The sequence below is a fragment of the Homalodisca vitripennis genome, chromosome 2, assembly GCF_021130785.1.
Source record: "Homalodisca vitripennis isolate AUS2020 chromosome 2, UT_GWSS_2.1, whole genome shotgun sequence".
Taxonomy (NCBI): Eukaryota; Metazoa; Arthropoda; class Insecta; order Hemiptera; family Cicadellidae; genus Homalodisca; species Homalodisca vitripennis.
The window spans coordinates 61,430,641-61,574,819 of record NC_060208.1 but is presented as its reverse complement, the minus strand read 5'-3'; the positions used below and the strand labels follow the sequence as shown (position 1 = coordinate 61,574,819).

Here is a 144,179-nt window from a genome sequence, read left to right as displayed (position 1 = left end):
ATATTAACTTAATACACTACTGTAAGGTGTGATACAATATGGAGAAACAAACAGACAAATAATAACAATGCAAATAAGCTATACAATTATCAACAACAATGAAAGATAAACTTTAAATGAATAACAAGAGTAAAAAAAATATTAACATTACTGACTGATAGTGGGAAATAAAAAACTGAAAAAATACAAAATATTTAACTTAAATGCATATTTAACTTAAATGCATGCACATTACTGTCTAAGACGTGACATATGAATAAATAAAGAGATAAATAATAACCCATAGAGTAAGAGTCGTTGAACATTTTAGTAAATAACACACTCATTGGGTCTATGCGTTACGATAGATTTTGTTTTGGTATGCATTGTGACTGCTATTTCTAAAAGAGAATGCTATCTGTGTTGATGGACTGCAATATGTTGCATTTTAATTGATGTTGTTGTAGTCTGCGGAAAAAATTATGAAACGCATCTAAACAGCATTGAAAGAAGTATTATAACTTATTAAAGAACATTGATATTTTAAACCAATCGAGGTGTACATTTATGCAGAATAAAGGAATCTACGTGGGTCAGAGCAAATCCAATAAAGGAATATCAACAAATTAAAAGATGAAATCGATCCTAAATAAGCTCGCACAGAAACGTGCAGTATTAAAGCAAAGAATGTCAACAATATAAAAATATGTTAAATAAAACATATGTTTATGTGAGAGAACAACATCCTCAGGTATCTAAAAAAATCATATAGTACCTAAAAACCGGTCACAGGCTACCGACATGAACTTCGGGCCCAGCGGTGAGTAGTAAATTCGAGATTCTGCTTGGAAGAACTATTCACAAATTTCAAAGTTTTCCCTCGATGAGACTAGAAATTATTAATTTTTTTTATTTTCTATTGACTGATGATGGCTCTTCACAGCGAGGCCAAAATATCTTTAATCTTAATAATTTGTTAACATGGTGTGAACTAGAAAATGTAGAAAACGATCATGATACCGGCAATGAAACAATGGAAATAGTAGTTTGTCGAGGCAGGTTAACGCTTGTAATTGAATGTTATTTTGAGTTAATAATATTGATGAAGGCATCCATCCAAATGAGATAACTAAATAGTTATATACTTTATATTGTTTGTAAATATTTTTTAAATCTATCTAGTAAATATATGTCAGTTATAATTGTCCAATAGAGCCCTTTAACAATTACTGGTACTCGACTTTTTACTGTTTATACTTTTTCATGAAGATCTGTAAAGAGGAATCCCTTGACATAAGTTCAATTTTTATTTTCATAATTCAGCTGAAATTGATTTTGAGGACTCGGCAAAAAAATATTATAAAAACCAAGAGAGTAGTTAATAATCTTCAAAAATATACAAGGAAATTATTATTTATTTAATTATTTATTTATTTAATCTGGACTCCCGCGAACAAAATGTATATAATATCTGATTAAGAGAACACTGCCGTTCAGTAAACAAATTGTTTAGGTTGGGAATTCCAGAATCATCTTTTACTCCTCAGTCGAATTGAATAAATAAATGAATGTTTGTAGTTGGCAAAGTAAACGCCTCTTAAAAACACATTACGTGTTCAACGAATAAACTTTGACAGACAAACCACAGCTGGATGTTTTGAAGTCACTCAAGTCTGCACAATATAAAGTTCATCCAAATTTCGTTCAACATTTAGGCCTATTATGAATTTTTAGAAGGCAAATTCATAATCAGATTTTGATGAAGAATGGTTATACATTCAAGACTGAAGTAGAAAGAGTGGTTACTAAATTGTGCTATAGATGTAATATGTTGGAGTTTTAGTTAATTTGTAGCCATTATTGTTTTTTACCATCATTATACCACTTTTATAAAAAAAAACGACCAAGATAAGATGCTCTTATTTTATTAAAACATACCATGTAGACGGATTCATATGTTTAGTTAGGTATGAAAGCATTGATGATCTATGTAACTACTTGTTTCCAATATGAATAAATATATTCGGAAATGGATTTCTTTAAAATCGAATGAGTAATTATACAGAACCAAGACAATTTCTGACTAATATATAAATAATACCTTAATTATTGTAACTTTTAAGAGACCTTCAAAACTATTCATTTCATGATATAATTGTCCCTATGTAGCCGGAGGATGGGTTTAGAACTCTGAGTTCTTTTCCTTTATTCACCAATTCATATCCTAATCTTTTTCAAATAATGGTACCGAAATGTTACAATCATTTTCCTGGGATTCCTCCTCTATCGAAGCATCCCGTGTATCAATTCCACACCACATTTAATCAATTCAACCAGAATTATCTCTGAAGCCTCTCTAATCGGCCATAGCTAGACACCCGAGTGCCCCGGCCTCGAGGCCCTGACTGGTCGAAGTGTTCCCACCATTCGGCCAAGAACGGGATTGGCAATCCTGCGAGCAAACCACGTCCTGCACAGAACGGCCGGCACGGCGCAGTGCGGTGCGGCGCGTCCGTCTCCAAAACGGTATCCCGTGACGAACGACTCTGGGAGTTTGACAAATTGATACGTACGGCGGGGAGACTGGAGCTACTATTTAATTTGACGCCTTTGTGACTTCCCATTAGAGATTCTCCGCGGTTGTCAACGGTGTGATTGAGACGTCCGCGGCCGCAGCGCCTCCAGCGGCCGCCTGGGTGATTACCGTCTCTTCCGCGTCCCGCGACTTGTCACCGCTTCGCTTCGGCGCTGTGGTTTGTTTTTGCCACCTCGAGGAAGTTTACCTCCAGGAAGAACAAATACGGTAAACATTCTCAATAGCCTTCCAGAGGCCTCTTTCATAAGCATAACTGAAGCTCAATGGCATCCGTACGGATTGTGGATAAGTATTTCTTTTGCTACTTAAACCAGCAGTTACTTTTCACCACTTCAAACGGTACAGCGGCGCGCCGCGGCGGCAGCTTTACCAAACGCTGGCGGGATTGTGGCACAAGAACTGTTGGTTAGGTACGCCGCAATTATTCAACTCGATACGGTTTGCAAAAGAGGCGAATACATGTGTCTTGTTGAAATACACCGTCTTGTTAGTGCACTTCCTGAGTGAAGTGGCGGTATAATCAGTTCACAAGGCTAATTCAGTCCCGAAAATACAGAGTTCGTGGTAACATCATAATCTTTTGACCATGCATAATCACCTGGCACCATGGTTTTTGTAGTATCAGAGCGCCAAATATTTAGTAAAGTTGGGTTAAAGCTTTGGCTATTTGGGGCAAAATTAGCACAAAATTACTCGGAGTTAGCCCAACAAAATTCACTCGCTGGTTAGACAAAGTTGAGGGACCTAGGCTAGGTTAGGTAGGGTGGCCAACATCGAGCATAACCGCACCAACTTCAAAATATTCATCTCAAATTATCCCAAGAACGGTACTAATACGCCAGAACATTTCCTACTTCAAAACAGCAAATCATATCTGAACGAATTTTCAAAAATCATTCTCTCATTCAGTTATTTTCATTTCAATATTTTTTTTTTTCATTTCAGGGTAACAATAAAGGAGTTTTGTATGAGACCCAAATCCACCTAATGTGGTCAGTGACGTAACTAGAATTTGAGCTTTGGAATCCCTGAACCATGGACTCGTATTTCTAAGGGAAGAGGTATCTGATCGACCTTGACTATTGTGTACGTGTCTGTTTCTATCCATTGCCATTCTGGCCCATCACTTACTCTGCAGTCGTAACATATATTAATAAAAGTGCAGATGTTTAAAAAAGGTTCACCAAAATTTCCAAGTGTTGGTAAACATAACACTGACACTTTTCGTCTAGGTTAGAAAAACTAATAATACGTATTACAATAAATTGAAATATTTGATTTTTTGTTTGATAAATGTTTTTGCGCTGGGCACTTCCCAGGTCTTAACTTGTGCACAAACTTAAATTATGTGGTGGTTGCTCAATTTTTAATTTGTAATATAGTTCTTCGGGTACTTTAATGAGGCATTTGAGGTTTACTACGTGTTTATTTTATGGATTTCCTAATAAAGTCACACTTCTTAAGAAAAATTAGAAATGCAAACGCTTTTATTTTGATAAAAGAAAATCCAATAAAATATCTATTAATACTAAAGTGTTTCAATTTCTTTCTGAAACAAAGTATTCAATTGAAATTTGTAATAAACTCTCACATTTTAAATATTGAGTTCTGTTAGTGCTGGTAAACCACTTGTATTGTTTCACAGTTACTGTTTAGTGTAAAGGAGACTATCCTGAGCTAATCTACCTGTGCGCAGTATCGATGTAAACCCCGGCCAACTACTCAGGCCGCCGATAACAGAGATACCCTCAGTTCCAGAGATGTTTATTATGTTTTGATTAGTTCGTGTAATTACCGACGGACGCAGCACTGTATTCTCACAGGAGTCGTCTGCTCCCCCTCTTCCTCCCTCTTGCCGTAAATCAGCGGGCAATGTCAACCGCGCGTTCGGGTTTATTTTTTAATCGGAGTCCCGGATTTACGGGCCCCCAGACGCGAGATAAGCGATGCCTATTGTTGCTAGCTGCGGTTTTTATTGTTTTCCGATTCATTTTCCTGCGCTCGCGCCTTTCCCCTTTTGAAATCGACATCAACGCTATTGGACGCCACTCAATTTGACTGAGTAAAACGCGTTATAGTATACACGTTTTAGAAAACCCTTACCCAAAAAATAATACTTTTTAGACTGTATGCTACATTATTGAGTTTAGCATGCATTTGTCCAACAGAGACGAGGTTTTACCATATCATTAATAATAATATGTTCTTGCTGATTTTAATAATTACTGGTATTTTACATATTTATGTCAAATTCACAAAAAGGTATATAATTGATAATTTGTTTTGTTTTGTTCAATTTGTTGTTTTGTTAACACACGGGGTTTTACAAATTAAGGAAATATAAAAATTTTTATTCTTTGACTATGTTGAATCTTGTAAACTTCGCGTTTCTTTTATTGTTTATATATAAATGCCCGTAATCCTGCTTCCCTATAATCTACCGTCAATTATGACCACGAAGCAATATATCATTAAGTGGTTTGAAGTTCATGAAGCTGTTTAGAAAAATGTGAATTGTATTGGTTATTATTATGTCATAGCACCTATTTCTTCATGTATCGGTGATATTAAAACATAGTTTATCACATTAAGTGTTCTACAATTTGGAAGTACGTAATACGTTTGTTTACAATGGCATATCACATAACTCGATAAACAATTCGAAAGTTATTCATTTTTTAATTAAACGTCCAATTCAAATGATTTTATTTGCAAATACCTTTACATAGTTATAACACTGCGATTTAACAACAGGTTAAATCGTCAGTACTAATAACTATTAGTAGTTTTTTTTTTTTTTTTTTTGAATTTTGTAAAGCATCTTTTCAGATAAAAAATATTAAAAAGGGGGAAAATTAAAACTCCATAAATAAAATTATGCCTCACCAGGATCATCGAAAAATCTCATCCGCGGAGTATAAGAGTCAATCCATGAGGAGCTCGCGTAGCAACCTTCTGATGGTTATGATTGATAGCTCATATTACAGATGTAATGTATGCTTATTTAAAAGCTTACTTCCTATATAGCAAGAATATTTTCATATGCAGATGTCTTTTTTTATTGGTGAGAGTAAATTATTTCTGTTTCTTATATGATATGATAATTAGGAGGAGGATGAACTTTTGAAGAATATGGATGGATTTTGCTTTAAAATGTTAGATTTTAATACACGTAGGCACATGGGAGTGGAATAATATTGAATTTAGAGAAAGGGGGCTTATATGAGACTCTATCGGTCTCATTAATGATGACATGAACAAACTTTTTGTATTTTAAATACTGCCACGCAGTTATGGGAAAAGCCCCAGAAAATTAAACCGTACATGATATGGAAGTATATACAGGATGTTTGAAAAGTATGGGTACGGCTTAATATTTTAAAAACCATAGGAGATAACATCTATAAACTTTGCACAGTGTCATATGGCTATGTAAACTATTTTTCCTTGCTATTACCATGACATGCCAACCATGGGGGGACGGCCCACAGAGGAAAACATGGAAATCTTAAACTGAAGCATGGGTCGAGTGATACCTCATTTGAAAGAGCTCACTTAGTAGAGTTCAATGCCGCAAACCGCATCTCAAAAGGTTTATCCAATCATAAATGTCGGGTTGTTTTAGGTACACATTGTGAAGTACATTATGCGCTGCCATTTCTGACTGGATCGTCGTATTCTGATGCGGTAGGCGGCGTTTCACTCTACTACCCAATGTGTTTTCACTGAATTTTTTTAATTAGCAAATTATGTCATAAATTTATAACACAATAAATAAAACTAAAAAATATTGTTATTTATTGTGTTTTATTTATTGTGTTATAAATTTATGACATAATTTGCTAATTAAAAAAAAGTTAGTGAAAACACATTGGTTAGTAGAGTGAAACGCCGCCTACCGCATCAGAATACGACGATCCATTAAAAAATGGCAGCGCATAATGTACTTCACAATGTGTACCTAAAACAACCCGCCATTTCTGATTGGATAAACCTTTTGAGATGCGGTTTGCGGCATTCAACTCTACTAAGTGAGCTCTTTCAAATGAGGTATCACTCGACCCATGCTTCAATTTAAGATTTCCATGTTTTCCTCTGTGGGCCGTCCCCCCATGGTTGGCATGTCATGGTAATAGCAAGGAAAAATAGTTTACATAGCCATATGACACTGTGCAAAGTTTATAGATGTTATCTCCTATGGTTTTTAAAATATTAAGCCGTACCCATACTTTTCAAACACCCTGTATGTGGCAGACCGTTAAAATCACGTCTAAATCCACCACTTTGATAGAGCAAGAATGGCATAGCGAGGTCTATTCACGATGCTACTAACATGAGCTCACTCAAGTGATGTAACTCTCGATCTGAAGGCCCGGAGATTTATCTCTAGAAGTGGTGTATAGTGACAGCCGAAGAAACGAATCATTTGTACTGACACTCCTATTGTAATTAGAGTGGAGGCTAATTGTGAATGTCTTTTCAGTATTTAACAAAAAACCGTTGTCGGAGAGCCACTTTTGTTTAAATGTGAAATTCTCTTGAAGATCTTGCAGTAGTTTAGAACTTTTTCTTGATTATTAATTAATTGGGTAATGTCTTCTGCATACAGCATAGGAACACATTTTTATAAACTTTTAAGAAGGTAATTGAGATAGATAACAAATAAGAATAGACCAAGTGTAGATCCTTGGGATCTCAGTGCTGAACATTGAGATACTTGGAAGAAATGGCAAGTGGTCCAATGACGAATATTTGCTTTGATTTTATAGATAAGAAAAGAGCCATTCCTTTACTTTAACTCGTTAACCAAACATGTATAATTTAGAAACTAGTAGACAATGATTGTGAAAAATGTTAATATACTGTCAAACGTCTGAAAAGAATCAATTGAAGTTTATTTTAGTTGGCATGTGTATACGCTTATTACCATACCATCAAGACTTGAGGTAATTCTAAGACACTCGAAATCAGAGGGTATGTTAAAACTAGGCACTACATAAATTACACTAAAAGGTACAAACTTTTTCACATACACGTGAACTCCTTCTCTTATGCGATCTGGTCTATAATGACTTCAACTTAGATTGTACCAATTAACGTTAATAGCAAAGAATCGTACTCTTTACTTAATTACTAAATTAGCAGCAACCAAAAAACTTAATAAAGTGAATTAAGATAACATTGGCATTTGCAAGACTGACACAAGCGTATAAACACACTTAACGCAGTTCTTGCGACACTTTATTGGAAGAGAAAGAAAATCGGAGTGTCGCAGGGTGGTCTACTCGGACCGATGCTGTTTCCAGATAGCCCCTGTTTACACCCCCTTGAATCACCACCGCACTTCCTAAACATGTGTTCGGCCGATAACCCTCAGCCCTTGAGGCCCTATAACTCACTGGGCCACACACGGCTCCATTCCCCGACGAAATACGGCAGAAAAGAGCTTCTCAGATAAACCGGGGTGTGGTCAGCATTCAGGAGTATTTATGAGAATGGGTTGTCAATAATGGGAACATTTTGATAAAAGTGGAGTTGCAGAGGAGTGCTCGGAATCTTCCTACTTTTAGACTTGATTAATTTAAATTCCAAACTGCAGAAATTAAAGCACACACACTCATTCAACACGTATATTGATGACCACAGTTTGGCATCCGCTCCAATGTACAAATAAGAAATGCGGTTTCATAAAAATGTTATAAAAATCACGTATATACTACCGCATACAAATATAATGAGTTGCTAACAAACTTAAGAACGTTAAATTATTATTATTATAAGTAAAAATTAAAGATGAATATGGGTAGAGTTGTTTATATTAACTATAATGAGTTAATTGTAGTCTTATACTAGTTGAAATTGATCGTTTCTTAGCAAAGTTTATCATCAATATATAGATAATGACAAACTAGGATGTCCAACAATTTTTATGCGGAAGTTTTGGATTGGCTGTGCAATATGTATATACGCCAAAGCCAGCTTCTTAAAATTCGGAAGTCCATCTTTTTCATATCAAAAGGGTGACCTTACACATTTACAAAGAAACGAACATGTGATGGAAGAGATTCAGGCGCATATAAAAAATATAATTCTCTCACATCCGTCTTAAAGTATAGTAAAAGTCTAACTTCTTACTAGTTGGATTAAAAAACTAGAACAACAGCCCCAGTTTAAAAAAATATTTAGTTCAATCAAACAATTAACAGTATTTTTTATTTAGACCTATAATCTAAAATGTTACAAATAGTTTTGGACATAGAACATTTTGAAGCTAAATTTTAATGTACTCAGTGATTATTTTTAAATAATGCAAAAAACAACCGGCATGGAAAGTAACATAACTGGATGGAAACACAAGACTGTAAGGAAATAAAATCTTAAGATATAATATTGTAATTCTTGTCGTTTTAACTAGGTTTATAACAATTGTTTGTTCATGAGGAGTTTATGTTTTTTAAAGTTCTAATTTAATGTAGTTAAAAACACCCAAATTAATGTATTAGATCTTTTGTCATACGTAATCCATCATCCTAAACAGTTGAGGGCCGCTAACATATTTATTTAATTCATAAGTAAATGGGTTTGTGCAAGCTGACACTCAATGAATGTATGGTATTTGACGTAAATTCGATTCCAAGTAAGCGCCGATTATATTTATGTAATTCCAGTTCATGCTTAGTTCTAACATATTCTAACGAAACTCGTACTTTTAAGATATACAAATGCATTATTAGTATAATATTATTTTTATTTTATTTATACTATGCGTATTGACACTTTACCAATTTATGGCCTTTGTTTGATTTTATAGTTCAATTTATACTAAAATTTAAGTTATTGGGAAAATTATTTGTTGAATAATGGCAGTAAATAATTAAGTGACACAATACTAAAGCTAGAGCATACCTTATATTGTTAGGTTTGGATAAACAAACTGGAGGAAAATATAAAACCGTCAAAGTGAATAGATTATGAATTGCGAAAATTAACCATGACAGTTTGATGTATAACTCGATTATTCGTACACAGGATACTTTTATAACCGCATTCTTTGGTATGTTTATATGAAATTGGATTTATCTGTCTCCATAAATCGTACTTTTTTAGCGCATTCATCTCTATTTTATAGTTGCTTTCACCTTCACACGAGTTCCACGTCTGGGAGACCATAATGAAGTAATAATCTCTAAGAAATCAGCGGCTGTAGGGTAGCGATAAATTCCCTGGAGCAGACGGAAAACACCGATATCACGTAATGACGCCCGGGCGTGTTCACGCCGTAAATCAAACAGCTGATTGCTGTGATCGATAGGGACAGATTTGGCGGGAAACACCTGTTTCCGGCGGCGAGGTCTGCTGCGGCGCCTTCTTCTCTCACCTGATCAGACACGGTTGTCGTCGCGATTGAGACATCCAGAATTAGACAGCGCCGAGTGCCTCTGTTGAAAACAATTTGGTGCACCGCAGGACCCCACTATGGACTCTAAATGGAGACATCACCCGACGGGCAGGAAGCCGGCTATTGACGCTGATGACAGATGGCCTACAGGACAGGTAGATGGTGGAAGTGGGGCACCTTCACGTTCACAGAGGGATGATTATCGAGAGTTAATTCTTAACGGCTGATTACCTTTTTGGAACATGCCTTCTTGCAGTTAGATGGATGGTGTCTTAGTGGTAATTTGGTTCAGGCGGAGATCCCTACGTATTTGGTAGATGTAGTTTGTCTTTGCTTTTTGTTGTTCTCAAAGATAATTTCATTCTCTCATTCTTCACTATAATAACTCTTAATTTACAGAATTATGTAGATAATGGTAAAAATAAATTGGAAAAGTCGTATTTATCATTGAGAAATTTTAGTGAATTTGATCTATGAAAAAGTTGTTCAAAGAAGTCGGTTAAGGAATAGAATTTGCTCAGCCTTTTCGTATCATGGTGTTGTTCTACTTATATTATCTTCGTAAGTAAAAGATCCGAACAAATTATACAGCTGTTTTTGTTTTAGTATAAATGAAAATTTACTTACAACATTACTTAAATAATTGCAACATATTGTAAGTAGTTAAATAGTATGATTACCAATTAATTGTTTCATGAAATAGATTCATATAGAACCATCAATAAAGGCAGTCCAGCAAGGAAACTCAAAATTTATGTTGTGGGCGAACACTACAGCTGCGTTTGGCAAACAACGGAACGCCGAGCCAGAGAAATAACAGGGGTCCGAGGACAACCCCTGAGGACGACCAACCTCTATCGCCCAAACACGCGTGAAATGAATATGATCACCTTATCATCCATGTGGTTAGCGCCGACAACATGCTCGGAACGTGAGGCGAGGCGGGTATCGGGTGAGATCGCATCTCGGCGGGCTGGTCTCAGATGAAGACATTACCATAAACCTAAACAAACCGAGCAAAACACTGTGATCCCGGGGAAAGTAGAAAGTCTCCCACAGCCGGGAAGTGATTATCGGTATAAAACTAGCAGACATGGGCAATTCTTGTGAAGACCCACTTAGCAAATATGTTTACTTTTTGTGAAATGTGTTCAGACTCACTTAAACCCTCACGAGAGCCGGGCTATCTCAAAGCCACAACGACAGTTCCCAGCATTGTAAGACTAGAGCTGGGAGGAGTAAATTTCAAAAAATGTTATTGTTACATGAAGGTGAATTGAACAAGTGTTAAATTTAGAAATAATTGCGTAGTTAAGTTTTGAGAAGAAAAGATTCTGTAAGAAATTCAGTCGTACTTTTTGAAAACACTTCAGTTCATGATTTAGAACACCGCAGTGTCGCTGGCACTCAGTTCACAGCTAGGTCTAGTAACTCGTAACATTGGCGGACATAGTTGAGTTCTGTTGACTGGTTTTAGTTGATAGCCTCAGTTATGCATCTCGGCTTGGGTTAAAAGGTTTGTTTGGTTAAACAAATTATATTACAATCTAGCAAATACTCCGGCGAGGGTGTATGTAAGACTACTGCTGTAAGTAGTTAAGTAATTTCTGTATTCTTAACTAATATGTTGGCTTCTTTAGTTATTCGAGTAAATTCAAGGTGAATTTACTTCTTTCAAGTAAACCATTAATTTCCCTTTATGTTAATTCAATTACAATAAAATAAATGTCTACATTTACCTTTATAGTAGAAAAGGTCTAAGAGATCTCACTTCCTGGACTCAGTTTGATGCAGTTCTTAAAAATACTTCTCAAAACAGAAGTGAAAGACTCACCAACAAGTTTGAAGAGTAATTCATATTAGTATGCCAGGTAAGGAAACAAGGCTCTGAAGGCAGTTGAACTTGGCCATATTAGCTACAGAACGATAATTACTCTGTAGTTTTAATGGCATCTCTAAATGACAACTTCATTGCTAAGAAAGTAGTCGCCTCGTATCTAGCTTCGTTCTGGAAGAAGTTTTTTGTTTTTCTGTAGATTACGATTAAATATAAATAAACTCTGTAAAATGGGCTCTAACATTTTATATTTATCAATGGTTATTGACTAAACCATAGAAGACTTCGTTCACAAATTTAATTCTAATACAAAGTGTTTTCTGGCCCAAAATTAAATAACTTTCCTACACTCTTTCCAGTAGGTGGTGTACATTGTCTTTAACCCTTTACATAGCATTTATCCATTAAGATACATCAACGTGACTATGACTCATTAAATGCTGCCAAATAAAAAGTTAAAGTTTGATCTAATGATACTTTATAAAATATATTTAAAGCGGCTTCGTAAATACTTAACCCTTTGGGTGCCAAGCATTTTGAGGACGTGGCGCTGTCAGTGCAAAGAATTTATGACATGTCACCTCTCTCAGTGGTGATTGTGCAGTGTTCCGCCAAAAGTTCAAAAATTTTCAAAAATAAACAACCGGATTGTTGTTGTTTTATGTTATGAAAATGGAAAAGTAGTATGCCCTATAATATTTATCTAAAGCGATAAATTATTTAAGTTAAAAATAATACAACAAAACTTTAAATTATAAAATTCTTTACATTTTGATTAAACATTAAAATTTTATGTTTTTAATATATTTGTATGCTTCTTTTTTATTATTCCATATGTAAATAGGAACAAATTATAACCTTCCAAGAATAAAAAACCAAGTATAGGTAATACTGAGTTTTGATTTTTCTCATATATTAGTGCAAAATGTTGATAATACACTAGCATAAAAGTCTTCTCTTATACTGGGCGAATAGATTTGATCACATTTACCATATTTAGAGGTTATAAAGGGTATAACACAACGTTTCGAGATTTGGAATCTACGCTCTTCGTACTGTTATCCTTTCAAACCTTTCATCGTCAATAACAAACTTTAAACAAAGATTTTATCATCTGTAACAAATTAAATCAAGATAGATAATCAACTTTTGTTTTATGTATAAAATTAGACTAATTAAATACAATGCCATATATCAACATTTAGTGACAGAATAAGTAGTATTGGAAAATCCAATCTAGTCGGCCCTTGGCACTTCTAGGAAATACCGACGGGCCGATCTCATCGGCTCTTGGCACTCAAGGGTTTAACTGTAAAAATGTATTTGCAAGCAAAAATGTCATGAAGAATTTAAATTAACTCCTTTAAACATTATAATAATTAACAACCTCATTTTGTTACAATCATGGAAAAGCAAACAATCTAATATAATAAAAACTATTAAATTAAAGTTAATATAATTACATCGGTAAAAATATCATTTTGTGCTAGTGTATTTAAACTTTGATCAAATCACAAATAATCAACAAACAATGTAAAACAACGAAGCATCACAAACGATAATAAAATTGCTGTAATTTATTTATTACAGGTATGCTATTTTGGTACAGATAGTTTTCTGGTCCTAAGCCAACATTTCAAGAGTTGATTAAATTTGGCATGTTGAAACCAACACGTTGGACTATTCGATAAACGGTTTTAGTGTACCATCCATGATTTTGGACTTTTCCGTTGACACAAAATCATCTGGGTCACCTTAGAAGTCAGTATAATGAAACATTAGACAACGGCTAAGACACCTATAGGTCTATAGAACGTATTTGTCTAGAGCCTAGTGTATGTACCCTGTGTGTACACGACCCCACAGTGCCCCATCACCCCCTCTGTGACACGGCTAAGTGGGGGTTGATGTGAGTTTGAGACCGGGCACGCGGCGGCCACCGGCACGTGGCGCTAATGCACCCTATCTCCGCACAAATATTAGCGCGGTTCACGTTAATCCCGCCAATATGCCTGGTAAGCCGGGATATCGGGGGCGGCACTGGGACCCTGGACTCTGCGAGTTTCACGGCTGAGGTGGGCGGTTCCGGAGGGACAACCTCCCTCCCGGGGTCATTATTGGGATAAAGAACCGATCATTTGTTAGTCCACTACATCCCCTTCAACAATTTCTCGTTGATGGTTTTGATACATCGCTCTGTCCACACCCTTGTTTGACTGCCAATATTGCTTACGCTTTCCGCCTCCTTTATAACAATTGCTTCGATAATTTATTGTGGGAATTTACTTTGACTCTTTGTCAAAAGTATATTATTTTGCAACACTACACATTTTATTATTTATTAGATAGTAACAATTAGTTTATAAGTGCAGTTGTAGACCCTATCTGATATTCATATTTCCACAAAAGTTGGAACTAAAAGATGAAAAGTTTTATACAATTGACAAAGAGAGTATATTTCAATCCTTGAAACGTAGTTTATAATAAGGATTATCTATCTTGTAAAATATAAACAGAGCCCTAATATCCGAAATCTATTACCCTTTCAAACCATCCATCGTCAATAAAAAACTTCAAACCATCCATCGTCAATAACAAACTTCAAACCATCTATCGCCAATATCAAACTTCAAACCATGAATTATAAATCATTGTTATTATTGTTATTGAATTAAAAACTGATCAGCTCTCACTCAAACATTAATGCATAAGCAGCTTTCGTACTATGTTTGCTCTATTAACCTATGTTATTTAATTATTGTTATGTTATTTCTATTTTTTTAGTAGCGAACACTTGAACTGCGTCCTGTAAAAATATGTTGTATTTAAATATGTGAATTATATAATGATATTTATGAACGGGCGGAGTTTGCCTTAATATATTTAATATTGCTAGTAATTTACTGTCTTTATGAAAAATCACAGGTTTTTGACAAAGATAGACGAACGAAAAATGGGTTCTTAATATTTGTTACTCCAAATTGTCATTTCACGTCTTGTGTCTTAAAAAAATATGTTTGTAGAATTTGTCAGTCGACATTTATTAATACAGAGTTACAGTATTAATTTTATGGAAAATAAATAGTGGCTGGCCTTTATATTCTTGTCGCAATTGGTGAAAATCGTTATTAATTTAATTATTGACGGACAGCAAAAACACCGTTTTACAGTGTACTGTGTACAAACGTGTAGTAGAGTTGTTCAGTCTACAAATAGGAAAACATTGTAAGTTTATATGCTTCATAGAGCTTCCAGTTATTTTGATCACGATTTGGCAATTGTTAAAATAAAATAATAAACAAAAAATATACAAGAAATAGATACTTATTTTAGTATTTTAAAAGCTGTTTTAAAGGTTAAATCGAAGTAATCTTCAAAATTACATACCATTAACAAAAATATTTTGTATTTACATGTTTCGTTGGTATTTTGCTTTTTAGTTAGTTCGTTCTTTCAGCTCCAACAGTAATGAACTTTTAACTCGAATAGAAATTATAATTTGTTTAACTCAGTAATTTCTATCCAAAGATAAGCATTCTTCAGAATATTTGGTGGAAAATTCAGCTCGTTCCAAAGAGTTCACATTGATATTCAGCGCTGTGGAATACTGTCTCCTTTAGAATGCGTCTTTCTCAAGATGTAAAAAAGCTCATTCCTCGCGTCTCAGAACATTTGTGGTTTTGTTGGAAATTCTTTCTAAAGTTGGTCTAGAGTGGTTCTATTGTTTTCTAGCATGTGGATGAAAGTTGATAAAGACATTTGCAAACTATATTGAAACATTTAACCTTAAATTCAACGCGTACAAGTTGTTAAACTTTAATAACTTGTAACCCAATCTTTTTCAAACTTTTTAATTCAAACGTATATCACGTTCAACCTTTCTGCTTAGAATTGTGAAGTATAAAATAACAGGAATTACCCCAAATGCTTTACTCTCTTAATAACATTAGAAGGGATGAGTATTTTCTAATACATTTTAGGAACTTACAACGATTTAAAATTTCCATTCCTTAAATCGAGTATTATGGTTTCTGAGAAGACACGAAGGATAAAAAACTAATCTATGAAAAACGGCAACTATTGTATTCAACTAGAAATTCAAAAGATACATTGTGTGTTGAAATTTATTAAATGAAATATCTTGATGAAATAACATGAAAATAACTGCCTTTAGCTTACAGGTTTTCTGTTTACCTAGTCTTCCACCCCTTTTTGTTGTTTAAGCTATGGATCGATCTTCTTTTAAAGTTATATTGCTTGTATGTTAGGAAGTTCTCTTTTATATCTATTATTATCACGTTTATAATAGATTTGGTCTCTCACCAAACCACTAACACTTTTTTTTAAATTTTTGGATAGATTATAATATTTGATTGCTCTGTCAGGCTTGTTATCAAACCTCCTAGAACTTTATTGAGGGATGTTTTTCTCTCTTCGTCTAAGGCGGGACAGTGCAAAGCCTCTAGGTCTCTAGACCTTGTAAAGTCACATAGGATATAATATTTTGCAACGTGTGGTCTAAAAAATTAGTCCCAATAGGTTTTGTAAAGATATGTACCCTACAAATACTATAATTTATTTTGAATTAAGATAAATGTAAATTCATAAAAAGCAATTAATTGTAACGTGAATTATTAAGGATAAATTATATATATTTTCAATATTGAAATCCATTTGAGTAAAGTATATTTTTTATTAGTACCTTATTTAATGCATGTTTATTCGCATATCAGTGACTGGGTCAACTTCAGTATTATTACAAATCTGATTCACAAGTATTGACGAACTAAAAATGTTGAAATCTTTTATTATCGCGATGCTAAATTAAATTCCAAAAACCAATATTGCATAATTAAATATTACATTTATTATATTTAAGCAATTTATGAACAAATAATTCTCATATTTTGTCTGAAGTATTACATAATCTATTAAATTCACTATCATAACATTTTGGGCACACAATCCGAATGGTAATATAAACCTTTTTAAATGTGAGAGAATTTGTCTAATTATATTTGTTAGAAAATCATATTTAATACAGCTTTTATTAATTTGACCATTTTCTCCTTTTTAACATTGACATGCATAAAACGAATACATTAATTTATGATTTAATGAAAATTGAAATAAAGTTGCGATAATATTGTTACACAATGTTTATTTACTTAAATATTATGTTTCTCTTTTATCAAGAGAATTTCTTGATTTCTATAACGGGGTGTTAGGTATGTAACACTATTATTGTATATACATGTTTGGCAACACTCAAAAGCTTTTTTATATGGGTTTTAAGTTCTGCAAGTCCTACTGTAGTGCTCTGTCCTATGAGCTTTCAAAGTACCGATGTCTGTATACGAGCGTACTTTTACTTAGTTTATAACAGCTGACTACCAAACACACGTGTTGCTCAGGTAGCTATTTTCTGTCTACTAATCAACTTATTATCAGCCGATTGGCTATACAATTAACTAACCAACTTAATATTAGCTTTTACTCTATGATAGTTTACACTCTTACGTATGATAATATAACTTAATTTATACATCTATTATTATATATTACACTATATTATTCAATATTAAATAAAAGCAATTAAATATAGTCATTATAACAACAACCACAATGAATTTACTAAAGTCATTACAAGCAAATTTTAAATGTATAAATACGTTTTATGAGTTTATTCGTAGACTTCACAATTAATAAACTTATCGTTATTTCATAATAACATTTCCCTACACATCTGTATTCAGGCACAGACTGCGAAATCAAATTTACTTCCGTATTTGAAACTATTGATTGAGAAACTAACCAAATACAATATATATATATATATATATATATATATATATATATATATATATATATATATATATATTATATCATAGTTTACAATAAATAGTTGGTGAAATTCCGTTATGTACCCCTAAATCTATACTAGTTTCTTTAGGCAAATGACAGTCCAAATTTTCAAATTATTTAGCCTCTTAATCTTTCGTGAAGTTAGTTTTAAAATGTTCATATTACAAAATATGTACTTAAAATACATAAAAGAAAGAGAGTAAATAAACACTTTTAATAAAATAGGACAAATTTGAATTTGGGACTTTAAAATGGCCAATTAAATATACTGGCCCTTTCATTGCTGTAAAATATCGGGGCAACCGCAGCAGAGTTCGTTTCCCAGATTACGAAACCATGGAAGCCAATGAAAGGATACAATAATTGATCATTAACACAATTATGTAACACTCATTGGAACACCCTCTTCACAATTGGTGGGTCTGTATAAATCACCCAAAGTCTTCATCAGGAAATATAAAAATTGATAAACGATCGTCACGGTTCATCTGAAAAGCACAAATCTACATTAGCCCTTCATCAATCAGTGGAACGCGACCTAATTATAATGAACAGTGAGGGCCGATAAGATAGAGTAGGGCCCTGAGGGGGACAGGACAGACAGATCGGCCCTTGGCGTGACCGATTTCTTCACAAGACTTTAACAATCAACGTCATCTCCATCGCTTAACTAAGTTTTTACACCTCAATTAGCCGTTGGCGTAACACTTTCCCGTTCCAAGATGGCCGATCCTCCAACTTCCTTTAATTTCCGGGCGCAAATTCAATGTGTTTTCAATCCTGACGCGCCGTCCCGTCGACGTCACATGATGGATGGCAACTGCCACGCCTCAAACGGACATTTATCAAACTTGCAAAAACCCGCTCTTCCGGATTCCCCCGGAACTAAATTGCTTTTCGCCTCCACCCCCCCCCCTCGAAGTAGAGCGTCCGTCTTGCCCTCTTTTATTGCTACGGGAGCGTACGGAAACTTGGAAGGAAGTTTTACGTTTTGATTTATTTAATTTCGCTTGATATATGGAATGGCCGCGCCGCCTCGTTTCTCCAAGGTTGGAAAATCACATTTTCCACCGAGCGCATCTTCTATCAATTCCATCTACAACTCGTTTTCTTCACGCTGTGCCGTTTTCTTTACGTTTGGAACGCAAATAAAACAGTGATGTAGTACATCGTTAAGTTTATGCCGCCATATTTCTTCAATGTTAATGTTAGTCTAGTCAAACAGAATTTAACCATTGACAAATATTGTAGTGTGCACATATGAAATATTGTATGTCAAGCGAGTTCTGTACATAACAAAATAAAGTTGGGTGATAACATTTGAAATACAAGACTAATCATAAAAGGTTTAGAAATACGTAAATAATTAATATTTTATCACAGATTAGGGATGGTAGACTGGAAGCCTGACTGAGAAATATTTATTCATAGTCTTTGGTCCACGTAATATAATTTTCAGTTGAGCACAATGAAGAAAGCTGTCTTGTCGCAATCGTCTCTTGTTTGTATTTTTCTACGAGTAGAATAACACGATTTTCGATACTGAAAGCATATATTCGGTCAGATTTTAATCACTCAGAGATATGTTCGTGGGTTGATCGTATGAAGAGTGTATAATATGATTTAATTTTATTTCACAAGTTTTTAGTTACACGCGACTTTTAGTTTCAAATTCCCTTTCGATAATACCAACTAATATATACACATACACACCGCATGCTGTCTTTCTCAGTACATGATTTTTGCCACATGAATTCCTAAAATGTGCGCGTGAATCCAACTAGTTTATTCGAGTTTCGGCAGAAAAATCTCTTTCAAATCTGAGAATGATACTTAAAATGTTAAATGTACGCACACATGTAAAATTACATCCAAATACAATGATGAAGTGCGTGTAACGTTGTAATCAATTGCCAAACATGGTCGATGTCGATGTCAAAGAAGTAGCCTACTATACTTCCTACTTCTTGTCCAGAGAAACTCAAGGTCAGTTAGTTAGTGAAAATGGTAACTTTCAGTAACTTTAACTCGGTGGATAACGCTTATACAACTATTATCTACTTTTCTGATCGCAGTTATTTAGGTGTCAAGGTCGGAAGTAAGAGGGAAGAACATCATATAGTATGTTTAATTGTTTCACTACTTTCCACTTCATCCTCTCAAAATTAGCACAAATTATAAAAGTTTCCTTTTTAAAAATCTTCTATTGACTTCAATAAAAAGTAGTGAGTTGATATAAAGAGAAAATTCGCGCTAGCCTCTAAGAGTAGTATAGGAATAGTAATAAATTTTGTCGGCCTCTTAAAGTATTAAGAAGGTGTAATCAATTACATCCTTTTTTAGTGTGTAATCAATTTTTTACCTCTATAAACTTAGTATAATACGTAGATAAACATAACTAGTAAAAAAATGTATAAAGTACGGACAAAAAGTTAGAAATAGAGCAAAAACACTGCCATGACATCAAAACATAACAATAGTTACATTATTGATGGCCGCCCCTCGATAACATTTCATTGCCCAAAGATCTTTCATAAAGTCGGCTTTCGATTTAATTGTTTTTCATGGTAACGTTTATCTATTGCGGTTTTGACCTCTGATTGATTTGCCGACAGGAAGTCGTTACTGCTCTGGGACTCAGCCAGGGCCAAAAACTACCGAGAGGTGAACGGGTCAGTGATATCGACCAAGACAAAGAGGAACTTTGACATTGTCTAGTTGATTTTGGGACAGAAAATGAAAAAGACGCAATACTCTTTTTGTGCTAGTAATAAATTGTCGGTGATTAAATAACAATTTTGTGTCGAGCAAAGAGCGTATACATTTTTTTCTGTTATCCAAACGCCGTAATCTTTGCTCAATCGTATTTATTGATCATCATAAACGAGAAGAGATGTAAACAAGTATAGAGAAAAAGAGGAACGAAAATGAGGGGACAACGCTGATACGCGTATATACACTAGTGACTGCTTGTAATAAATTCAATCAATTTCAAATTTATATGTTTTAGAACTGGTTTCCTAATTCCACGCAGTTCTTGTAATTGTGGTAATAATCTTCTTCCACCAACTAACCCCGGTTCGAAGAACCATATTTGTGGTAAAAGACGATCCAACTTAAACGTCTCAGTGAAGTTATTAACTAACGTAAGCCAATACAATTCGCTAGTGATACGTTAAGTCTCATCAATGGTAGTACTAGATCTGGCCGATGAATTGAGCTGTGAACAGCTGTTCTCGTGAGACTTTGTGTTTATTTTTATCCGGTCATGATTTCCCTAAACAGTTGCTGAGATTTAAGGCCTAAACCACACAAAAATATGATATACACAACTAGACGTGTGTTTACAGACGTGTGTGATATGCTTTTGCACTAGTTTACTTCTAAGAGAAATCCAGCTCAATAATTGGTTATACAAGATTCTGGATAAGTTCATTCCTAGCCTTGTTTCGGTTCTCATCATTCTAATATTACTATCGTTGGGTGTATAATTATTTTTATTTAATTATTCTTAAAAAGCTAAACGCTAAGATTGCCTCTAGTAAATACTTTCTTGGGATACTAATTATCGTATGTAAATTCTTCACGATGTACGTATAAGGTAACCGGTTATGAAGTGTAGATCTGTCAGATTAGTTACAATAACATTTCTACTAGTAAAATAGTTTTACATTACAAACTAAAATAAAATCAGTACCTAAGTTGTTTAATTTTTATGTTTAACTTTGAATCCATTAGCTTCCCGTTCCCTGACACACAAAGGGCCTTTCTTAGGATTAATCGATTTCAGTAACAAGTTCTCCACAAGGCATAACTATAAATAAAACTAGACGTGAGTCTACTTCTGGTGGACTTATAACTGCAACGTCGTCCATTTGACTTTGACTTAAATTCAAGCGTACTCTGTACAACTAAAATGCTGTTAAGGTCGTGAGCAAAGGTTATTATAAATAAATGTTTATCTTTTATTTGACAAAGTAAAAGAGAGTTCATTAACTAGTTTCCACACAAATAATCATCACTTTGACCGAAATGAATCCGAATCGTTTGGACAAATGATTATGATTTTTTTTGAGAATTGAGTGCAAAATGTGAGAATCTAATAATCGAATCTCTTTAGTTTTTTAACAGAATATTGCAAGAAAACGCTGATTTCCATTGATGTTGATAGTAAACGCTTCTCCTAAGTTTTTATAGAGTCGGATATAACTGATCTGATATCGTTGAAGCTGTCTTAGAGATTAATTACGTAAAATTTCACTCGTTCTATTCATAACTAGTTTATAAAGGAATTGGACTATTCTTTTTTTAAAACGATGGATTCTTGTTGTCCTTTTTAAACAATCCAAATTATCATTAGGCAATTCTCAATGACCCGGTTCCATCGTTTTTCCTTTAGTTTTTTCTTTAGTAATTACATTTTACTGTGGGCTGTTTAACATTATTTCGTTTACTACCCAAGACAAAGCATTCACTTAGCTAATTTTTATGTTTCACTTTTTAAAACACACTTTTGTATTATTAACACAATCCGCATCCCTTATTCTATTAATAAACAAGTAACTTGGTATGTCCGCCTCTAATATATAAAATATACATTCTCCCATTATTATCGGTCTTTGCATATTCTTATTGGAAAATATTTCTACTGAAGTCTGCCCGAAGACGATATGCGTTGTTAGTTTTTAATAAGTTAATGCAGAAATAAGTAGTAAAAACTATTTATCTTAAGATTTGTATATAATTAACTTTAGACGAGATTTAAATAGGTTTACCCGCAGGAAAATAAAAGAATGGTTGTATCAAGAATTATATCAGTGGTGATATAATTGATAAACTTCAAATAATGTAATACCATTCTTGATTTTTTATGTTACATTCTATTAAAAGATATGTTGAATACAACATTCGAGTTAGCTAATCGCAATTTAAATTATTATGCCACCTCAGCTATTTTAAAAAGATTACAAGAATAAACCACTACAATGTCACCTAAAATAAATTGCTTCTGCAAAGAAACAGCATAAGCTCCAGCATCAACCCTGACACACGCCACACTGAGTATTATTTAAATTCAAATAGCGAAGAGATTTTATCTCAACACCGCCACAGATGGCCTCAATAAAACATAAATAGAGATTCATTTTGGTGGAAGATTGAAGGGGTGTTCCCCTTCCCATGTCATAGGCTGGATGGGGTTGGGTGAGGGTGACGATCTGATATGTCGGAATGGATAATAATTGTGTCCTCTTCACCGACCCGACAAAAGGACCCGGTATTCAAATTAATTTGTTTTGATAAGATTTACCCGACACCGTTCCATTTCGACCACATCTGCCCTGATGATTATCAAGATTGGGATGTCAACCAGTAATTATAGTGCATTGGTTAGGGTTGTTGGGTTTGGGGGTAGGTGGTAAACCATTAATGCTAACTGAATTTGGATCTAGAATGTGTGAAATGGATAATGGATAGCGTTTTTGCATTTTGGGGAATGATTTTAGAGGAATGCATTTCATATAGACATTCAGTAATCGGTGAATACTATGCGGTTATTGCAATATAAATTTCTAACTTCATATGGTTAATAAAAAATTTCCCTTTATGATTTATTTGTTGCGAAGTAAATCAAGACTCAGAAGCTTATTATTCTAATTACTTGTCGATATATCCTAACAATGACATAATTAATTCTAAAAAATAATTAGTTGTTTATTTAATCAGGTTTTAAATAATACTATATCAAAACGACCATACGATAACCCAAGCTAATGCCTTACAAACTATATCAAGTTGCTTTTTAATCTTAATATTATATGATTAATTTCTGAAGAGCACACAAATTACTGAGTATTTGAGACTACTTAATAATACTTTTTACTGATGAGTAGAAGCATTAACAATCCTTAATATTTACATTTAAACACAAATTGTGATGTGTCTGACGAAGAAAGCCTTGCTACCGAAAGGCCACACAAAAATAAAAGTGTTAAATATTGGTTTATATGTTTAAATGTAAATAAGTTAACAGTAGCCAATACAAGCTCCGTCTTAAACAATCCTTAATATAATTATTACTATACTATTAGTTACAAGAATAATGAATACAAGAATTAGGGCCTAAAATTTAATATTTATATTTTTCTAGAAGATGCTTTATAAACACCCTGAGTTTTCTGTATAACACATTTTGTTGTATCGTTACTTGTGGTATTCCGAATATTAGTGCAACTCAACATATAATGGAGGTCATTACATAACTTGTTACTAAAGTGTATTCCACTCATCACGATCACTGTTTAATACATTTGTAATGATGCACTAACGTATAAATCTTAAAAGGAAAACAAAAGGTCGATTGTTGCCAGACCTCAATAAAGGTTAGGGGCAGAGAGGGCGCTGTTCGACTAAATCATTGCACTCAACTCACCCTCAAGTGACAACATCCAGTTTTGTCATTTGGTCCACGGTTTGCAACCAATAGAAGATATTGAGCTATAACCGTTGTCCGCAGGGAACGGTTCTGGGCGCTGTTATGTTCCTGCCGACAGCTAGACACGGCCACCAGTCACATTTACATGGAAATCACAACCAATCACCGCACAAACACAGTTTACTCATGCGCCATTATTTGTTGTCAATTGCATTGACTAAAACACTTCAGAAAGTCTGGTATGTTTTTGTTATGTTGTCGTTGATATTGTGATTGTATCTAGAAAGGTTGGCAGATCATATTATTATTATTATTACAAGATAATACATACTTATTCAGACCTCGACGCAAGTATAAAACGATCTAAATAAATCTAAGAAATTATATAACAGATGAGAATTCAATTTTTGAAACATATTGAAAAATATGACAATAAGCGTTGCATACTTTGTTGAATATTATGATAAAAAATTAAGAGTGATAAAAGCCGAACGAAACATTTTCCACTGAGAGATACAATATGTGATCTCGGGTTATCAAGTTTAACATGATAATCATCATTCTCCCTTTACTGAAATATAAAGGTTTCGCAAATTTAATGAGCCGTTTAAAAATTTGTTTAAATACATGATAGAATAATAAAGTAGTCAGAAATAGATTGAATGATATTGTAAGTAGTTCTAAGAAAGGTTTGAACTGAAAAGTTGGACTCAGACAAGTGTTTGGAATATGTTTAGTTCTGCGAAAGTGTGATATTGTTGGCAAAAACAAAATGCCAGATGATTTTAAAATTTACGAAATTTATAGGTTTTTATTATTGGATTTTATTGCTGGATTACTCTCAAGCTTTAGATTCCATTAGTCATGAGTTGTTGCTAGTTAAGATGAATTATTAAGGATTTTATAAGGTAGAAAATAGATGTATAAAATCATATTTAGGTGAAAGACACCAGGTGATTAAAATTTGGTAATGAGACATATCTTGGTGTACCTCTGAGTAGTTGCCTTGGACCAATCCTGTTTAACTTTCACACATCCGATTTCTCTATGTGTGTACAATTTGTGCCGCTCTTTTGATTGCCAACTGCACTTATCGTTTGAGCCTGGAAAGACTTCAATGGCCATTGATTTGATCCGTTGACCTTCAAAACCTCAGTACATGGTCGGTGAACAACCGTCTGAAGCTCAATGTTCAGTTCTTTATCTAGCCTCACTCAGTATAGTAAAGGTTGATGGTGTCATAGTGCTTGCGCTCGATCGTGAAAATCTAACCGTGTATGACAAGGTTTTAAGTTTCTTGGCGTTGTGCTTGAATGTGATGTAATTTTAAAAGTAATATTGTACAAATTGAAATACGCTTGTTATAACAAAGACGTTTTTTTATTTATTTAATGTATCATTATAGTGATGGTGGTCACATAGCTAATGGACAAAAAATGTAATAAAATTTAGATTTTTACCACTCTACATCTAAATATAATAACAAATTTGGTTCAAACCTAGTGTAAAGCATAATTTAGTTTTATAACGTAATGTCAGCATACCTCTTTATCGTACCTTATATTTGTGTTTTAATTTCTTTCGTTCAACAAGTACCCGTAGATGTGTTAAATTCAACTGTAATATTGATATCAATTTGATAGTTCATAACCCCCACTTATTAGATATTAGGATTCACTCAATGAATCCATGAAAAGATTGAGGTTTAAGTTAAACGTAGCAATGACATTTAAACTCAATTCTCAAACATATAATTTACTTAAATTTGTGACTTTATGGAATGGATTAAATATTGTTATAAGTGAAGGACTCGTTCCTTCTCCATCCTGAGGCTTACTTGGTACTTGTCTTTATTTCAAGTACAATGCATTTTTTCTTTTTCCTGATAATAACTCACACGTTTTTCATATTTTATCTATCTTACTTCAATTTGAGATCCTTCTCTATCCTGAGGCTTACTTGGTACTTATCCTTATTACAACTGCCAATGCAATGTTTGTCTCGTTCCAGAAAATATTTCGCACGTTTTTCATATTTTATCCTTTGACTCGGAAATTCTTCCATTTACCTACCACTCCACTTCAAATCATCGCTGATGGTGGATTAATTTAATGACAGCTTACTTTTCAAATGCTTCAGTTGTATTCCTCATAGTATTTATATCCAATTCCGCATCATCGTAAGAATGGGAAATTTGCTGGGCAGTCTGCAGTAGCATAGTCGCCTGTGATGTTTCAGTGATATTTAAAACATACCTGCACCTCTCTTTCCTTTACAATTCTACAATTGATGGTAATCTTTATCATTTTACTTCTCTTCCGTTTGCTCCATCTCCTTAAAAACCAACCAATTAAAAAAGAATACAGAGGTGACATCTGATCGAAAAAATATAATGTAATACCTCATGAGAGCGGTATCATTAAATTTAATATTACGTGTAAAATTGTACTATTCAATTTCAGTATTTGGTCACGCAGTAACCAAAAATACTAGATTCACATATATTTACAACTATTTTCTCCTAATTTGTTTTGGATTTAAAATTATCACCACAAAACGAAAATAAAACTAAGTTTACCTTTATATTTCACCCTACAGAATTCTGGAACATTTCCCCAGATACAGGAATTATTTCTCATTCAAATGAGCGTGCCGACTGTTGTCGTAACGCCAACTCAGGGCCAAATATCCATGGTAATTTTCTAATCTCCTCTTTATGAATATTTATTGAAATGGAACCCCGCATGAGTGCACAAAATCTGAATTTTCCTTCATTTGTTCTTAGTTTATTGTTCTACCTGTATTTAACTTTACGATTCGAAATTCAGTTTTTAATATGAGAAATAGCCCACATTCGCCATTTTAAATTCTATGATCTTTTTAAGTTTAATCACTGTTGATGAAAAGCTGCAACCACTCCACATCTAAAATGTATCAACCAATACTCGATATTGTGATAGACTGCCTTCAACATCAAACATCAACTTCTTATGTAATTTAATAAAACAGGAAAAATTACACGTCACTCGCTCTTAAAAAACAAAAACTGGAACAGTCTATATACATTTAGAATTTAAATGGGAACGTTATTCGATTTACCAAATTATATTGTTTGCAAAAGTACGGTTTTGTGAAAATAATCCTGAGATGTTGTTGCTATAGTTAGAATTACATAATGCTTCGTCTTTCGTATTAAGGAGCTCTATATCCGTATAAATAATTATTTATATAGTATCTTATTTTGACGTCCACGTTCGTTCCTTTTTTATTCATACGCATTTAGGTTTCTTTAAGATTGAAAAGGAATTTAATCAGGAATTCAAGGTATCGTACAGGATTACCGTGTTCTGATGGATTCCAAGCAAATACTCCTTGAACGCATATGTTTATGGTAATTTGGTCTTTTATATGGATTGTATGAATAAAAAAAATCAGAGAGGCAAAAGCAAATTTAGAAATAAGTGAACGGTTTTCCTTACAAACGTTTGGTATAGCCAACTAAAAAAGATATTGACTCTGAAAGAGTCCTATAATGAAATGTCGACACCACTAGAATTGAACGTAGAGGACCACTGTATTTTGGTGTTTATCTATCAACACACTAAATGTTATCTATTCCTGTGCAATTGGATTTGAATAACACCTGTTATATTTTTTTAGTGCTATAGAACCAAGAGAGATTCAATGTATTGCCCAGATTATCTATCAAGATAAATTATTGTCTTGTAATACTTTCTACAAATGGATTTCAGATGCAATATTTCGCAAATTAGATTTAGACTGCGATGTCAAAGATACCACTTGCTTGACGCTTGTAGCTACGACTCTCCTTTTGGCTCGCCATTGGCTCTTAATGAAATCTAAAAAATAGTTCGTACACAATTCTAGCCTCAATGTTATGTAAAATAGAACGTATACACTATACCTTCATAAATGTAGTGTCCCACTGAACTACATCTACACACATTCGGACAAACATTACTTAGAACTGTTACCGCATAACTGTGGTGCAGTCGGTCTTTGGTTAAAATATTTTTTATGTTAAAGACCCTACAATAATTTGTCAACGTACAGAAAAAGTACATTTTTATCCCTTATTGACGAATACACACTTAAAATATAAAATGTAGGCAATCTTGAAAGGCACAAATTTAAAAAGATGAAATTTTCAAATTATGTATACAAGGTATAGATTTAGGCAGTGCCATGGTTTTTGATTATTTATATTATGACTGAAGGAAATTGTATTTTTTAATTAAACATTAATTAATAAAACAATACATAATATACTTTTCTTAAGAAAATGTATTGTTTCTAAATAACAAAAACATGTCATTCCGAATAGGAAGATATTTTATATATGCACTTTAAACATTCATATCATTAATATTTGTTGGGTTCTAATTATAAGACGCTCCCTAAATTCTGCTTCAAATTCCTAACATTCTACGGAGAATGGTAACAAACTTTGTACTAATTAGTTTTGTCTTCCTAAATGGTATCTTAAACAAGCGAGACCCTAACATAAAAATTGTATACGCATATCCCAACCGAATAGAATTTTACCTAGCTATTCATATACCTTTCTGCGCGAGTTACAAATTCTTAGTAACTATAACGTATATCTTATAAAATCACAGATTCTTCTAATGTCAAATGATATCAAAGTGTAAATTTGAGTGCAAAATACAGATGATATAGTGAGTGGATGTTTGTAGGCCTACCTTACGCTTACTGGACTACCATCTCGACTGGCATCTTTCGCAGTACTGGATAATTATATTCTTTAAAATACATCAGTCGATACAACTTGAAACAAAGACAATGAAAGATTGTTGTACATTTTATTATTAGTATCTTAACTCTTTATCGTAATTTTCTAAAAATTAACATTAAATATTCTATAACATCAAGGAAATTTGAATAAGAAATAGTTGAATTAACCAAAATTATTAAGGCCGGTATCGACAGTGCGAGGCTGCTCGCTGCCAATGCTCGGCTTTGCCTCGGACTGTGGATACCGGGGTTGCTCTCTATGAGGCGTTCGCGTCACACAATGTGAGGCGAGCCGTGTGCTTGTCGGTTTTAGAGCAGTGCACAAAGGTGCCTCGCTCCGAGCTGTGCGTCAAGCGGATACCTGCGCTGTCTGCCTCAATTCACAATTCTGCACTGCAAACCAACAAACCTCAACAACGAAACTGTCATCATATATAATTATGAAATGATCAGACAATTAGTGAAGTGTTATGAAATCAAACGTTTACTGTGGGATTCGAAACACCCTTAATATTATAATAAAAACAAGAGAGAAGACATGTGGCGCGAAATATCGCAGTCAATTATAACCGATTTCGATAATTTTTTTTACCCACCAACGGGATTTACGTCGCTTTTTCTGTTGTTTTTTCCCGATAATCGTCGCCATCACAATAAATTCAGCGGCAGCAACTTGCACATTAAAAAAAAAAAAAAAAAAAAAAAAAACATATTGTCCCGACTACGAATGCGGGTGGTTCGCGTGCTCGCAGTGAGCATTCGTGGTTACAAACTAGCTGCTAGCTGAAGAGCTCACCCTGAGGCAGATGGCAAGAGGCATTTGCAGCGAGCCGCCTCGCACTGTCGATACCGGCCTTTATTGTTAACATATAAAATTAAATTAGGCTTTTGGCATTTGTACACATTTAATGACATAGGTATATGGTATTATGGTAATTTATTATAACTTTTGTCAAGTACCTTTTTCCACACTTTAAATAAAGTTAGGTAAGAGCTCAAAAACAAAACTTGTAGAAAACAACAGAACGCAAAATATAGAATATACAAAATATGAATAGCCTAACTAGCCAACAAGTAATTTTGTGATTTCACATTACCATATATAAACCAAAGACACCTAAATGGTATTACTCTCTACTACTATAACTCTGAAAAACCACACGAAAACATGTATCGACAGTCTAGAGTTCTTTTCTACTAATGTTCACATTCATTCACATCAAAATGCTTAAATAAAATAAAAAACATCATGAACAAAAAAAGTAAAATTACCAAGGTCTATGGTTTCCTAGAATTTATGAACGCGAATAGTATCAGACATTTACAACTTTTAACATTTTATTAACCGTTATTCGTTATACATGTAAGTGTGAACATAAATTAACGTTATTAAAGAATGTTACGTATATTGTACTTTTTAACAAAAATCTGGTTTAGATAAAAATTGGGGCACTAGTATAACACGCATGCTAAATTTGAACAAAATTGAATTTGTGCTATAGATTACTAGTAAATTAGTGTTAGTTTACTTAAACACTTACAAACAGGATTTAAATACCCTGTTTTGGTAATAGAGGACTCCGAAACTATTTTTTGTGCATGGCGACAATACTTACTTTACATACAGGGAGGGAAAACTTTATTTCATTCTTATTTAGAGGAAAATTACGTCATATTCATAAATATAACGAATACTTTCAGTGCAAAGAACTGATAGTTAAAACCTGTATAGTAAAATTCTACAGTACTGTTATAAAAAGGGCCTTAACCGATAAAATAAAAAAAAAACTAACAAAGCTGTGAAAAACAGAAAGTATTTAAATTAAAAAGCAAAAGGGATTAAGTAAATTAGTACATAATGTAAAAACAAGAGCAGTTTCTTCTAGAGGTAAAATGTAAATGGAAGGAGGGAGGTAATATGCAAATTGTGGGGCAGCATTTAATTAGGAAGTTGTGATCCTTTCTTAATGAAAATGGTAAATATAAGGTCGTCAGTAATGTGGTATTAGCCTGCGTGGCGAGCCATTCTGTGCCTTTATACATGTTACTATGGTAAACATTTCCAGTAGCCTAAGCAGTTATAAACGTATAAATAAACGCGATTATAAATTATATAAGATGTACCTCTCCCTATCTGTACACGAAGTGACAGAAGTCAATAGGTTACTTCAGTAATAATGCAACACTGCATCCAACCGACATACCTCGCTCTTTCTGTATGGCAGATAATTGAATAATAATAATATACTTTAGTTGACTCAAGGCTTTTCTCCACATCGACCATCATAATAAGATATAATATCATTGTATTTAATAAGATCTAGTGTTCTTAAACTTCCGGGGTCTGAACCATTTGGCTGCTGAGAGCAGCCTAGTGTGTATTCTAGTATCATCTGTAGAATGAGAGTATGTAGAGCGTATTCTGGTGCCACTTCTAAAACGAGAGCCTCTAGAGTTTAGTCTAGTATCATCTCTAGATTAGAGTCTCTAGAGTGTACTCTAGTACCACTTCTAGAATGAGAGCCTTTAGAGTTTACTCTAGTATCACTTCTAGAATGAGAGCCTTTAGAGTTTACTCTAGTATCATCTCTAGATTAGAGTCTCTAGAGTTTACTCTAGTATCACTTCTAGAATGAGAGCCTTTAGAGTTTACTCTAGTATCATCTCTAGATTAGAGTCTCTATTGTTTACTCTAGTATCACTTCTAGAATGAGAGCCTCTAGAGTTGACTCTAGTATCTCCTCTAGAGTGATAGTCTCTCGAGTGTACTCTAGTATCGCTTCTAGAATAACTCGACCTACATATGAAGCCTAAACAAATTCTAACAGTCACAGAAATCTCAGCTAATAAAATTTAAATACACACCATAAGTTTTTCATGAGAACTTACCCCCTCACAATCAACGCCATCCCATTTATTATATCAGGTGTTTCCGCATACTACTATGGAATGTGCCGACACTGTTTTGTTCTCGGTATCTCCACCTTCTCTGACTTGTACAGCATGTTATTGTAAAATCCTTATGTGGTCTTGGTTTGTGCTTCTCGCAACTGTTAGACTCGTATACATATTTGAAAATCTTTATGCAAATTTTGTCTATTATAGGCAAATATTCTAATATTTGCTTGCTTAGCTAAGGTGTATTTTTGACACCTGAAAATGGTATGGATTCCACTCCTTGAAACATAGTGTTATATTCTTATATTATGTAATGATTGCAAATGCCCTTATTCCTATTTCTATTCAAATCAAGGATCATAAATAATATACTTTGAAAAATAAATAATAACCCCAGTATAAATTACTTGGTAAGCAATGTATATGTTCAAATGCGACTTTAAATAATTATAGGAATCTATACAAGTTGGTATTTTTTGAAGAGTCGAGTTTGTGTGAAACCAAAACTGTACAGGGCAGGTTGTTCACCGTCATGTACAGACCATTTACATAATTTCACCCATAATTTGATATTATGATGTTTGAAACAGACCAAAAAAGTATTTTTACCAAACATCACAGCAATTTATCATATTTTATAACACAATATAGGAAGATTTTCATTATGTATCTTTTATTATGACATCGGAAAAAAATGTTAAATAGGTAAAAGTGTCTCTTTTAATACTATCCTAAGAAAATATATATCTAAAACAAAAACAAGACAAAAATTCACAGTTAAAACTCGAAATCAGCTCGTAATATCTCAATTTTGACCGGGACGCTGTGATATACGAGTATTGCCATGACAGTTTATAACTCTAAAGTCGTAATTAATTTGTAATCCTGTCTCACTCGATAATTTACAACGTGTACAAGACCGAGGGACACAAATCAGGATTAGAAAGTGTCCGGTGGTACGTCGATGGCCCGCACTGTACACACATTAATCCCGCTAACAAGTCTTATACTCGTATTGATGGTTTATGTTTATGTGGTGGCTGAGCTTCGCGGTCAGGATGTCTCGTTGTGTTCCACCTTAGTCTCTTGGCACTGTACACACATTAATCCCGCTAACAAGTCTTATACTCGTATTGATGGTTTATGTTTATGTGGTGGCTGAGCTTCGCGGTCAGGATGTCTCGTTGTGTTCCACCTTAGTCTCTTGGCACTGTACACACATTAATCCCGCTAACAAGTCTTATACTCGTATTGATGGTTTATGTTTATGTGGTGGCTGAGCTTCGCGGTCAGGATGTCTCGTTGTGTTCCACCTTAGTCTCTTGGCACTGTACACACATTAATCCCGCTAACCTTATACTCGTATTGATGGTTTATGTTTATGTGGTGGCTGAGCTTCGCGGTCAGGATGTGTCTCGTTGTGTTCCACCTTAGTCTCTTGTCACTGTACACACATTAATCCCGCTAACAAGTCTTATACTCGTATTGATGGTTTATGTTTATGTGGTGGCTGAGCTTCGCGGTCAGGATGTCTCGTTGTGTTCCACCTTAGTCTCTTGGCACTGTACACACATTAATCCCGCTAACAAGTCTTATACTCGTATTGATGGTTTATGTTTATGTGGTGGCTGAGCTTCGCGGTCAGGATGTCTCGTTGTGTTCCACCTTAGTCTCTTGGCACTGTACACACATTAATCCCGCTAACAAGTCTTATACTCGTATTGATGGTTTATGTTTATGTGGTGGCTGAGCTTCGCGGTCAGGATGTCTCGTTGTGTTCCACCTTAGTCTCTTGGCACTGTACACACATTAATCCCGCTAACCTTATACTCGTATTGATGGTTTATGTTTATGTGGTGGCTGAGCTTCGCGGTCAGGATGTCTCGTTGTGTTCCACCTTAGTCTCTTGTCACTGTACACACATTAATCCCGCTAACAAGTCTTATACTCGTATTGATGGTTTATGTTTATGTGGTGGCTGAGCTTCGCGGTCAGGATGTCTCGTTGTGTTCCACCTTAGTCTCTTGTCACTGTACACACATTAATCCCGCTAACAAGTCTTATACTCGTATTGATGGTTTATGTTTATGTGGTGGCTGAGCTTCGCGGTCAGGATGTCTCGTTGTGTTCCACCTTAGTCTCTTGGCACTGTACACACATTAATCCCGCTAACAAGTCTTATACTCGTATTGATGGTTTATGTTTATGTGGTGGCTGAGCTTCGCGGTCAGGATGTCTCAGACCTTAATCTCTTATTTTTTTAGTTCCTACTTACTTTTTCACCGAACAGAAACTTGTAAAATAAATCGAATTTGGATAAAACTGTCATTCAACGATTAGAATAATTGTTTATCTGATGTTTTATAAATTTTGTTAACATTATCTGAGTAAAAAAGAAAAGAACACCTCGATATCCATAAAACATGGAATACCTATGTTTGCAGTTTTTATAAAATGGAATTATTTTAAAGATACTGTGAAGAATACAAGGATTTGTTTTTAATATTATAACTTTATTATTGTATATTAAACCCTGAAAGAAACGTATGTCTAGATCAAACAGTAATCGAATTCGGAAGTGCTAGAAATGAACTGCCTATTCTAACCTTATACTGTATATGAATACTCACTCATAGGTCCCTTACAAATTTCCATGATGTTACAGAAAAACCAGTTAAAGTAAATACATTTTTCAATATTAATCGCTTGATAAAAAGTATTGATTAAATCAGAACTAAAAGTACATATCTACCAGATAAGCTGATGGAGATTTCATAGTTTTTTTAATGAATTTAGAACACATATATATATATATATATATATATATATATATATATATATATATACTAGTAGACACAAGATATTTTAATTGGCTGAGTGGTTAGCGCCTCACTTACTTTCCCGAGTTCGAATCAGCTACTTACCGTTTGTGACGTTAGTCACAGTAAACGTCGTCACAAACAGAATTTACAATAAAGTAAATTGTAAAGATACAATGCTGACTAAGTCGGAACGATTGTCAACAATCAAATAACGTGGCAAGACGTAAAGTGGACGATGCGGCGATTGGTTGTGATTTCCATGTAAATGTGACTGGTGGCCGGGTCCGCGTCGGTAGGAACATAACAGCGCCCAGAACCGCTCCCTGCGGACATCTTCTATTGGCAACAAACGGTCGAACCAAATATCGAATGATGGTGATGGAAGTGGAAAGCTTTGTCATTTTTTGGATTTCTTTGAAGTAAGGTTAGAAATTCTGTGAAATATAAAACCGGTTTCCAATTTTATAGACTAATTTTGTATTTTCTCCTAATAAGAAACGATTGCAGGAATTAGTAGATAAACATTTTGTTATTAAATGGATAAAATGTATTTTCAAGAACAAATATCTTTAAAATCACAAAATGACGCTCGAAATCTCCCTACTGCATTATTAACTTTCTTTAAATCGGTGAGATACATGTTGTATAAAAACCAAGTCATTAAAATGCAATGTGATAAATTAATTATTATATCCACCTGGAGTGAAAGCTAATATGATGATATAACCCAAATTGAAAATTAGGATAGTGAAAAGTGAGGGAATGTCCTGCCAACCTTCGTGTGCTTAGTAAAAAAAACAATGAGCACATATTTACACAGCTGTGTTACTAATTATAAAAGCTATTATAGATGATCAGTTTAGTTCTAATTTGTGATTGTGTATCAGGAACAAACTTGATATTATTAAATCATAACATTCATGCAAATGCGCATGAGTAATATGAGTTTGCATATGGCACAGATTAGGTGAAACATGTACCAAACTTGGGTCCCATAATATGTAACCTACTGTTTCCTGTATTTAATGAGTTTGTCCTTAAGAGAGTCTTATTGTGATGCACAATTTATAACTTACAACTTTATTTGATAACGTCGTATATTTATATGTGTATTTAAAAACTATTGTTCAGTTAAAAGTATTTATGTCCTTACATATTGTATATAAATTACAATATGTTTCAGCGTAAGCCCAAACATTATAGTAGAGGTAATTTAGTAGAAAATAAATTGAATCCGAAGAGTTTGTTCAACTTTCACTCGCCTCTACACACTTCCACTGACTGGTGACTCGCGAGCAGAAGCAGTCTCCTGGAAAGAAGTGTCCAATGCAGCTCCTTGAAAGGTGAGGTTATAAAACAGGTGGAGTATATTAATCACCAAAACCAGTATATCCTTTCCACTTTCTTTAAAAATTACAGAACCATTGATCAAAAATCCCACATTGTAAGACATTTGTGGAAGCCTGTTCATAACACATATTAAATGCAAAGGCATATGAAGAGATGCCTCACAAAAAGTCACATCCGGGAACTTTTAGACCAATTAGAGCAATATTTGTTGTTGTTATATCTGGACTTAAGTATAAACTTTAAATAATACTTAATTATAGGTTTACAACGAATTTGTGTTTGGGGGGAAGGAGGAACCGATGTTCCTTTCGCAAATCTAGATTAGTTAGCTTTAGAACGTCAGCTTCAGAGTAAGCAATAGTAATTTCCTATCACAGACTCGAGTGTTGTACATCTGTGAAATCAAGGTCTTTTGTTTCAGACGATGACGGATTTCAACAAGGATCATCAAAACTTCAAGTAATCCACGTATTCATAACAGTTTCTCCTAGCGTGTGATACAAAACTGTTTACCTGTTCAGAGCTCACCTTAGAGTCTTTTGACACATCGATAGCCTTCTCAGTCTTCATTCTGATGCTTCAAATACCTCTAAATACAGTAAGAAATCGTTTCAAGGGAAGGGACATCAGCTCATATTACAACATAGTCTTTTTTTTTTTGTTCCTTAACCATTGAAGGAGTTTCCCCTGCAGAGAAAAAATTACTACATCAGTATAACCCTATCAGGCAATGGTGGCATTCTCAAATTGGATTAGTACCAAGTATATTTGAAGAATATTTGCTTTTAAAAAACGAGCAATCCACTGCTCAAGAAACATACTTTGAAAATAACACTGCTTGCATGTTCAAAGAAATCTACCTTGAATTTTTATTTGAACATCTTATCATGCTTTCCGAGTCTTCGATTATCATCGCTTATGTTATAAAGTACAAAGAATCCGTTACACTTGTAGGTGTAAAAATTACAAATTTTCTTCCATTGAATCGGGGTTCGTAGAACTCTTTCTTTGGGGTTATATGGCTACAAAATCTGTTTTTGTTACCGCTAAACTAAACTAGGCTATGGTATTTTGCAAAATTTTGATTATAGATTCATTGGTTGTTGGAATGAATATCTCATCTACAAATCAATTGTTTAGGCAATAGGAATCTGGTAACTTTGAAAGAAGTATACTTGTGTGGAAATGAGAGTAATTCTAGTTTTATTATGATATTCCCTACAAGAAGAATGAACCAAGAGCACATTTTATGTCAAGATATAAAAGAACTACCACAGACGAAACCTTTATTTCAGGATGTATGCGTACTTATATCCATGGAAGTAAAAATATTATTTTTATCTGTAGATTTCAGAATATATTTTTTATGAATATAAATTGGTAAACAATAATTTACTATTGATGAAATAATCAGCACCATATTACTAACTTCAACCAATTTACATATACTGGACACCGACAGAAGAGGACCTACCTAGCTGAGGCCCAACAACGTACTCTCCATACCGCGAAGGACACTGCGCCGTCTACATTAAACATACTTATTGCACACATCTAAACAAATAACGAATTACTTTTTTAAGAGTTTGTACTTAGTTTATTGTTCGATATCTAAAACATTATTTTCTGTTTAAAGCCTAATACTAGTAATTAAACACAGAATACTTTTTTTAATTTTGAAAATTTTATTTAGGTTAGGGCAGTTAACAAACGTCCGAAACACAAAAATAAAAATAACTCTTTTATTAAATTTCAAATGTAACAAACGATAATCTATTCTTTGAAACTCCGCACTCAATATCTCGTGTTACCTCCTGGTTGAGATAACTGCCTGAATACACCGTGGCGTGGTCGTATGAGGCTGTCTTGAGGCAACCGCGCTCATTCTTCTCGTAACGCCATTTCCGGCACATCCAAGATCCTGGGTTGGTTTGGCCGGCCCCAGATGCTTCTCCCTAGTTGATCCCAGGTGTACTCAATTGGATTGCGGTCTGGACTGCAAGTAAGCCACTCTAATATTATGTACATCCAAGTAATGTCGAACTTCTCTCCCTGCATGTGATGGGACTCCATCTTGCATATATACAAAATCCTGACTTGCTTGTTCTGCTCTCGGACGAATATGGACGTCCAAAACCTCATCTCGGAACGCTGGGATGTTAAACTACCGTTTCAGGTCACTAAAAGGTCTGTTTAATCATCAATTGCTACTGCGTTCCTCAATAATATTTGGGCCCCCACCAAGCAGAAGCTTAGCAGTTAAGCAACAGTTAAAAAACTGATAATTTCTTCTTCTCCACATTTTAACACAGCCCTTATTACAAAAAGAATTGTAAATTTTCACTCGACTGTGAATATTACCTTACGACATTGTCTGAACTACCAACGCCTATGTCTTTTGCGAACAGCAATCTTGCTTTCTTGTGACGTGCGGTCAATCGCGGCACTTGGACAGGTCTCCTAGACCTCATTCCAGCTTCCCAAAGTCGATTTCTCGCAGTTTGGTCTGATTTATGAGTTCCAGTTGCTTGACTAAGGTCATTCTCTAGCAGTTGAAAACCGATTACGAAGTGGTTTAATCTGTCTTATATGTACATGGTGGACCTCTAACGACCTTGTCCTGGTCTTCTGTGAAGAGTGCCTTGTTTCTAGTACTGGTTCCACAATCTTGAAACCACTGAATGACTCACACCTAAGCGTCTACCCACATCCCGTTGTGAAAAACCTTGCTCCGTCAAAGTGACAATATTGTATCGGACAATACTCGTCTAAAACCCGCCATTACAGTTGAAATAAAAGGAACAACTATAAAACATTAAGGGATACAAGTTCAGCTGTTACAGAGCTATAACTTATATTTTTCTTATTTCACTCTTGGTTGGACCTGATTAGCAAATCAGCGGTATTTATCTTTAAAAGTACTATTTAGTAATAAAATAAAATTACTTATATTCCTTATCAAGATGCTGCCTTTATCTGTGGGCAAAGTATAACTCTCTCCTGTCATCTATATTTATACTACACCAAGTAAAAAGTAATTCTTTAAGTGTTTTGAGGTGCGTATATAAGATAAGATACATCGATAAGAGCAGCGACCACTTCTACTGTGAGGTACCATTGAACTTACATATACCACGTTTCAACACTGATTTGTTGTCTTTGGTTGCCATAGATGGGCGATAGGAGTTTCATATAGTACTAACTTTAGAAATACATGCCTAAATTACTTCAGCAATTTAGACAATAAAAGCATCCATTAACACTTTTAATAGATTAATTGAGTTGAAACTTTTCGACTCAAATCAACTTTGAGGTGATAATATTTTATCGAAGCGTTTAGTAAATATAATTTCAATGATATGTATATTTTATATTCTTATCATCAATATGAATCAAACATTTATTTTTTTAGTGGCAGTTAAAAAAACTTTGCACGGACTACCACAGAGTACGGTACTTGGGTCTTTTAATTTTCGCTGTTGAATCATTTAGTGGGAGTTAAACATAAAGCGATACGAGTGCTCCCGTTAGTGTAAATCGGAATGGATGTAAATTTGTCCATACCCTTCTCCCCTTTTTTTCTCGTCATTCTCCAGAAATGGAGGTTCATTTGTGCAAACCTTAAATAACGGCAATGTTCGGTTGTGCATTTTTATTTAACTTCGGATCCTGCAAAATTTTCCCTTGTATAAGGAATTATTTCACATTCAGATGAGTGTCTCGCTACTCGTTGTTAGTTACTCACATTGTAAAATTTCCTCGCGTCCAATAATATCCATGGTAATTTTCTAATGTCCTTTTTATGAATATTTATTGAAATGAAACAACTGTGTGAATGAGTTTCGTTGTGTAAAATAATGGGAATAGGCGATGTGCGTTTTTCACAATGTGGCTTTACATAAAGTGAACATAGGAAAAGGCTTCAGGACTTACATTACGATTTTTTATTGAAAATAGTATAGACATAAACGTGTTATAACTTATTTTAAATATAATTAAAGAGTTAGTATTTAAATTTCGAATTAGGCCCTCTCACACCTCTACACCTCGGCGTTTCTCCCACTAGCAATGACCACCCTGGCATTACAATTCTCGAAAAAGTGCCAAAACGACTCCGAGAGTCAAACATACATATCTCAGAAAAATTTCCTAAAACCAGCTAAGAGTGAGATTGCTGTAGCTTGCAAGTGTTATTCATACTTCTTAGGAACTGCTAAAAGTTTTTTTTAACTAAACATAAACCATTAAAAAAGTTTGCATATCTAATTATTATATTATCATACACTCCAAAATATATATTACTAAATGGATCTCTCATAAGAAAGGTAAAAATTATGATCTTCCATAAAGAAACTCAACCTGTATTTTCCTATGATAGATTGTGACTGTAAAGGAGCATGTGTGTTGAATTAAAAAAACATTATATTTACAGTGATTGGGCATTTTCATTAATACAATACCAGTTAAAACAAAATATGAAACGACTATAATAAAAAATGTCCATACACAACGATATAATACTTTCCCAAAACTATTTCAGACATAGTTTTGTAGACAACCAGAAGCCGTATCTGACGTTGGAGTCGGAAGTGATTATAGACGGCCCCGGTTCACATGACGTATTGTTCTCATTTTGAATTCTTGGAAAATTTTGTTTGTTTAGTCTTAAAACATTCAACGATTGTGTAGGCTCTACACCCGAAATCTGTCAGGTTTAAGAGTAGAATGCAGCTGGTTAATATGTTGCTTTAGAATTCTCCCAGAGTCTAGCTTAACAACATAATGACAAGATAGTCGTACAAGTTTCTTTGTTACGTCACTGAATATCCGTATGGATATATTGTCTTAAAACAAAATTGATTTGAACTCTCTCCTCCACTGAAAATGATCTAGTTGACCTTAATGAGTTGTTTGCCTTTTTGGGCTTGTATAGAAAATATATTCAAGCCTGATTCGTATTTTCCTAGAAAGTTACAATTTAGCTGGAGATTTTTCACGTGAAAGTAGTGTCGCTTGATAACGGAATAGGATATCCTACAAATTTTCTTAATTATTATATAAGTATAACCCTAGCAGGCATTGGTCCTTTACTCAACTTAGCTTAGTACCACCTACATGTTAAGAACTGTATTTTCGAATAGGAACGATTCAGAAGAACACTAACTTTGAAAGTAACAGTGTTTGGATGTTCAAAGAAAATCTATCTCAAATTTATATTTGAACACCTTTAGAATGCTTACCGAGTATTCTTTACTACTAATATATAAAAAAAACGATGAAACCCTTTTCCTTGTGTGGATTTAAAGATTGGCTTAAATAACCATAACAGGATATTGCAACAACAATTATTTATAACCAACGACGGGTATAACTTTACAAGATATAGCATACCATCAGCATACAGCATTAAACTGAGTGATGCAATACAGCTTAAATGTTATCAATAATCAACGAGAAATACATAGGGTCTAAACGGGAGTCTTTAGGCACTTCGTAATATTGGCAATGAAACTTTTAACCTATTAATGAATAGCTAAAAGTGGTTCTAAAAAAGTACTGACGGTGATAGCCGTTTTATCCTATAAGAGTAATGACGGTTTTAACCACCTATCATTGGCTTTTTCAAATGTTATAGGATGGCTGTTTACGTTCTCTAGTGGACTTCTTCAGTACTATTTCGACTGTGAAATGTTGAAAGTAATTGCATCAGTTAGGTGCTGGCTCCTAGTTCCACAGAACATATAATCACAGCTTTGCCCCAATGTTCCATAACTTTCTCGCGCCAAATCCATTTATATGCTATTCTCGGTTCTTGCAATTCATTGATCATTGATGCTGACTCCAAGTGGCAGAATGATTATAAAAAAATAGTAAAACGCTACTCTTGTGCTCAAATACAACACGGAGTCAGAGTAAAAGAAAAGAAACTTTTTATGAGTGCACTATATGTGAAGTAGTACTTTGCATGTACCTGTGTTAAAAAATTATCGTAATTTGCCAAAATTTTAAATAAAACATAATGTACGGTTTTAAAGCCAAGAAAGTGTTATAAGGTAATAGAAATAATAAGGTAATAAATGTTGATCTTATATAATGTTTAAATACATGTTTAATAATTATTCCACTAAATATGTTCTTTACTCCCTGGGGTCCATTAATGATACTTTTGCTTACTCTAGTAGGTTCTAGACTAGTTGGCGGTCATAACGGTCAGTACTCCTGAACAGGTTAAAATACATTCCACAAAATCATATTGTAAATAACTCTTAGAAGTCGTATATTTTGATCGAGAGGATAAGATTTAGGAGAACATTTAAAATGGGAAGAAGTTTTAAAAAGAGATCAGTGAGATCATAAGTAATACAGTTTTAAAGTAACAACAAATAGTACTAACCTGTAATCTCACTGCTTTCGTTACAATGCCAGCCATAACTAAAAAAAGTTGATTTAAAAATATGTATAGTAGATGTTTTAATCAATTGGTTTAAAATTGGGTTGTTTTATCAACAAACCTGACTAATGCCAGACGCACAGAGGCAAAGACTTACAGGTAAACGTTTAATAATTGCTCCGGAATAGCGTCAACATCACGAGCTGATTGAACACCAATGTGATATAATCGGTGCTCGGTTGGGATAATCCTTTTTATTTAAAAAAAGTTTAATCGTCACAGTCTTCAAATTTCATACAACAAAAAATATGAAAGTAAAATTGTTTGATTGTTCAAACCAGGAGTATAGACATTTAGGGAAAAGTAGGATTAAGCGATAATATTGCAATCAGACACTGGTTATGATCAGAAGATAACCATAATGATCTATATTTGTTATATTAGTTTATAGTATATATGAAGGATGACTGGAGGAGATTACATAGTTTTTTTTATTTATAAAAACATAATTTTCTGAACTAATATTTTAGTAAAAACCCTTAATTTTCCTAAATCATATTTTATTTCAAATGGCAATCCTAAATCATAAACTGTATTATAAAACACTTTACTTGTTAAACTTATATACATACTGTTAAAAATTTTAGACAGTTTTTACTTCGACGTGGCTACAAAGCGGTCAAAATTTCTTGGCTGATACTCCAAACACAGCTACTTGTAACCTTTGGTAGTGAATTTTTTATAGGAAGATAGTGCACCTGCCATAGAAATTGTAGACTTCTAGTGGTTGCGTATATCAGCCAAACGAATTACAGATATTTTTGTTCTAACAGTATAATTTCAAATTTTCGACCTAAAAAAGTAGGACTTTAAGAAATGGGATTTGTTCTATGATAAGTTCTAAAAACATTTTGTTGTGGGGACACAGTAAGAAGGAGTTACAATAAAACAAACTGTGAAGTTTTTTATAGTTTTGTAAATGTTTGTGCTAAATAATCCAGAGTTTAGAGACTTTTAAAATGTAAAATGTCATATTTTTATATTTAAGAATTTCGAGAACTAACCCTTATCCCCCCAAAAGTGTCATTTTGGGAAATTTGACAGAGTTGTAAATAATTTCTGAATTCTTTGAAATCTAAAATCTATACATATACGTTTTTATACAATTATCTGTAAAAAAATTATATTTTAATGTTATACGATTAGCTTTTTAAATTTTAAACATTGTGTTGTCATATAATAAAACTATACAACTATTTTAGTACCTAAATTACATTTAATGCAAGTAATCATAATGAATTTAATAATATCGACTTCAAATATCTAGCATATAGTCTCTTATCATATGATATATAGGCTATTGATAGGAAAATATTGACTGAAGTTCTAAGAAAAAACTACTGAGTACATTATAATCACACTATTACATGTATGGTTTACGTGTATAGTGTATTCATAGTAGACATCATCAATCCCTTCATAGATTTTCTAGGTATGGGATGGAATGGATTTTATATCATAAAAATATATTCGTTTAAAAATAGTTGCTTGGCTAGGTTTGAAATTACGTAGGTTATGAGACCATACACATTTCACCAATGCTTCTGTACCAGAGATCGACAGGAGACGGTAATGTGAGTTCTAGTGTAATCGAGGAGAAAAATAAGCATGCAGTACCAAATTACCAGCATGAATCCTAAAATTGAATCAATTTACATAGAAAACGAACATTTTTTTCCAACACCGATACTTAAGGAACTCCATACTAGAACAATTCCTTTTTAACATACGTTATGGAAAATTCCAACAATTTGCGTCATATTATTAAGGAATCATGTAATAGATCAGAAAGGTATAAAGAACTTTATCGGGCATATAATTTACCTACAGTTCATCCAGTTGAATGTAGGGGTTGGTAACACCCCCCCCCCACACTACAACAACTAACAACTTTATAACATCTTATATCGATGTTTTTTTTATTTGAATACGAGATCTTATACAAACTATAACTATGAATACTGATTTGTTATACAAACAAATATTACATGTATTTTCCTCCTATGGTTATTTACAATATAAAAAACATATATTAACACACATACATATGTTGAGTAAGGGAAACATGAGGATGTTTTTAAATGGACAGTTTTCAAAGCTTTAAAACACACTGGTTGAATAACACGAAAGAATTTATATACTTTCACGAATCGTTAGCAGTAAAAGTTAACTAAGGACGGTACCAGATGCAAACTGTGTGGCAGGATTAAATTAGGACCTTGTGATCCTTCCTTAATGAAAACGGCGAGACATAAGGTCGTCAATAGCGCGGCATTATAAGGCGGAGCGAGGGACTCTCACCCTTCTCGGCACTCTTGCATTCTAATTACGACAAATATTCTACTACCTCAAGCACTTTTTATTTATATGGAATACATTGTCGTACTACTTGAAGTAATTATTATTTCAATATAGTTAATTAAATGTAGCAGTACGACGAAAATTGGTCTTGTCGCTTACGTTATGTTAATTCCTATTAAAACACTGTAGCTAAATGAAAAAGGATCTTATACAACCAAACATTTAGTTAAGTTATATAAAAATGTATTCATTGTAAAATCAAAAGACCCTTTATAAATAAAAAAAACTAGTAATGGTATAGATTATTATTTAAACAGACTTCAGTTGATAGAAGTTTTTGCATTGGCTATAAGAGAAAATATTTAATGTTAAGTCATTTTTGTAAGTGTTGAGATGTAGCCGGTTTGAACCAAACGTAATGGTTCGAGCGAGCAAAGATTTGGGTCTGACCAGGACATGAAATGCTACGTACTGAGAATACGTGTAAAAGAATTGAAACTAATTTCTCTGAGTTCATTGGAATCGAAAAAAAACCTTTTAAATGTATATGATTGACACGTTTACCCTGTGAAATAACATGAAGAACACACTGGAGTTTTTCTGATTATATACTACATTCTGTTCACTGTTCTCAGAATTGTATGCAGTATCAGACCACAATACTGCTGTTTCTAAAATATTTTAGAGATACGAATACATAACACAAACTCTGTTTTAATTACCAGGATCTATCAACTGCACAGTCTCAAACAGTTTTCATTTTAATTACCCTATCCATGTGCAATCACGTTTGACACAGGCTTAGAAATGTATAAATATTTTGTCTCCAACTGCAAACAAATTAAAAAAGTATTTTAGTCCTTCTCTACTTATTACTCCACTATGGAATGGACTTTTAAATAAAATTACTAAAAATACAAAACATCGATTTGCTACTTTGTATTATTACATAAAGTTACAAAGTTTTACTTCCAGGTAACTCAGTCACTCGTAAAATTTCAATTTTTAAGGGTACATCTACAAACGATGATACGTTACAAACGCTATAACTCTTCAGATATGGTTCATCGATAATTTCACGTTATGTTGCAGAATTTTTCCAGGGTACTGAAGTGTGAAGAGCAAAGATTTTTCTCTGATTGTCGACTTGCCTCAGCTCAAACGTGGAAAGACGATGGGTTTCTGTGACTGGGAATTCAGAAACTCCTTGCATGCAGTATGTCTCAGCTGATGAGTATGTAGGCGATGGATTTCTGTGACTTGAAATTTCAGAACCTCGTTGTGATCAATGAGCCTCAACTGATGAGTTCTAATACGATAAATATAGTAACTGTAATTTTAGAACGTCCCTTGTAATCAGTGTGCCTCAAATGATGAGTGCTAAGACGATAAATATAATGACTTGTAATTTTAGAACGTCCTTGTAATCAGTGTGCCTCAATTGATGAGTGCTAAGATGATAAATATATTGACTGTAATTTTAGAACGTCCCTTCTAATCAGCGTGCCTCAATCGATGAGTACCAAGATGATAGATATAGTGACTGCAATTTTAGAACGACCTTGTAATCAGTGTGCCTCAATCGAAGAGTACTAAGACGATAAATATAGTGACAGTAATTTTAGAACGTCCTTGTAACTAGTTTGCCTCAATTGATGAGTGCTAAAGACGATAAATAAAGTGACTGTAATTTTTTTGAACGTCCTTGTAATTAGTTTGCCTCAATTGATGAGTGCTAAGACGATAAATATATTGACTGTAATTTTAGAACGTTCTCGTAATCATTTTTTTCAATTGATGAGTGCTAAGGCGATAAATATAGTAAATTTATATTTAGAACGTCCGTTTAATCAGTGTGCCTCAATTGATGAGCGCTAAGACGATAAATATAGTGACTGTATAATTTTAGAATGTACTTGTAATCTGTGCCTCAATTGATGAGTGCTAAGACTAAAATTTAGTGACAGTAATTTTAGAGAACGTCCCTTGAAATCAGTGTGCCTCAATCGATGAGTACTAAGACGATAAATATAATGACTGTAAATTTTTAGACCGTCCCTTGTAATCAGTGTGCCTCAATTGATGAGTGCTAAGACGAAGAATATAGTCACTGTAATTTTAGAACGTCCCTTGAAATCAGTGTGCCGTCAATCGATGAGTACTAAGACGATAAATACAGTGACTGTAAGTTTAGAACGTCCTTGTTATTAGTTTGCCTCAATTGATGAGTGCTAAGACGATAAATATAGTGACTGTATTTTTAGAACGTTCTCGTAATCATTTTGCCTCAATTGATGTGTGCTAAGGCGATAAATATATGCGACTGTAATTTTAGAACCTACTTTTAAAACAGTGTGCCTCAATCGATGAGTGCTAAGACGATAAATATAGTGACTGTAATTTTAGAACGTCCTTGTAACCATTTGGCCTCAATTGATGAGTTCTTAGACGATAAATAAAGTCACAGTAATTTTTAAAACGTCCTTGCAATCAGTGTGTCTCAATTGTAATTGCTAATACCATAAATATATTGACTGTAATTTTAGAACGTCCCTTCTAATCAGCGTGCCTCAATCGATGAGTACTAAAGACGATAGAATAGTGACTGCAATTTTAGAACGTTCTTGTAATCATTTTGCTTCAATTGATGAGTGCTAAGACTAAAATTTAGTGACAGTAATTTTAGAACGTCCCTTGAAATCAGTGTGCCTCAATCCGATGAGTACTAAGACGATAAATATAGTGACTGTAATTTTTAGAACGTCCTTGTAATCAGTGTGCCTCAATTGATGAGTGCTAAGACGATGAATATAGTCACTGTAATTTTAAAAAACGTCCCTTGAAATCAGTGTGCCTCAATCGATGAGTACTAAGACAATAAATATAGTGACTGTAAGTTTAGAACGTCCTTGTAATTAGTTTTGCCTCAATTGATGAGTGCTAAGACGATAAATATAGTGACTGTATTTTTAGAACGTACTCGTAATCATGTTGCCTCAATTGATGTGTGCTAAGGCGATAAATATATGCGACTGTAATTTTAGAACGTCCTTGTAATCAGTGTGCCTAAATCGAGATGAGTACTAAGACGATAAATATAGTGACTAATTTTAGAACATCCTTGTAATCAGTGTGTATCAATCGATGAGTGAGCTAAGACGATAAAATATAGTGACTGTAATTTTTAGAACGTCCTTGTCACCATTTTGCCTCAATTGATGAGTTCTTAGACGATAAATAAAGTGACAGTAATTTTAAAACGTCCCCTTGCAATCAGTGTGTCTCAATTGTAAGTGCTAATACCATAAATATATTGACTGTAATTTTAGAACGTCCCTTCTAATCAGCGTGCCTCAATCGATGAGTACTAAGACGATAGATATAGTGACTGCAATTTTAGAACGTCCTTGTAATCAGTGTGCCTCAATCGATGAGTACTAAGACGATTAAATATAGTGACAGTAATTTTAGAACGTCCTTGAAATCAGTGTGCCTCAGTCGATGAGTACTAAGACGATAAATAAAGTGACTGTAATTTTTTGAACGTCCTTGTAATTAGTTTTGCCTCAATTGAATGAGTGCTAAGACGATAGATATTGTGACTGTAATTTTAGAACGTTCTTGTAATCATTTTGCTTCAATTGATGAGTGCTAAGACTAAAATTTAGTGACAGTAATTTTAGAACGTCCCTTGAAATCAGTGTCCCTCAATCGATGAGTACTAAGACGATAAATATAGTGACTGTAATTTTAGAACGTCCTTGTAATCAGTGTGCCTCAATTGATGAGTGCTAAGGACGATAAATATAGTGACTGTAATTTTTTAGAACGTCCCTTAAAATCAGTGTACCTCAATCGATGAGTAACTAAGACGATAAATATAGTGACTGTAAGTTTTAGAACGTCCTTGTTATTAGTTTGCCTCAATTGATGAGTTTCTAAGACGATAAATATAGTGACTGTATTTTTTTAGAACGTTTCTCGTTAATCATTTTGCCTCAATTGATGTGTGCTAAGGCGATAAATATATGTGACTGTAGTTTCAGAATATTTTTGTAATCTAAGCCTCATATCATGAATGATAAGATAATATATTTTGTGACCTTTATAGTCACTTTAATAGAAATTTATACAAACCAGCAGTGATTGAAAGTTCTGGTATCAATTTTGTAAGATTAACTGAGTAAGTTAATTAACAATTAATACTTGTTACCTGCAGTTTGTGTGTCATCGTTTTCTTTGTGACAATGTCTTATCTTTTAGCTAATCTTGGTAATCGTACATCAACTTGTAGAATGTAAAACTTACCAAAAAATAATGCACGGTTAGTGTATTATGTGTAATTAACTTGGACTGAACGCCGCAGCATATATATTGCTTAAACTTTGTACTTAAAATGTTTGTGATGTGACAAAATATTTCAATTTTTATTAGAGATTATGTTAGTTAAAATACGAGTAAATATTTTAAACCACTTGTTAAATTTTTGACGTAGTTTGTACCTACTTAAAATATCAAAATACAAATTTGTAAATGATTACGATAGTGACATGTTTTACAAACATAATTAAAAGTTAAATACCAGTTTGTGTACAGGCCTACTCAATCAAGATTTAATCAAATATTATTTTTAATTTAATAAAACTTTTTCATTGTTACGATAATTTTCAACGCTGTTGTGTATTGTGTATATTCAATAATTTGACGATGTTATAATATTATTTACTAGGTTTCTTTTGTTTTTCCTTATGTTCTCGTAACATGTTTGATTAAAGAGCTCACATTAACAGCTCGATTATTCGTGAATACTAATAGAATGAGTTTGTTTCTTATTCCTATTTTTTATAGTAAATTTTCCATTGCATATGCAAAATATTGAAATACATATACCTTTTAATTAGTACAATGTATATAAGAAGTAAATTTTTAATTCAATTGACACCTCAATCGAATTTTTTACGGATTTGAAAACTCAGTATATTTCATTATAAACTAGATTATAAGGAAGAAATTAAATAAAAAATATTGAAATACTATAGAAAAATACAATATGTTCGATCTCTGCAATGTTTGGCAATTATAGCCAGGGATTTTGCATATTGCCGATGTGAAAAACTTTTATTCTTACCAGATACCTCCTGATCTCTGGAATTAAAAAAACGGATTTTTTGTTTGGATGCAGTAATGTGCAAAACCTGGTGAGTTCAAGGTACATAGTAACAAGAAATGTTACGTGATTGTCAGCTGAGAATACGTTACTGAGGATGTGTTCGCTCTGGAGCATGGACCAATAATTGCTGCAGTCACCAATATCACGACGTTCCAGCAGATCATGTCATGGTGAGTGTCTCTTCACTCAAACCGCTGCGCTCAGTTCAAAATGACCATACTTGAGAAGTACAGATAGAAAATTGTGTGTCTTAAAGCCTGTGAAACCCCTTTTGTAAAGGGAAGAAATTATCAGTCTTACTATGAAACCTATCATTTGTCAAATATCTTTAAGTAGAAGTAATGTTTAATTTGTATGTTTAATGGAAATGTAACTTCTTTATAATAATAAATTTAAAGATAGTAAAACTGATATTAGTGTAATTATTTTTGTGACCACTTATGATTTTGCCGGGCAAGATTCTTTAATGTACTATAAATAATGTAATTATATAAGTAGTACTGTATTTAATGTTATGGAAGTCAGGAGCTGACAAAAATGACATGCGAATTTTAAGTTGTTTTGCCATTTATTGCCCATAGGTAGTCATAATTAAATAACTAAGTTTTTACATGGATACTAAATTAAACTACGCACTTAATTTCTCAATAACCTTCATATAATTGTAAACATAGTATTACATCAATAAGTGGAAATATAAGCGAGATACAAATAGAGGTATGGAATACAGGGTTGAGATTCTGAGGTTGGGTTTCATTTCAATAAATATTCATAAAGAGGAGATTAGAAAATTACCATGGATATTTGGCTGTGAGGCGGCGTTAGGGATGTGAACTGCGGAGAAATGCTTATTTGAATGTGAAATAATTCCTTGTACCTGGGGAAATGTTTCGGAACCGTGGAGTTAAATAAAAATGTAAAAACTCTAATTCTCGTTCTCTGATCGTGTGGTGGGCAAATCTAATGGGAAATGGAAAGAGGGCATAAAAACAACAAGCGAGACAGAGAACGAGAGAGGAACTCTTCTACCTCAAACTGTGTGTAATTTACGATAATTTATTTATACGGTTAAAATGTATTGATCGATTTTAAAGTTATAAAAACAGAACCAATCATTTAACCCTTTAATGATTATACGAATGTAATGAGCAACCATATTGATCTTTTGTGAATATAAATCTGTAAATTTGTATTGGACTTTGTGGGAATTTAATTGTAATGGCATTCGTGAAAAAGAAACTACTTTTAAGAAGTACCAATGCCAATTTTAAGAATATTCTTAATTTAAGTTGAATAAACAAGTCATTGACTCGTGAAGTAATAATAGCTGGATGACTGAAGAAATGTCTGTAAATTTAATGAGCTACACAGTTTTGTATTTCTGTCCAGGACGCGCCGGTTTGTTTTTTAATTTTGTATGTCTCTTTGTATTTTATAATTTTATTTAGGATGAGTAAGAATAGAGGGTACTTCTCATACTTGTATACATACTTGTCTTACAAATTTCTTCTCTGCGTAACCCTTAAAAGTACAGTTTACTTTAAAATATGAAGAAGCATGAATACAGGATAATATTGATCTGTAATTGCTAGAAGTCGACTTATTTCTATGAAGAATGATTAAAAAAATTGCTGTATTTAGAAATGTTTATGTTGAGTGAAGCATATATATACCGTAATTAACATATTAGTTAATTTAATATGTTTAAGTTTTAAAAGTTATTATATTTGTATCCGAACAGGTTTTGAAGTTGCCCGAGTATCATTATTTTTAATTGAAATATGTTTCAGTCTATACTATAAATATGTTACATTTTAAATTTTTAAATTAAATATTTATTGTTTAGCAGGAATTTTGAGTCTTGAGATACGACGATACTGATATTTGATACAGATGTACTAAAAGTTTGGTTGCCTTAAAAATATCTTAGAAATGCTCTTTTTGCCACCTTTATGTCTACTTACTGTACTAAAACATGCTACATTTTTGGTTCGGCTACATTTAATTAATTTGATAAAAACAATTAGGAATTGAAGTAGGAGGACAATATAGTCCACATATAAAACATTCCTTGAGGTACGTAGAATGTTTACCGTAATTAGAATGCAAGAGCGGCCAGAGGGTTGAAAGTCCCTCGCTCCGCCTTATAATGCCGCGCTAGTGACGACCTTATGTCTCGCCGTTTTCATTAAGGAAGGATCACAAGCTCCTAATTTAATCCTGCCACACAGTTTGCATCTCGGTACCGTCCTTAGTTAACTTTTACTGCTAACGTTTCACGGAAGTAAACTTAATTGCTTTTAGTTTTTACCCAATGTTTTTTAAGTTTTGACACTAACGTCAGCATTTATTATATACTACATGTAATAAACATATTTCGTCATTCATATTGTAAAATAATGTAGTGATAAATATATAACTCCTAGACAGTACTTTAGATTAAATTATGTCACTATTTGGTATATGAATAAGAAACATCAGTCGATTTAAAAGTTCTGTAATAGTAAAACATTGTGCGAATAGTACCCATTTATTTCACTGAAATTAACTCAAGCTAAAAATGTTAAATGAAATGGTGATTGGGGTATAGTTCTGAATCTATTTAATTTATATTTAATAAGAGGAAGCAAACTGTAAGAATTTCAAACACACCGGTCAATTAATCTCTAAAGAAAACTGTAATGGTGTTCCCCAGAGATCAATACTGGGAAACCTATTTTTTCAAAATAGAACACTCCTCTTTGTTTCATAGTAGTGAATTTATATTACATGCATATTTTATTTTGTATGTTCTTCAAAAAATCAATATTGTCTCTGGTATAAAAGTATTGATTAAGCAGGTAGGTGGTTCTTAATGAAAAGATGAAACGCATAAATAGTTTTGAGCTTATGTCTTTCATGAACTGAAATCAGTCCATTAACACCTCTAAAATGACCGAAGGGTTCCATACTGACTTCCACTTTACTTCCAAATACTCTCGTAAATCATAGATGTAATAGTATGACTAAATCATCTTCACCAGGAGTTACATTTTAAGATTTTCATGTTACTGTAGGTTGTTATTACATAATAAGAGGTAATCTACTGGATAGTTCGTCAACTATTATCATTAAGCGAAGAATTTGCGATTTGTACCCAAACATTAGTTGGATACAATATTTGACACTCTCGTTTCTCTCACTGCGATTTCAACCCACCCTTTCACGTACGATTAGTGGTGAGTAACTGTCGAATGTTCAGCCATTCACACTTCAGTTTACAATAAATAATCACTTATGCATTGAAATACCTTCTCTTTCGGTGTTAAAGCATGACGACATGTGCATTAGTCTTTTCTTAACATACTGCATAACTGCTAACATTGGCTTCACAGAAATTGAACCGACAACCTCTAAAATTTACCTTTGAGTACTAGTCAAATCACAGCAGTCAAGTTATACATTTGAATACTTTCTACATGTATGTGTTACAAATTGTTTACGTAGATGACACAAAATGGTCGAAATATTACAGCCTTTTCCATGTTCATTACCGCCGGATCAGACAATAGCCAACAAGTTCCAAATTGATGAGGTCATAAAAAAATATTTTAAAATCAATCTACATAAAACTCCACATATTTCCTTGTGATGCCTCAACATTTTGATTCACTCTAGAAGGCATATATTGATTCACCCATTGCTTTCATGAGCAAACCATATTTATACACCATCGTTAAAGATCTAACTGCTTATTAAAGTTGCTCGATTAGGAAATGCTGTACTTAGAAAATTGCGAATAATTCTCCTAATATAAGGCAACTTTTATTTTGTTGCCTTTTTCAAATGCAAGGAAAATTAGGGAACTAAACCAGTGCAGTGGGGTTTATATAAAAATAGTGACACAATTTATAATTTGCATGCCAAATGACTCTGTACATACCAAAACTCGCAAACTACAAATTGGATTACAAATATCCAACTCAGTTTTTTCATCTTTTTTGAAAGCGCTCAACATTTATCTACCGGAACTTAGGATGTCAATGCAAATGCTAAAATGAAGAAGTTGAAGAAACCCATGTAATGGAGAGTTGAGACGAGTTCGCAGTGTTTAACAAACGCCAGGTAACCATGTATAACCCGACCGATGGCCAGCGTCAGTACGAGCGAGCAGAGTGGTGCTGCAGTGGTGGTACTATCAATTTACGAACTTGTTAAAGGTCCATAAATATTTGTATAAAATACCGTCCGGGGGCTTAGTGAGCTTTCTAATGCTAATTTAGTAGCCGACACCGGTCCCACAATTCACACCCGGGGCATTACACAATTAAACAGCCCCTGGGAGTCGTAAATTGACCTCGACGTGTTCGTTCATGTCGGTCGGCCACTACAACGTACATTGACGTCAATTTATTGAATTAACCAACTTACTCAGGATTAAGGTAAGTTTTGAGTAAACACATTGTAACACGTTTTATTTGACTGTGAAATTTCCGAGCACTATTTTAGACTGCCCTTAGACTCCATATCTGGAACAACCTCCGAGAGTCCGATACATATAAGGCAGTGATTAACCAGGTGTTGTTACATTGATATACTAGAAACATACATGTATTTCATACAACAAGCATGGTGTAATCATCATCTCGAATTCTGGGCAATCTGGACTAGAATCCGCTTCCATAGAATCTCTCCGAGCCTTTTAGTCTACAAAATATTTCGACTTTTGGTAGCTTCCTGAACCTGCAACTCTATAATTCCTAGATATCTGGGGAAGTTTAAGGTTTCTGTAAGCTTTCAGCCACTAGACTTCCGTCTTCAGAGAATCCCCGACATAAATCTCTTCACCTTTATAGAATAGAAGTCTTCTATTCTCCCGAAAGTATACATTTTTGAACATGAGAGTTTCTATGAATCCTGGCTTTGAAGGGAATTCGGCTATTACATAATTATATTTTTGGTGAAAATTTATTTCAAATATGTTGATATTTACACATTTTATAATTATTACAATTTGTGGTTTTAATATAAACATATGCCAAACAATTGATATATTTGATAGATTTTAGTATTGCTGTTTTTATATTTGTTAATAATATTATGTAAAACAACACATAAATATATTTGTTTAGAATTAATTATATGCTATGGACTGTTGCACTTAGCTTATCTTGTTATTATTTTAAACACATATTCGTTTTAATTTTGTTTATAATAAATTAATATTAAGATATTTAAGAACAGGAGACAAACAGAGATATTACAGAGGACCGGGTATTCCTTAAATTGAAAATATCTTTTCTTCTTCTCTCGAAACGCACACCAAGCACACGAGATTGGGGTCTATCCCGTCTAGTACTCTGCTCTTAAAAATCTGTCCAAGATCTGTTGGTTATCTAAACTTATACTGATAAACCTTTTGAGCGTAGGAGAAATGGTTACATTGGCGTACAGGACATTTTACATTATTTAACAAATTTGAAGTTTTAAAAATCAGTAGACCCAAACTACTAGTAGTAGTTGAAAGTCTAACACGCCTGTTCCTGACTGACCTTCGCAACGTTTACTAATAACGTTAGCAAAGTCTATTACTCGAGAGGCTGAAAAATTTAATTTATGTCTATTTGTCTGTCTGTCCGCAAGAAAATTCGAAAACCAACTGACCTAAACACTTGAAATGTTGCACGATACTTTACTTCTATAGAGACAACACAGAGTTTTATGATTATAATGCATATCACTCCACGGAATTTGGCTGCACCTTACCTACCCCAACATATTTTGCCGTCTTTGTGTGTAGATTGTTATTCACGCAGTAAAAATTAAAATAAATAATGGAGTGGAAAGTCAGTGTTAAAAAAAGTGGTAAGATTTTATTTCTGAGCACTCTTGTGTTGTAGTATCCTACCTATCTCATTGTCAATTTTATTACCTTAACACTTTTGTGTAACATAACAAAATAAACATGTCAATGTATCATGTGGCAAGATATTTTACCAAGAAATATGTCATCTGTACACTTTAAATTTGCTTGAAAGTTCGTTCCTACATAGACAAGAATGAGTTCTATGTTGGCGCATGTAAATTCATGGAACTCGCCTGAGCCTTATTAAAACCTATAACTATAAATAGGATGACACAATTTCTCTTTCTGATTCAAATGGATGTAAAAATTTCTTTTCTGCGTAATTGCCAGTATATGTCCACAGAACATCTCGAGAATGAAGTGAGCTATAAACTTTGAATTTTGCATGCAATCTAAAACGAAGCCCTGTTAAGCGACACGTGGTGTGGCGTACTCCTACCTTGTATTTTTATTACTGCTGTATAATGACAGTTATTAAAGACGCCATTCATTCAAGTGTAGTGCAACAAATTACTTCCTTTGAAAGCAATTATAGAATACCCGTACAAAATAAACACCTATTTCCAAATGAGCAAAGCGTGTATCCGCTTAGATACAACATGACTTTGTCTAATCTCAGTTAAGTAACACTCTATAAAGTAAAGATTTAAAGCCTCTTAATGAACATGTATTACATATTATACTCATCGAAGCCCCTTGCTTAGATCATTAGATCATATTATTGAAATGTATCTTCCATTAAATCTTCTCATCTATATTTTGTATGTTGAACATAGCCAGGATCCACTATGTTAGAATATAATTGGCTTTTAAACATTAAAAATTGTGATGTACGGTAATGTATTACATTTAATGTAATATATTACAATACATTAATTGTAATGCAATTGATTTGCTGAAACTTTCCTAGTGGGGTAGAGCCACGGCGTGAAATTGCGACATCGCTTTACAGTAAAATCATGTCTGTAGTAACTTAGAAACATTCGCAGTAGTTAAATTGCTGCTCACAATGTAATTAGTTTATAAAATGGATTTAAATATGTATATATATACAGAGTGAGTTTTATGTCCTGGCACACCTGGATATAATTTAAACGGCCCGAGATATCTATGTGAAACCTTGACCCTACCTCTTATAACATATTTTTTTAATTTTTCAAGTTGTTGAAAATTTTGCACCCTTTTTCTAAAGGGGGGTAAAGGGGGGCAACTAAAAATTTTCAAATACAAACCCCTATCATGTGACCCCTCATTTTAAAGAAATCCAATAATGGAAACTAGAGGTCTCTACGTTTATTTTTAACAGATTTTATGACAAATTTACAATTTGAGTAAAGGGGGGCAACTAAACATTTTCAAATACCAACCCCTATCATGTCTCAAGTTTATACACACGTCTAGCACACTGTCAAACAGCCGAAAGTGAACAGATTGAACACCTGCTACATTAAAACAGGTAACTGTTTTTAGAATTTGCGATCGTGCTGACTCATGTTACGATAAACAAAACAAGACAGTTACTGATTTTATTATTGTAAATTTGTCATAAAATCTGTTCAAATAAACGTAGATACCTCTAGTTTTGGATTATTGGATTTATTTTTTTTATTCCCTTTAAAATGAGAGGTCACATGATAGGGGTTTGTATTTGAAAATTTTTTAGTTGCCCCCCTTTACCCCCCTTTAGAAAAGGGGGGCAAAATTTTTCAACAACTTGAAAAATTAAAAAAATATGTTATAATAGGTAGGGTCAAGGTTTCACATAGATATCTCGGGCCGTTTAAATTATATCCAGGTGTGCCAGGACATAAAACTCACTCTGTATATATACAGGGTGTATATTATGTCTGGAAACACCCAAATATATCCTTTAATAATTTAAATATAAATTTGAAACCTCTTACAATCGTGATAGAGATTAGGCATCTACTTTTTGGAACAATGTTTTGTTATGTCACACCAACGGGGGACGTCCTGCCGAGGGTATCGTGAATATTCTTAAATGGAAGCCTATACCTTGTGATACATACTTTTAAAGGTAATAGGCTTACGGAATTGAATGCCACAAACCGCATCTCAAAGGAATTATTCTATCAGAAAATAGAGCATTTTTAGTATTGAAAATTTACTGATGTTCAACAATGTAATTTTAAACATGGTTCTTGCCACAAAATGTGTTACACTAATTTTTTTAGCATTTTTTAAATGTTCAATTAAAATAAAAATAAACAATTTATTTTTAAGCTGGTTTCATTAGTACAAAATTTACCAGTTTTTATTACAATGAATAAAACCTATGAGTCACTTTCTCTGATTACTTATGAATCTGTACTTGGTGTTTTCCAGTCAGCAGGAAGGTTTAAAGAGACAAAGGTCACTAGCCTATGAGAAACATTATTGTGTTTATTAATCATCTGGTCTACAGTGTTTCAGTTTGTTGAGCATGGAGCTTTCACTAGACAGGTCTAAGCTTGGGAATTACAAATGGACAAAGGTCATAACATTCCTGTCGAGTTAATCAGTGTCTCTGAAGCATTGCTGTCAACAAGTTATCTAATTACAGTAGTTTCAGTTTTTATTTGGCATTTTAATGGAATTGTCTGAAAGAGAACGAATTACTCTGTTGATGATGCCGAGGATATGGCGATCGTCAAAGATCTTATCGGGAAGTTTGTAATTTGTTTAATGACACTTTCCCAGAAAGGAATCCCATAAGTGTTTCAACAATATCAAAAACTATTGAGCGTTTTGAAATGACAGGGAGTGTACGTAAATCGGCCAAAGTCGGGTAGTAGGATACAATCTGCAACAGATGAAGAACATGCACTAGATGTTTTGCAAACATTTATTGAAGACCCACATACATCGCTCAGAAAAGCTGCACAGCAACATGATATGCACCCTATGTCTGTGAGTAAGATTTTGAAAATTAATAAATACAAACCATTTAAAGTTCATTTAGTTCCAACAGTTAAGTGAGGATGATTTACGACAGAAGAGTTGAGTTTTGTGAACTTGTGATGCGCAAATGTGATGACATAGAGATTTTATGACCAACATACTATTTTCTGATGAGGCAACTTTTTTCTAAATGGCAATGTTAACAGGCACAATTGCCGTTACTGGGCTAGTGAAAAACCCACATTGGATTACTGAGTCCCATTCACAGCAACCACAAAAAACTGAACGTATGGTGTGGAATTTTAGGTAACAAAATTGTTGGACCCTTTTTCATCAATGGAAATTTAAATGCCGAACTTTACTACAATATGCTCCAAAATGAAATAATCCCAGCTATTCAAATTGCATCAGGAGAATACTTTGATAATGTATGGTTTCAGCAGGATGGTGCTCCACCCCATTATGGGAGACAGGTAAGAGAGTATTTGGATTTAAGGTTTCCTCATAAATGGATTGGCCGAAGAGGAGAAATCGAATGGCCTCCAAGATCTCCGGATTTGTCACCAATCGATTATTTCCTATGGGGTCATTTAAAATCCAATGTTTATAGAAGAAAGCCTCATAATTTGGAAGACCTAAGAAACAGGATTTATAGAGGAGATTGCTTTGATAACTGAAGAAATGTTAGGCAACTCTGTCGAATCATTTTACACAAGATTGGCTCATTGTCAAACCGTAGAAGGAACAATTGATTTGACACCAAATGCAGGTAAAAACGTTTGTGTGTAAGACTTTTCTAACAGCATACATTATTTTTTATTTGTAATAAGAAATCAATAACATAAGTATTTCCATAATTGTACTGTAATAAAAACTGGCAAATTTGTGCTAATAGAACCAGCTTAAAATGAAATTTTTGTTTTATTTAATTGAACATTTAAAAAAAATGCTAAAAAATTAGTGTAACACACTTTTTTGTGGCAAGAACCATGTTAAAATTACATTGTTGAACATCAGTAAATTTTCAATACTAAAAATGCTCTATTTTCTGATAGAATAATTCCCTTGAGATGCGGTTTGTGGCATTCAATTCAGTAAGCTATTACCTTTAAAATTATGTATCACAAGGTATAGGCTTCCATTCAGAATATTCACGATACCCTCGGCAGGACGTCCCCCGTTGGTGTGTGACATAACAAAACATTGTTCCAAAAAGTAGATGCCCCAATCTCTATCACGATTGTAAGAGGTTTCAAATTTATATTTAAATTATTAAAGGATATATTTGGGTGTTTCCAGACATAATATACACCCTGTATATACGGTATATATATATATTTGAACATAAGAGAAGGTGGAGGTTACATCCGGGTATGAGAATGAGCAGAATGGTACTACAGTCGCCTTCCTCCAGGGCGGCGTCTGACCTTCTCTCACAAAATAGATCGATGACTTCTCGAGTTATAGGTTAGAATACGGGACATGGTCGCCTGAGGAAGCATCTTCACAGAGTCAGCATCCTTTAGGAGGATCCGCTCTGTAGAATGTGTGATGAGCAGGAGGAACCTGCTGAACACTTGCTCATTGACTGTCCTGCAACAGCAAGGGAGCGGTATGCCATCTTTGGTAGTTTGGACAAGGGTGGTGAATTTCCCCAGGAGGACCAGATAGGTTGTTTTCGGCAGTTTGTGGAACTGCTGAAATCATAGACTGGTAGGCCTCGTGGTGAGCTTCCGGGGTGCGAAAAAGGCCCTTGACGCTTAAGTACATGGCAATAGGCCGGCTCATAGAAGAATAAGAACTACATTGTAGAAGCATATACAATTACATCGCCCAAAAAAGCATATATTTAGTGGAAATTTATAACATATCAAAACTATTAATTCCTTCAATACCCAATATTTTTTATTTACTCCTTAGTTTTTACTAGTTTTACAATTAGTATTTTTTACACAAAATACGGTACTATAAGTAACAATTACAAAATAACTTTTTAACTACGTTTGGATAAATTGTTTAGTGTTTAAGTCTGGGAAGTAATGAACTACCATATGGCGTTAGTGACAAATGAAAAGACCAACTTTCACTTTACAGCATTCACAATGAGTAGTACAGAATCATGAAAAAACTAACTAATGTGTAAAATGTGCATTCAAACTGTAATCATCTTTACTGGCTCTAAATGTTTAATAACAGCTTTTCACGGAAATGTGTTCACAAAATAATTTTATTTTATGACTCCAAAGTGTTAACCCATTTACTTAAGGTTTTAAGTATACTCCTTTTTGCACAAAGTAAACATGCAATAATATTTTAAACTAACACAAACAAAGGTATAAAGACAAAAGTAAACTTATTAAGTAATTACACAAAATCTTCAAGACGACAAGCATATAGAACAAGTAAAAGAAAAAAAGAGTAAGTAACACAGTTATGAAACACTATTAAATATATTATTAAACAATATTGAAAACGTAAGGTGGAACTGTGAGACATAAATGTATAGTACAAGTAAAGGAAATAACAATATAAAAACACTATGTGATGTCTCTGATATGCTGCGTAGAACACGTGCGATGCTGCGTGCTTCAATAAATTGTTTATAATTAATTGGTCTCGTGTTTGAATAGAATTTACAAATCACAAATTTGGGTAAAACCCCATTTCCAGTGATTGCCAACCGATCAGTCACGTTGGGCGATTCCGTCCTCACAGGACGTGACCAACACCCGATGGATCGCAACAAAAACTATCGAGAAAATCGTCACTGACGATTCGGTGATTTCGGCGATCAGTGTCGGGACGTGTGAGCCTGGGCCGCTGTACAACGGTAACTCTGATTGGCTAATTGGCGTCAGGAAGTAAATCAGGCCGTAACAATCGACCAATCATCGATACGGCACCGATACGCTACGCGTGACGTGGCTAACTGTAAATAACTGCGAGCTGCCGTGTGTTCCCATGACACCTACTGCTCTACGGTACGTACCACTCACTGGACATACCTTGTATCTTCGTTTACGAATTGTGAAAGTGCTGTACTAGTTATGTTGTCGGCGCCAGAGTTAATTTTTACCGGATTACAACCGCCATTCTCTCAGGCATTTGCATCGCCTTCGCCCGCCTTTCAAGGCGTTTCGATACAGCTTTCTACTGCCTTCATCAAAAGAACAATCCAGATTGGGACATATCACGGTGCCCCTCATTGTCGTAAGAGTGACTGCTGCGATCACCGGGTCGGTGGGTTTTGTACGGATAATTGGATTGCACACAAGGAGCTATTCAAGAAAAGAATAATTCACAAGATTGAAACATTTAAAGTCCAATAATATTGAGTATGAACAGTAACGTGGTTTAAATCTGAAAACCATACGGCTATATTATTAATATATAATCTATGTAGGCCTAATAAGTTAATAATTATTTAAAATAAGTTATATGGCAAACATTTATTTTATACCATAGTACACATGCGTCAAATCCTGGCAAGAAGATGTTGGATTAAATAACAGCACATGATATTTGTGGATACGATTAAACTTTAAATTTCCGTTATCTACGAAATAATGAAATTTCTATATTTGGGTGGCATGATCGGCGAAAATGCAAATTATATGTGCTTGTATTGTAGCTGTACTTCTTGTGTCACCAGACATGATTTTGGACATAATGAATTTTGAAAACGTATCCAAAACGTAATGAATACATGGTTTTTGGCATTGCAATATGGATATTTTTATACATATACTTGTACAAAAAGACCGTAATTACTGTTGATCGTACTTCACTTATACTTAGCATTGTATTAGGTCATTGCCCTATTAATAATGCAACATAAGGAAATAGGAACAGGCTAATTTATCTAATACGTACCTTTCATTCATACTCGCTCCCAAAATTTGTAACTGAATATGCCAACTTAGTAGAGTAAGCTGATAGTACAGTACAGTGTGACTGGAATAATTATCTTGCTATCAGGAAAAGTCTAATTGATTGTAGAATAAACAGTGGGGTAATGGTACTATGGTTAAAAACTAACGCTGGGTTTCCTTACACAACTAAGAGTTCCCATAGTTTGTAATACATTTAATTGTATAAATATATATTTGGCAGCGTGGGTTACTGCGTAGGTTTACCGTTTTGCAATACCACTTCGCAATGGCAACGTCAGTCACCTTCCTATTGAATATTTGCCTATTTCTGAGTCACGGAACTGGTCTTGGAATGCAATAGGATCGATATTCTTAATAATTATAATAATTTGTTAGTTTATAAAAAAAAAATAGAGCACCTTATTACTGCCACATTAAGAAGTAAAAGTCTAAATAAAATATCCTTTACGACATTTCTGGTTAAATGGAATATCGTAAATAGACTCCAGATATACCTTATGTCGTTGTATGTTCAACATATTCGTAGTTAAATTTTTGTTAATGTTCACTTATATCACAACTTATTTAGTTCGTATGATAAATTACTACTTACATAACTGTATAGCATTAATTAACCTTTATATATATATACATTATTATTCATACACATTTTTGTAGTGGCTATTAGTTTATTATATTTTTGTGAAATGGTATGCAATGTAATTAAATAGGCTAAATAATGTTCATTGAATCCATAATGAAATATATATAGGGATTATTCTTCAAAAATTCACGTTATTTAAATATAAAATAAATATTTAACTAAAGCAATTATAAACTAAGTAAAGAATTTTGCAAGGAAATGTACACAGGGTGTCGTTCTCTCTAAGAACAGCTCATTGTATACACACAATTCAGATTTTTGATTTGATACAACAGAGGGAAAGTCCACGAGATATTTGTTTTTAGAGGGAGGGAGGGTGTGTCGGTCAATCTCCGTTGTCACGTCGTACCGCGCCCAATGTCCATCTTATTTGGAGTCAATGAGGGAAATCGGGCAGTAAAACACGGCGTCCTCAGGGCGCTGTACTGGGACCTTCCTGTTTCTCGGATCACTCAGACCCTTGCATTACCATGGGAATCTCTGCCAATTGTGTCGCGCCTACAGCTTGCGGTTTACATTCACACTTTTGTCTTTTACGTGGTAATCAACCTTCTCGTTTCTTCTTTTCCTTTTCTTTACGTCAATGTTAGCCATAATATTGTAAATGTTCCGTTGTATCAACCGATCTTTGTAATGACACTTGAAGCAAAGGAAATTTTAAACCCTTTTGTTAATGCAATGAACTAATATCTGTTAATGTTTATTTTGGGTTTTACAGAATTCTAGAACTAGATTATCGTATAAAATTATAATGTGTCATTCATATATTTGGTTTAATTCTCGTACATTTACTCACATCGTACTAATTTGGAAAATTTAGATGATATCGCTGGATTTCATTACCTGTCAATTTAAAAATCAAAATTTAATGCTCTTGAGGAACTATCATAAAGGTAAGTAAGGCTAAAAACAATAATACAATAATTATTTGCAATTATAATACATTATATCAATGCTCACTTTTATTCAACACCAACACTTTAAAAACTTAATATTTTTGATAGTAAATTGATAAAGTTATTTCGGAACGTGAATTATTGAAGCATTCAGCTTGTTTTGAGTGTTAGACCTCAAGTTTTGCACGTCAAGGTTAACATAAAATGTCGAGCGTTTAACTTCTCACTGAAATGACAACCTGTTTAAGTAAAAATAAAGTTATATAAATAACGCATACTTAAATACATTTATTAAAATTGTTTAAAATCAACAATATTGTGACTGTGGAGAGACGGCAATTTGATTTTACATTCAGTTGTAGCTTTCAGAATACAAAAGAAAGGCAGCTTAACAAAAAGTATTTATTTAGTAAGTTTAGTGCTGAAATGTTCTACAGCAAGGATCACCAGGGAGTGCAGTTGAGGGAGGAGCCTGTTAGAAGTGTGACCTTAGAGCAGCCAATGAGGACTAAGAACTAAACTACGTTAGTTTGAGATTTGTACAATACAACACTGTAACAATGGTTGAAGTCTGCCACACCGCGCCATGCCAGGCGGCCGACTGCACTCTTTCGTGGCCCCTACTCTACTGTAAACCCTTCTGGGAGACTCACTTCATAAATTATTTATTGGGTTATCTGTTAAGATATTATTTTGCCTGCTAAACAGCTCTTAATCTGTCATCCAGCTGGAATTAAAAGAACAGCTGCTAATAAGGAGGTTAAGAAGTGGTTTTCAGGCATGATTCCAGCCTTCTTACCGGAGTATTACTTCTTTCATAAAATCTCTGTTTACCCTATTGTAAGCGCACAATATAGGTTAAAGCATATTTTCAAGTTTCAAAAACAGACATTAAAAATTATCAGTACGATTCTGGAAAGTATTGTACAACATTGAACTTAGTCTTACGTAACCCTTATGGACTCAGATATTGTAAACTGTTCTTTAGTTAATCTGGTGTATTTAATTTCGTTAGTGAACGTGTTGCCGCTTCAGTTTTTGAGTTGATAACTGAAAACAAGAAGAAAAGTTGCTCTCAAATATCTTTGTATTGCAACGCAACATATTTTGTATAGATAAAAATGTCAGCGGTATGAGCAAAGGGAGGTAAACAAATAAGAACAAGGACAGAACCATTGGGTAGACTATCATGAAGCTGATCCATTATAAAGAGGCATACAGTTGTTCAGAATTTACAGTAATGTAACTTAAGTAACTTGACTAGTTTAGATAAAAAACAAAAAAAACCGCAAAGAGTTTATATGTCCTATTTCTTAAGAAAAACGTCTTGTAAAGAACCACTTGGTTATATTTTTTTGTTCAAAACTATTTTGAAGTGACGTAGATTGTGTAAAACATTATATTATATACTTCAAGAATGAGTGTTTTATTCACACAAAAGGTACGTGTCCACAACCATCCGGTACGGAGGAAATGGAAACGAGGTTGAAAACAATGTATTACGCAACACATCCGCAGAATCGAGATAACAATATCGAGGGTTTCGGGTCACTGTTTATTGCTCAAAATCCCATTTTTCTTTCAGAGAATTGACGGATAAGAGAATTAGACTGATTGGCCTGTAATTGTTTATACAGAATCGAACGCCTCACCGGTTCATTGACGGTCTGGTGATAGTTACAACCCAAATGTGGCAGCCAACGTTTCCGAAAATTGGTTATCTTTCGACCTTGACCGGTGATAAAGTCATTGATGAGTAGTTGCAGTAGTAATGCTGCAATAAGAAACCACTGTTTTTAATTGATACACCAGACATTGGTTTTTTTGGAAATATAAATTCATTGTGGTATTTTCATGGAAGTTGAGTTCGTCACGGCTATTCTGGCCGAGTAAACAATAGAGGGAGGAGTAATGATTGCTTTGTTCTCTCATTGACTGGAAAGTATAGAGTTTTCCTATTGTATAAAGTTATCATATCCACTGTTGCATCGCACTGTTGGGAAGTGGGTGGTCAATACTGCTTTGAGTCGTAGGGTCAAGAAGAAAGAGAAGCGGTAGGGATCACTTGCATTGATCTGTTTGTTTGAACTTCAAGTATCAGAAGAAACCTTTCTCTGACAAAGACGACTTGGTGTCAGGAAATGTCTGGGGAAGATGACAATATCACGAAAAGGAATGCCAGATCAGGAAGAAAACCATATTGTTTATTGTGCTTTCTTTTAACAAAACAGTTCTTACAGGGTTTTTACTCGTCAAGAACTCCGAAGGTGTCATCGCATCTGAGTCCCGGCGTTCTTCTCTTTTCCTCTTTTCCTTTCTTGAGGTTTCTGGGATTAGCGGTTCAATAAGTAATAACGCAGAATTTACACGACAAGTTTTCTTCTAGACTGTACTATTCCAAAAGGCAAAAATGAAACTATGGAAAGTAGACAATATAGGCTAATATGAATAGTTTTACGTAGTTTGAATTCTACGATCGATCATCTATCAGTGGTATGGACGAGTGCCACCAGGGTATGAAATAGGCTAATATTACAAATAGTTCTTTTTAATGTTCATACATATAATATTCATTATCACGCGGCTCACAATTTTGCATTTTGTTGGTTGAATATAAAGGATGGTTTTGGGAATTTATCACCCGATTGTAAGAGTATGTGCTACGAGTCAATAAGAATTTGATATTCAAACACCTCTATTTCCACAAGATTCTGTTTTCATCGTATATATTTACAAAGGTACTAGTGAAAGTTTGAATGGTTTATTAGGTCGGTTTTTAGCCGAAAAATATAAGTTAGATATTAAGAGAGAAGTAAGAAGATTATTCTTCCGCTAATCTTTAATTGTATAGTGCACCACAGTTTTGAATTCCTACATGGTCTGTTGGCATTGTAGGGGATCGCTTTAACTAATTTACGACATTTTAAAATATACTATGAAATGCACAAGCCAATATATTTTTTGGAATTCCTCTGCAAGTGTATGGTATTTCCTAATAAAGCTGACTTAACCCATATATACTCAGAATCTGAAACTTATAAAACAGTTAGCCTACTTAACATAATAGTGTACTAGTAGAGGGTCGAAACTGACGCCATAGACTCATAAAGTGTTGTTGTAATAGCACATATAGTGGAACTATGTGGTATTATCTGGCCATTAGTTACACTGGACCTCAAAATTAGTAAAATTTACTATTACATTATATATTACAATTACGTTACACCTGTAATTCTTGAATAACCTTTCAAATTTGTTATGTGCAACATACCTTATGGTTAGTACTAACTTGATACCTTCAAATTGAAACTAACATTTAACGACTAATTTATTTCCTTAATATTGTATTGACTACATGGGGAGACAAGTATTCAACATTAGAGTAAATAAAAGTTATAGTTGAGGGAACATTCTTTATGATTATCGTTATTGAATTACAAAACATGGTTCATTAAAATGAAACTGTGCATTGTCAAACAATTTTGGTATTGATTGTCATAAACAAAACGGCAGTATTAAAAATTACCACTTGTCGAAACTATTATTTTCAAAACCCTTATACAAAAGTAACCTTGTATTTCAGATTTAAATTAATACTAACCATTTCAAAGATTCAATGAACGATAAACACATAAGCAGTACTACAAAGAAATGAAACCATAATACTAGAACGACTATAAAATCCAAATCAAAGCGTTGGGGAAAATTGCAACCATCGATTGGGGTGATATGTGACAAGGAAAATCAAAAAAGGATCTTCTATAACAAATTCACACCCGCACGCTCACCAAACATGGCAATGATATCTATAAAAACCGGGATCTATCTGGGGTGGAGTTGGAATGTTGGCAACAATGTTTGTGGTAGCGGGTGATAAAAGAATATTGGTGTTGGATTTGTTTCGGGCCGGTGAGTCATTCTCAGATATATGTACAGATCGAGGGTCACTCTTTACACGCTCTGCAGGAATCTTTGTCACAGCTGGCGGCGTATGCTTATAGAAAAATTCGAGGTTTTTTGTGTCTAAAAAACAAAATTTTTGTTCCAGTGAAGGCGTTAAACGATAATTTGAATAATGTTACTTTCTTTTCTATCTTGTTTAAATCCTTCAAAGTATTAAAACAGATGGAATAAAAAAAATATCCATTGAAAAGCAAAAATGTTAGGGTTTTTGTTTGTTTTTTAATCAGTCACAATACACTTAGTGGTCTCAAATCATTAGGCAGTCATTTCATAATTAAATTGTGGCACTAATTTCTTGGCGAAGTAGCCTATTTATATTATTCGGTGACGACGTCAACAATGTTGACAAAACGTTCGCTTTCGATGGTTAATTTTCTAATTTGGTAGACATGTCTTAATAGTGGTACCTTCTCGTCCAAGGAAGAGTCTTCCCAAGGCCATTTTAAATATAAATTGTTCGGCCCTTAAAATTGTTAATTGCAATATTTAAAAATAAATTTAGTTACCACTTATATTCATTTAAATATCTGTTCATAGAACAGTTTTATTTCAGATTTGAGTGGTTTTCTTGTAAATCAAGGAACAAAGTTAATAAAAACCTCGTGTTAACTCCGTTGCACAATGATATTAATTTTATGTTGGTGAGATTAATGTTTAATCTACTTACCTCAGATATATCTCTACTGCATATCAGAATAACATTGCATGAAGAATTATTATTCCTAAACTCACAGTTAATGTCAGTTTACAGGTGTCCTACGTTATATGGCCATTGTAATGATTCTGCAAAATATAATTATAGTAGGAAAGTTTTATAAATGAGCTCCATTTCTCTACATTGCAGTTACAGTTATATTTCATTATAGACCATATTTTATGGTAACTTCAAGTAGAATACTTAATTAAATAGCTGTTAATACTTTCATTTTTCATTTCTCTGTATACACTCTAATAACACAGCAGACTATACATTAAACGCTCGTATTACATCTCTTATATAATATCACACTATAAAACATATTGCATTGGTTCTGAAATAATTACACACGTGTTAAACATACTATAACCTTTTAGTAACATTGCATTGTGATGGTGTGTTAATTTAAATGTATAAATATTTCAATACCGTAAGGCCTACTGTTTATCCAGCAAACAGCATATCATGGCTACTAACTACTATGCTCGCAAAAATACAATATTGTGAATTATTACTATACTGAAAAATCCTGAATACCTAGTTAATAAGTTGAAAGTGACGAATTTATATTATCCCTATAACTTTAAAATATGCATACGTTTAATAATCTCAATGGCTGCGATTATTTCTTCCATTTCAAACCAAATAATGAGTTGAAACATCTCCGCCTGTTGTACAATCCTTACCTTGTGAAATTTTAAAATAAATCATCATAAAATACATTTATTGTGTGTGTGTGTGTGTGTGTGTGTGTTAAAAAATTCTTTTAAACTGTCTCCAAAGTAAGGAAAACCCTTTGCAAATGTGCTGTTAGAGGTCACAGTAGTGGCAATCTTAAGCTGAACATTGGTATAACTAACGTTTTTACGAGTATGAAATTTTTAAATTATTCTAATAAGTTATGTTAATAAACACTCTATTTGTATTTGTATAGCTTATTAATACATAAATACTTCATTGAAATCTACGCTCAATCGATAGTAACCATAGTATGACCGTCATTACAAAATTACTGTAAATTGTTTATTTTTATTACTAATTAATTTATGATGTCTGATTTCTACTGCAAATGTATAAATTTGAGCTTCCAGAAAGAACTGCTGCACGGGGTGTACGGGGTGTTACAAAAACGCTGTGAACTCGCAGCTGACGTACCTGTCCGTAATGGCGATCCCATCTGTTCCAATAAAAGCCATAAATCTCCTCTATATTGGTTTTTGATACTGGCCTACCATTTTGAGGGTTGTAATGAAGATATAATGCCCCCTCCCTTATCACCCTCCACCACCCTCCACCACCCACACACCCACTCTCTCTCTCTCTCTCCCTTATCAGATCCTAGAAATTACTTCCCCTCCTCTCACCACAAAAATAACGTTTTCATTTTACACACTTTTATTGGGTCCGATAATTACTTTTTGTACAGTCACCACCACCTCCCCACTCAGTACAGTCCGACCCGGAATTAAATTAACTTTGCGCTTTTTAGCGCACCGTGTCGTGCCCGACATTGAAAGCACAGCTCGGTTTTTATTAACTCGGTGGAAGAGCCTTTTATTATTTTTAGATTGGATTCGCCTCCGGTGTTTAATTAATTTCAATTTCTGTTTTAATTCCAATAATTCATTTTGTGGTGTCATGAAATAGAATACTGTATACGATTTACAAAACACACAAAAAAAAATGTTTCCATTCTTTCCCTATGATCTTTACGTCGTTACTTCACTATCGTAAATTATGTTTTCGGTAGGTTCATTATAAGCCTCGAGTGTACAGAGAATTTTACTACATTAATAATAATAAACATTTTATGAATAGAACATTTGTTGCAATATTAAAAATGTCGTAGGCTATTTGATTGTAAACCTGCAAAATGAAATATGGAGTCTCTACAATCGGGTTATAGTTTGGTTATTTATATAAATATCACAATATTAGTTGCAGCCATATAACATACCTACGTTGTAAAAATGAAACTAGAAAAATGTGTTTAAAATCTCACGAAGAATTTAAGGTATTTAATATTGCAATGTGGTTCATTTTTAAATCAGGTCCGTAGAAAATATGACTGCAGCTAAGAATATTAATGTTTACAGTTGTGTGAGATAAATACGGCATGGTAATGAACGTCATGAAGCAAATTTAATTTCCTCCACTCATAATTAATAAAAAAAGTATGTATGTATGTACTCCCTTAATCCATAACACATTTAATGTATACGGTACTGTAAAATAATTTATAATTTAATATTCATATTTTTCTTTGTGCCCGGTTACAAAATTGATAAAATTACTACTTTAAATGCCTGTAATTGATCATTTTTCGCGGACTGATCAGTTTTATTTCATCAACAGTGTTTCGGAAATATGTATGTCTTCGGAGAAGTTATTTTGAAGAGCTATAATTCACATAAGCAGTTCTTAAAAAGGAACAAAAATATAATTGTTTATGAGTAAAGTATCAATACATTTTCATATCGAAATGTTTCGGTAATGGATGCTATAAAATACTCTTTAATTTTGTTTTGTAATAGATATAATTGATTATTAATTTATATTTTGTGTTATATTATCAGTTTTAAAAATTTCGAACATGTATTGTAGACGTACAGTTGGTGGCCATATGTACAAGTGTAATAAAAATAACTCAAAGTGTTATAAATTGAAATGCCTTTCAAAGGTGTTTCCTTTACTATAACCGAAGTATTCTAGTTTGTTTATTAAAATAAAATATTTTGGGAATTTTGATTTTAACTCCGTTTCACCTTATGCTTAGTGTACCGACTGAAATATCAGATTGTCACCAAACTTGGAATCTGGAGTACATTTCTGTGTGAAGACATCCAACAAGATCCAAACGTTACACTAGTAATACTACTTAGTACTTTCAATGATATCAGTATCTGGGAACACCAGCACAACCAGGGTATTGAGATGGGGACCAACCAATGGTTAACAACCAACCAACCACCTCTTGGATAAAAGTACTTGAGTTTGAACGTTAAAATCAAACTAACTAGTAAGACTACAATTACTGAATTGATACAATACAATTATACAATTATTAAAATTTAGCTTGTTTATTCTGGGTTTATACACATAAAGAGATTATTTGCAAACCACAAATTCAAGTGTTTAAGTCGGTAAGAACGAAAAAGGTACTAGGTTTGGACCTTTTCAGGTAAACTGCAAATTTGAACATTCATAACTTTGTAACTTATGATCTGATTAAGACAAAATTTGTGTAAAAGAAAGTGTACTATTTTATTATATAATTAGAATATAATTGACTATTTAATAATTAGAATTTTAGGAATATTTTAAAAAGAAAACTTGTTACTAAATTATTATCTTACTTTTTGACTGGGCTAGCCAAAAAGTTACTGAGCCTCGTTGTAGGGGTTTAAAGTTATTATATTGGGTATGTAGTTATGTAAATAACTATTTAAAACTTTAAATTTTAACACCGATTTAATTGAACAAATTTTATAAAAGGTTGGTGGCTGGCGCATGTTTGTTGAAACGCTCAATCTGCCAGATCGTGCTCTGAATTTGAAGTTATTGTTTGTTAATGATTAGCTGTATAAGCGCATATGCTAGCTACAATTCCCGTAGTTATAGCTCTACTAGTTAGTTTGTGTTTAACGTTCAGACTCGGGTATCTGTACTTTTTGATCCGAGACATTTAGATCCGGCGACGAAGACATTTAGGACGTACTGACGGCAACACGATGGGTTCTTAGTTATTTTAGTGACGAATAATTTCTTCACGAAAGAAGCCTAGGCTATAAAAGTGGTGTGTCTGGTTTACCCAGTGTATTCTAGATGTAGAGGCGTTCTCATTGTATTATCAGGTTCACAATTGAGTGCGGTGCGTTGTTTTAGACAAAGCACAGCGGAGCAGCCAAATTCTCTATACATAACACAGCTATGGTGGAAATTAATATAAAATACATTTTTATTCCTTCTACAATTTAATTAATTAATTCCGTATTATCCGGCGAAAGCGCTTTTAATATTAAATTAAATTGTGGAAGGAATAATGATGTATTTTGTATTAAAACAACTCAGAATATGGAATGTTGAATTTAGCTCTATTTCACCTTACGCTTAATGCAGCGTCTGAAATCTGACACTGTAACAGACTTGACAACAGGAATCTGCGTCCATATGAAGAGATCCAGCATGAAGGAAACACAGGGGAAAAAATGCCCAGGAGCTTATCTCCTCAGCCCAAGGGATATCAGAGAACAGGAACCCTCAGACTTCTGTAACAAAATCAGATTCTGAGGGCCAAACATTTAAGTAAGGAAGGCGCAAACGTCCTTCAGGACTAGGTGCGTAGATTCTTGTCTCTTTCATTTTGAAGAGAAGTTTAATTTATTTTATTGGTAATTATTTATAAAAACAGTTCATGGTTCCAAAACACTGCTTTCTAAACTTAAAGTCTAAATTTATACAACTATTCTGAAATGGATCAAGAGTTTGGAATATTTTAGTCACAATAACACATCTTTAATTTATTCTGTATTTGCCATTAAAACGTATGTCCATGACGTTAATAATATTCGGCAGGATGTAGCGTGTAAAACCGTGGCAAGTGCTAGTATTATCTATTTTAATAACGTCCGAAGCAGACAAGATTGGTTGATCTTTTTTGCAAAACAATATGTCTTTTTCTCCAGCAGAGGCGTAACGTTTAGAATATGCTACAAATAATATTTTTACAGAAACATATAAAAACAGTAGTAATAACAATGATAAGAGTAACAGGATGGGTAAATTGCATATACAGAGAGTTGACGATTCGTACCGAAACTATTTTGTAGACTTTCTGTACCGAATTCGTTCTTCATGTCAAGACAAAAAAAATGTAGTCGACTATAACTTTTTTTTTATTCTTAATTTACCGTCTTTCTGTAAATTTGTGATTTTTAGTTTTATTTTTTATTTCAGAAACCATTTTAGACCAAAAACTCAAATCCAACACAATAATTTTTTTGATCAGATCTAGAGAAAATTAATATTTTATTATCATACTTCGTTTCAAGATGACGGACAGTTGAAGTTGTTGAAGCTTTAATACTATAGACACTAATACATTTATGAAATCTTTTAGAGAATATTAGAAAACAAAAGTTTTAAAATATGAGAACGACCATTTTGACACCTATATCATAAACATCTGAAGTAGCCTAAATAATGCACATACAAGATGTTACATTTCTGGCAATGCTGCTTTTCTAAAACTATGGGGTCAAGGTCAAGAGATCCGTTCGTAGAAAGATATAACTTAGTTCAATGGGTTAGCGACGCTTTCTAAAAAAAGTCCGTTAATTCTAAAACGAAGTTTCCATTAGCATCAAAACAATAACACTCAAAAAAGTAATAAAAAAGTGTGTGTAGTTAAAGTTGTGTCACTACGCGGGAGGTAAGTCCAGTAAAATGTAAGAGGAGGAAGATGATGTTGTTTTCACTTGTATTTGGTGTCGGGACGATCGCGTAAATCCTGATCATATTTACTCCCCACGTTCCTCGCAGTAACAAAGAACACCTCGGATCTGGTCGGCGTGAAGCAAAGCATAAAGCGCTGCGCGAACCCTGAATAAATCAACCTCTTCTTACAATCGTAACCCATAAATTGCGCCTTTATTCCGGACATGTTGCGCAGTTATTTTTCACACAATTGTGGCGCGGACGGGGGCTTTACGCTGGAGGGCGATAAATAAAAGGAAAGCAATTCAAAAAGCAAAGGCGCAAATGAGAACAAAGTGCGGAGCGCGCGTGATGCTTCAAACATGGGACAGTCGCTACAGGCCGTCTGTGGTGGGATGGACGGGACGAAATGTGGTCTAGCTTCAGAAAGATGGACGTTTACCATTATACTTTTAATATCTTTTAACACAATTAATTATATAGTGTTTTCATATTAAATCAGGATTCAACACAAATGTTGAATAGCATAATACAAACTCTTTCAACAGGAGATTCAACACATTGCATTTATTTATTAAAACGTATTAAACTTGAGAACCCTAAATATATATCATTGAAAAAAAAAACTTGATTTTTGTAATGCGATTTTGCGTAGAATATTTAAAACAATTATTTTATATACATATTTGGTATCGATCATAATCTTTTACACTCTAGATATACCTTTTGTGATTTGAATAGGGCTCTGCCCCGGTATCCAAGTTTTAACGTTAACCTAATCTTATAGTAGCCTAGTATGTTTTGGTTATATTTAAGCAATTGATTACTAAAACTCATATGTTGCTGAGGCAGCATTCAGTATCTGATAGTATTAACTGAGTGGATAAAATATCCAGTAATAAACTTTCTGGATCTTATTTATTTAATTGGTTTACACTCATTATTGACTGGGCGTTAGCAAGGTCTAGCACTCGAGGGGCTGAAACTAATCTATAGACTTTAAAGGTTGCATAACAATTCATTCCTATAAATAGTAGGTAACACAGAGTTCAATGTTAGTGTATGCCTTTCAATGTGATGTGGCTGAGCGTTACTTCAACCTTTATGTGCATTAGGTTTTGTGGTTTCTGAGTCTTTATTGAACGTTTCCTCATAAGAGACCAATCGACTTCTTATAATAATAACTTGACTAGTCAATTTAGACGTTCACAGTCCCGTGCTAAGGTTGGTCAGCTTCTATTAAATCATTCTACTTGATGTTCAATTAAAAACAACACACATTAAGTAAATATCCTCATAGAAATTCTTCATACTTTACTTGGAATTTGTTGCAGTACCATGGTTTTAACTCATTAAAATAAGAGTATAAACATTCCATTTACAAGAACCAAAACTATGAACAAGGCTAGAGACAGCAGCTCCAGTAAAGGCGGTAATAGTTACATTAGTTCCCGTTAGAGTGCACCACTGATGGCGTGAATCCTCCACATTCCGCCAGGAGCGCCACTGTCTGCATTATACATGACCGCGCCAACTGCATCTTTTATCCGATACGGCGCAAAGACCGCTGCACATGCTTTACCTAGTGAAATATACCGGCCTTACATTGTTTCCGGCATGGTTTATGCAGAGTGTCGCCCCTTTAACGTATGAACCGCAATGCGTCGCGGCCATCTTGTATTGAACTGTCGTATCACGTCCTCTGAGTGCATATTGTAGCTAACTGCCGCGGATAACGCGTTATCTTGCGCGGTGGAAATTTAAGTACTTATATTTTATTGTTACCTTCTGAATTGACAGGAAGCAACTCCTATAAGGCTTCTAAATTGAAGAACTGTTGCCTTGTTTCTCACAGTTGTTTTAAGAAACTGTCTAAACCTACACGAAGAATGGGTGTAGATGTTCTGAGTAGTATTTCTTACCTACAAGTTCGGTTGCTTCTTACAAAGCAGTGTTGCCAAAGGTACGATATTTATCGTAAAAGCACGATAATTTCGTGCAGCAGTACGATATGCAATCGTTGGTCATTATTCATTTTTTAGTTTACCGTACAAATATTACATGTATATTAATACAAAAGGCGAGGCAAAGACGTGGTTGGAATCTGCGATAGCGTTTCATTGGAACAGTGAATCGCATTAGAACACTCATATTAGAACACTACTTGTACACTGACAGTGGAGAGCGTCTAGATAATTGTGAAATGATTTTTTAGATCTACCTCCTATTGCTTAATTTAATAATTTACTTTGAATGATGTGCGTGTAGCATATCCCCTGAAAACAAATAAACTGCGTTATGTTGTGTGTTTCTCCTGCAAAAAGTACACAGACTATTATATAAATGAAATTATTACATTTATAGTTCCGAATAAGAAATAAAATGTAATTTGTCATCTAAAATGTGCATGGTACGATATTTTTATCCTAAAATACGATAATTTTATTATTCTACATTGAAGCGATAATCAAGTTTTTAATTCGGGTAACGCTGTTAGAAAGTCATTGTTAGTTGACTAGCTGAAATGTCAACTATTAACCGATTCCTCTTTAACTTGTACGAACCAATTGTAGTTCATAACAACTATCAGTTTTGGTTTAATACTAATATTAGGGCACTATATACATATTAAAAATACTCCAATGTTAAACTGTTAACGTACTCGTATGAAATAAAACATTTACAAACCCCCATCGTATTGAAACTTTAAACAATACAATCTAGATTTAGTTCAGTTACAAAATTATATTTTAAAATATATTTACTAAAGATGATTTGATGTTATCGTATAATTCTCAAGCTTCGTGTACTTCTTAAGGTTTGTTCGGTCGCTATCTTTACGAAACATTACAGAATGTCAATGGCCTTGTAAATACAAACTTTGTTGAAAATTATGAGTATTTTAAAACTTTTTTCTCGTGTTGCTCTACGATTCATAATAACTGGGATGTGACCATCCCCTTCCAATCGTTGAACACCCTCATCATGAAATACTAAGAGAGATCAGAAAATCCGTAAGATTCTTTAAATTGCTTTAAATGTATAACAGGTTTTATCATTATTTTGGATATGTTGTTAAAAACTTAAAATATAAATTCGTAGCAAATTCTATTGGCCGCCATATTGAAACTACTAATTGGTTGAAACTTTCAAGGATACTTGAACTTTGAATCGGTTAGAAATTAAAGTAACTCGTGTTTATATATTGATAGGTAATAATCAAAGCTATTTTTAGATTTTACAATATATTAAAAATAACGTAATATTTTACATTATTGTAGATTTTCTGAAGTTTTTAAACTTGAAGCGTTGAGATATAAAAATATATAATGATCTATTATGTATAAAACCGAGTTATTTATATTAATGTTAGGAAAAGTTTATTTAAAAGCAAATACAAACATATGCACATCAATAATAATCATAAAAAATTATATATTGCGTAAAACATAAAAATAATGTTATAGCAATCGTTAAGTAGTTTAGCTAAAATTTCCATTTATTATAACATCAAAGTCCCTTTCAAACGTACAATTTTTGCGTTCACTCTCTCTCTCTCATTCATTCGAATTTATCCACCACTTTCTCGGTCAGTAAACTAATGAAGAAGTCTTCAAATTGTGTACCATAAACTCGTCTATATTATAGAACACGTGTGTGGTCGATGTTGTTTTTAGACGAGTTTTAAATGCTTTCAGCATGGGGACACTTTTAATCGAGTTCAGCAAGTTGTTGACAATTCGAACTCCTGCCTGAGAAAACAAACGCTCGTGAGCTACTGTCCTGTGTCTCCCAGTTAGGTAGGTAGTCGTCCCTGCCTCTAGTCGTATAAGAGTGTAAATCACTTCCTCTTATGTGTTCGCATTTGGATTTGAAGAAGATATGTTTCAAAGATGTAGAAGCAAGGTAATGTCAACAGTTTCAGAATTTTGAAAGCTGGCCTGCACGACTCTTCATTTCAGTTTTGCAATTGTACGAACAGCTTTTTTTGAAGGATGAATATTCTGGAAAAGTTTGTGCAACCTCACCACAATGCCAATCCGTAAGAAAGGTGTGAGTAGATCAGTCCATATTATGCTGTCGTTAGTACCTAAGTTGGGTAGTATTCGGACAGTTTCCTCAAAATATAAATGCCTGAGGATAACTTCGAACAAACAAGCTCCACATGGCAATCCCCAAGTCAAACTCGATGTAGTGTAACCGGAGGGGGTGTGGGTTTAACTTGTAAAATTATTCCAGCTGCATTTTTACTTGTGTCAAACTGAAATTATTACTCAGGTACTTATAGTCGAACCATGTTCATAATTCAGTTTCGTTTTTATTTGATTTAATATTTTATCTATTACAGCTAACAAACAGTACATAAAACTTGCGCATAGTATTTTTTGGGAAGAAGAGCACAATCAGTAATGCACAACCAGTAGACATTGAGAAATACAATAAAAGCCAGCTCCTTTCGCATACTTCCCGCGAGGAGAAAGTTTGCCGATTGCACTCGTACTAATTTAAAATCTTTTTTATTCTCTGTTACCGTCACTTCAGTTACTTCTCGATAAGTTTCTACTAAAATGTCTAACTATGGTAGACAATTCTGCAAAAATTTAAGACTCAAAATTAGATGTTATTCAAAACTTATTTTTATAGTTGACCTACCTAAAGAAATAAAAGTACTGCTCATATGTTAAAATTACGCAATGATGCGTTTAATTGATTTTATAACAGGCGTACCGATAAGTCCAAATTTGGTCTCAAAAATAGTGCACTTGAAGATATTTTTATTTCAAGAGATAGAGTTTGGACCATATTTAGGACCAAAGTATAGAATTGAATTTTTATAAATGTTTAGATTGTAGTTTTCATTGTTCCAACTATAACCCGGAATTTTAAACACATCGTAGTTATTACAAACAAAACTTGAAATTCCGAAGAAAAGAAATCCTTAAAAGACTACTTACTGACTCAAATAAAACTATTGTTTCAGCTTTGACTCAAAACACTATCTTAAAAAACCCTGACAATCTGTGGTCAACAAAGTCAAATTTACCTCAGAAACGAGAGTCAAATTGCGGTCATGATGATTTAACTGAAGCCACAGTTTATGAAAGAAATAAAGAAACAGCTGAAATTGTGGGCAGATTATAATGGAAATCAAATTTAGATTAACATATTACATTATTGGTTTCAAGAGAGAAGTTAAGTACAGTAATGAACTAAATTAGTGTACATTTTACCAGCTTCTTCTTATTGGAAACTAAATGCTTAATATATGATCAAACACTCCAATAAATGAAAAATTTTTATTTTGTGAGGCCTTTCGTGATCAAAGAACACATCGTCAGACCCACATAACATTTCTTTGAGCACGAAAGGCCTCACAAAATAAAAATTTTTCATTTATTGGAGTGTTTGATCATATATTAAGCATAAATTAGTGTACTGTATTGCAATTACATTATTATGTTGTGCAAGAGAATATACAACTTACTGAGTAGGCTAATCATATTAGTCTCAAGCTATAATAGTGATAGCTTATTTGAGAATGGCTTTAATAATCTTCAAATCTGTTTGTAAAGATACTCTCATTTATTGAGGGGTCAGTCAAGAATGTCAAGGTAGGGGATAGCTCAAATCATATTCTTTGACAAGGAAAGAAACAGTTGTAATACTCTTTGATAGAAAAGTTAATGCATTTATACGTAGATTCAAAGAACTGGATTTTGTGAATGAAAATTAAATTTAAAATTGAAATGGTAAATTTTATAAACTTTTTGATTGAACAGTGGTAATACTGGTCTGTTTGTTGGAAGAAGAGGAACCAGATTTTAATGTATCAGAGTTGTTTTCAATCAATTCTGTAGAAATGTCTTGGATTTCGTGTATTATACCCCGTTGAGTTTAAATTCTCCACCTCGCGATTAAATGACGAAGATATAATTAACTGTTGATAATTTTCTGGTTACTCTCAAAGGGTCGCGATTAGGAAACAATCGAGTTGCTCGCATGGCCAGATTTTACTCTAGCAATAAGTTTTTATGTTCAAAATTCTTTAATTTGGAATAATTCTTCAATTCTCGTGGGAGATTATTCTATAAAATATGAGTATCTTGAAGTTTTTTATAATTTTATGATTTAACAATTGTTTTAGTTATAAACTGATATTGTTTTATGAATTAAAAGGAAAGCTTTATTAAAAAGGGTTTTCAACGTCTGTGTCTGTTGCAATATTTTCCGGAATGTTTCTGTAATTTTTTTGTTTGAGCTTACTTACTACTGAAAATCTGTTAAATAAAAGACATTTTTATGTGAAAGATTAAAAAAAATGTTATTAATACCATGCCTCCTCTATCAGATATCAGGTTGCTGTTCGTAATAGATTTTTCTATTGTAACTCAAAAGAATAACAACTGTAATGTGTTATTAGAGTCTTTGTTATGAGTAGTAACATAACATTCAAATTTCCAAACAAAATACATTGAAAAATTTTTCGTCGATTTATATTCGTGTGACCGGAGTTCGTTTCTTGTTACGAAAGTTATTTACCGATCACTTACTTATGTTTGTGCCGTACTTAGTGTCTGAAAACCATAAATTAGATGGCAAAAGTAAAAAAATATCGTGCTTTGTAAATATATGACTAGAAATTTGTATTTTCTATATTATTGTTCATCACTGCGCCGTGCGTTTAAAAGACAACCGTTATACCGTGGATGGCAAAGTTTGAAATACAATGAACGAAGGATTTTATTTAAAAAATGCTTTGCCATTCTCAAGTAAAAGACATTTATTCAGGAAGCACGATTTATAATCTATAAATTCACGGTAAAAGATAGAGAAAAGTGACATGTAGTTCTGATGATACAACAATTTTTATAGTCTCTGTAAATCTCAGTAAACATATGTAATTTTCGTATTTTTATTTGTTATTTGGCGATCTCAATAAATTTTGACTTAAGTTATAACCGTTTTGTGGGGCACAAAATAAAAATAATACTCTCAGTCAGTTACCAAACTTGTAATTATTAATATGATAGCATTTTAATACAATTCGGAAGAGAGCTCTCGGACCGCAGCTTGACGGGGAGGTACATAGAACATTCCCAAATTTTTAGGTAGTGGTACCCCCCCTTTCCCTTATTAGGTCATCCTAGATACGCATGTGAATACGAACAAGCGCCATCTTAACATGTTTGATTATGAATTCGTACAAGCTTACGGAAATTATTATGTTCACAAGCCCGCATTGTGCTGTATAACCCCATGCATACGTATACATATGTATGGATGAATTTACAACAAATCAAATATGAATATATAAATTCGGATTATGATGGCATTGAATTCGAGCAGTCATTATTGGAGAAAAATAAAAATTTACAGGAATTAAGGGTTATTACATTAGACACATTTATATGAAAATGTGCCTAAAATGAGCTTTTCTGTATTAAATACTGAGAGGATGCTTATTATCTTTACATATAGCCTGCTTTATAAAACCCAATATGGTTATAGGGGTTTATGAATTATGAGAACTTTAAAAAACACCCATTTCAGTAATATAAGTATATTTTATATGGGATTATGCCTAATACATGATAAAAGGTTAATGTAATAAATTAATCATTTAAAATCCAAGCAGTAGTCAAAAAACTTTGTTTTTAAAATTATTTAAGAATGGACGATTATAAACGTTTGACTAGGAAACGCGTGGTGTTGTTCGACTCTTCCCACTTGTGTATACTTATGCTCCTTCATATATTTCTTTACAATTATAAAATTATTTAACAAATTGAGATTAACAAATAAACGAAGGAATCAAAAGACGAATTAGCGCGCTAAAGGATGAGATTTTTAAAATCCTCTATAGTCTGTGAGTGGCATCTCGAAAATGTGTTTATGGGACGGAGTTAAAATGTGCATGTGAAAGAGGGTTTCATAGGACGGAGTTAATATTTGCAAGTAAAAAATGGTTTGATGGGATAATCAACGCACATGTTTCACTATGTACGAAGATAATGAATCTTAATAACGTAAAATACAACAGATTAAATGAAGTGTTAACACTGATATTTTAAACACCAAAATATTTAAGTTCTACGAAAAAGAAGTGTTACAATGGATAGAATAATTTAAAAAATAGGAATACGTTTATAAATAGAATAAGTACAATCTCTGGGAAGTCTACCTCTATCATAAGCCAGAAGTCTAGTGTTGAGCAAATAATTGTTATTATCAACTTCGCGTTTAAACTATCACGTTTGTACTTACCTTACTTATTTTCTGACAATTCTTCAAGGTTGCTGGTAAACGTTGAAATTTTGATAAATAAATTATATATATATATACTAGCTATTGTACGTTGTAGTACAAAAGGAAAAAGAGATTGAGAATGGTCGTAGTTTTCAACAATGTTTCTGGCCGTTGATTATCTCGTAAGATTTCGAGATAGCCTTAAACCTATAGAAATGTACAATAATATCAAATCATTATTGGTGGATATTTTTACAAACATAATTTTTGAATAATTGGAACAAAATTAAGTCAACGTTATTAGAAACCCATTTAGACGGTCGTAGCGTTTTTATCGTTAAATATGACTAGAATGGTTATACTGTAATTTAAAATGTATTTAATTTTTTTATAAATCAATGTCAAAATTTGACAAAGGTTTATACACTAGTATTTTATGGTTTACGAGTTCTGGGGATTGAAAAATCATGGAATTATTAGTAGGTCCACATGGGTTACATTTTAGCTTAGCTCAATCATTTTAAGATTCTTTTTTAGTGATGAGCTAATGTGCATGTTATCTATGTGTATTATGTGGTGAATGTATTATCTAAATTGATTTTATCGAATCATAATAGTGTTGTTTTAAGAAAAACGCCTTCTTTAAAAACAAGTCGTAACATACTTATGGTGTGAAGGGTTGATTCAATGGGAATGTTGATTATAGTTTTTTGGATCTATTCAGACGAACATGTTTCCATATTTCAGGAGTCAAGTATGTGACAGCATCAGATTCCAGAGGCTGCACTAATAGGAAGGTGAACTGCAGCTAAACTCAACATTAACAATTGGACTTAGTCATTCTGTTTGTAACGTTTACTGAATTGATCATTGTTTAAATGGAAAGGATGTCATATGAACAGAGGGTATTCATTAATGATTTAGATAACTGTAAGAGACATTTGATCTAAAATCGGCTTGTTTTTGTTCTCAGCCGATGCCTAGTTACACGCACGCGGATGAGAGCACACTTTCTTGGCAGTCGATACGGAAAATTTAATACCTACATAATATTTTTCAGGGTATCATCGCATTTTCTTCTACAAGACGAATATGGGATAGTAGATAAAATAATATTTAGCGTATAAATTTATATGTGGAGTTTAAAAATGCACTTCCCAAATTTGAGTATCTAATTTACGTTTTGAAGTGATAAAATAGTATTAGTTTTTTATAATAGAAAAATGATGATTATTTAGTGTAAAAGTACATGAAAACATAATACAGAGTGTCCCGTAACTCTCTGGAAAAAAAGTATACCACTATATTGCTCAGGTCAAGATAAACATATTTCACCAGATGAACATGGGTATCTGATGCTTAGATTCCCATCTGTCTGTCTGTATGTGCTTTTTAATACAAAAGTAATAACTCAAAGACCAATAAATTATATAAAATTTCGCTCAAATCTTTATGGATAAAAGGCCAGTTACTGAAAAATTGACATGAAATTATTTTTAGTATTTTTAAAATGGCCATAAAAACTTTAAAACTTTGAATATCTTTAAAGAAAAACAGCAGTTTTCTCAAGAACTACAAGAATGTCTGTTTTGAGACAATATCATCACAAATATAATGACAGTAGAATTATTTAAATCGAATATTAAATATTTTATTTGGAGTAAATTTACCGTGACAGGACACGGCCCACATTGAGAGCTCCTGTTTATTTAGTTTTTGTATTTTTGGCTTTTCGCTGAGAACCTCAATGGGGGCCATGTCTTGTCACAGTAAATTTGCTCCAAATAAGTTGTTTATAACTCTGGATTTTTTTTCTTTCCAACATTCTATATAAGTTACATCCCATTAAATACTTACAAAATATTATCTCTTGTACACTTACTCATAGATCTGCAATTATTATTGCTTCTAAATTAGGAACATTAAAATAGACTTATGATTTTGATTAAATGTTCATTAGTTGTAGACCATTGGATTCCTAACACAATCAGATACCAGGAAAACTATTTGACAAAAGTTGCACTAACAGTTATTAGCTTATGTTATGGGTAAAACATAATGTAAAATCACCTTGGTATTATGTACTATAATTTTTAGTAATAGGATATTTTAAGATCCATAAATACTGTACATAATAATATGGACATTAAAAGTTTTCAGTTTGAACTGGCATATTCCAATCTTTCATATGACATTGATTCAGCAGGTTTGCCGGTGAAGCAAATATATTTCCATTACCACTTTTAGGTTTGGGGTGAATTGAGATCTCCAATGCTGCAATGAAGCAGTCCACAAAAGATTTTTGCCAAAGCTGGCATGTTCCAGTAAAGCGTTGGGTTTGGCAATAGAAAATGTAACTTGGTTGCTTGTGGACTATCATTACTATCAAGGAGTAATCTTTTAGGATTTTCAAAGAACTAGAAAAGGTAGGCCCTAGTTCCACTTTAGGGAGATCACTTATTGGTATATCTTCAATGAAATTAAAAGTGTAAGTTAACTGAAGGAGATACAGGACTTACGGAACACTTGCCATCGTTCAGAGATAAAACTCAGTAACACTGTTACTATCTAGGTAACAATCCACTACCCGCTATCTAGTTAGTAAACAATCCGACCTACTCTGAAATTGAATTTGTATAGCAAGTAAACATCTATTAATTTATGATTAAGGATGTTAAAATCATTATATTGAATATTACGGGTTGATGACAATTTTTAGTGCCTAACTCATTAAAATTTGTTTGCAACAAGCAGATGCTACATGATAGTCGATAGTTTGTAACTGATATAGCTTACATACTTGCTTGGCTGTATCCAAGAGGGTTTGACATGTTGAGGCAAGTAGAGCAAATGTTCGCTAGAGTATTTTTGTCTCTAAGGTTGGCATTATATGTCTTCTGATGTATATACAAGTATATCATATATATTCTAGTCAACAGGGGCAATTTCCATGTCATATGTGTTTTGGGTAGTAGAAATTAAATTCTAATTCTGATTAAATGGTATAGTTTGTTTTTGACAGTTCCGAAATTAGTTACTCGCTTCAAGAACTAGAATGGACAGTAAAGAAAGTAAACGCGCAGGTAAGTTTTGTTCTTTATATAAAACAAGACAAAGTAATGGAAATTAAGTATAGTCTAACAAGAAATAAAAAGGAATATAACAGAAATTATTATATGCTACTTTAGTTTTCATAATTAAGAGGACATTTATTTGTTTAATGCCTAAACCCATTTAATTTCCAATGAAATAGGCTATATGCAAATAAATATAGTCTACTGAACCAACAATAGAAATTTAGTTGATTATTGATTGCTTGATTTCGTGAATGCTGAAACAAGGTTCTGCAAATAACCCATTGATTTCAGCTGAATTCGGATATCTAGATTTTTCAGTTTGTTTTAATGACACTTGAAAATAAATATATTTAAAAATGCATGGTTCTAAGATAAATTGCTCTATAAATATTTTGCTTATTTTAAAACAATGGAGTTTTTTCATTTACATTAATCAGTGTCTACTACTATCATATGTACGGTAAGTGAAATATTGAACGTTTTACTGCTAAACGATCGTAGTTCAGTTGATAAACTGTAATATCACAATCACAAAAAGTGATAGTTAAATTGAAGATAACTATTTTATTTGTATGCGCAGAACTGAGAAAGCAAAACCACAACATAGAGTTTCCCGACGGCGCAGCATTGTCGATAAACCGTTGACAAAACAGGGAGAGGTAGCTGAGTTTGTGTTAGATACCATTACGAAAGTTAGGTTAAAAGCCAACTTGAAAGTGATGGCGGACATTTAAAGCGGCGGAGAGCAAATTAAATCAGATCCCAATTAATTTAAAAACAGTCAGGAACAAATTAGGTTTGGTGTTTTAGCATCTGGCGGCCACGCGGCGCGGCGGTGGGGGACGCTAACTACATTATAATGTTCCCCCACTGAGGGGAGGGGCGTGGCGGGGGCGTGGCCTGGAGAGGTGTGGTCAACAATTGACCAATCGCGTTCTGACTATCATTCCCATCATTAGTCTGCCGTGGGGGAAGAGCGGAACCAGATGTTGGAGCGGTGTTAGATGCCTTACAGCCTGCTCCGCGGCGGGATATCCATCCACTCAGCCGGGACTGACGCGATTGTTGTGATTTCTGTGTTTGTTTTATCACCGGTGTTCATTTGTGCTGTGATGTGTTTGTGATAGGACTTCCAGGAAAGTTAAACACTTTTAGCCATAGACAATACCCGTCATTTATTCACAATTGGTGTGTTGCTAACGTGTTATTTATTTCTACACTATTTCAACAAAATTAAAAAAGTCTTGATTGTCAACTGGAATTTTGAACTGTTGCCGTGAACTTAAAATAATTTGAGACTGATAACACTGAGAGGACTTGTGTAATGACACTTTAGGTTCAGTGGCGCTAGGCCCTTGTTCCGTTATGAGGACGAGAAGTCTACTTTGGAGTTCCGTGGATTTATGATCTGGAGGGTTTCGTTAAATTTCCTTCCCACCTTAGGATGGACTCCTGAGACCAACATGGACCTGAAGTTCTGAGCATGATGGTTCTAGAAGGAGGTGTTCTGCCGCCCCCGCTGAGATTGTACGCTGCTGCCGCCGCCGCCGCCTCCAATGGGGGTTGTTTCGCCCCGTCGCCCGTGCTGCCGCCTCACTCCCTATTCCCGCACTTCGCGTCGCGCTTCCCTCTTCAGGGCTTCCCAGGGATACCCCCTGGCTTCCTGCACCATCAGCACCAGGGTCCACTCCGGTTCGCCGCCAACCTCCTGGGTCGAGGTCACCCCCAGGACATCAGGAACGATGCCCTCAGAAGACGTCAACAGTTGGCGATCCGTTCGGCCAACTCACCCGACAGCTGCCAAGGCGATTCTCTCTCGAAGAAAGGTAGAAGTCACTAGACATTTATTCTACACTTTATAAAGTTTTCTGCGTAATTTAGGTTATAATTAGAATTATAAAAGACTTACTTTACTTTTTCATTTAATATTAACAAATGAGTATTGAAAGTGACTTTGTAACATCTGCACAATACCAACTGTACGAAAAGTAATAACCCTAAGAGTCTCAACTTTTAAATAGGTAATGCAACCAAGATATGACACAATAGTATTAATAAAGAAGATTAAAATGGAACAAGATACTCAATTAATTTCATTCGTTTAGTAAAAACAAAAACAAAACAAACATTTACAGCCCAAAATATATGAAAGAAAAGTAATACAATACAATACATGGTATATAAACCGGACACTCTACAGTCTGTATTTAGTCTGTACACCTACTAAGTACAAGTAAACTATTACCTTGTACTATCTATTCTTCTATTCAGAGACTTACTTTTTGAAAGTAGGTATGTAAACCTATGTATAAGTGTAGTGGATATCTGATTACAATCAGTTATATTGATGTTACAATGTAACAGCAATTTAACAATATTTATAATCTTTGAACTTTTGTATAGCCTATTAGGTAAACGATATACCGCATGCTTCATCCAACATTGACTCATAAATTAGTTTAAATTTTGTAAACTCTATTTTATCTATGCCACTATGATTGTTTATACCGCACCTAACTTGTGTTACATTAGGTATGAATGTTTTCGTTACATACATGGTTTCAAGCCAGAATCAAAACAAATGTTTGGCGTGATAATCCTTACTTTTTATTAAAACAAAAATGTATTGTATTATAAATACATAATAATGTTGTATCCAAATTGAGATAACATCACTGATAGACTTATTTGTGAACTGCGAATAATATTGTCTCAACATAATTACACGCAATAAATATTTTTATACATAATAACTAAAATGGACTTACACTTTGACTTTAAAATTTATACAACCATATTTTAATTTCACGCATAATACTGTTAAAAATATATAATTTTTTATACATACCACCTATAACAAAACTCTGTGGTCTTTCTTGATCTTTTAAAATGTTGAACATTTTTATCCTCAATTAGGCTATTAATTAAAATGTATTATAAATTACACACATTTGACAAAGGATATTTAAATTAACTTAATTTGTTTAGTTGCTTTATGTTATAGACCTGCAGTATTCACTATTGTTGTAAACCTTGGACTTGAGATTGTATATGAAGAAACAAATATTATTCTTATTTTTTATGTTCGGTTTATTAAATGATAAGTCATAAATAATAAATAATAATAGTTTGGCGGCAATGTCAATTAAACTTATTGTTAGTACTGAATGAATAGGTTGCCATTGTTGATTTGTTTTTAGTAAATGGGATTTTTTAAAGTTAGAAGTAGATTTATAAACTAAAAAAAGTATGTTAAAATTACTAAGATACCCAAGTATTTTTCCTAGTGTAGTTCACACCGAAGGATAGGTTTAGTCAAAATGTATATAATTAATGTTTGATGTATTAATTAAATTATGACCTTAGTACATTTCTGATAAACTGATAAGATAAACATTAAAAATCTAAAAGTACATGTTTTTAAGAGAAATAATAATATTTATGCTGTACTGCAATTAATTGTAACACCATACATCTTTTGTAATCTAATTGATTGATGAATCCTCATACAATATTAACAGCAACAGATATATCAACTTTAAAATTCGAAATACTGAAGTATAAATTTTATTACTTTCTTGAATACTGCACCACCAATATAAATTGATATTCATTTTGATATGACATCTTTAAATTGCAGTCCATTGCAATATTTAACACAAGGATTTTGTTCCCTATTCAGAATTTCAATTTAATAGTTTTCAATTATTAATAGGCAATTTAGAGTTTCTAGAACACATAGCGTACATTATTTACTTACTACCATTTTTAATTACTAAGATACGCTCGCATACATTACATAAGATTTTCAAAATATGAAGTATTCTTGATGGAATTATAAAAACGTTAAGTGTCAAATATAATTAATTTGAAAGTCCTCGTACATTAACATTATCAAGTATAGCAGTACACTTAAACAGTACTTGTGGTCAGGAACAAATTTGTTCGTGTGTTTTTCGTTTAAAATAGCTACATTTAAAATAATAAACTGTTTTAGTCGCTCACTATAGTTTAGTAGTCAAATTTAATGGCAGGCTCCTTCCGTACAACCTGGATACATGTCATTTAACAAGCATGCGATGATCATGGGCACAGGCATCTGGGACAATTTATTCACTGGTAAATTATTTTATTTTAAGTACAATTTGATAGCCACTTGTATTTCAAATTCCCGTGCTAGAACGGAAGTAGTTAAATAAAAAATTGTTAAGTTACTTCCAAAAGTATAAATTTTAACTTATATAAAACTCAACATTAGTGTAAATTATTCTATATAAATAGGTATATGTAGGGCTTATTGGATATTTGTAATGTTGGCGGCATAACACAAACTTTATCGGCTTGTAAGCCGCAAAACATTTTTGTTCGATTTTCATGTTTTGTACGACAGTTTTGTTCGTAAAAATATTCTAAATATTTTGTCACCTGTGTAACTAAGTGGCAATCGAAATAAAAAATTATGTTTTGCTTTGGTTTCAAACGTACATTTTAATTTCGAACACGCTAAATTTATGGACATCGGGACTTAAACAAGCAAAACCAGACGCTATTAGTTTTTTAAATTGTTTGGATAAATGGATATTATTTTAGGTAGTCCACACCTTCCTCGTTCACAGAAACAACTGACAAAAATATTTTAAAATTTACGTGAGCGAGCAAACGGAGTCTTTCTTTTCTATTGACAAAGAAATAATTGTTATATTTGGTAATAATATAGGTCCACACTACATACTAATGTTGTATTTTAAAAACACTACTATGAAGTAATGTTAGCTAGATAATGAGATTTGTTTTTAAATTTGGATTTGATTAAATGACAATTTTAGTTTTTAAAAAATATTTGAAACGTTTATTTCTAAAACGGAATTGTAAAATATGTAAAAATTGACTAAAACACTAAACTATACTAAAGTAAATCTAGTCAAGTTAAAATAATTTGATTTATTCGTGTCAAGAAAATCTACGTGTACACGACCAAAGCCGTAGTAGAAAAAGATCTCCTCCTGACTTAGTGCAGGTTATTTACTGTATGCAGCCTCGCATATTTATTTTAACATATATGTATTGTGTACATTATTTTATTTAGAAAATATATGAAATAAATATTTCTTATCCGAAAAGTAATAAAATATAATGGACTATCACTGCGAGAGTTGGTATGATCGCTTTTAGGTTCAGATATTTCTTCATGACAATTCGCTTTAAGACCTTCCTCAATACAGAAAAATTACAACTTATTAATTACTCCACGTAGTACTAAGTAGTACTCATTTTTGGCAATTTCAAAACTAAGCCCGAGCAAAAAATATGATTGAAGATAAGAATATTACTCTTAAAACTATGTATATGAGTTGTAAGGGAATAAAGTCTTCTTTTAATTATTTAAATTCCCTTTAGGGATTTCTGTAAAAAGATTAAAAAAATATCTACTTCTGAGAACATACTACATAAGTAAATTTTAAGTTATATAAATAAAAAAATATCCATTTGTAAATACAGTTCAGCTATTTATCATGTAAACACATGCAAAACTTCACGTACCAATGTTTACGTGCCCTGACTACAAGATGCTCTAAATACTACTACTGTAATTGGCAAGTCTCCGTGGAATGATAAATTTTGTTTATTTTTTGCCTTCAGGAAGAATATCTTTAAGAGCTATGAAACTAGTTAACAGATTCTAAGAAAATGTATCCCACCCGAACAGCGACAAGAACACCGTAACGAAAGTAGTTTACAAGTAGAACAAGAGTACACGACCGAGCATAGAAAGCTACGATTTCCCGCAAATTACGAATATAAGTTATGTACTCCTGGAACACCTGTTCGCCTTAACTATTTCCTACTTCGTTAAGGTTGAATGTTGTCTCAATGAAGCTGATCGTCCCGTTTTGACAGTCCCGCCAAGGCCATGCAGGATTCCCCACCGGCACGGCACGGCGCGGCGCGGAGTGGCTGGCTAGCTCACTTCCTCTGTGGTGTACGTCGCATGGAAGCGATCTTCTAAATCCTTAGAGAACTTGAATTAAATTAATATAGTTTGGTTATCAATTAAGTAATTTTTATCAATTAAAAACGTCTTTTTATTGCAATTAGCAATATTTATATTTATGTACGAAATCTTAACTTTGCAGTGTACCCTGTTTCTAAAATTAAAATAGGTTTCTATAAAACATACAGTACTTACAGACAAGCGAAAACCAAAAATAATCGTCCCATTCCCTCTGCCTAGCCCACTTTAATTTTATGGTTATTGTGTTTTAATGGACACGTTAACTTGTAATGTAATCGAAACTTGAATAAAAAACGAAAAATGAATGCCCAGTTAGTAAAATAATTTAATTCCGTCAATTGTATAGGCTAATTTTTTAATTACGTATTGTGGATTTGTTGCTACATTTTATCTGAAATTTCTCAAGGAGTTATATTTATTCCAAATACTGCACGCATGTGAATATTTTGGAAATAAACTATGATTGAATTCAGTTCAATTTGTAATTCTCCGAAGTAGTTTTTGATATACTGGTCACAATTTATGGGACACTCTGTAGTATGTACATTAGTTGGAGAAATATTTATTTGGTAAAAACCGCATTTTTACAATAAAAAAATGATCGCCATAAAAAAGTAATAAAATAAATATTAACATAACTTAAGCCCAGGAAAAATTTTCTTACATTCTCTCTATTTCAATTGTACATAATATATAAAGGTACTCTGTAATATGCGACATAAAATAACAGAAAAATAGGCTATTAAGTTAACAAAGTTAAAGTTTATGAAGATTGCAACTTTAAATGTTGAAGTAAACATAACAATTTATAAAAATTGCACGGTACGTTGAACTTATTAATTAAATAATAAGTTATTAAATTAAATATGATTAATCTTTAGATTAAAAATAACGCGTTAATTATATCCTTTACTTTTTAAGTTACGATGGATTGCTTTATAATTTAACTTACAGAATATAGTATTAACAAAAAACAATCTACACTTAAATAGGTTTTCAACAACAATTTCTTAAAGCACTTTGTAAATTATCGTTTGTGTAAATTTTTACTTGTTCATATATAATATCCGAAAATAATTAACTAGTAAGCCGATATATAATGAAAGTACTTGTTTATAAATAATTAATATGTTCAAATTTTAACAAGAATTTTTTTATAGGTAAAACGATGAAAAATCCAGAATAATATAAAATAATACGCACTTTTCTGACCACGAACTGTTTGATTTTACTTGCACTCAACAAGCAATTTGAATGGTTTTATTTACTTTCTTTTATTCTCTTAACAAATAAAATACTTGATTAATAATGATTATGAACTTTCAAATATGATGCTTGGTTGTTACCAGATGTTTCTGAGGCTACTGTATCAATTTTAATATGTAGACTACAGAACGCAGTGAAGAATATTCATGTATGGTTTTTAATCACCTAAACTTATTTTAATTTATTTTATCTATTTATTTTCATTACTGTAAAGGAATCATAAAATACAGTTAGCACATAAAAGGTTTCTCCATTTACAATTCACATAGTACATCTCGTATTTTAATATTGTAAACATTAGTAATTTTATTTCTAACGCTGAAATCAAGTTATACTTTTTTATAATTCAAAATCTCTTTCGAGATGTATTCGCAACTTATTTAAAAGTTAACAAATACAGTATACTACATCATTGTTAGAACAATTGCTAAGAGTCAATCCTAGTAGATAGCCTCCGTTGCGGCCTCTTCACAAAAATATATAAATCTAATTTGAAAATGCTTGCAGTTTTGATTTTGATTACGCGTAAAATACATATAAATGTATATTTCAATTAAAAATTCTCGATACGGTGCCTATAATTTATGTGGACTTAATAAAAATATGTTATTAACTCAAAAAATCTAAAATCACATGGTGAATATTTATTTCGCATACGTTGGTTATCATACACATATAGGCCCTACAGTATTGGATTAAAATAAATAAATAAATTTGTTTTATGTTATGTACCAAACTTTTAAATACTAAACCTACTTTTTGTTAAAAAAATTCTTACGTGCCTACAACAAAGGACTTTGGGAATTGTCAAAAGTTGTGAAAATGTTTATTGTTAATTTTCTTTTTCAAATGTATTCAGATAACTAGTATACCATTTTGTGTTTTAATTAAATTAATATAAATTCAAGAGCTTTCTTTACATAAAGCAGACCTATATGCAATGAGTACTAATCCAAAAACATCCCAAACCTCAGGAAATTTGTTTTAGATACTATATTAATGTAGAAAAATTAAACATAAAACACATAAATATAATTTATTAGATGAAAGAATACGAGTTAATGGAATATAGTTTACTTAATAGTTTAAAATCTCAATGCAAAATATTGTCGTTTATTTTATATTTAACGTTGTAAGATCACACTTAATGGAATATTGTATGCAATGAATTTGTGCCACTAAGTTACATTGATAACAAAATAAAAGTGTCCCGTTAAAAAATATCAACGTGATTAAAATGTATCGGTTCTGCTATAATTTCCCTTGTACAAAAAATAAACTTTATTCCTGTGATTGGCTGAGTTTCTGTCTGACTGTCGGTCCACAGAATAGCCTATCTCGAAAACAAACTGACCCGTAGACTTGAAATTGAGCATGAAGCTTCATTTATAGAGTACATTAGCAACACTGAGATCGATGATGGTGCATGTCACCCCATGAGACTTGCCTTAGCGTTAACGAATATTTTAAATTAGTCTTATATGTGACATGATGGCAATGAGAAAAAAAAACAAAATAAATAAATTAAAGAGTAGGTTACAAGCATATTAAATTTAAACATGTGAGTTCAACACAGGGGAAAAGAATAATTTATAATATAATGGGAAGTCAATGATGCAAGTAGGTGACAAGACATAATTTAATCGCACTCTTGCGTTGTATATACCCTCCATATCTCACCGGAGTGTTATTATGAGTATTATAACACTCTGTTATGAAAAATAAGTTAATGAACGAAATTGTGAATGTATCGGACTGCTAGATTGCAAGAAACCTTTAAAAACATTTCATTTGTACACTGTAGATATTAAATTTAGCATGAAAATTCATTTATACATAGACAAGAATACTAAGTTGTATAATGGTGCATGTCGTTGTAAATAAATCATATCGTTCCTGAAAACCTCCATAATGTAGATTACACTACAAAATAATAATACAGTAGGCTCCCAGCTATCGCAGCTACCGATCTCTAGGAGCGTTCGGGCTCTGGAAGCTACCGCCCCGTGCTAGTCTTTGGGAGCTATCGACTTCTAGGAGTTTATAGCCGCCAGTAGGTGCAGGTATCAGGTAGCTCCTAGACGTTAGAAGTCCCCTATGAACATAGTAATTAGTAAGCACGATATGTACTGTTTGAATAATTGATATTTTATGTTTATACATAAATGCGAGTAGCACGATTAACCTCTTTGAAAAAGAAAACATTCGAAGCCTTTTATACGGAGATGAGTATAGTGTAGAATGAGTGTGTATATCCTGTGTAGTTTTATTCCTATCTAAGGGCGAGAGGCCATCAATAAATTAGTAGTATTAGAAGTGATATACTACGGAATATGTAGCTTAACACAGTTCGGTTCAGTGATGTATCTGTCAGAATTGTTCGGTAATATCTAAAATGGTAATAGCCAGTTATGTGATAAGATCCAATTTCAACTCTCACGGTTCTGGGGCAAGAATAACGCCCACCTTGCACTCCAGACACACTGATCTCTTTTGTTGCATCCAGATTGACCTATAACGTCACGCTTGCAGCCTTATATGAGAATATTGTCCCGGAGTCTTGACTTACACTTCAGATCACTACGGTATAATGATGTTTAGTAAAATATTAGTAAGTTTATACCTTACAGTTTTAACAAGTTAAAACTGTAAGTAAGTTCGCTTCGAGGAGGCGAATATACGAGTATGGGCCAGGTGGTTTGTTTCAGTTTAAAAACATTAAATATAAAGATATTGTACCTAGCTACCAATCCATAGTGAGTGTGACTCTCCCCCCCCCCTCCCATCACTTACCAAACTGAACAATTGTAGCACTATTCGATTTTAATGATACCAACCGGCACATTTCTGTGCCAGTTGGACTAACTTAAAGGGACATATTTTTAAGTGTGGGAGTAAACGTGTTATGCTAGTAGCCTTCGACTATCTAACAGACAAAATTTTGACAGAGGCTTATTGAAGTTTTATATTAAATTTTCTTGTGCAATTGACCACGTAATACAATTAAATACAATCTACATATTTACAAGTGTAAAACTGGTGAACCTATAAGAATTAGGTTGAAGTACATAATTTATATTTCAAAATATAAGACAACAGTATCTGTTTTGAACGGGTGTTTCATCGTTTTAATAAATTTTGGCAAACAATACAGACATAATGTACAAAATAAAATGGGCAGTAAAAATATAATATTAACTTTCTAACTTAGGTTAACACACAAGTTAAATGTAGATGTAGATATCAAAATTTAAAAAAATAAAATCATAATTTTGTGTTAAAAGTAGGCCAATATTTTTATTTACTTTTCTATACAAAATTGTTTTATTTCATGAAGAAATATCTTTTTTCTGCCAAATTAGAACAAAGTCTCAAAATAAAAATGTTAATCGTTGTTTTTCAGATACAAAGTTTTCAACTTCGCGGTAATCTTTTTTCTTGAGTCCCTGATTTCCTTAAATTCCGAAATAGATTTTTTTTGTTTTGTTTTACGAATTCGCCACTAGTAGAGGTGTTCCTTGCCTGTAGAATGTTTGACTCGAACTCTTCAAAATGTTCACTTTTGAGATATAATCCTCGTTGAAGGATAATACAGCTTTATAAAAAGAAATCAGCCAAAGAGCATTACAAAATTTTTAAGTGTTCTTTCGGTTTTGTGACATCCACTTCAAACGGTTTTGAAGAAGCCATGTCGTATTTTAAAGATATATTTGATTTATTTCGTTAAAAACTTGAGTCAGATGAGAATATTCTTTATGGTTATAATCTTTACAAATTTATTGTATGTTTATAAACATGTGTGCTTCGTTCTGCTGCTCGAAAATTGAGTTTTTGTACACTCATTCTTAACACATTTTGACACATACATAAGTTATATTGAGTGTTATATATGTATAAGTAAGATAAATATGTAAAAACTGAAAATGTTGAATAATTATTTTAAATATATATTTTTGAACATGTGAAACTATGCTGGATAATAATGTGTAACTATTTTCCATGTTATTTTAACACATTGACCATTGTTAAAGTTTTTTTAACCATAGATTTCGACACTATCCAGAAGCAGTCATATCCGCCTCAAAACCAAAATTGTGCAAACATGATCAACTGGATTGTGCAAAGTTTCATCAAAGGAAATCCAATCCAAGTGTACGTGTGACGGAGTATAGCTCAGAGAGGAAGGATGCGGTTGAAAACCGAGAAAGATAAAATTAAATGTTAGGTCAAACTGTTCAGGACATTTCAGTCGAGATACCACAACCACAGGAACCGGATGTAAGAATAAGAACTTAGTTGAGTGAAAAACAATGTATAATTTCCTTTATCCTGTTCTAAACCACCTCTGATGTAACATAATAGAAATATTCTTGTTCTCTGTGGTTGACATTTATACATCACAATTTTTGAACTACAATTGAAATATTTTGTTAAATCAATTGGTATTATTCGTTGTTATGTCAATAAAAAGCAGAGTTACTGCGTTACTAAATAGCCCAAATTGGTTGTTAATTTGTACGCAAATGAGTAATAAAATTCTATACTATATAAACTTTTATAAAAATGTCATTTTACATAGGCTATTCATAGTGAAACGATAATTTTAAAGGACACGATAACAAAAGTTTATAACTATATTGCTAAAATAGTTCTAAGTGTTCAATGTTTAGTTTAAAATTATATAGTTTTGGTTATGTAACATTTTCACTTAAAACAAAGTGGAGCTTTCAATTATCACTGTTTTTTTTTCAAAATGGTAAAATGAGAGGTTGTAGTATAGTTACAATAACTCAATTGTGACGTAGGTTCAATACAAGTAATTGCTGAACATAATGGGATAGCTTAATATTGAAGCTAGTTTCAATTTCTTAACTCTTATAGTGACTACCATAAAATAAGCCATAATCTTGTGTTAAATTGCCTTAAGTAATTTATCTCTAGGTTAAATACATCATTAGGTTAATAATGAATAGAACCGGTCTTAGTACGGTACCTTGAGGTATTCCTTCCATGCTAATAGTTACGTGACGGAATGTAGTTTAAGAGTTCCGTTACCGGACCTGAATCACCTTTGCGTCTCATAGTATAAAATATTATTATTATGAGTTACACAGAAACTTGAAATGAACACTTCTGGATTAAGTAAGTTGCTACTTATTAGCTTACTAATCTAGAAATCATTCCACATGGACTTACACCAAAAAGTGTCTCCCACATCAATGTGCAGAATGTGTTATTCAAATATTTTACACATTAGGAACCATTGCATCCTATGATGAAAATACGTAGGTACTTATTAATATTATACTCGTATTTTTAAGTTTGAGCTATTAATGTTTGAAATTTTCAGTTGGAAAAACTTTTTAATAATATAATATAGTTTTATAATAATTCATAAATAACCTATAACGGTGCCTATTAATCCAACTTTAATTCTTGCAGATAGATCGGAATGTATTATTAAGCCTTTCCAAATCTATGGGATAATGTTCAATTAAGTGTGGATCAGCTAACGTAAGCCCTGTTATGACTGTACAATTTGGTAAATTGATGTAAAATGTTAGTTGATGATATCATACACATAAATGACTAAACAAGTCATATGTTAGATACCGCAGTCTACTTATCGATGATAAAAGTCCGAGAACTCGTGCCTGAATCTTCGTTATTTATTGCATGTAGAAATTTTAGGATGCCCAATCCTTTTAATACTCGCCTCACAAAATAATTATCTAAAAGATTTGTTTGGGGATCGCGTAAAAATGTGCATCAGCATAGTGGCCTTTTTATTAATTCTCTCGTATTCTTTTCGCCCATTAAGCTTCTCGATCACAATCCTCTATGCTCTATGCGCTTCAAACCTGTCCCAGAATCGTGAAATAGTTACGGTAATTATACTGCTAATTGCATTGCCCAACGTCTTTAGATCCTTCTGAAATTCACAGTCTTGTAGCAACATAAAATTCAGACTTTGATCAAAAAATCAAGTTTATCACAGATAACCTTTGAGAAACTACTGCAAAAAATTAGTTACGCTATAAAAAACGTTTGTTTTGAATTATTAGCAGGTACAGCTTTTCAAGTAGAAATGAAAGTTTCCAAATCGTGTGATGATTTGAAAAGTAAATTATACTTTAGACACTCTGGATAGCATCTTGCTTTGTTTAGCATTAGTTCGTACATTGTCCTAATAAAAGTAATTGGTGCATATTCAAAAAATATGTTATGGGTTCTAAATTAAATTTTCCTGTATATGTCTGTACAGTTTATGTCCAAATATTCGATTTATAATAATAATTTGAAATAAAGTAATGTGAAATAATTTTCTTAACTTAATTACAAACAACATTAACAAAAAAGTTAAATCATCAATTCAGATTCATGCAATACGAAATATTGATAACAATATGACGATGTAATGTAATATAACTAGTACAGAAAACACTTACGATGATTTTAGTTACCTAAATTGTATATTTTTCCCCGTAGTTTCGCAAGCAATTTTCGAAGTCTAAGTCCGAAGCCTATTTAGTGAAAGCACTTATGAGACGGTATGATTAAACCATATGATAATGATGTTTTCCAAACGTAAGTAGGCATAAATTAGGTACATATTATTTGAGAATGATTATAGATTAAGGGAATTTGCGATCGACTCTTACATCAGATTTTGCGCGAGTAAGAGCACATTCGTTCAGACGAATTTTATTTCCGACGGCACAGCCTTGAAGGCCGGAAGAAGAAAATACGTACATAAACGTACGTAAAACTTAAAAGCCTAATTTATTCCAAAAGTATCTACCTTGCGGCCGTTAAGATCTCTTCACGTCTAATGTATTCACGGTGCCACAGTTCAGTTTGCCTTTTTGCCCTAGTCAAGAATATTCAATTTATCTATTTTAAAATGCCTTTTTACCTTAATCAGTTTGAAACCTACTCCGGTCAAAAAGCGTCTTCGTCCGGTCTAAGATATTTCCAATAGGTTTCCATGATACTTTGCCTTGCTTTCCCGATAGAGAAAATACGGAGAAACTAAAACAATTATAGTGAAATGTAGACACCGAACCACTTCATAACGTTGAATACTAGCCCACCAAAATATCCTTTCTGTTACCTTGGCGACAACGATGCAGCAATAGCTCCAGATCCAAATTCAACAAATAGTCTACTGACTATAGATTTATATGTGTTTTTATTTTTTATCCAACGAACTTAAAATCAACTAAATTGTTGACATCTTAAACCGTATTAGTGAGGTCCTGAGGTCCTAGATACTCACATCACTGAGACGTTAAGGTTTGTATTGTCTTTGTCCATATCAGTATTTCCTTGGCGGATAAAATTAATCACCTCAAAAATAGTAAATCCATCTGTTGTGGTGATCTACTATTGGATCTGTATACAACTCACAATCATTAAGTGTTGTAAGTAAGAATTTTCAGGTTGTATCCAAATTAATTAACTATAAAAGTACAGCCAGCGTGAACTTAACTAAAACCTCATATTGCCAAGTACGCGGTCCCCAAGCTGCTGTGTTAAAACAGTACGCCATTGACGTATACTCTGTTACTTCCCTCACAGTAAACTACAGATACGAGTTAATTAGTCCGGATGTTTACCACATTATCGTGGGACACTGGAAATCAATAAGTTCCCAAAGTCGAGTTTAGACGTTGTTAACCTTTTATCTGACCATTAATTGATTACTGCTCGTAAACCACAAACGAGCTCCAGTTTGACTTTTACGTCCTGATAGTCCTAGAGCTTTCGTATAGTTCTTCATAAATATACTCTTCCCATTACAATTTTGCTACCATCATATTGATATTACCGGTTATGACGACATCAATAATTAAAAAAATCTAATAACGTATAGATACACATGATGACTTTTCATTCGATTTTGTCATTATAAAACTCTTTACAATGGTTGCTTGAACAATTATGATAATGGAATTCCAGAGTGATGCGATGTCTGTGAAACATTACTTTCTCATTTAAAATAACCGTACTTATAAAAGATTTATCTATGATTTCTCAAATCCAGGTTCAACAACAGATAGGCTGCCGTACAAAAATAGTAAGTACGGTTTGTGATATACTTATTTTATAAATATTCCAATAAAGAATTTAATTTAAGTCAGTCCATAGAAGAACGTATATCCCTTTTCAATCTCTAAGAGAACAGGTCACAACATGCAGAATTTCCGACTCTCCCATCTACCTAGCGAATCAACTTGGTGTCAAATAAAACTCTAAATAATAACTCTAATAATAAACATAAATAATAAACATACAGTAAGACAAAACCCAACAATGTAACCGAGGAGTATCTCAAAGATACGCTCAGGGACCGGTTCTATTCCGTAGTTCCTTATGCGTGGAGAACGGTCCACAAATCACCTTTTGATATTTCCATTCCTCCTAGCGGAATTGAATACAGCGACCCACGCGGTCTGAGTGCCAAACAAAAGATTATTGAGTTGTCCACCTCTGAGAGTTAATTTGTTAATGATTTATCCCCTGTGGTCTCTTAGTCTCGGACATTACGAAAGCGTTTCTCGTTAGAAACGTTATTGGTCTGTAGTTACCTGTGTGATTTCTCTGCCTGTGATGTATTAAGTTGTTGCCGTTTATGTCTCAGACCGGGAAAGGGAAAGATAGATTTTTGGTTTGCTTCAAATTAAATTAGGGATGGAAAATATTGTAGTTTAACTTACTTGCAGTGCTTTAAACTTGAATTGCAGTTTGTGGATAGAGTTTGACGCTGTAAATTTACAGTTTAAATAATAGCTGCACGTTTTACAAATATTTATTTTATTTTTAAATACGACTAAGGAACATTTAAATCAAATTTAGGTAATCGTTTATTTAAAGTAACTTTTTTGTTAATTGTTCTTCCTGTTTGCCCTGTCAGAATATTTTCAACAAATCAACTCTTAATAACTTGAAAGATTGATAAAACGAATGACTAGGAACCAATTGAAACCCAGTTTAATTGCTTTACGATTGTATTGTCTTTTTATTGTTAAATATTCGTTTTTAAGTATTATATTAAATAAAGGAGTTAAAGACAACATAAAATAAAAAATGATTCATACAGACAATGCGCATTTATTAAATCAACACATATCTTAAAACATGTACAATATTATCGTTTTACAAATTATATACAATAAAACTTGTACTTGTTTCACACCTATTAAATTGTTAGTAACAAAATAAAAAGTCTACTGAATGTAATTAAAAGTAAAAAAAAAATACCGTTTACAATAATTATAACAATATTAATAACAAGCATAAACAATGTAACGTGTAGACTTCATCAACATAAACGAATTTAGATTATACCATTGACCGTGGAATCAAGCCAAATATTAACGCATTTATCGCATTTAATCTATGCAAAAGCTCAGCAGACAGGTTACAAAATTGAACAAGAACTGTTCAGTTTAATTGGACCTGATTTCTTTATAATGCTGGAATCGTGGCTTGTTTATTTCTCTGTGGAGGCCAACGCTGCGCGGTGAGAGGCGCTTTCCTCTATGGGCATTCGCCACGGCTTATTACTCCGAATTGAGACATCTAACGGACAATAGATCAACTAATTTATAACCAAACCACTTTGGACGTCATTTTCTTGATTTATACCCCCCTACCCCCCTTTATTGTGTGAATCAATTCCGAGCCGTAGGCGCAAAAAAGGAGCGCTTTTTGTTGTTATTTTCAATATAACCTGTTATTAAGGTTGATTGTTATTGGGCCCGTTTTTTCAGATTGAGACGTCCCGTGACGTGTACAGTCGTGGCTACGAAAACTAGACCCATTGGATAAAGAAGTTATATGATGAGTTTTGACTTGAATTATAACCTAATAAATCAATCAACATCTTTTAACAATCTATTTAACAATTCAGATTTATTTGAACAATGTATTTTATTGAGTGTTACTATTATAACTATTTGTTTTTATGTATTAGTTATTCAACGTAATACAGTACTTGTGTGATATCTTATTAACATATTGGCTGTATAAAAATGGTCTTACCACATTACAATCTTAAACTTGCTTTACACCGTTTACTAAAGACTACAAATTACTTAAGTAAAATTGTAATATAGAACACGCTATGAAATTTTTAAATGAAAATAAAATTTTGTGTGGAATGTTAGGTAATTAAATTAGTTTATATTCTATGTATACTAAAAAACAAACTTTTAATAAGCTACGGATATTGAGTTCACAATTTAAAAAAAAATACTTTAAAATTCTAAACAAAGTTTTAAGACAGTTTAACTTTGTCTTTCGATATACTGTACTTTTAAACAGTTATATTTATGTTGCTACATAAAAAATAGATTAAAATATTTTTGCGTAAGAAATTACAAAACATTTTGTAATGGGAATGTCGAGTTTGTACGAATTATTATAACCATTCATAAAGTTAATTATATTTTTACTTCCACATTTTTGTATGAATACAATTTTTCTCTCCACGTTATTAGGATTTATTGATGGTACTTTTATTCTCAATGATTCTAAATTAAATAGATTAATAAATGGCTTAATATATAATCATGAAACCGCCTTATTTTACTTCGTGAAAGGTCCAATATTGTGAAAAAAGGAGTGTAGAGTTGCCAAAAGCCTGCAAGATGTTGCTTTTGAGGTTTTAAAATCGTTCATGAAAAGGTAGGTTAAAAAGCACTTTATTTCCGGCCTTTTGGGTTTAAATTTAATGTAGCAGGAGTACAGAAAATATACAAATACATAAATAAGTGGTCTGGAACATATAAAAACCCACCACGTGCTTTTAATAATAATTCATAAAACTGGAATAATACTTAAGGTGACACGGTACTCCCTATCTTCACCATGTTAAATCAACACTTGTTAGGTACACATAACTTTTTTTAAAGTTATCCAATGTTGCTGAAAGTTTTACAGCTTGTACTGTACACATTTACTAGTAATAATAAAAAGGATTCTTGTTACATCAAAAAAATAAAATGGAAATATTTTTTAAGAAAGTTAATATTTTGCAAAAAAAATTGTATAAATTTTTTAAAATACAAACTAATTAGAATTTTTTTAAACCCCTTCTTATTTTTGTTAAGAGAACTGATAAGAACAACTATGCAAAATTTCAGCTTGATCTGATAAGAATTGGTGTAAATAATGGTACCAATGTGAATAAAAACTAAGTTTTCGGGAAAGCGGGTTTTATTGACAGTAAAGTTTACTCACACAACAATCAACTAAAATAGGCCTGCACCATATTCTAGATTTGCATCATTCACTTCTTCATCTTCCAGCCTCCTTTTGATATTTCTCTTTGCCTTACTTGCCTTCTTTTTGAGCTCCTCAAAGGCTCTTTCCGCACCTTTTACTCGCCTCGCATCTTGCTTTTTTAGGGGTAACACACAATTGGGTCCCGCTTCTCCACACAAGCCTTCCAAAACACTTACTTTACCCAAAGCCCCCTCATTATAACACAGCACAGCATCTAACACTCCAAGTTTTTTTGTCAGTTCATTCACAAATGTAGGTTTAGGTAGCCTACACCAAACCAGTTGATTAAAAGCTTCATTACAATTCTGTGTCATACCGTGCAAACAGCGATTGAGTAGGCTATTATCAGTGAGGTCTCTATAAACAGGTTTGATGACTTCCATTACAGCTGATGGCAAGGAGTTAGTGTGTTCAGGACATGGAAGTCCTCTTGCTGCTGCCCTGTTATATTTGCACCATGGATCCCCGCCAATGGGGCACGTACCATGTTGCGGTTCAGCATCAGTCGAGGCTTTGTGAAAAAAAGTTGCCCCTTTCATATTAGTAACAGTTTTGCCTAAGGTAGATCTTATTGCATTACCATAATACTGTTGTAATTTGTCAATTGTGTTATCAGTCAACCTGCCACGTCCACCCAGAGCCTTACCATCAGACAGAGTTTGTTTTTTGTAAGTTTGTCGCAAACGTCTAAGACGTGTGCCTAAACGCTTTTGAACATGTCCTACACATTCAAGCTTAGTTATAGGCAACACGAAATAGTACAGGCAATAAGAGGATGTATACTATAACGAAGTACCGGGCGGCATCAGCCCTGAAATGGCCATAAAACTCATTGCAGGCCTCCAGATAAACATTTATTTTATGTATAAAATAAATACGTATATACATATATTATACATCAGTGGATTCAGAATTATACGGAGAACAAAAAAAAACAAAATATCGAATTTTTTTAAAGTTTTGAACCTACAGTTACGTAATAACAATCTTATAATTTTATGTAAAATTAAAAATATGGGTGTAAAACCAACTTGTCTAGAATATGAAGTAAGAACAGATTCAAAACTATTGAATACTATTTCTAACTATTTCTAAGTTACTGCTTAAGAGTATTGATAAAATTAGATTTTACTTTAAAAGCGTTTCCCTTAAATATAAACCAATGGAAAATATGAAAGTTGAATCGTATTTTTCATATCAGAGGAGCTCTAAGACATGATAGAATGAATTTCGATCCATAAAGATAGCTAGCTGTTACCAACGGCTTATCAAGAAATACGTGCATTTCTTTGCATATAGAAATGGCATCAGTTGCACCTCCCTCCTGGACCCAAACACCTGATGGAGCTGAAGTTATTGATGATTATTAGATGACATTACCATATCTACAACCACATAAAAAGTCATTAAGTTTATACGTTTAAAGAGTGTGGGTCCTGAAATTCGGAAAACAAAACCTCACAAGGCACCATATAAAGAGTCATAATGTCAAATTTATCTTAATTCGGTAACCAGAAATGTTTCTTAATCATAGGGGTAGTATTGATGTCCAAAAGACATTTCATCATATTTATTTGGTACTTCAAAGATCAATGGGGTGGAACTGTTGATGGAGTGTTGCATAGGTTTTGATCGACCTGTCAGGTGGATGTAGTGGAGAATAATAATAACTTGTGAAGTTTTTTAAACCAGACACACTGAATAATTTTTTTCAGATTAAATAAAAGAGTATTCAAAAATCTTTGCTCTCAATTATGCTGTGAAAATAAGCAAATACTTTTGTAATGTGAATTTAAATACACAACATTTTATACTTTAGTGTTATTTTTTCAACTTTTGAAAACGTAGTATTTGGCTAAAACCTCACAATTGTTACATATTCTGAGACTGAGTGTCGTAATAACAAAGAAATTAGCGAAAATAAATAATGTAATTACTTGTATGCCGTAAACGCTTACAAATTGTGAATCAATCTCCTTACCTTCTAATTTTATGTTTGCTTATCACGATAAGACTCTCTACAGTACATTACAATAGTAATCTCTTTTTTTATTTTAAGGATCTCTTGCTATCAAATAATACAAATCAGTACAAACCACGTTAAAGTTCGTACTTATGTCATAATGTTATATGCTTGTTATCGTATACAGTAGTCAATTGTCCATTAGCTTTCGCGCTTTTTCTGTTGTAAGTTTGTTTCCCTTGGAGATTGTTCAAGAGTTGACCATAAACTACGTATTTAAAAGAAATTATACCCTCAAGATTATTTATTGCTATACCTTATTAAATTAGTTTTTAATTCTAACCGGGTTGTGTGTAAAACGGCTATCTGTTTCTGCTATTTAATTAATTTGGGGTTCTTTATGTTGGTAGACAAAGCCGCCCATGGGCGCCGCCACCCCCTGTCCACCATCCCCACACCTTCTATCCCTGACGGTACTGGGTGGTATACTCAGGTACTACTGCAATGGACCCTTCTGGTCTTGAGGTTTAAATCCAGTGATTACGGTGACAAGTAACACTTGGTTATATTTTATTTTGTGTCAAATCCTTCTCATAGGTATCAATCAAACTAAATGCACTATTTACAAAAAAGATAGCTAAACTCCCAAATACATGCAATCCTCTGATTTTACATGATATTATAATTAGGTCTGCTTGTGGACGTTACTTTAGAAACGGGCAACTATTTCAACTAGATAACTGAAATGGTGTAAATCAGCTACTGGATTTGAAATTTACAGTTCTATTATAACTAACTCTTATGGAATTATTTGAGTTTTGTTTGAACTTATAATTTCACATTCAATCACCAGATATATGAGTTTTATCACTTCAATGTCAAAATTTAGATGTTTAAATATGATTTCTCATATGTACGGTACTAACTTTCGATTTTCTTGAATTGAATGCTGACTGAATATTATTTTTTTTTAAGTATTTGATACGTTAATGACTGTTTTATTTGTCCGTCTATTGCAACTGATAAAGTGGTATAGTGTTGTAATATTTATTAAAACAACTTAATTTCAATGTATGACATTAAAAGTAAGAAGGTGGAAAATGTTAGCTCTGAAATAACTGAAAGATTTAAAAACAAGAATCCTCACAAAAACAACACTCAAAGTATGCGAAGCTTTTAAATATATATATATAAAACGCCCTTCTTTACTGGATCATCGCTACCCTCAGCTGAGGTTTCGTTTCAATATGGAAGCAGGTTGTTGTTGTCGCTTTGTGGATTAAGAGGCTGGGCATAATCCATCGCATTGCAGCTTCTAAGGCTTATTGTACAACTATCAACAAAACAGAGAAGGAGAGGCTTAGGCAATTATAAAACCTGTCTGAATCTATATTTTACATCGTTGATGAAAGAGACTTACAACAGCCACAAAACCAGAACAAGCTGTACTGGCAGATACATATCCCGTAGTTGTTTAATTGAGAAACACTTCTTTTTATACTTTTCATTCTGGTCCCACTCTTCATTTCTAGGCGGTTTCACGTTCACCAGAAGTACTCAGGTCTTCCTTGAGGATATCAGCTCCTGATGTTTGCTCCAGTAGACTACTCTTAACAATTCCAGCCCCCTATTTACCAACGCTATAGCCACATTTATGACTAAACCTTTTTACACCTCGCGGTGTAAGTTTTACGGTTTGTTATAGTTATGTCTTTAATAGGATAAAGAAATACGTTTATTTTTATGTTAGATTTCACACATGGATGATACTACAACTATTCATATTTTCTTATGCTGCATTATTAATAAGGTTAAAGCGTACATATTTCAACATTTGTTCGCTTTGTATTACAAAAATTATATAACTGTTACTGTACAACCAGCAATAATGATCTGATATGCACATTTCGGTACGAGTAATAAAATATACGTATATAATACGTATATGAAATTAATCTGTATGTACGTGGATTTAAGATTATTCCTGCAGAATCACTTTTTCACTTCCCACTTTTCAATCACTGAACAACAAATAAACTGTGATCAACTCGGAGGATTGGTTTAAAATACCAGCAGACAAGCCAATGAACATTTTGGTTAACGAGTGATCTTTCAAATTAACGATAAAAATAAACACTCTCGGTTAAGTGTGCTTAGCGCATTATGTGATAACTGACATTCTTATTTCTAAATATTGGGTAAATGTTAAATCTTAAAACTCGCAATTATAAATTACCACTATTTTGTGGAAAATGTTATATTCCACAATCGTTTCACGATAGGGAGTTCCCTATTTTATAAGTGTAACGTTACTCACCGTTACACCTATGTATTTGGGTACCATCAAAGCTGAACACTGTTGGAACCACTAGGAATTATGTCAAAGCTACTGCTGTGTCCGACCATGTATACACAGACAAATACAAACCAGCTAGTACTCCAGTTGGACTGTAACAAAAGTAGTTACAGTAGTATAACAAAACTACTGTTCAGGCGAATAAGAAAAGAGTTGGAGCCGTTTCTTATTGAATGTAAAATTTTATGAATGGAACTCATTCATCAAAGTGTGAAGCAAGCAGTTTGGAGGTTATCCACGGCTGATATCGAGACCCGTGATACGGATTTTTACGCAATATTCTTTCACAAATTGATTGACAGGACTTTGACCATGCTTTGATGTTTGACTTCTTTTTGTCTGTATGAGTTTTACGACAAGTGATAAATGTTTCACAGCTTATTATCGGAGATATATGGTGCATTCTTTTTAACAAGCTTTTTACGTACTGTATTTTTTTGACAAAAATATATCATCATCATAATAATTAACAATACTAGTTATTATATTATATTTCTATAAAAATTTTAATCAGACTCTTAACATTACACGAGAAAATTAATTTGCTTTTCTGTAGAAAATATTGATTTGAAAATATATTACTTTAATGGATGAATCCTAATATCAATAAAAGAAGATAAATAAATAATTCAATACTATTTAACAATAATACATTTAATTTTTCATTTTGTTTTATAATTTTATTTAATATTAGTCATAATGTAAGAACGGCATTGTTGTTGAACTTCATATTTTAGTTTTGAAGTCAGTCTGCCAAAGCTCTAAAAGACAACTTTCTCAATATTTCCTGTTGATGCAGTTGGCTGGGAATCTAAATGATAATTTACTCCATATAACTTCAAATATAATTCCGGACTTCAAAATTATTAATTTTTGCCTAGAAATATGAAACCTCTTAACTTTCTAATCAATCTTTAACATAAAATATAGTTTTCTATCTTCATTCGTACAAATAATAAATGATCAATATATGTTTGACTAAACTAGTAGTAAATGTGTACTATTTACTGTAAACCTTAGTAGGTCAATAATGAAGATTTTTCCACTAAACAACTAGACCGGCTGCTCGAAAATCAGATCGCGAATAATGCCACGCGTTAAGATGTTAGCCTGTATCAAGAGATATATTGTATGCTATAGTGCACAATTTTACCAAACCTTCACCTTTGACTAAAAATAACATGAGTTTATGCTCAAATTAATTTGACTCAGTTTCTAATTCATTTGTAATAGTAATATTGGTAAGCATAAAACGTATATAGTTCATCGTAAATAATGTACGAGTGCGTGTTTTATCCTGTGATGTTTTCAGTTTAATGCTCAAGTAGGTTTTATGTTCCAATAGTTGTTTTTCCAATATAATAGCATTTAATCAAAAATCAATTCCATATTATAAAAAATAATAAAAATATATAGTTTATAAAAGAAGCACTTAACTGTCAAACTAAGTAATAATAATTGTATTAATATATATATATATATATATATATATATATATATATATATATATATATAATTTCAATAAACTAATATATAATTAAAAAAATATATAATATAATCCATATATATATATATGGATTAATCGTTTGTTAGTTTATATTTTAAATTTTTGAGTGCTTTTGTCACATGTTAAAGTATGTAACTCTTTAGCCTCCAAGTTTTAATATCAACTGTTTTACGTTATTGAGAAGTTATATTGATAGTGTGGTGGACCAATAGAATGGCAGCAGATTGCCGGTAGCACCTCGAGGTTGTATATATCGAAATGACTTGCGCACGCCGTGGGTGGAGGGTAATAGTTGGGGGGGGGGGGGGTGAGGGCGCCGCGCCCCTCTGTCACTTTTGAGATTGATTGCCTCGTTTTGTTCTTGTTTGGCGTCGATCTGTTCGTTTTGAGAAGGCACTTTGATATCATCTCCCAGTTGGCAGAGATTGATTTTCGTAGAATGTAAATCAATTATAATCATAGATGTAATGTATGTTTTTTATTTCAATAAAACTGTCTCAATATTAAAGATTCGCTATTATGTATTATAGAACCTTAGAACAAAATCACGAAAAGATTGTATTTTTACAAAACGTATGGCAGTACTGACATACATGTATTTGTCGACATCGAGACTCTGGTAGATGTTAGTCTTGGTGCTTTTGTCTGCGATGGTTGTGGTGTATTGTGTAGCGTGAGTATTGCCATCATATGTAGTCGCTCCAATACATCAACTAATATTTTATAAAGTTCATCTATCGGTTCAATAATCAGAGATACTAAGTAACATTTGCGCGAATTCCTCACCATTGAATTATCAATATACTGTGTAAGTATTATGCCGTAATCTTTACGAAGCGCATGATGTGTTTCCACGACTGTAACTAATTACTCAGAATAACTCTTACTGACATACCCTTAGTCAGTTTCTTGAAAATCAATTCTTAAATTTCCCAAATCCACATGGTTTGTTAAAGAAAGATGAGTGGTACGATCACCGTACTTTGTTAAACACCAAACTAACATAAAATACAGTAGAGTCCAGTAAAGGTCAGTAAAGCTTACACAGGTCTACAGTAAAACCGCGTATTATCGGTACTGCTTTTACGAACCGTTACGGGCCCTGGCCATGCGTTACAAAAAAAAACTGTTGTTACCAAATATTTTGACCATTTTGAATTTCAAAGTTATTTCTCCCGCTATAATGTATGGTTTCGTTAAATTTATGTTGTGACTGATATTGATTAATTTACCCACAAGATTATATATACTTGATGTTATTATATATACGTATATTGAACATAGTTAGTCGTGTGCCTACAAACATTTTAAACTACAATTAGGAGCTACTAAGGCTATAATCAGTGACAATTTTATATTTTGTTTTCTAAAAATGCGATTTTAATGGCTTTTAACTTGAGTAGTATAAGCTCTTTCAAATATTATTGTTACTAAATGCAGACATAAACGTCATATTTGAGTATTGTATTATATTTCAAAAATGGCCTAAAGTGAGATTGTTTAGTTATCGTTGTTGTAAATCCATAAAATCGCAAGATGGAAAGTAACTTGATGCAGTCAGTTATTAGCTGGAAGTAATTCAAACCCACATATAAATAATAATAAGCAGATGCAGTGAAGAAAATGTCCCAGGAACAGGCAGCAATGCCAAATAATTATTGAACTACATTTTTGACGTTGAGCTGTGCCATGATTTTCGTATGAAATGATCGACACAACAAATTCCATGTTAAAAATATATTTTGTATCACACCTTCATTGTTTTACTAAATAATAACATAGTTAAGGAGTTAACAATTTGAAGAATCACAATGGTTTGAACATACTCAAATACACCGAAATCCGCGAGAAGAATCATTGCTTAGCCAAATCTGGATATTCCGAAACTACATTGATTTTTCTTAATTGTGAACAATAAATTGAATTTATACATCTTCACAGTACGAAAGTTTGAGATATTTAACAATCTTTAATCGCATTTGTATATGTTACTTTTACGACTTTTAGTCATCAAGCTTTAATCAACCAGTGTAATAATATTTATCCTTATTACAATAAGCACACCAAGATTTTTCATATAATAAATGTCAGTGAACCAACGTAAAATGTTTAAACAACTAAAAATAAAGTAGAGTTTATATACAATAATATTCCCAGAATTCTATGCAGTGATTCAAAGATACATCTGTATTATTGCCAATGTTTACGTTAGATCCCACACAGTGAAAGCCATTTAATTAGTCCTCAGTAACCGTAATTGCCATAACCGACCACAGTTTCTGGTATGGCAGCAGCAGTCACGGTTACATGCCGTGTAAATTATGTGGGAAGCCGCCCGCTGCCACTGCACTTTTGCCGCGCCAGGTGTACTGCAACCGCAAGTATGCCTCAAATTACCGCTCTAAGTTTTTAGATTAATTAAGGAATTAACTATTCATTAAGTCTAAAATTAAAGAATATTGCTTGCACCAGTGGGTTCGTTAGAAGTAAACTAATGATAATCTAGTAAAGAATTATTTTTATTATCCTCTACGTGAAGTTTTTATTTGAACATTTTCTGGAAATAAATTATGATTAACTTTGTTAGAGCTCTAGTTTGTATAAATTACTTTTGAATTAAATATTAATTATTTCAGTCAAAGTTGTCGTTACTATCATTTTATTATCTTTTATTTTAGGTTCTTACACGTATATTACTTGGCCTATATGTTAAATATGTACAACTAATTAAACTTCTGTAAGTATTTCTTTAAAGGAAACTTTCATATTAAAATTACCCGAATTGTTCAGAGTCAAATTCTGATAGTAAAGCATACTCTTTGATGAGAAAGAGGGTGTGATAAACTATTACGAGAGCTCAAAATTTCACGATTTCCATTCTAATTCGTAGTGTTCCTAAACTTTTAGGACAGATTTTATGGTAATAAGATGTTTAAAGCATAGAAATTAATTCTTCATTTGATGTTTATTTTTAACGACGGAAGGATTGCAAAAGGAAACAGGATTTTCCGGACATTTGCCATCGTTCAGTGAAACAAAAAATCAGTAACACTACGTTTCGAGATCTGCAATCTGATCTCTTCTTCAGGTAAATAACTAACCTAACACATAATAACAAACTAGGCTAAAATAGTTATATACCTGAAGAAGAGATCAGATTTCAGATCTCGAAACGTAGTGTTACTGATTTTTTGTTTCACTAAACGATGGCAAATGTCCGGAAAATCCCGTTTCCTTCACAAAGAAATTACCTGTATTATTTATTGGATCTTTAATTTGGAATTTTACCACATCACCACTTCCAAAAACCAATTTTCTAATAAATTTCCCCCAAACTGGTGGGGATCTGAGTCACGAATTTCTTAGCTACAGCACTGGAACCACTTTCACACCGTGGCCTCGAATGTTGTAAAATGTTCTTCTGAATCCACCCAGGGATATACAGGTCAAAGACCTAATGAAGAGAGTGTCCTCATTGGGTGTTGGGTAAAAGAAAACTTCGTGGCCCAAAAACAATCGGTGGAAGCTATCAGCGCAGTTTCGTTGTAGAGTAAAAACCAAGGTGACGGCTCGGTGCGGGCGGAGACGGGACGCGGGCGGCCGATTGACCGAAACCCGCTTGGGACCGCACCGCTGCGGTGAAGGGACGGACGTCTTTGTGGGGCTAATAACTTAATCGCGACCCGGGAACTGAGCAAACACCCCGTCACGGGCCGCTGGCCGAACTAAGTGAAGAGCGATTCCTCGCCGGGCCTTTCTTCTTGATCGGGTTTTTAGTGGGGATCGTCGTCCGCTTGATTACTGATTAGCCTCGGCTTCAGAACCGACCTTAGAATGTTCATCTTCAATTCAATTCGGCTGCTTTCCCATCTTGGCCGGCTGAAATCTTCTTGAAATTTACAAGTTTAAGTTGAAGTGTACCATGGTGACTGTCCGATTCCGTCATGAATTAAGAGTACGGAGTTGGATATTTCTTTTGACCGTATTGGTTTTCATCCAATACGTATTATTGTGTTCCAACGGCGTATTATGGCTTGATTTATCCACACCTCACTTACGGATTGGTACTATGGGGTTCCTGTGCAAGGAACCAATTTTCAAGAGTGTTTAAATTACAGAAGCGAGCGATCCGCACCATTGCAAAATTAAAGTTTAGAGAGTCGTGCAGGTCAACTTTCAAAAGGTTGCAACTGTTAACTCTGCCTAGCCTCTACATTTTACAAACAACGTTGTATTGTATGTCTAAATGTGCCTTGATTACGGGCCGAGACATTCACTCGTACGGGACTAGAGGCAGAGACAACTACCGAACTGGGAGACACAGGACGGTGGTTTATGAACGCTTGCCTTCACAGGCAGGGGTTCATTTTATTAACAGATTGCCTAATGAATTAAGAAACGCCTCGACGCTCAAGGCGTTAAAAACTCGTTTAAAAACGCTGTTTAGCGTCAAATGCATTTTACAATATAAAAGAGTTTCTGGAGTATGACTGGGAGACCACACAATAACAAGACTGACTCTAGAACGAAGTGGGAATTATTGGCGATGGATGAACGTGGAATGAGTGATCAAATGTATGTCTGAATGAGAGCTCGATGTGGTATGTATGTCCAAATTTTAACCTATTTGACGTTTGCTATACAAATGTATTTTGTCTCCGCAATAAAAAATTGACTATTGACTATTGACTATCATCGTGAATTTAACAAGAGAAATATGAGCTTATTTGTAGGATGTAAACGTCATGACTGTAATAAATACGTGTATGCGATTGTACTGTATAAGTTATCACCATGGCTTGCATAGTGTTTCATAATTAGGATTATACCTTAATTTTATCGTGAATTATATTTCTTGAAGTGAGTTTATTGAGTAAGATTTAAAATGTATTGTGGAACGAATCTAGTCCCTCAACTCGAATAGATTTAGATGGATTGTATAATGAACATATTAAGAAGAAGTGTGACGTGTACGTCTTGAGTTGCAACAGATATCATCCAAAAATAGAATCATGATTGTATAGTGAATTGTACCCATTATGAATCTAATAATTATGATTTTAATAAATTAAACTTGAAATTCTGTATGAAAAAAATGATGGTGTTTAAGTTACAAATATTTTCTCAAAGGGGCGCGGAAATATTTTACATTGTTTCGTGGTCTGTATGAATTTTGCTTTGTGCCACAAAAGTAGTTAAATAGTATTAAATCATTCACTCCGAAATCATAATGCACAGTATATGCAGTATGTTTATCAAGTTATACAAATGTTATGAAGGCCTTTCACCAAGTGCCACCCCAGATGGGGTGACTGTAGAGGTAGCGGAGCATGGATAACCGACCCTCTCTATAATGTGCCTTGCAAGCGGTCCGGCGTGTGCTCCTTGTTTTGTAAATATGCCTAATGACCCCTCTAAGGGTGGTATTGTGAGGGGAGGAGAGACCAGTCATGAAATCTTATCAACCGTCGGATTTACACTTCCTAAATGCTGTTCGGTTTGTACGGTCACCCCTCTCTAGTGGAGGCCGCTGGCTTTGCTGAGGCTTGTTATAGTGAGTGTCGTTCTAATGTTATTATGTCACTCAAAGCCGGCCCTGAATTTTGGGCTTCTTTATTATCCGACTTTGCACGAATTATTATATCAAAGACACCTTGTTCAAAGGGAGATTGTGAAGGATAAATAAAATTTCAAATACAATTTTTTAGCTGAGAAATAGGAATTGCAAGTTGATAGTCATAAAAACTGTTATGCCGAAATGCAAACACCATAAACCAACAAGGACTAGGCTACACGTTATGTAAGAGAGGATTTAAAAAAATCTGTTTTTGTTCATACTGTCTTATTTCCTGATCTGAAATAGAACGAAACCTCCTTAATTCCCATTGTTCCACCTTCTTCCTTATTAAAAACTATTACTGAGTTGATATTTGAATTCTATTCTAACAAATATGTTACGCTTACCGTAGAATTTAGGAAGAGAGAAAGTTGGTTTGTAGTTAATGTAACTAGTAAAGTTTAATAAACTACGAGTTGCACTAAATAAAATTGTTTTTAACTGTTTACGATTAGAATGTACGAAATAACACAATAATGGGTTTTATTAATTTATATTTGTATCATTCACTAACGTTTCTTAGACATTTTAAAGTAATGTGTTACCTCATCTTACTGAATATTTAATTATGAAATAATACAACTATTACGTATTGTGAAGACTGAAACTAATTAAAACTACAACAAAACGCAGTGCCAGAATCACGCCTGATAAAGTCGCCCGCGCCAGGTGAGAAAACATTAGCTCCGCCCGCTCGTAAATTTCTCTCACCAAACGCGAGAAGACCACGGAAACGTGGACGGGCAATAAATAAATTGAAATTAACCTAATTAAACCACTAGAATAGCAATTAAAATATTCATGTGTTTGGCGCAATTACAATGTAATTTGTAGTTCACGTCAGGCAGTGTCTGGTTGCTGATAATAGAGACACATGGGTGTGTTACCAATGGTAATACAGACTTATAGGTTCCGCTCCTGGCAAGCGATTTATCGCTGGCTATTAATCCTACAAAATCTCCCTGTAATGTAGGAAGTGAGTCTGGATCGCATAATGGTACACTTTTGTTAGTTCCAGGGCAGTAGCTATTTGTGGCAGTTTCGGGGACACAAGTATTTCGAGATTTTGTTTAAGGAAAGTACTGTATGGTAATCAAAAACCACGTAATCCTACCCTCAAATTCCCAATACCGAAATTGTATCTTTTTAAATTATTGGTTTTAGTATCATCAACAGCTCTTTTTTATTTCAAATAAAACATTACTAGGCCTACTCATAGAAAATTTCATTTTTCCCATTCCCAAACAACTTTGTTATTAAACTTACAAAAAAATTTAAAAAAAAAACATTTTTTACAAAAATATTGTAGGATTATCGATTTTCGAGATATTTAATTTTGAAAACTTTTAAATAACGCCATTTTGAATTGGAAAATGATATAACATTTCATTTGTTCAAATATTGTTTTTACTGACGTAACATAACTGCGAAGTTTCAAGTTATTCGCACTAGCCGTTTTTAAAATATGATATTTTAAATAAAAAACACAAATGGACTGATAGACACTAAATTAAATGAGATAAGATATATGTTTGTGTAAATGTTTACTTGTGTTTTGTCTATCATATCCTAAAATTATGCCGACCTGTCACGAAACACACCTTATGCAAACATTAAAGGGCAACCTATCTGAGTTTGGGTATTCAATTTTGATTACTAAATTTTATTTTATAATATAAGGCCTTAGCTAGTTGTATAGGTTATTTATGAGGTGAATTTCTAAAAACTGAGACAAAGAGTTTCATTGCCATCATTTTATGGTGGAACCGTTATAAATATAAGTGATCATTTTTTTGGTCGCACGCTTTTTTAAAGAGTCCCGCATCGGATTAATCGCTAGCTCACATAACGACGATCTCATTAGAATAACTCATTTTTAATTTGCGAAACACTTAAACTGAAGTACTTGGCGCATAGCCAGGCCTGCTTGTAATTTGTAAACTGAGATCATTTGGCAACATCTGCGGCCGACACTAGCCCCTGTATTACAAGCCGCCGCGTCGTTCACCCGTATTACCAGCACTTGTAACTAACTACAGCCACACAAAGATGTTCCGGATTTGGAAACTTTCCAAACTCAGACGTTACTGTTGTGAGTCCAATTCCGCAGCAGTTACCGATGTAGCCGAGAGGAGGGGGAAGAAAGAAAATTGAAAGTCTTTATATCATTTGTTATGTTTCCACCGCGGTTTCTGCCATGTAATATTCTATTTCTGTAATCTCGGCAGTTCCCCGCCTTTTGGCATGATTGATGTTCCAATTTGGGTGGAAACGGGAAATAGTTTTATCTCCTTTGTTTCGCTTTTATTTTCTGTCTCCTCCTGAATTTATTCACATGTCTTTGTCGCGCTGTGATACAATCTGTTTTGCATGTTTCGTGAGGTTCGCTTAAACGCAAGGAAAATAGCTTGTATGTCTTGTTTTATATATAAACCTTTTACTACTATCACGATTTGTCATAACTACAAATGAATTGACATATTTTGAATAACAAAATATAATGGGCACCGATTTCTCGTATTCTACTCGGCTTTGGCGGACCCCGGAAGAAATATTCGGCCCATCGTGTCGCGGGGCTTAGTCCCGGGCCCCGATAAAATTTTCTGAAAAGACCGGTCTGAGTATGCATCTGACTATTAGTATTAATAACTGGAAATAAGTTTAAAATGTTACTTGAAATGCCTAGTAAACATATGTATAAAGGATGAACAACACCTTTACGATAATATAATAGAAATACAATGAGGCTACACGTTTATCATTTCATTATTGCATACAATGTATTTTTATAAACTAAAAGGTTGGAAATTGGTATTTATACTTAATAACCTTAATATTAATAATTGATTAAATAACTGTATTGCCTTTCGATGCTCGCTTTGGAGCACACTCAGACTAGGTTTGGTTCAATTGGAAAACGGCATACCATCTCTTGTGGCACAGTTTAATTTTTAAAATCCCGTTATTGTATTTTTATTTGGAGTTTTCGTCTGTTCATATGTAAGGCAACAAATACAAGGAAAACTAAGCTTGAAATTCATGTTATTTCGGCATTGTGCTAAGAGCTTGAGAACTGCATTTGAGTACAGATTGGCCAGACCACCTCTTGGTAGACACCAACACCCACATTATATATTTTAAGCCTTGAGATAAGAACTATGCTTATTGTACTAGACAAGGACTTTGGCAAATCTAGAAGTGCCACGATCACTCGAGTCCACGGTACATTCTGTCGCACAGACATAAATCCTGCCGAACTTGAACATTGTCGAGAATTGTTTCCCAGTACAGTTTGTGCTATCGACTGCAGTCCCTGTTCCAGATAAGGGATTATTGTTATTGGAATCAATTGGTTCTCAATTGCTTCTGAATGGATCACGTGATACGCCTGGTCACGTGACCCCCCCCCTCCACTTGTCATCTATCGGCTGTGTTCCCCCACTCGTGATCGTAGCTCCTGTCATATTGGCCGTTGTTGCTAGTTTAAGTAGCCGTGATTTGTTTCGTAAAAGTAACGTTTAAAAATAAGGATTAAATTTAGTGATTTGGTAGGAACCATAAAAATCAGTGTAGAAATGTAATGGATGTTCTTTGTACTAAAATAACAAACCCTCAACCATCTCTAAAGATCGTCTTTCTAAGGACCGTCTTCTTAAGAAAATTCATATTTTGCATATTGTGACGGACACTTGTTGGGAATGGCACTGTGAGCTTGTCTAACTCGCAATGTAGATATATTTCAATCCAATAGGATAAACTTTTTAAATGAAACTGATCGGGAAGACATTTGAATTATAATGCTTTATTCTCATATTTTAATTACCAAACCTATTTGTACTTAATATTTTAGTCCAATTTAGGTCCCATTCGCTTATTATCAAATCCTTAACAATATTAGTTTTTTATGAAGCGTCGTGTTTTTATTGATAAAATTGTGGGATGAATGAAATGGAAAATAAGAATATAATGACTGCTTATGTATGAACTAACAACGTGCTAATAAAATTATAATCAAGCCCGTATCAAAGATTTCGCCTCCTTCATATCCAAGTACGAATGTTAATTTGTATAAGAAGGCCGAAAGAGTGAATAGGTATTAATTCAATTAGGGGTTAGTTGAGATTGGCAGTTCATATTGTCATAAACAACTGCTAACGGCCAATGGCAACCAAGGTGCGTCAATCAAAAACTGATAAATGAATAACGGATTCATCCTTGATATCGTCTATTACAGAATTGCTAATTATCCCGAAAGACATATTAAGTATGATAGATGTCTTCGCTAAAACTTCCTGATTCAGATATATTTCATGTTCAGTTTTAAATGTTGTATAATGTAATATATGGAACATAATAATCTAAATATTGTTCAGTCATATTATATACAGTTAGTACATACACAATTCTTCCACTGGATTTAGGTATTAATTTAGCTCAGTATAGTTCGTATTGACTTAAGGATGCCTTAAATAAATTTAAAAGACAGAAAAAGTTAACTATATTTATTAGTTCTTAGTGTTTTTAAAAGAACGATTTAAGCAATACCAAAATGCAAGATTAACTGGATTTATCAACGGTAACATCGTAATTCGAGGAACTCCTGAATCGAAAACCTGTCATAGCCGAGTCCGGTTAATAAAGTCATCATCAGGTAAACCGGCGATTAGATTAACCGGTCTGCGCGTAGTGGTGGCATCCATCTCACTTAGGTCGGCGAGGCGCGGCGCCGCGCATGCGCGTGCGTACAAGAGTGCAGTTACCAATTACCCATTCTCGCCCGGCCTGATTGTTCCATGCAATATTGCACAATTAACCGGGTACAGTCGCCGCCCGCCGTGATAGACCTGACAGTACAGTCGGTCAACCAGGTAATAGACCGGCGTGATGGGATTACACTGAGATACGGAGGGGATTATGATAATTAGATATGTAAGTTATGTCAGCTGCTAGGCTCACCTTTATCATCAGCAGTAGTTGTAGTGTGATCTCCCAATTCTCATGATGTTCATGAAGGAAGCCAATTGGATTTAATGCCTTTTAGAGAATATTTTGAAAATAATCATTCGTCATCCAACATTTACTACGCCAACACAGGTTTAGATGAAGCCCTCTTGGATGCTGTGAAATCACAATGTCCGCGTGAGTGACATTCTTTAGTGATGGCAGTGAACATTATTGTCCATTATTGTAACAAGAATTGGCCAATTTTGTGTCTTAAGACATTTACAACGATGTTTTACCAATGTATATAGTTAGCGGCAATTTGAAGGTTGTGGCCTGCATTATATTCCCAACAACATAACTGAAAAATTAGCCTCACGGAAGAAAGGATTTGTTTAGAGTTTTCCCCCATAGTGGTGTAAATCATGTGCTTAGAATTAATTTAAGGGTACATGTTTAATAATATACAAAGAGGTTTAGAGCATTCGAAATACTCTTTAGAATACTTATAAAAACGATGAAGGTAACTATGGTTTTCCGTGAGGTCTATATATGTGGTTACTGTATAGATAAGATGTTAGGCCGAAACCCACAGATAGTTTATCACTCTAAAAGGATCCTAAAATATCTTGCATAGACGAATTAGTCAGATAAATATCCTTAATCGTTGGGAAAGGAACTCAACCTTTCCAGTTTCACTATCAAACTCACGCCTTTAAATATGACGAAATATGAAAGGAAAAAAAAGTTTGTATTCATATACATAAAATTGCACTCGTGTATATTATAAACACATTTTGCAGCTGCTACTCAACTAAAACTGTTGCACGTTTCAGCCATACTATGCATTTATAATCGCATTTTTGACAAAGATTTTTGTCATGCACCAAAAGGCAATAATGTGACTTAAATCGATTACATTTGTTTATTGAAACCATTAGGCCAAGTCGTGTAAGATCGTAAATAAAATGTTTACCTACAAACCAAACTATCAGTAAACTCAAGTCTTATAAAGATTACTCGGACTAAAGTCGTCGAATAAAAGCGTAATAAAACATGCCTGTACTGCATTCACCCGCCTTGGTGAATCGTCCGAAAGAGATGTATCAGCTGTTCAGCGGAATCGCTCTCGTATATTACCGAATCCCTAGAGAGGACAATCTGAAAGACACTCCTTTCTCTACTTGGTCAGGGTATAATGATTAGCTAATAAATAAAACCCACTGTTTCCACATCTCAATCAGAGGGAGATATTTTCCTGACATTGGCCACAAAAGACCGGGTAGGTTTGGTCATTGTACATCTCAGATATAAACGTAACTTCCTTCAATAGCGTCTAAACTCGTGTGTATTTAAATTGTTTCAACATCTCATGTTAGTAGTTAGAAAGAGAAAATCCTCTATTCGGCCTAAATTATACAGTATAGGCCAAGGGTACGTCTTGATGGGCCCAATTTGCCACGTCTCTATCCACCAATGTTCTAGGTTTCTAGGTGCTACCTATTGTTTATCTCACGAAAGATAAACAGCGAATAGCATCTACTACCAGCAACAACCAACTGACAAAGCAAGGAGATTGAGGATTCTTGTAAATAGCTCAACTACCCTATGATGCTGGTGGAGATTACAATATTAATACGTTGGGAGCCCAGGGATGATTATTAAAACAACCAAGGAGGTTTCTACAATAACTTTCTGTGTCCGCCAAACCAATCATGTACCTAAACCATTCTTTATCTCATCATGCAAACATTTTGAACTGATCTTGAGACTGTTGAGCAGCAAAACAAACATATACTCGTTTAACTATGATATAAAAGTAGTTTAGCTATTGAATATCCTATACGTGCCCAAGATCTCGTTACCTCTACAGTAATCACATCATTTGCCTCGCCAGATAAAGAACTCATGCCATGTTAATATTAAGGTCTTTGGCAGTTTGGGCAGTTGGGAACAACATGAAGGTAGAACAGATGGAGAAAGAACTCCGAGTAGGCACTTCCAAATGACAATATACTGTTAATAAGTGGTGTTAAGCTTCTGGTAAGATAAGATGTTAAGATTATGGCAGATTCAAGGTTATCAAACCTCACTAGTGAGAAAATAAAAGCAAAATTGGCCCGCATCCGGACTGCGTGAACAAAAACTGCCCCATACCGTGTGCTACAAAAAATTTAAAAACCAGTAGTTGTTAGCTGACTATAAAGGCAGCTGCTCTATTTCCGATCGATGATGTTAATTTGGCATGATCTAATTACTTGTTTGTTATGCCATTAAGAAAAATAAATATTATGAGCCCATTGGAGTATATTACCTATTGTTTTAGCGCCCAAGAATGGTTTTGTTGTTACAATATGGAACACAACACAAACGATCGGTAAGTAACCCCTAGTCATCCTCCATTAATTAACTGCTCGCCAAGATGATGAAGTAGATCCTCCTCATTCTTACGCTGGCAGATAAGTTTATCCAAACAAAACAGAGAGCGCTAATCAATCAGTCATGTCCGGCGGGATGAATAGATAAGAAAGTGGGCCACTGGGGATAATTGAAACGGGGAAGAGAATGGTGGTGGTTGCGCCGCAGAATTGAGTCTTTGTCTAGTACAATGGCGGCTGACGGGCTGGATCGAGGAAAGGCGGGATTGGAATGGAAGGGAATGTTTCAAACAATGGCCTTGCTTACTTTTGTGCCACGTAAATAAGACCAGTACAATTGGTGAGAGGAAATATGGACATTGGATTTTTACCCAATAATAATTTCATAAACGCATGTTTCTGTAAATTATATCCTTAACAGTAACTGCGTGTCGGGTTTGAAAATGTGTACTCTATCCAGTTTGATCCACATTATTTATGGTCAAAGGGACTTATTACTGGTTTGTACCTGTCGTATGTATTAGCCGAATCGAAAAAGCAAAAGCTGTTTATAGGGTGAAAGAGTTTGTTGCTGCTTATAGATTTGTAATAATCTATAAACAATACTGAGTTTATATTTTTAAGATCAGATGTGAGGAACAGCAGTTATGATCAGTAACACAACATCAACACGCGTGCTGTGGCCAGTGGAGTTTAATTTATTGGCCCACCTTTTCCAAAACCTCATTTGAAAGGTATTGATAACAAAAGAAGAACAGTGAAAACTTGAGCTTTCTATCTCAACGAAGTAGGAAATGGCAGCTCATTGTAATTAATCAAGTTAAAAGCATGGAAGGATCCTGCTCAACCTTCAATGGACAAAGATAGAAAATTTAAACTCCCTAACTTCTGCCTTAACTGTTCATGTTAGGGACAGAATAGTAGCAGAAATTCAAAGTCTCGCGGGCATCCACACAGCATCCTGTTTCAAGTTTTTACAACAGGCTTGGACAATGGACATTGCCTGGGACAGCAGTTTGAACATCTGATATAAAAAATACAGGTTAGTACGTTTTAGTCCTTTTATTGCTTAACTAAATTGTAATAACTGGTGTTACTACAACTTCACATTTAAAAATTTTAAATGCCTCCCAAAAAGCCCATTTCTCTCTTTCGTTTCCTAGAGGGGAGTCCTGAGTTTTATTTTTTAATGTTTGTTCATTGAGGGTTGATTTCAACGAGATGCCATTTTGTACTGAGTTGAGATAGAAAGCTCAAGTTTCCACAATTCTTCTTTTATCAAGACGTTTCAATTGAGGTGTCACTTAATGGATTGAAGATTAACCCATGGGGTTTTAATTAATGGGTGTCACATTTAAACATTTTGAGCCCCCCTCCCAAAATCCCGTTTTTGGAAATGGGTAAAGTTGCGTAATGTTGCAACAGTTACTAAAACTTTTACTTCTATTCCCTAGAAAGTTGTCCCGAGTTCCATTCCTCCATCTTTATCCTTAAAAAACTAAGCAGAATGTATCCATACTTGTACATCACGCTGTCTACATATAACATATCATATATATATATAGGTAACATCGTATATATATATATATATATATATATATATATATATATATATATATATATAGGTTATCATTGTAATATCGTAACTTAATTGTCTGTTTGAATTTTACCAGCAAACATGACCCAAAATTTTAAATAAAATTATTGTTTTACCTTCTACAGGTTTAATTTTAAAGTAATCACTAAAATTGTTGTTTTGAGTGTTATATCACTCTCGAATTATATAATCACGTGTAATACATTATTGTGGACAAATAAATTGCTCAGAAGATTTTGGTCCTTAAGACCTGATACACATTTTATCTATTCCAGACATAATAATTCTGTATAGAACAGCGGAACCTCAATGTAAGACATACCCGGATAAGAATCTAGTACATCTAGAACCGAGATAAGTTCAAAGTAACTACGAACACCATCAATTTAGAACCAGTTGACTCTCAGACTGATTGTATCAACGTTCGCACTGCCTGCGTGGGTGTTGACGTGTGATCAGCCCTTCATTCAATACCGTGCCAGGACGTCCCTGTCATCGAACCAATTAAGTGATAAGAATTGACGCAATTGTCGTCGGCTCGTATTGTGGGTTTGGTGTCCGTACTGACAACTCAATTCCAACACTCCGATCCTCATCCTGAATAAATTGATAGGTTTTATTTAAGCTTTCTCCAATGTTTTAATCTCTCCATTTGAAGACCAAAAGTTTTAATTGTACTAAAAGCCTTACAGATTTGTATTTGTAAATAGTCTTAACTTGTGTATTTATCCCAAAATCAATCTACGTTATAAGCGGTGATTTTAAGTGGATTTCGAAAATAATGTACACAAATTACTTCAATATCTCTATATAAAAAACGATTCATTGCATCGTCACTCCCAGAAAATGTGACTTGTTTTCATGAATCGGGATCCCAAACTTAAAAAGGAACCACTAATAAACTAATTGAAATAATTCGCTGTATTTCTAACGCATACTTAAAACACCTCAAAAAGATAATTTTGATAATCAGTAGAATTGGTACTGTAACCATCAATCATTGTAGTCATCAGTAATTGGTACTGTGACTTTTTCAATTACTGCACTAGTACTTCTCTAATCAATGCATAGTCCTAAAATTAAAGTTACATGCATGAACCTGAAAATAGCTACCAAACTCCTCATTACACCCAACTCACGAGACCCTAATTGACTCATTACCTTGACCATATATAATCACTCATATCTTGCTTCCATTAAACCGCGATATTAATTGCTTCCTAATAACTCCGTGACGCGGTCGAGTACAGATTATGCTCACTTCCTCTAGGCAGACACTTATCTGATCTTTGCAACCAGCATAGTCCAAAGTGCGGTGGAAGTGTGGTGTTTCGTTCTCCTGGTGCCGTACTCAAGAGCCTAAAGTACATCATCTAAAGTACCCCAAAATTTAATTAGACTTATCACATTCAAAGAACCAGTAGTATTTATTTCCAATCTTTCTTAGAACAGACATACCTTTGAGTCTATCTACCAAAGATCTATGGAAAACAAAGAAAATGATTTGTATTTCCTTGTTAATGAAACTGTTAATATAGGACAAATATGCAAACTTTAGATGGTGGATAAGTTCCACTGAAAAAGAAAGTATTTCTGACACCACTTACTAATCGTTTATTCACTCACACTGAATCCGCCTAGTCGTAACAGTCTTTTACTTTTAAATAGTATATATTTGCTACGCTGCTAAATGGATGTTCACAAAAACTACAATTGTGTAATACAAATTGATTTTATCCCATATTTTTTCTATGTAATCATAATCCCTATGTATAAAATTAGACGTCCTAGCGGACTCATTGATTCATCATCGGCTAGCAAAAACCATAAAAGATAGAGACGCGAAATTTGGTACAAAGATCTACCTTGTGCTTAGGTGCGCACTACGGAAGGAATTTTCTCTCTGACCTGAGGGCTCCGCCCCACTGGTTCTCTCTGTGAAAATCCCCATAAGAAAAGCATTGGGGCCTGCTAAATATAACCAGTTGTTCTATGTAAACATAGTATTTTTAACAAAACGATAATTTGTTTTAATTTAATTCCAATTTTAAATTTGTGCCCATTTACAATATTCAAACCATAGTGTAAGCTTTACTATAACAACATGTCTTATTAATTCAACATTTTCTCTAGATAATACATTGTGGAAGTTTTAGTAAACACACTTTTAACCGTACATTTAAGCAAATATTAAGTATGCAGTAGGCCTACTTGGTCAGTAGTAAAATGCAGATAGCAAAGGCAAAGTTACTGTCCAACGTTGACTACGGATAAAAAGGCGTTATAAAACGCATCTTAGTTGTTGTTTTTTTTCTTTTATTTTGAAGTAGGCTTCTCTGAACTGCGTATGTGTATATTTTCTTGATTACAGGGGACAAAAGTAGATACTTTCTGACCGGAGTAGAATTCTCAGACCTGTGTATGTGTTTATATTTTCTTGATAAACAAAACAAATAAACTCAACTAATGGCACAAAACATACCTTAGACCAGAAGTAATTTGCAAGGGTCGTGAGTATATGCTCTTTGGATGATGTAGTCTTTCAGACTGGTCCCGATACATAATTTTGATCGGAGGAAAAGGCAAATTTGATCATGATGTCGGATATATAATTCATTCGAACCAGGAGTGCTCATACATGCGCAAAGCCTAAAATAAATAAACATTCACGTTTTCACGTAAAATTTGAAGATGTTAACCAGGAACGCTGCAATAGTATGTACCCAAAATATTCCTAATTCAATTTCAAAATTACATACAGACCTACCATTTACTATGTCACAAATGCGTTAGCTGATAAGCTTAACTTAAGTGTTCTTCTACACTGGACTAAACTATTTCAGTTGTTACTGAAATGGTTGGAGCTACATGTTTTAAATAATAATAATAAAAAATATAATAATGGTATGTTGAAGAGAAATTCAAGTTGTTTCACAGGTACTTATAAAAACTATTTCACTTTCGAACTTCACGGCCTCAAAGACTGGAATATCTTACAGTGACTTATCTCAAGATGGTTTAAATGTAATTTAAAAGGAATATGCCCACGACGGTCCTGTTGTTAAATAAGAAATTGCGTGCGTAGCCGCAGATAACTGCTAGTAAAGTGATACTTAAAGTTAGATAATCGAGCCTCTTTCCTTTCTGAGTGCATTTAAATAATTGCAGCTCAGCTGATGGTATACTCCGTAGCATAAAAAGTAATGGACTATCTAAATTCAAAACTGTTGCTGAAAAAATATTTACAGGTCATTAAATATAATGGACGTTTCAATGGTCTACAGACACGGCGTCAAAATTACATTGTTTGAAGCAATTATTTTGCACAATAAAGTCATAAAAGTCGACAACAGCGTCAACAATTGCAAGTAGAGTGCAATTACAGGTAATTACATTGCTCTTAATCAATCCCTCATTAAGCAAGTAATTTTTCAAAGCAAATTGCGCCAGTTTAAATAATGACCACGTATTCAGTAACATAATTATCATCTAATTGGGTTTTAATTCGATTTTAAATCCGTCGACCACCTAATTCGTCAAATAAAGGAAAGTATAACGACCTAATTTAGATGCAACAATAGTGAGGATAGACAAAATTACACAGGTGGTTTTTAGATGTAATGATCAACTTAACCGGCTCTAGGGGGTTCTAACGTATAATTCCGACTGCAAACGTAATTTTCCAGCAGGTGTGAAAATGAAGTCAGTAGCGCGATCGGTCTGTAATTATCATTCTAAAAACCATCCCCACAATCATCATCACGGAGCCCGACAGAAAGGTGTGAACATCGTCGTATTCTTATTTTTTTAATCGACAACCGGAAGTCGGTTTCCAGAAGAGTGGCGGATTTACAACAGCCGGTATTGCGGTAGCGATTTCCGTTTAGTGCCAACTTTATAGGGCGAAATTGCAATTTAAATTTCAAATGGCACCGAGTGGAGCACGGCTCGTTGCCGCGTTAAAAGTGTATAATTTATTGGATGTAATGACACGTTGCGGGTACAGTCGTGGCGTGCGCTGATAGACCTTGCTAGTTCACGTGGTGATATTGTTCTTGTAGCGCAGTGTTATGATCATACATATAGTTGGAATTAGTATGCAATTGCTTGTCAATTCATCAATTTTAATTGAACTAAATTGTTGAATCTGAACGAACGTGACTTAACTTATGTGTATAACAGAGTACTTTATTGTCCTGACTTCGCCTTTAATAAAACCAAGTTTCGCTTGAGTTTCAAGTTAATTTAATAAACACGTATTACTCTTTTTTTCACCTTCGACCAGTAAATTTTATCACTACATTAAAACCCAGATTTCTAGATTACTTCCAGCCCTGACTTAAACAAGTTGGTATATTTTTGACACTTTATTTGTTACAATAATTATATATAGTTGAAAGGTTTGAAATGAAAGGTTATAGCTAAATGAAAGACATGTAAATGTAAAACTGATTCTTTGGAAGTTATGTGAGAATAAAACGTTTAAAAAACTCCTAGCGATTAAATTTTCTGCTACAGCCAGGAGACGGATATTCTGAGGACTTGATTGTATACCAATTTTACTCTCTAGTAAATAAAACTTAAAAAGCTAAAATACTTGATTAGGGTCAATTCAATATCATAAGATTAAACTCTCAAAATTACATAAACGTTGTTGTGGTTTTAATAATAAAAGTATAATAAAATACTGACGGTATATATTTAGATCTAAAACTGCATGCAATGTTTTGTTACATAATTTTAATAATTATGACCGGCCTTTGATGATTAAGACCTCAATGTTAATGAGTTCCATCAGTTGTCTGACCAGGATCAGCGAGACATTCTACGAGCATAACTGATAGAATGACATTTCTCATTACAATAGATTACTAATTTATAGAATCAATTAAATAGACTCAAAACAAACATAGAAACTTAAAACAAAGCATCTGCATTCGACCAGGTAATAAGCAAAGTGGAGAGAAAATAAATGTAAGAGCAGCGCTCCAAGTGGCAAACATGGAAATTATTCACCGCAAGAAACGGGAGAAGTGAAAATTACATGTTCCATTGTGAGAAGTCGCTGGTGACAAATGACAACACGCATTCAATCCAGAGAGCAGGATAAAACAGCTTTGGCGGGAATGTTGGTAGAAGTGTGCTCTGATTTGCCGGATAATGTCCGTAAGATAAATGGTTCTGGAAGATTGATTTGCAACTATATAATTAAAAAGGTATCAAAGTATTTATTCGTATACCGCCACCAACATGATCTAGAAAGATATCAAAGACTAAGATAGAAATAACTAGAACTGTTAGATTATTGTAAAATGCGTCAACTGTTCAGATAATTTAAAATCTGCGAGTATTTTTTATTTTTTTATTTTCCTGAAATAAAAAGTATAACAAGTATATGTACCCGAATATTCTATACAATATATGTTTGATCATAGGCATCAATACTCTAGGGCGTATTTTAGAGGTTAGAACATTTTATTTACGCATTCTTTTAAAGCTCTGAACTTTATTATATTAAATTCTCTTTCACAGTTCCTTCCAGAAGTGTCAAATGACAAACATAGACATAGATCTACGACTGGATAATGAGTTCTTTTTCTATTAGGGATTCCTAAATAGTAATTATAACATAAGTTATAAAAGGAGCTGAGGTAGCAAGAGACTCTGCACTGCAAATCTTCTAACAATCTCATTTAGGCTATTACTCCAGTAATTACAGGCGGGGATATTATGAAGATGTTTATGTGTATGTCTTATAGCCAAAGTTTATAATATAATCCACCATAAATTGAGTCGACATCATGTACAATTGTCTGATAGCAAATATGATCAATGTTTTCAACTTTTATTACATTTCTTTTATATCATGAGGAGTGCCTTTTTGGAAAATATAGCCTATATTGAATAAAAATGAGCATCTACCTCTACAAAATTCCTATACATTTGTCGCAGGGATTCAGATAATCTCTAGAATTGCAATATTCCAGACCGTTCTGTCATCAGATAATTACATTGAAAAATCTTACATTCTAAATCAGTGATATGGAAAAAGAAAATTAGCAATAGGGGTTACAAATGAGTCCAAATGGTTGAGTGGAGTGATTAAATCAATGTCAACAGCGCTAAATTGGTATTGCAGGGAGTTGGTTTATTTGTCAAATCATGCAATAGAGTTGTTACGCTATAATTGAGCGATTCGTTACCAGATAGCGCAGCGACTCGAGGTTGATCACTTAAACACAGTGTACAGAACAATAAGAAGGTTTGAGGTGTGAAAAATATCACCGTCCAGCCACTCCAGATGAAGTCATTACTGAAAGGCTAATCTATAAGCCGCGCGATAATTACGACAGCATGCCCGACTTTCCATTGTCGGGCCGCGATAAGGCGGCAGCTGTATAATACCCAGTTGGCGTGACCAGTGACTATACTTTCATTGTTGTGACTTTTCGTTTGTACCCGATTGTACCCACATTTAACACCCATTGGCGCCTGAAACTGTTAATGTCCGGTTACCGACACTTCACGACCGAAAGTCATGAACTATTTTGTGATCTTAAGCCATAAGAAATTAATAGACCTAATATTTCGCTCCTGTTGAAAGATTTACGTTTCCCAAGAGTGCAATATCTTATACGTTAACTCTTCGAAATTCGCAGAATCCCTCTATTGAGAATTCATAAAAAAACATAGTCGAGAAAACCGTGACTAGCTAGGCCTACAACAAATACTTTTATGCAATGCTGTCGCCATCTTAATTGCGTGTTTAAGGTAAACGATGGGCGATTTAATTGACGATTTTGTTTCTTAAACTAATGATGTAAATATAATTCTAGTTTTTAACACAAGTCGATTTCAAATTCTTAATGAAAATGGATTTATAATGCTTTAACTAGTAGATTTGAAGAACTAAGTTTCTTCCTGATATATTATTTTGTATAAAAGAGAAAGATATTTAGTAAAATTTCGACTTATCTATCGAAGAGAAGTAGAGCTGAAAATGTTACGCTGGCTGACTGGTATTATGAACAAACTTTGTCTAAAGGAGAGACCAATACCCTTTTAAGCATTATTCTCCCCGTCCTCATGGGCCACTGGCCTGTATGAGTATTTAATCAGACAGCACAAGTAGAAGAGTCTTTAGAGTACAACGTCGATGGTTCTGACAATAACTGCTGTGGTCACAGACAGGACTTGAACCTGCGCTATGTGTAAGTCAGATCCAAAGTTCAACGTCTTAGACCACTCGGACATTAGATCTCCACAATTACTTGCAGTAAAATACTAGGATCTAATGAATATGTACACTCTAGATTGCAGCCTTCACCAATGTGTTAATGCAGTAAGTGTTTTTCATCGGAAAAAACAAGAATTAATTGAAGTCATTTGATATGTAGTATAATCTGTTAACATTATTAAATTAAGCATTAAAACAATGTACAGGAAAGTTAAAACAAATAGATGATATGGACAGTTTGTATAGTGTGATGGTTCTGGAGTGGAAACGAAATCGAGAAGGATGTGGACTGGCTACACAACACAGCTGTTGCAGTCGAGTCATATCGGCCGACATATCTATAACCTAACAATAGAGTACAATCACTCGGTCCGCTGCGCCCCCACCCCGTCTTAAGGGCGGAATATTGGATTTTATGGGCGATATGGTCTCTTTATGGCCGTTATAAGGGCTGGTCGACCGGCCCTCTGATTTATGGCGCCGATTCTATTCCGCGCCACTCTTGTGGTTTGTGGGAAATTACATTTTTGTTATGAATATCATACGAGCGTGCTTACTTACGCCTGGCATTAAAATTTAATGAGTAATGCAGAACAATAGGGTAGTACATTTTCGAACTACGGAAATAAATAATTTATTTAGGATCACTAATGCTTCAGATATTGCTTTTTTATTTCTAGGAACGATATTCCCATTTTGTAAGCTTATTTATATAATTATATCGTTTTTCGGATTTAAAATATGAAATACAACCAATATATTAATTTACTTGTTAAAAAATGAGGCAGAATTTAAGCATTTTTATTTCGCTTTTCTAATGTATTAAACTTAAATTTTAAATGTTAGTGAATTAAACAATCTGCTTATTGTTAAAACCTTAGTGTTACCGTTGTTTGAAAACTCACAATAGACATGTTTTATTGTATTATAACATAAGTATACTATCATTAAATGAAAACGTAACAAAAAATCTCCAATTGAAGTTCTTCACGAATCTCGCGTTCTTGGCCAAGAAAACACGTGTCTTCAAATAACACTTTTATATTATGAGAATAGTTTTCCGTTCATACTAACTAACGTGACATAACTAACATGTTATCTTGTCTACATTAGCCAAACTAGAGTCTTCAGGGCGAAAAGGGAGTAAGGTATTCAGTGTCAGTGACATGGAAAATAATACTCACGCCAACATTTTGACTGACGTGTTGTCAGTCCTGGATTAATAAAAGCGAACCGCAGTTTCCGACATTAATTTTGTTTATTAAAGAGATAATCAGAACTGACAAACAGCCTGATAAGAATATTGCCTAACACACAAATATCTGTAGTATTTACGAAGTAGAAGCGCACAAATGGGTCTCACCTACAAATTACCGCGGACACTTAAACTGTCAACAACGACAAGCAGTGAGGTGTCGCGCCAGTCATGCGGGTGTGATTACTCTGTGGTGAGAACTGCTGCTTACTCTGTGGTCTCTGATCACCAGCTGTTAGGAGGTTTTGTCATTAGAAGTACGTGTCTTGTCGGCAGAATGAGGACTCGCCAACCTTTCACGATCTTGCGCCGCCCCGCGCCGCACCGTGGCCGGTTCGGCATTGAGTCTGAAAAATCGGTTCACTTCAACAAACTTAAGAGATTTTTCCTCTCTGTCGGACGATTTTTTAATGCATTCGTTCACATAAACCAGCTTAAGAGATTAAGTTATTTCTCGCGTGATTCCAAACACTCTATCCATATCTGCTATTTACGCTTTGCTAACGCTCAACTAATTCCCTTTGGTAGGTTGTAGACCGTCATTGAATTATGCCTTGGTAACGTGGAAAGAAAGTAACATGCTAAAATTTTATGTTTAGCCTATGGCTTCATTCTAAAAATATCACAAGCCCGTAAACTACACTAACGCTCAGCCCAATCCCATTTACGTACGTATACTTCATCTCAACTATACTAGTATGTTTTCAGTTAGTAACAATGTGTCGTGCAAAATGTTTATAGTCCACAGATCAATTCGTTCTAGAGATAGCCCACGAAAAACATATAGATAGACAAACATTTACTACCTGATGTATATCGACATAGAAAAACGTATAAAAGTCACTATTTTACGTATTAATACAAGCTAAATCCGGAACCGCATGGAATTGCAAAAACTCTAATAGCAGTAAAAACTCTTATCCATGCTCATTTAGCGTACGGAATAAGAATCTGGGGAGGTTGTTCCAAAAGCAAAATGGAACGAGTTTTTAAACTTCAAAAATAGCTGTAAGAGTAATTGGAAAGTTAAACTTTAGAGAGTGGTGCAAGGAAGCTTTCAGGGAGTTGGCTGGGATTGCTGACTTTACCCTGCCTTTATATTTCTGAGATGATCATGTACTGCTTGTCCAAGTGTGTCTTGGTTCGTGGCAGAGACATTCACCAATATGAAACCAGAGACAGGGATAACTTCAAAACACAGCAACACAGACTGACGTTGTCTCAGCACCTCCCGCAACAAGTTGGTGTCTGACTTATCAACAGGCTCCCTGAATGTGTAAAAAAACCCACACAACACAAATCAATTTAAAACTCGTCTCAAGCACCTTCTGGTGTCTAAAGCGTTTTAGTCTACTCTGTTGAAGAATTCATGATGAGCCGCTTGGAAATTTAGTCGGAATAGATGTGTCTGTATGGATTTATAAAGTATAGGTCTGACTGATGGAAAACGTGTACATGTTTTTTTTTAAAAATGTATTAAAATTGACGATTTCGATACAATTTCAGACATTTTTAAATGCAATAAAGAGATTATTATTATATTATAATATGTGAATGTGTATATCATAAGGAAGTAGGTAAGTAAAGGCGATCATCCAGTCACTGGCTGTGGCGGTAGAAAATACGATTCTTCGATATAAAATCAAGGCAGAATAATCGCCTTTAACACGTTGGAGATCGTAAACGTTAAATCATCTCTAACGCGCCGAGGCTACCATTAACCGAGGTTTAACGTCGTAAATAAGAGGGAGATTTTAACGCGCGCTATGTCTATATTTAACTGGCACCGAGGTGTAAATTATAAACACTCCCTTGATTAATTTGACACAAATTATGGAGGTGAGAGCCCAAATAGTGAATGGTGGTTTGATTAATTAAAACAGCATAATCTGTGTTAGAGGCAGTGGCTGGATAACGCCATCTTGGACGGTCGAGGTGGCAGTGGCAACGAGGCGAGCGACGATGAGATTAAGGAAGCAGCACAGCCACCATCATTATTTCCCTTACTGTGGTGTTGGTGGTGATTGATTGAAAACTGTCCTGAAACACTTTATAACACTAATTAGTTAATAAGCGAGGGATATAAAAAAAATAATTCCAAGTTTCTCAGTGGAATTTTTATATTTTTACCTTCTTTGGTTGTTTTCTGAAAAACAACAAACTTCTACGATCTATTTGAGCGTTAACGATACAATATGTTCTTTTTATCAGAAGCTCTCTTAGCCGCTCTCATAGGCCTGTGGTAGGATATTATCTAATACTACTGTATAAGGAGAGGAGTCAGTACAGTAGCCTACAAGGTAGACAGTACTAATAATAAATGTTTCCCTTCACAGGCATGATACGAGTATTAACCTTTGACATTTCTAACTCAGATCCAAAGTCCGACACCTTAATCCGTGCGGAATCTCTAGGAATATATTTATTTTATTTTAGAACTACATACATACATATTTTATTTTAACTAAATACAAGACACATTAGCTAAAACTAGTAAAGTGATGACGCCTACAATAGTGTGCAGGTATTGAAAGCACAATATAACGTCGCTAGTGGAGTTATTAAAGGCTATTAATGTGGTTAACTAAATACAAGACACATTAGCTAAAACTAGTAAAGTGATGGCAGATTTATTGAATAACGCCTACAACAGTGTGCAGATATTGAAAGCACATAACATCGCTAGTGGAGTTATTAAAGGCTATTAATGTCTGGGACACGCGAGGCAAAGTTCCCTTGCATGTCGACCACATTAATGGCAGACTACATGTTATGTTAGACAAGGCATCGCATTTAAAACAATATGTCGGTCTGCGCCAGCTCATTATCATATCGCCTGGTAAGGTTAATAAACCCGTAGTAAATATAGTATAATTACATTGTTATTACCGTATTGTAACACGTCACGCCTCGGTCCCTGGTTTCCCTACAATTAATTCCTCGTTCACGCTGCGCTGTATCGAAAGCCTTTCCCAAATTGCATAACAAGGACTAAGACAGTGCTGAAATTTGGATCGCGTTCCTAGATGTTATGAGTTTATTGCTTTATATGGTGCTCTTAAATATCCCAACTAAATCTAATGTTCTAAATATATTTCTTCTAATTTTTCAAACCTGAAAATCAATTGTTTATCAACTTAATACTTAATACAGTTGACTAGTTATGATTTAGCAGACATATGTTTGACAATTCATTGATATACTTCACTAGACATCCGTGTGTACACTTGTAAGTGCTTTTCAAGTTTTCCCAAAAATTAAAACTTGTCTATTCGAAATAGTTCAAAATAAATCCCTCCTGCCACCATTTTATTGACTATTCTAGGATAATACTTAGCACGTTGCGCCAAGTGTGGTCTTAATACAAGCCTATTATAGTCTAGTCAGGCATGAACCCCCACGACAACCACCCTTTGATGGATGAGGCGCCTCCCTCCCTCCCCTCATGTCCTACGTACCCCTCTACTCTCCCACCCTAATCTGTGGGGCGAAGACGTGATAAGCCGACTACGGCGATTACCAGGGGACATCCAATATAAACTCGCAATAGGCGGAGGGAATTTCAAGAGTAAATCAAATCCCACCGTCTGAGAGTAACTGTCTCCAATTTCGAATTTTGAGCACTGTGCCAACTAAATAACAAATATTATGAGCGTTAAGAAGGTCTGAAACGTATTTAAACAGGTATTGCACTTAAATTTTGTAACACTCAACCAGAAGGAATAGAGAACTATTAATGCCCTAACTAATAATGAAAAGCCAAAAACTCAAGAACTATCACAACATTGTTAGTGGTTTTATCAAACTCAATGCCAACTTAATTGGAAATGTCATTCCTAATGTCATTAACATCTATATAACAGTGTAGTATATACAACGATTAATGTAATGTGTAACATTAATTTAACCATTTCGAGCAGTCTAGGCAAATTATATGAACTAATCCAAATTTAAATCCAAGCATTTTGGAATTTAATTAAGACTTAACAAGAAGACACAATTATTTCAGTCAGTTTCTGACCGTATAAATCAAAGTATAAACAATTCAAACCAATCTACCTCTAAATTAAATTACGCCGTCTCCTTTTAATGAGGACGAACGGGCGGAATGGAAAATCAAAATGGAGAATTGCCAGAGAAGCATAAATAGAATCGGATTCCAAAGAAGAAGGGGGGAAGGAAATGAATAAATAATTTTAATTAAAAGTGAAATGTTTATACCGGACGGTGGTGTGAAGATGCGCGCGCAACGAGCGGCATTAAACAAGAAGCCAACTCAACTGCTTAATTTTCTTATTAAGTAACCAATTAGTGTAAGAAAGCGACGCTCCTCGTTACGCGGTAGGCTACCAGATTATTAAATTAGCCTACCTTCTATGGATCGCCTCTTTTGATAAATAGCCGTAGTTAATGGGATTCGCTGAAAAATGAGTCGTCCACTGTTGCTACATGGACCTAACGGATATTGAGATTAATCAACTGACAGTTAAACTCTGGTTGATCTAGACACATCAAAATAGCCGCAGTTAATGGGATTCGCTGAAAAATGAGTCGTCCACTGTCGCTACAAACGGACCTAACGGATATTGAGATTAATCAACTGACAGTTAAACTCTGGTTGACCTAGACACATCAAAATAGCCGCAGTTAATGGGATTCGCTGAAAAATGAGTCGTCCACCGTCGCTACACGGACCTAACGGATATTGAGATTAATCAACTGACAGTTGAACTCTGGTTGACCTAGACACATCAAAATAGCCGCAGTTAATGGGATTCGCTGAAAAATGAGTCGTCCACTGTCGCTACATGGACCTAACGGATATTGAGATTAGTTTGACTGACAGATGAACTCTGGTTGATCTAGATACATCAAAATAGCCGCAGTTAATGGGATTCGCTGAAAAATGAGTCGTCCACTGTCGCTACACGGACCTAACGGATATTGAGATTAATCAACTGACAGTTGAACTCTGGTTGATCTAGATACATCAAAAATAGCCGCAGTTAATGGGATTCGCTGAAAAATGAGTCGTCCACTGTCGCTACACGGACCTAACGGATATTGAATTAATCAACTGACAGATGAACTATGGTTGATCTAGATACATCAAAAATAGCCGCAGTTAATGGGATTCGCTGAAAAATGAGTCGTCCACTGTCGCTACACGGACCTAACGGATATTGAGATTAGTTGACTGACAGATGAACTCTGGTTGATCTAGATACATCAAAATAGCCGCAGTTAATGGGATTCGCTGAAAAATGAGTCGTCCACTGTCGCTACACGGACCTAACGGATATTGAGATTAATCAACTGACAGATGAACTCTGGTTGATCTAGATACATCAAAATAGCCGCAGTTAATGGGATTCGCTGAAAAATGAGTCGTCCACTGTCGCTACACGGACCTAACGGATATTGAGATTAGTTGACTGACAAGATGAACTCTGGTTGATCTAGATACATCAAAATAGCCGCAGTTAATGGGAATTCGCTGAAAAATGAGTTCGTCCACTGTCGCTACACGGACCTAACGGATATTGAGATTAATCAACTGACAGTTGAACTCTGGTTGATCTAGATACATCAAAATAGCCGCAGTTAATGGGATTCGCTGAAAAATGAGTCGTCCACTGTCGCTACACGGACCTAACGGATATTGAGATTAATCAACTGACAGATGAACTCTGGTTGATCTAGATACATCAAAATAGCCGCAGTTTAATGGGATTCGCTGAAAAATGAGTCGTCCACTGTCGCTACACGGACCTAACGGATATTGAGATTAGTTGACTGACAGATGAACTCTGGTTGATCTAGATACATCAAAATAGCCGCAGTTAATGGGATTCGCTGAAAAATGAGTCGTCCACTGTCGCTACACGGACCTAACGGATATTGAGATTAATCAACTGACAGTTGAACTCTGGTTGATCTAGATACATCAAAATAGCCGCAGTTAATGGGATTCGCTGAAAAATGAGTCGTCCACTGTCGCTACACGGACCTAACGGATATTGAGATTAATCAACTGACAGTTGAACTCTGGTTGATCTAGATACATCAAAATAGCCGCAGTTAATGGGATTCGCTGAAAAATGAGTCGTCCACTGTCGCTACACGGACCTAACGGATATTGAGATTAGTTGACTGACAGATGAACTCTGGTTGATCTAGATACATCAAAAATAGCCGCAGTTAATGGGATTCGCTGAAAAATGAGTCGTCCACTGTCGCTACACGGACCTAACGGATATTGAGATTAATCAACTGACAGTTGAACTCTGGTTGATCTAGATACATCAAAATAGCCGCAGTTAATGGGATTCGCTGAAAAAATGAGTCGTCCACTGTCGCTACACGGACCTAACGGAATATTGAGATTAGTTGACTGACAGATGAACTCTGGTTGATCTAGATACATCAAAATAGCCGCAGTTAATGGGATTCGCTGAAAAATGAGTCGTCCACTGTCGCTACACGGACCTAACGGATATTGAGATTAATCAACTGACAGTTGAACTCTGGTTGATCTAGACACATCAAAATAGCCGCAGTTAATGGGATTCGCTGAAAAATGAGTCGTCCACTGTCGCTACACGGACCTAACGGATATTGAGATTAGTTGACTGACAGTTGAACTCTGGTTGATCTAGACACATCAAAATAGCCGCAGTTAATGGGATTCGCTGAAAAATGAGTCGTCCACTGTCGCTACATGGACCTAACAGATATTGAGATTAGTCAACATTAGTTGTTCTCAAAGAATTAAGCAACTGAAGATTTTCTGATTATTTATAATATATGTAAAACTGTAAATGTAAGACTCTTGTCTTGATTTAAACGAGATTTAAATGATATTAATGTAAATGTTTACAAGATAGAATCACGACACAACACGAGTCGGTAGCATACTATCTTCATGTCAAGCCTGCACCTGATTTAATTCTCGAGATGTTCTGCGGTTAGATGGACCGACAAACATCATACAAAAATGAAATTCTTACATCTCCCAGGCAGATACTACCCGGCAGGCAATTGTGTCTGCCTACTAAAGGAAAGGCGTTAATGACGCTCAGCCAGATTCCATAGCTAGACACCCGTCATCACAGATCTCATTCTTGCCTATGTTGTTATAATGACGTTTCCTACAAAATTTAAAGTCTGCGTGTGATATTTATCAAGATATCTTGCCACATGGCACGTTATAATTTTTGCTCAATGAGTGAGATTTCATAGTATTGTTTAAATAATAAAAGTTCCCTTGAGATAGGTAGGGTACTACAACGCAATAGTGCGCTGAAATGAGATCTTGTCAGCGACTTTAATATTCATTTTAACTTCATTGTTTTATCTTTTTACTGTATGAATAATCTAAATTTATTTATATATCACGTTTTAAAACCTCACAATGGTTATAGTCAGCTTGTTAAGGATTAATTTATTTAGCGATTTTCTTATCGCTATCGTGGTTACTTATAAGACCAATGTAAACATAGTCGCTAATACTCAACCAAATCCCATGTAATGTCAAGCACCATCATCTAAGTCAGAGTTGCTGATATGTAAATGAAGTCTATGGTTAGTTTGTTTTCAAGGTATCATGCGGAGAGGGAGATAAATATACAGATATATAGATAGAAATGAGTAATAGAAAAACTAGCCACTTGAGTAATAGGCTTCGCTAACACTCAGCCAATAATAGGTGTAAACCCAATATAAATAAATAAGGTGGTATAGATTTTGTTTCTGGGTGTTTTACTGATATTGACTTGTATAGTACATTGAGAATACCCTCCTGAGCTATATATTTGTTTTAGTATATGTAACTTAATCTGTTTTAAAATTATATATATATATATATATATATATATATATATATATATATATATATAGTTTATTACTCATATTGAGCTGAAAGTACCATATGCATATTTAGTTAAAACGAATATAACTGTTCATACAATTCTTAAAAAAACTCAATTTAAGAAATGTTAAAGATACCCTTAATGAAGCATACGATAATGGACTGAGATATTTAATTTCAAACCCAATCTAAAATTAACTGTAGGTCCATTGCATTAATCCCTATTAAACAAATAGGGAGTAAGAACAGTATAGGGTAGTAAACGGTACACTACGGGTTGTAAAAAAAGGCGTTGGGAGAGTATATGCTTACTCTGCTCACGTACAATGGTTATATTATTCTTTTCATGGATGTATAAGTTCTCTAAATTAAATGTGTTACTCTAAAGTAAAACACAGGAGTACTGATATTTATCTTTGTACTGTATTAATTCACATCTTCACGCCGCCGGCTGGGTACCTGCTCTGCAACTGTAGCAAGGTATAACGTTATTCTGTTTTCACAGTGTAATGGTTAGCTTATATTCGATGCTAACAGAGACCACTAGTAAATTTAAGGCATATCGAATACAATTTCATGTTCTCGTTGTGCACTAAGAATATATCGCCTGAAGTAAGTTAGAAATACAGTTTAGTATTATCCCTTTCCAAGTCACATTTTATATCCACGAAAACTGTACAAGCGTGCAGCAAGAATAAAACTGCCAACATTTACATGGCAGGAAAATAACGTAACCCTGAAAATATTAATACAATGGCCCTCCTTGGACTATATTTAAGCCTTCACTTACGTTGTAATGGGATGGAACTGTTTTATCCTTGAGTACAATCTGTAACATATGCATTTTACGTACCATAGAGAGAACATTTATGTGATGCACAAACGTGCAATAGTCCCATAGTCAATTCCATTTGAAAGTTAGTGCTACTCAATAACCCATTTACGACTCATCTTTAAATTACTGATCCGGGCGAAAGGAAGCTTTCCTATTGTAACCCATCTTATAGTTCTACAACCTGTCAGAGTCCAGGTCGTATCTAAGCCCTGCGAGTATAAACAAACCGACTCAATTAGTAAGAACTGATTTGAGTAATTGTATTAATCGGCTGATCTCTTAACTATATGGCGGTTGGATTCGCCATGTTGGCCAACGATTTATGGACTGCAACAATAATAGCTGCAGTTAATTACGCTTATCGGCCGATTGCCGCCTATTGTTTCACCGATCGGCCGAGTAATAAATAGAGCGTTATTGCTGTGCATTTAATTAATCTCTTGCCTTGTTTACGCATAACATTCGGTTTAAATGGATATTGTGGACGATTGATTTATAATAGTTATCAGTCCTATGTGAAGTTTAATATGATTTCATAGTGAGATACGTGTTATTACAATTGTTCTCATTCTACGTATATAACTCTATACAAACATACACAAATATATATATATATATATATATATATATATATATATATATATATATATATATTCTAGACGCTATTTTTTTATTTGACAAGGAAATACCAACAGTTTATTGAAGACTTTGTAACTCTAAGATCTGAGGTTAGGGTTGAAAATATGACCTACTATTGACAAACTGTTTTTTTTTTTTAATTTTTTTTATTATTTTATCTGGAATGATATTTAACACTAATTACGTATTGTATTACGTTTTATATTGTAATACACTATTCCAAATATTTAAGGTTTTTATATTTAAACTAATCTGAAATAGTGACATATGTAGGCTAATGAGTGAGGGGGGAGGCCATTATTTTCAGTTTTGTAAAAGGATACTAATATTATCCCAAATTATTTTATCTACATTTTTCTAGACGTTTCGAACAATGTTTCATACAGATTTTACAGTAAAACGCAAATCAAAAGTACAATATAATTTGTCTTTCCTTTTATTTTAAAAGATTTGCAGTTCACACAATAGGTTCTAATTTACGTGCAAAACACTTAGAGACATCTTAAAACACCTCACGAGTAAAATAATTATTTTAAAAACGTGGATTAGTGAGTAAAAAAGACTTTAAGGCAGAGTTACCTAAAATAATTTTAATAGTACCTACCTAAATAGAAAGCCATAATCCAAAAATCTAGATGATCCAGTATTTTTGGCATGTCTTCTACTGTACTGAAATATATATTTTGATGTCTCATTTGTTCTCAGAGGGCGAGTTGGGCAGCAACGACGACCTCTCCTCCAGCAAGAGGAGACGCTCCAGGACCAACTTCAACTCCTGGCAGCTGGAAGAGCTGGAGCGGGCCTTCCTGGCGAGCCACTACCCAGACGTCTTTATGAGAGAGGCGCTCGCACTCCGCCTCGACCTCAAGGAGTCTCGAGTCGCGGTGAGATTACATTTATAATAACAGCCACATAACTTTGTTGGCTGAGCGTTAGCGAAGCTTATTACTCAATATAGTAACATAAGTTATCTGATGTCTGCCAGTGTCTATCTGTCTGTCTGTCCGTAGGACATATCATGAATGAATTGATAATTAGACTTGATACTTTACATATAATCTGAGCAAAGTTCGTTAATTAACAAGTGGTGAGGCGTACTCGTGCCTTCTCGTATTGTTAGTGATTAAATAAAGTAAAATCGCCTTAACCATATTAAAACATTTGCAAGACACGTTAGTTACTTTATATTTTAAAAATAAATTAGTCACAATATAAAAATGAGTAATAAAAGAATAGACGAACCTATTCAAGAAGGAAACGTTTCTTAAGAATTAATGTTTCGTAGGCCATGAAACACTGGGAAGTTGAGTTTACATTCTTCAGTTCAGTTATAATATTAGTATATAACTATTTTATACCACTTGATGTAATGCACTGTACAAAAATAATTTGTGGATTTTAGGAAAGCCATAGATATATCCGAAATACACAGAAATTTAAGTTCGCCATTATTAGCGCTGATAGGATCTTATTTATTTACAGAGATAGTCTTCAGCAAGAGATTTTGTAATATGTTATTGTCGGTTTATTTCTTACAAGCCACTTACTACTGGTGGGAATGACATGTAGGACACATCTGACAATATTCACGAAATTATTAACCTCATATAGCCAGGTTTTGGGTGTAATATTGCAGGTATAAGAAGTAAGAAATTTCTTGCAACTAATAAAGTAATATTTCTAGTTATTGAATATTGGAGGATATCAACATTTAGATCTATAATCCAGGTAGCGTATATTTGCACAATTTTCCACAATTTTTTAAATAAATTTAAATATAAAAATTTCAAATTTTCAATATTTTAACACCATAATGTGTAGCCTTCCAGAACCATTAGGTGCTCGCTAATTCGAGCGCTATATTGTACATTAGTATTTAAGTCTAAATACGCTAATTTTTAGAAATTTATGGTTAATTTGACATTAAAAAAGAAAATT

General features: G+C 33.8%; 1 protein-coding gene across 1 annotated transcript; it reads left to right on the top strand.

The window, feature by feature from the left end:
• Positions 1-86,475: 86,475 nt before the first annotated feature.
• LOC124355652 (visual system homeobox 2-like) lies at positions 86,476-143,143 on the top strand. Its single transcript, XM_046806814.1, has 2 exons — positions 86,476-87,301; positions 142,947-143,143. Exons 1-2 carry the CDS (start codon positions 86,959-86,961, stop codon positions 143,141-143,143), a joined length of 540 nt encoding a protein of 179 aa, XP_046662770.1. The 5' UTR covers positions 86,476-86,958.
• Positions 143,144-144,179: the final 1,036 nt, after the last annotated feature.

Bases quoted from the DNA above. Each gene is read 5' to 3' on its own strand.
- LOC124355652 (XM_046806814.1), top strand. From the start codon at position 86,959: ATGATGGTTCTAGAAGGAGGTGTTCTGCCGCCCCCGCTGAGATTGTAC. The intron at 87,302-142,946 runs GTAGAAGTCACT...ATTTGTTCTCAG, and splicing joins CGATTCTCTCTCGAAGAAAG to AGGGCGAGTTGGGCAGCAAC.